The sequence below is a fragment of the Sus scrofa genome, chromosome 15 (assembly GCF_000003025.6).
Source record: "Sus scrofa isolate TJ Tabasco breed Duroc chromosome 15, Sscrofa11.1, whole genome shotgun sequence".
In the NCBI taxonomy this organism is placed as follows: Eukaryota; Metazoa; Chordata; class Mammalia; order Artiodactyla; family Suidae; genus Sus; species Sus scrofa.
In genome coordinates, this window is record NC_010457.5 from 132,363,953 (window position 1) to 132,507,554 (window position 143,602).

Here is a 143,602-nt window from a genome sequence, read left to right on the forward strand (position 1 = left end):
GTCCGGGGGATTGGGGGGGCACCGCTTCTTCACCAAGTTTTTCTACACATGGTATTCTGTCCATTTCATTAATTTGTTCATTCACCCATCCGCCCACCTTTTTACCAAATGCCCTCTCTGTGCCAGGCACTGTTCTTGGCTCCAGAAAAAAGGAAAGAGCAGGAGAGACACAGCGGGACACCTCCTGGTGGTGGGATGTCATTCCAGACCTTGTCTCCCACACACTGTGATTTCTGCCAGGCGCCCAGGCCCTGGGAAGGCCTTGCCCTTCTCAGGGGGTTGGAGCCTGTGGAGGAAGCAGTGTGGAGGCCCCAGGCTGCTCATCTATCTCCCCTGGAGCTGTCCCCAGACTGCTGGGTCAATGTCAGATCAAGGCTTTGGTAGGAGGGCCGCTCTGACCCTGTGTGCCCATCCCACATGCCTGCCAGGCTCGGCTGCAGGACTCTGGAGGCAAGACTGGCCAGCCTCTCTGTCCTGCTGCCCAGGGCAGCTTGTCCTGAGGTTGTTCCCAAGGCCCAGAGCCTGGGGGTGGGGGTGGGGGGCCCCTGAGGCAGGGGAAGGAGTTGAGGAAGACCTCATAGCAGGCGACATAAGGCGCTGGGATCAGGTCTCACCCAGCTTGGAGCCAGAACCCCCCCAAGCCCCTAGAAAGGAGGACAGAAGCTTCTTAACTCTGTCCAGACACAGGCGTACAGCCCTGTTAGTAGGAGGCAAGTAACTGAACCTTGCTGGGCCTCAACCTCGTCCCCTGCGTGAAGGGAGCAATAGAATGAAGCCCGTGCCAGGCGCAGAGCTGCCTTTCTTAGGGTGGCACCGTGGGGCCAAACTTGCTGCATCCCCTTGCTGCCAGCACCCCTCCCAATGTTTCATCTGAAACAGCCCTGGCTGCCTTCAGCTGAGCCCACGTTTCTCCGTCCTGAGCTTAGTACAATTTATCACTGCCTGGGACGTGTCCCCAGGGTCCAGGGTCACCTTGCTCCTACTCCCAAAGTCCCCTCCAAGGGCAAGAGCAGGGCGCCCCAGGAGCCCAAGTTGGAAGCTACGTGGGGAACGGGCGCCCTCTGGTGGACATGGAGGAACTGCACGGGGCTCCCGTGCGTGCTGCTCAGTCCAGGAAAGGGCTCTTCAGGGGGCCCTGGACCTAGCAGGGAACACAGCCTCAGCAACCCTCAACAGCAAGGTCCTCCCCCCTTTCTGTTGAGGGAACCTTAGTCAGACCTGAGAGTCAGTGATCTCAGCCTTCCCTCTGGGCAGCTGATGGCCCATTTCAGAGATCTGGTCCTTCTTTTCCTGGAGGGGAGACCCCAGGCCTTCCCAGAGCCAGAGCTGAGGCCAGGGTCAGCTCCTCTGGAATCATGGGCCTTCCCTGGGCTCTGGACCCCTGGGATCCGTCTTGTTTAGTTCTGCTCAAATGCTTGGTGTAGGAGTTCCCTGGTGGCTCAGTAGGTTAAGGACCTGACATCACTGCTGTGGCTTCTGTGGCTTGGGCCACTTCCATGTGCCATGGGTGCCTCCCAAAAAAAAAAAAAGAAAAACAAAAAAAAACTTGGAGTTCCTGTCGTGGCGCAGCAGAAATGAATCTGACTAGGAAACATGAGGTTGCAGGTTCAATCCCTGGCCTCGCTCAGTGGGTTAAGGATCCAGCGTTGCAGTGAGCTGTGGCATAGGTCACAGACATGGCTCGGATCTGGTGTAGGTCAGCAGCTGTAGCTCTGATTAGACTCCCAGCCTGGGAACCTCCATATGCCACAAGTGCAGCCCTAAAAAGCTAAAAAAACAAAACAAAACAAAAAATGGTTTAGTGTGTACAGCAGGCCCAGCTCTTGGCCATTTTGGGTCCCTCACAGCAGCCACTGCCCTGGCCTTCAGCGGCTTGGCACGGGGTGGGGGGGGTGTTCCCAGCTGCCCTCTGGGACCCTCCAGGCTACCGCAGGCCTGAGTGCCAGGATCTGATGCTGCTGCTCCACAGCTCCACTGCAGGCCCAGGGGTCCAAAGGCCTCCTAGATTCCAGTCCTTCCAGTGCCCTGAGGTGGTCCTGCCTGCCAGCTTCAGGCCCCTGACCACTCCGTGGTCCCCTCCTGGTAGAAGCCACTTCATGAGAATGAAAACACTGCAACAACTTTACAGGGGTAATCTAATTTTACAGTGTGGCTGCTCCTCCCTCCCAACCTGAAGCCTTTGAAGGCAAGGGTGGGGCTGTCTCCAGAGACCTCAGCCTATGCCCACAGGCTCTGGTCTGAGCTCTGAGAGGTGGGAAAAACTCAGGTTAGAACACACAGCTGAAACAATCTAAGGCCTCCGGACATGAACCTTATATCCTGGGTGAAAATTATATGTGCATTATTTATGGAGAAGGCCTAGTAGCCAGGGGCTGGTGTGGATTCCTTGAAGTCATGGGTGGATTCCTTGAAGTCCTGGGCCTAGCCAAAAATCAGCTGGGAAGGTGTCTGCCCTCGTGAGCTCTCCATCAAGCCTGCTCCCATAGCAACAGGAAGTGCCAGGTGGTCACTTGAGACACCCTCATTTTACATGCACTCATGCTGGGGTCCAGCTGCGAGGTTCTTGGCAGGGAGCAGATCCCTTGCAAGAAGGAGCTGCTGGTGAGGATTCCAGAAGGTACTAGGGACATCTGTTGTTTTTGCCACCAGCAGCCATCCCTTCACTCTTCTCTTGGTAATAACTTCTTGAAACTGTCATTTGCCTCCTGGAGTATTTCCTTTTTTTTTTTTTGCCACACCCAGGGCATGTGGAAGTTTCCAGGCCAGAGATCAAACCCATGCCACAGCAGTGACAATGCCAGATCCTTAACCTCTTGGGCCACCAGGAAACTCCCTCTTCCCCACTCTTAATCAAGCCCCATGGCCATTCAGTGCTTGGAGGCCCCCCCCGGCCACACTCATTGGCTCAGGGCTGGCACATGACCCAAGTTGATCCAATCAGAGTGAGCCTTGGGACACTTTTTTTTTTTTTTTTTTTTTTTTTTTTTGTCTTTTTGCTATTTCTTTGGGCCGCTCCCGCGGCATATAGAGATTACCAGGCTAGGGGTCTAATCAGAGCTGTAGCCGCCGGCCTACGCCAGAGCCACAGCAACGCAGGATCTGAGCCGCATCTGCGACCTATACCCCAGCTCACGGCAACGTCGGATCATTAACCCACTGAGCAAGGGCAGGGACCGAACCCGCAACCTCATGGTTCCTAGTCGGATTCGTTAACCACTGCACCACGCCGGGAACTCCAGCCCTGGGACTTTTGATTGCATTACTGGGAAGGTAGCAAATTTGGGCCTTGAACTTAGGCAGCTGAGTGAGAAGCTGAGGCTGCAGCCCAGACAGACAGGAGCAGAGCTGAGCCAAGAGGCAGAGGCGCCCTAAGTTCTGATGACATTGCTTGAGCCCCTGGGTCCAGCAGTGCCTGAAGCTAGAACAATCTCTGGACTGTTTAATTATACGAGTCAGTAAACTTCTTCCTAGCTTAGGCTGGTTTGGGTTGGGTTTTTGTGGTCTCTGAGTCATGCTAGTAAACAGGAGAATACAGGGCTCCAGGCTCCAATCTCCAAGGCCAACCAGGCCTCCATGAACAAAGACAGCTTGAGGAGGGAGGAGCTCAGAGATGGGGGGCTCCTCTGGTGTGGTTTCCAGGTTGAGAGGGAACAGAGGCAAGTGCATCAGCCTCAGATGCTCATGGTCCATCTTTCAATAGGACCGCAGAGTGCTGCTCATTTCCTGTCTGGGGAAGGGATGGCCCAGGGTCATCGGAGCTGCCCCTCCTTTTTTATTGTTTGGATCCATCCTCCTGAATCACCTGCCTGGAGCCTCCTTTTCCCTCATCTCCTCTGACCTTCCAGGGACTCGCTGAACTTCCAGTGTTCCCACTCGTGCCTCACAGCCAAACCACCCCACTGAACTACCTCCATTGCTCTTGAGGCTCCTAGATAAGAGGTGAGACCCCCTCATCTTTATGTGGCTGGTGCCTCCCAACTGTCTCTCTCTCCAAGCTGGACTGGAGAGGTGAGAGTCATCCTGTTGGGAGAAGTGTTGGGTTAGACAATTTTTTTTTCTTTTTAAGTCGGCACCTGCAGCATAAGGAGGTTCCCAGGCTAGGGGTGGAACCAGAGCTGTAGCTGCCGGCCTTTGCCACAGCCACCAGCAATGCCAGATCTGAGCTGCATCTGCAACCTACACCACAGCTCCTGGCAACGCTGGATCCTTAACCCACTGAACAAGGCCAGGGATCAAACCCACATCCTTGTGGACACTACGGTGGGTCCTTAACTCACTGAGCCACGATGGGAACTCCTGGGCTGGACAATGTTTTTTTTTTGTCTTTTTTGTTGTTGTTGTTGCTATTTCTTGGGCCGCTCCCGCGGCATATGGAGGTTCCCAGGCTGGGGGTTGAATCGGAGCTGTAGCCACCGGCCTACGCCAGAGCCACAGCAACTCGGGATCCGAGCCGAGTCTGCAACCTACACCACAGCTCACGGCAACGCCGGATCGTTAACCCACTGAGCAAGGGCAGGGACCGAACCCGCAACCTCATGGTTCCTAGTTGGATTCGTTAACCACTGCGCCACGACGGGAACTCCCTGGACAATGTTAATAGCGTTTTCTTTGCACAGAACTCACCAGGTCTTTAATATACCAAGGAGCCTCTAAGAATAAGGTTTAACATGCAGCTCAGCCCAAATTTATTTGACCAGGATTTTTTTCACAGAAAGCCCAATAACATGGTGAAGGACATTTGGGTCCAGAAAAAGCTGATCTTGCACAAGGACCATCATTAGGGCTCAGGGAATAGTTGCTGAACTAAGCAGATGAGAGGAAATGATTCCTTTGGGAACTGGTTCCACGGTCTGGCTCTTATAGCCCTGCACGGGCCTCCTGCAAGCTCCCTCGGCTCCAGGTGGTCTGGGGCCCTCTGCTCACAGCAGTGCCCCTTGTCAATGCAGCCCAGGAGGGAACTGGTATCAGTAGGGTTGAGGGGCAGCAAAGGATGGAAAGTGGTACCAACCTTTCTAGAAAGCATCGGACCCTGTATATCAAGATTCAGTGAGTACAGATTTTTTTGACATAGGAATTCACCTGCAATGCCATTCTGTATCCTAGGAAAACTTTTACCCCTTCTCACATAGTTGATCTCTCAGTCCCCACGGTGTCCCAAGTCTGACTCCTGTGGTGTCCACTGGAGGCCAGGGCTGTGGCCTGCTGGACAGTCACCCAGTCTTGAAGGGGCTGAGGGAGGGAGGGATCCAATCGCCTGGGGAAGTACACTGGAATCTACAATCCTGACCCTTGGTCAGCTTGCCCTGGGAGCTGCTCTCCTAGTCAACCTGCAGTCAGCAGCTCTCCCCAGAAGCTCATGCATTTCCTTAGAGACAATGTGATCTGAATGCATTTAAAGAAAAAACATTTACTGACCTGGGCAATAAATGGGTCCCAAATAGGTGGGCAGTCTTTACTTTCTTGCTCTGCCCCAAATCACAAACCGTGGAGTTCCTGTCGTGGCACAGTGGTTAACGAATCCGACTAGGAAGCATGAGCTTGTGGCTTAGGTCCCTGCCCTTGCTCAGTGGGTTAACGATCCGGCGTTGCCGTGAGCTGTGGTGTAGGTCGCAGACGCGGCTCGGAAGCCACATTGCTGTGGCTCTGGGCATAGGCTGGCAGCTACAGCTCTGATTAGACCCCTAGCCTGGGAACCTCCATATGCCTCAGGAGTGGCCCAAGAAATGGCAAAAAGACAAAAAGACAAAAAAAAAAAATCACAAACCGTGACATACATACATACATGCATTTATTTATATATGCATGCCGAGGCACGCAGAAGTTCCCGGGCCAGGGATTGAACCCATACCACAGCAGCCACCAGGGCTGCAGCAATGGCAATACTGGATCCTTAACCCACTAGACCATCAAGGAACTCCTGCGACTTTTATTTTATTTTATTTAGTCTTTTTAGGGCCACAGTCTGGCATGTGGAGGTTCCCATGCTAAGGGTCGAATGAGAGCTGTAGCTGCCAGCCTACACCACAGCCACAGCAATGCCAGATCCAAGCCGCATCTATGATCTACACCACAGCTCACAGCAACGTCAGATCCTTAACCCACTGAGTGGGGCCAGGAACTGAACCTACATCCTCATGGATGCTAGTCAGATTCCTTTCTGATGAGTCACAATGGAACTCCTGTAACTTGACTTTTAAATGGAATTCCCTTGTGGTGCAGCAGGTTAAGAATCTGGTATTGTCACTGCTGCAGCTCTAACTGCTATTGAGGCACAGGTTCAATCCCTGGCCCAGGAAATTTTGCATGCCATGAGCATGGCCAAAAAAAAAAAAAAAAAAAATCGTAGTCTGTCGTTACACAATGACATTTTTCAGATGGGCACTCTCAGTGGCTACTTGCCACCCTGGGGAGGCCAAGGAGGTGGCTGTGGCAGAGGCAAGGTTTTCCGCTGCAAATGATTGCACACCTCCTCCACGATGCCGCCAAATCCACAACTGAGCTCTCAGACTTCTGAGCCATAATAATGTCATTTGAGCCCGGAAACACTTGAGGATCACTGCGGGGACAGAACCATTTCAATAGCATAAATATCTACTTTTTTTTTTTTTTTTAATGGCTCCATCCGTAGCATATGGAAGTTCCCGGGGCAAGGAATGAATCCAAGCTACAGCTGTGGCAACACCAGATCCTTAACCCACCGTGACACAGCAGGAACTCCTAAATGTCTTTTTTTTTTTTTTTTTTTTTTTTTTTGTCTTTTTAGGGCTGCACCTGTGGCATATGGAGTTTCCCAGGCTAGGGGTTGAATCTGAGCCGCTGGCCTACACCACAGCCACAGCAATACTAGATCCGAGCTGCGTCTTCGACCTACACTACAGCTCACAGCAATGCCGGCTTCTTAACCCACGGAGGGAGGCCAGGGATTGAACCCGAGTCCTCATGGATACTAGTCAGGTTTGTTACTGCTGAGCAATGACGGGAACTCCCTAAATGTCTTTTTCTTTTTTTTTTTTTTCAGGGCTGCGTGTGAGGCATATGGAAGTTCCCAGGGTAGGGGTCAAATTGGAGCTTCGACTGGAGCCTACGCTACAGCCATAGCCACACCAGATCTGAGCTGCATTTGCAACCTACACCGGAGCTTGCAGCAACACTGGATCCTTAACCCACGGAGTGAAGCCAGGGATCAAACCCAAATGCTCAGGGACACTATGTTGGGCCCTTAACCTGCTGAGCCACAACAGGAACACCATCAAATGTCAATTTTTAAGTAAATGTAAACCCTCCAAGAAAACCTTTAGCCTAATTGTACCAAATGCATTGTAGATTGCTGCTCAACTCAAGCCAATTAAAAGAGAGTGACAGCAGACAATCTGCCAGAAGAGTTGATGTGAATTCCAGTTCTGACTGAGGGTTGGGTTCCAAGGCACCAGTATGCAGGACCAACAATGACCCATGGAAGAAAAGAAACGACCATTAGCAACTTCTGCAACAACACAAAAAGGTGAAATGAAGTTCCAGTTCTGTAAATAGGTCGAGCAATCACGTACTGCTCCATTACAGAGTCCTGAGCACCATTCAGATAACATAGTGTATAGCTCAAAACACACTGTAGCCAAACATGAAAGTAAGAATTATAGGAGTTCCCGTCGTGGTTCAGCGGTTAACAAATCCGACTAGGAAACATGTGGTTTCGGGTTTGATCCCTGGCCTTGCTCAGTGGGTCAAGGATCCGGCATTGCTGTGAGCTGTGGTGTAGGTTGCAGATGCAGCTCGGATCCTGTGTGGCTGTGGCTGTGGCGTAGGCCGGCAGCCGTAGCTCCGATTAGACCCCTGGCCTGGGAACCTCCACGTGCTGCAGGTGTGGCTCTAAAAAGCAAAAAAAAAAAAAAAAAAAAAGAAGAAGCCCTTCTAAGAAATTTGAGTCAATGCCTTATCTTACTGTGAATACATTTCCTTCAGTAAGTACGAGAGTTTAAAAGCGTTCCATGGAAACAAGAGCCAGGAGTTCAGAGCTGGGTGGTCAATACCATTTGTTGCTACCGCTGCCAGTGACAGTGAGGTGTGTGTGGATTTCTAACCCTCTGAAAGGCATTTTAAAACTAAGGGCTTTACCAGAAGTCCCCAAACTCTCACTGTTCACTATGTGTCTCAGTAATTTTTTTCACGGTGCATCTAGACCAAAATATATAATAGTCTCTTTATTAAGAAATTAGGTCCAAACATCGTAAATTAGGTCTTAACTTAGTAGCTGTTGTATTATTTCAGAAAAAGAAAAGCCATATAAATTGAGAAAAACTATTTTTATTTCATTGACAATCACAATATCATACTAACAGGGTGTGTATGTCTGTTGGGCATAGCTTCTCAACCTCGGAATCAGATTGGACATCACACCCACCGCCTGTTCACACAGATTTTTTTTTTTTGGCTGTGCCCACAGCATGCAGAAATTTCAGGGCCAGGGATCGAACCTGCACCACAGCAGTGACAACACTGGGTCCTTAACCCACTGTGCCCTTAACCCACTGCGCCACCAACGAGCTCCCTGTTCACACTGACTTTGAATAGTGTAGAGCAGATGCCCCATATCACTGCATTTCCTTGAACAACTCAAAGATCCTATGGCACTCCTGTGGATTTGTTGTAGTGCCCTGGGGTGCCCCTGGGGTGCCTGTTCCCATACAGTTTGGGAACCAAATGAATTTACCAGATTTCTGCTTCTCGCTCCACTCCATTGCATCCCTCAGTTTATTTAGAGTTACAGTCAAGGAGTTCCTGTCGTGGCTCAGCAGTTAACGAACCCGACTAGCATCCACGAGGATGCAGGTTCCATCCCTGGCCTTGCTCAGTGCGTTAAGGATCCGGCATTGCCGTGAGCTGTGTTGTACGTCACAGATGAGGCTTGGATCTGGTGTTGCTGTGGCTGTGGTGTAGGCTGGCAGCTGTAGCTCTGATTCGACCCCTAGCCTGGGAACCGCCATATGTTGCAGGTGCGGCCCTAAAAAAGACAAAAAGACAAAAACAAAAACAAAAAAACCCAAAAGAGTTACAGTCAAATTTACTCAGTTTCAGACCAAATAAAAGCACCAAAAAGAACTGCTAAGCCATTTTATGTTTTCACTTTGAGAACCCATTTTAACAGTGCATTTTGAACACTGCACAACAATGTCCTGGTCACTAGCAAGAAGTTCTAAAAATAAACCAGGCAATACACAGGGATTGGTGATCAGATGCATATCCTGGGACCCTCTCTGGGTTGTGATGTGAAGGATAAATCAGAAAGGGAGGCCACGGAGCTCCCGTCGTGGCTCAACGGTGAACAAACCTGACTAGGATCCATGAGGATGCGAGTTCGATCCCTGGCCTTGCTCCGTGAGTTAAGGATTTGGCACTGCTGTGAGCTGTGGGGTAGGTCACAGACACAGCTCAGATCTGGTGTTGCTGTGGCTGTGGTGTAGGCCAGCAGCTATAGCTCCAATTGGACCCCTAGCTTGGGAACCACCATACACTGCAGGTGCAGCCCTAAAAAGCACAAAAAAAAAAGAAGGGAGGCCATGCTTTTGGCTGCTCTACTAGAGACAAAGCTCAGGAAAGGCAGGCTTGTGCCTCCTATGACTTCTCACTGATACACGCAGCAGGCCTGTACGTGTAGCCTGCATGTGGTAGATGGAGCTTCCTCCCCAGCTCAGGCCCAAAGAAGCCAGACAAAGTACTTCGCCGTGTGCATTGCAGAGGTCACGCAACACACTGGCCAGTGACACAGATGGGAAGACGGACCCGAGGACACTTTAGCCAAAACTCTCTAAATAGGAATCTGTCTGAAAAAAGCCTCAAGTTCTCCCACGCCTCTCTCAAAGGCCGTGCTGCCTGGGACTCCCCTGTCCTCTCCTCTCAATGTCCTCTTGAGCACAAGCTCCATCTACCAAGGGGATCTAGCCATGTGCAGGCTACACGTACAGGCCTGCTGCGTGTATCAGTGAGAAGTCATGGGAGGCACAGGCCTGCCTTTCCTGAGCTTTGTCTCTAGTAGAGCAACCAACAGCAAGGCCTCCCTTTTTTTTTCTTTTTTTTTGTTTTTTTTGTCTTGCCATTTCTTGGGCTGCTCCTGCAGCCTATGGAGGTTCCCAGGCTTGGGGTTGAATTGGAGCTGTAGCCACTGGCCTACGCCAGAGCCACAGCAACTCGGGATCCGAGCCGTGTCTGTGACCTACACCACAGTTCACGGCAATGCCGGATCCTTAACCCACTGAGCAAGGCCAGGGATCGAACCTGCAACCTCATGGTTCCTAGTCAGATTTGCTAACCACTGAGCCACGACGGGAACTCTGCTCCCTTTCTTTTTTTTTTTTTTTGGTTCTGTGCACTGAACGCTTCCCCTCACCTGCACAGGTCAGAACTGGGACCGCCCTCTGTACCTTAAGCGCGCTGCTCGGAGACCTCAGGTTATCTACAGCCACCGGTGTACATATGCGTGTCTCTAATGTTCACTAAGTGCCTCTACCAGCATTTCAAAGTATGGTCCACAGACCACCTATGGCAGAATCACTCAGGATGCTTTCAGAGGCAGATTTCTGGGCCCCACACCTACTGGATCAGCATCTCTGGGGGTGGGCAGGTACCCGTGCACGATTGAGAACCAGTGTCTGTACACTGTGCCAGGCCTGGTCTGCATGCTTCTCCTTCCAGTAACATTGTGTGCCCTTTAATGTATTCACAACCCCTCCAGATTTCCAGGCATTTGGAACTGCACCCACCCTCCAAGGCCTGACCTTCACCTACCAAGGGTCTCGGTCCCTGCAGCTCCTGAGTCCTGTGCCCCGGCCTGTGCCCCCTCCCTTCTCCTCCCATCACGGCACTCAGCCATCCTCCCAGTCAGCTCAGATCCCACCTGGGCTCGCAATTCCTTGATCAGTGTTGTTCCCGAAGTGCACACACTTTTTTTTTTGCCTTGCTTGTTTCATGACAGAATGATCAAAAGCGTCTCAGAGTGACTGGGCTACGAATTTTTTTGTTGGTTTTTTAGAGCAGTGAGCAAAGAAGTGTGTTCCTGACAGTGCTGGCTGGGGAGTGAGTGGAGATGGGCAGTGAAGCAGGTCTCAGCAGGTGGAGGAGCCTCTTCTCCACCGGAGGAGTCCAGGCCTGAGAAAGCCCCCCCGACAGGATTCTGGGGAGCAGATCTAGTTCAGCAAGAGGAAAGGAGACAAGTTCACTCTGAGAAAAGACATGGCATTTCTGGAAAGCAGAAGAAAGCACTTTTACTTTTTTTTTTTTAAATCCAACCTTTGGCATTTAAAAATTAGCTTCTGAAGATAATAGATCTAATGTGAAGAATGATGGTGAAGGTTTACCGAAAATGCACTGCTTTTCCTCCCCACCCACACATGTGAACAGGCCCTGGGCGGTAACAGATGGAAGGAGCAGGAATCTGGGAGCAGGGGTGACACCAAAGAGGGCTTATTTCTTGGTGTATTTTTCCCTCCTCTGATCTCAGATCTTAGGACTTTAGGATCCTGAAAACTCTTTTTTTTTTTTTTTTTTGCTTTGTAGGGTTGCACCCATTGCATGTGGAAGTTCCCAGGCTAGAGTTTGAATAGGAACTACAGCTGCCGGCCTACGCCACAGCCACAGCAATGCGGGATCCGAGCCGTGTCTGCGACCTACACCACGGCTCAGAGCAACAGTGGATCCTTAACCCACTGAGCGAGGCCAGGGATCAAACCCGCAACCTCATGGCTCCTCGCTGGATTCATTTCCGCTGAGCCATGATGCGAACTCCTGTGACTTCTATCCTTTCACTTAAAAATATGAGAGGCCCTCTTCCACCAACTTAGAACATCTAGCCTTTCTGGAAACCTCTCGAATAAAAACACATTATAAAAGAAAAAGTTAAAAACAATAACAACAAACAAACAGGGTGCACGTAGGCTGTGGGAGAGAACCACTAAGCAGCCCGTATGAAAGACCAATGTTAAGGTCCCGGGTCTTGCTCGCATACATGGTACGTTCCTGGAAAGCAGTGGCTGAAGCACTTGGGCACCGCAAGATCTATCCGCTCACCTCGGGAGTAAGTACAGGAAATGTGATCCTACAGTCTGTTAAGTGTCTTTCTTCCCATCACGGAGCCAGGTTCATATTCCGAAAAAAAGGAGAGATGAAAGCAAGGCCATGCTAAAGACGTAGGAATATTTTAATTCATATGTTTTAATTCATTACGTAATAATAATATCACAGTCTATTTTACAAGTTAAATGAATGAGAATGTATGAAATAGAAATGGTAGGAAAATACTAAACGTGGGTCAGGAACATGAATTTTTCCAAAACCAGGGGCCAAAGGAAGATGTGTTGCCTGCAGGGCCCGAGGAAGAGGCAGGGAGGGTGACGGGCACGGCTCTTGGTGTGTTTGTCCCCGTGTCTACTCCAGGAAGGAGTCCAGACTCCCCCTCTGCCCTGGTCTGGGGTTGGGAGTTTAGTCTGGTCAGTGGAAGGTGGTGGCTTGAGAGAAAAAAGGCTTCTGGTTACCTACACAGAGCTGGTCCCCTGGTGGCTGCAGGTGGGTTTTGCCGTAGAGGGAATTAGGGGTGGAAGTGTCAAAAATCGAATGTATGGAGGAAAAAAGTAAACAGTTTTCTCCTTCCCCCTAAAAAAACATATTCTTGAAATGCACACACATTCTTCTCTCAAACGTAGAAAAGTCTCACTCTGGATGTGCTTACAAGAAGATCGTCGTCAAAAAACTTTGTCTCTATGATAACATTCCCGCTATAAGTAAGAAGAGAGGGCGAAAGAGTGAGTGTGTTAGGCAACAGATTTCGTTTCCACTAAGTGGTTTCAACCTGGGTCTGCTGGTGCTGGGCCTGTGGACACGCCCTCACCTATAACCTCGACTGAGGGATGTTAAAATCAGTGTCCACATGGGGTTAGACATCTAACAGGACACTTAACTTATGTGACTAGGTTTGTCTTCTCGAGGGTCAGAAATCGAAAGAGAGAGCATGTCTTAAACCACTGTATACTGAAGGCCCTTAGCAGAGTGCTCTAAGACACTGACTTTCTTTTTTTTTTTAGGACTGTACGGAAGTTCCCAGGCTAGGGGTCCAATGGGAGCTGTAGCTGCCGGCCTACACCACAGCCACAGCAACACCAGAGCCAAGCTGGGTCTGTGACCTACACCACAGCTCACGGCAATGCCTGATCCTTAACCCACTGATTGAGGCCAGGGATCGAACCCGCAACCTCATGGTTCCTAGTCGGATTGGTTTCTGCTGCGCCAGGACAGGAACTCCAAGAGACTGACTTTCTGACCACACGGAAACCTGCAGGCCCCAGGAGTGGGGCCCTTCCCTCTACAACTGACTCTAGTGGACAGCTGTGGGCTGGCTGGCCTGCATCTCCTCTGCTCACTTTGCGTAATGGCGCTGTGCTCTTCTACTGGGGACACCCCATCTCCAGTTCCTGGGGCAGTCGAAGGCTCCCTCCCTCACCTGGCAAAGGGGTGGGCACAGGATGTACTCTGGGCCAGTCAGACTCCCTCCCTGGGGCAGGATCCTTCCGATGGCTGCTTCAGGACGAAACCATCCACAATTTTCGCTACCTGCATCTTTCGAGATGCTCAGGTCTCAGCCCTACTCTTTCAACTGTCATGCAGGCCAGAGTCAGTTTCTATGGCCTACAGCTCAGGAACCCCAAAGGATACATCTGTATTGTACGGAGGGCAATTTCGTTTTTCTTGATGAGTATCTCAGTGCTTCCAAATCAAACTATTCTTGAACTGAGTTAAGGGTAACAGGAGCACTATGTTGGGTTCTAAAAAGTAAGGCATGACTTAAATAAACTAAATATGTTATCACAGACCTACTGATGTTAGTACCTGAAAGAAATCAGGCCTGGTCAAGAAGAAGTCATACAAGGGCCAATAAAATCTAAGCATATGACACGACATATGACACTATACTTTTCCAGGGTAATTAACAGCCAGCGGATATATTTTTGCTGGTAGTTAATTATAAAACAGGCAAATAAGGAACTCGAGCTCAGACTGGCCAACAAAATATAAAAAAACCCACTATACGATGATGGGTATTAAAAATACGATTAAAAATCGATTCGAGATTTACGAGGTAAATAACCTCTATTTACAGATTCAGTGTAGCAGTCATAAAGGACCTGCTTAAAGAGATGAACCAATAGTACACAGTTACTTGTGTGAATAGTTTGTTACTAGGCAATATTACTAAAACTTTTTTTTTTTTTTTTTCTGGCCACACCTGTGCCACATGGAAATTCCTGAGCCAGGGTTTGAACCCATGCAAAAGCAGTGACCCAAGCCACAGCTGGGACAATGCTGGGTCCTTAGCCCACTGCACCGCAAGCAAACTCCCTAAAGCTTTTGAAAGACTAATATCTTTTCCCAAGAGAAAACAGTAGGTGGGCAGTTAGTGACATTTTTGGGGGGAACAAAGGATGAATAATTATTCTTTGAGCAGGAAGCACAGCTATTAAAACGGTAAGCGAACCTCTGAAAAACTATAACCAAACATTAGCCTCTAAAGCAGAATCAGGACTTTGTCCGGTTTTGTTGAAAGCCCTTCAAAGGAAGTACAGAGTACCAGAAGTTAGGCAGTCAGGAAAGGGAGCAAATTAGCACAGATTTTATATACATTAGGTGCCAGTTTCCTTCCATACCATCTCATTTTATCCTCCGTACACCTCTGTGCGGGAGAATTATTAATTCTGCATTTACAGAGGAGGAGAATAAGACCAAAAAGGCCCAGAGAGGTAAAGTACAGGGTCCAAGGTTACAGAGCCAGTCAGAGTTAATCAGGAATTAAGTCCAAGGTCTAATCCGAGGTGGTTAATTCTTCCCATTCTATCCCACTGGCTTTTTCACATGACGAAAGTCAGGGAGCTGTAAACTCCAGACCCCGATACTCTTTCACCCTTTTTCTCAACCTTGGCCGCCTGCCTGCCTGCCTGCCTGCCGACCGGGACGCAAGTCCCACCAGTCTGGGATTCCTGCTTCGAGACACGGCCCACAGTTCCTGCGGCCCGCTCACTCACGTTAGCACGCTGGCTGGCATCATCTGGGACTCGGGCGCTGCCTCTATCAGGGACTGCCAGGTGTTTGTGGAGTTAGGGATCACAAAGCCAAACTCGAAGAACCACTCTGAGGGAAGAAGGAAAAGCGGGTGAGCTGGCGCCCTGCGCAGACTCTCAGGCTCCTTGTCCCCTCCGTTAGAGCAAGCCTCTTCCTACCCGAGGACCTCGGAGGAAGCCATCACAAACTCCCCGGGCCAGAGGCACAAGGAAAGACACAGAAGCCCTCTTCGGGCTGTCGGAGGCCTGCGCCCTAGGCGCTGGGGTCTAAAGGACTAGGACCAGCAACACCTTCTTGGAAGTGGGCTGGGTGTGGATTATAAACAAAAGTACAGAGTGGCCTTTTCACTTGCAATTTCAGCTCGAAGACACACACGTGCACTCTTCCACTTCACGGTGAAGTGAATGCAGAGTGGCCTTGCCAGGCGAGTCTGTACGAGACTGTATGGAGAGCACTGTACCAGGCCCTAAACAGCAGCTTCCTCGTGACCGGGTTACAGTACGCGTCAGTGACAAGGCAGCCCACCAGGCTCAGAAACCCTTTTGTTGGCTCAGAGCCCCCGTGGAGTTGCTAGCTTTGTTTTTGCTTCTTTTCGCTGGGGCTCCCCAGTCTGCCAGCCTGTAGGAACTCTATCACAAACTGAGATGCAAAATAAATGTTATCAAAGCAGTGCTCTAGTTCGCTGAGCCTTGACTTTTGTCCCTGTCACCCTAAGCCCGGATTTCAGGCATGGAGGCAGCAGAATACCTTCTAGGCATTGCCCTTTGAAGTAAACTTTTTGTTCCAGGCGAAATTTTTCCATTTGCTCTGCTGAAGAGAAGTTCAATTCTCGAGACACTGCCTTGCATTTGAGGATTTTCTTGGGAACACGGGCTGGTAAAGAAAAAGAAATATTGAAACCATTTCTGAGAGCTTCTTAGAGCTGATTTAGAGAACATGTTATCTATGTTAAATTTCAGAGAATGCCTTGGTAATAGAATTACACTTCTTAAAAGCAGAGGTCCCAAACTGGTCCAGTGCATTTGATGGAAAGATCTTCCAGGAACAACCGATTGAGGGCATCTAAAGGCCTTACCCAGCTCCTCTTATCAGGAAGGGGATGCATGGGAACCTTCTCTCTATTCTGTTCTGCTAGTTTTGTTTTATTCTATTTTATTTTATTTTAATTTTATTTTATTGTCTTTTCTAGGGCTGCTCCCACGGCACATGGAGATTCTCAGGCTAGGGGTCTAATCGAAGCTATAGCTGACGGCCTACGCCAGAGCCACAGTAATGCAGGATCTAAGCCGCGTTTGCAACCTACACCACAGCTCACGGCAACGCCGGATCCTTCACCCACTGAGCAAGGCCAGGGATCGAACCCGAAACCTCATGGTTCCTAGTCGGATTCGTTAACCATTGAATCACAACGGGAACTCCTCTGTTCCACTAGTTTTAACTCCTTGGTTTTTCTTCTACTTCAGGGAGATACAAATGCAAATTTTCTTTTGGAAAAAGGTCGAGATCTTAGTTTTTAACTTTGAGTAGGCTAATGTAGCTAATGTTAAAGTTTCAGCACAAAGTGGGTTTTGGGGAGTGGGGGAAATATGAGATAGACACTAGAAATCTCAGCACCACGTGGACTGGCGGGCTGGGCCTGTAGAGGCTGGTTCCCTGGTGGGTCTGCATTAACCTAGCTCTCCGCTGTCCATGCTCCTGAGTCATCAGCCCTGTGCAGACAAAGCGTGGAAAGTACCTTCGTGCTCCACTCCAGGGACGGACAGGTCTTCTGTTCCTTGCCAGAGTATCTTCCCTGTCTCAGCATCCCGAAGGTTCATCCAATTTCTGATCAAACATATTAAGGAAGAATAAGGCATCGGAGGGACGGACTCCTGCTTTGTACTCTAGGCATCTCAGGTTTGCTTTTATCAACTCTTATTTGTTTTTTAGCAAGTTGCCCTAAGTGTTAAGGACCATGAAAGCAAATAAGAACGTACAGGAGAGTGCAAAAGACACCTAAAGGAAGCAGCAGAGACTTGGGGAGATCTTTTTATCGACATCGTGAGAACTTTAAGACTGTACACATCTAGAAATGGCAAGAAAGAGGTAGAAAATGAACAGTGCAAAATCTAAAATTTTCCAACAGAATCTGACCAGCCAAGATAAAAACCTAAAGAAACAGATATGAGAGAAATCCCAGGAAATGACTCAGGCAGATTGCCCTCCAGCGAAGAGCACAATCCATACGCTTTACTCACAAGTCCAGACTTCTCAAGCAGCTTTTTAGTGGCCTGCTTTTGTTTTATTATTCTTATTTTTTTATTTTTTTTTTTTGTCTTTAGGACCACACCCATGGCATATGGAAGTTCCCAGGCTAGGGATCCAATCGGAGCTGTAGCCGACGGCCTATGCCACAGCCACAGCCACAGCAATTCGGGATCCGAGCCACCCCTGTGACCTACACCACGGCTCATGGCAACGCCAGATCCTTAACTCACTGAGCGAGGCCAGGGATCGAACCAGCATCCTCACGGATACTAGTGGGGTTTGCGACCCACTGAGCCATGACGGGAACTCCTTAGTGGCCTGCTTTTAAGTATGAGAAGACAGCCGAGGATCACCAGAAACTCAAGAAAGTATTTACTATGAAAGGCAGACAAAACATGGAGAAAAAGGTAACTTAGAGGAAAAAAGAGTCTACAGAGGAAGATAAAAACTTTTTAAAAGCATTAAAAACACACACACAAATGACCGTCCACAACATAATCCTTACAAATACTAAAAGTTATATACAACTGAATTCTGCATATTTTAGGTGATTTTGAGACCGATCAACTAAAAATCCCTTTCAGTCAGAAAATGCCTTCTCACTTATGTTTTTATATTTTCTCATTTCTATATTGCTCATCACACAATAAATGAATCAATAATAACAATTAAAAAAAAGGAATGTTCCAGAGTTCTCATTGTGGATCATCCGGTTACAGATCTGCTGCTGTCTCTGTGAGGACGTGGGTTCGATCCCTGGCCTTGCTCAGTGGGTTAAGGATCCAGCATTGCTGCAAGCTGTGGCATAGGCCATAGATGAGGCCCTGATCCAGTATTGCTGTGGCTGTGTGCAGGCCTCAGCTACAGCTCTGATTTGAACCCTGGCCCGGGAACTTCCACATGCCACAGGTATGGCCATTAAAAAAAAAAAAAAAAAAAAAAGAATGTTCAGAGGACAAAAAGAACTCTAGGAAAATACACATTTTGACAGGAGCATCAAACAATTCAATACAAGGGTTGGAAGACGAAGAGATTCTTTCAGAAAGAAAAGGAAAACAATTATAAGGATAGAAGATAGGAGTAAAGATACAAAAACTGGACATCAGTATAAGAGGCCCCACTTTTAACTAAGAGGAGATCAAGAAAGACAGAACAGAAGAAACCAAGGAGAAGAAATCAAGAAGACGAATTCAAAGCCCTGTCCTAGATTAAAGGGTTTAGCAAGGGCCCAAGTCACATCACTGTAAACTTGGAGAACATCAAGTTAAAGGGAAGCTTCCAGAGGGAAAGGAGTTGTTTAAAAAAGGGTCAAAGAATTCCCGTCGTGGCGCAGTGGTTAACGAATCCGACTAGGAGCCATGAGGTTGCGGGTTCGGTCCCTGGCCTTGCTCAGTGGGTTAACGATCCAGCATTGCCGTGAGCTGTGGTGTAGGTTGCAGACGCGGCTCGGATCCCGCGTTGCTGTGGCTCTGGCGTAGGCCGGTGGCTACAGCTCTGATTCGACCCCTAGCCTGGGAAACTCCATATGCCACGGGAGCGGCCCAAAGAAATAGCAAAAAGACAAAAAAAAAAAAAAAAAAAAAAGGGTCAAAATCAGAATGAATGAGACTTTTCAACGGGGACTCTGGAGGATGGAAAAAAATGGAGCAGCGCCTTTAAAATTCTCAAGGAAGTGATTCCTAAAACTAAAAACCCCTTACTTTCTCACAAAACGAATGGTCTCTTCAAGATGACAGGGAAGAGCAAAGAGGATGACACTGAACCCATGAAGCAAGGGCCTAAAACGAGAGGCAGGAGAGGGATCCTCAGGGGGACGGTGAAGGAGACCCCAAGACAAAAGCTCCTTCGCTGGCCCAGAGCAGGGGGTCCAGGGGCCAGACGGGAGCAAGTCAGAACATTCAGGGCGAGGCTTTCTTCTAAGAAGATGAAATTAAAAAAGAAAAAGAAAGAGGAGTTCCCGTCATGGCGCAGTGGTTAACGAATCCAACTAGGAACCATGAGGCCAACTAGGAACCATGAGGTTGCGGGTTCGATCCCTGGCCTTGCTCAGTGGGTTGGAGATCCGGCATTGCCGTGAGCTGTGGTGTAGTTTGTAGACGCGGCTCGGATCTCGCGTTGCTGTGGCTCTGGTGTAGGCCGGTGGCTACAACTCTGATTGAACCCCTAGCCTGGGAACTCCATATGCCGCCAGAGCGGTCCAATAAATGGCAAAAAAGACAACAAATAAAAAGAAAATGATTTTAAAAAAAAAAAAAAAAAAAGAAAAAGAGAGAAATTCATAGACTAGCTGGTGTGTTTATGTGGAAAGAGGATTTATTCAATCAGGGAAGATTTGGCGGTCAAACTAGTGAGACGTATAGACAATTTAAGCAACTGAACAAAAAAAGAGATAATTGTTAGCATGAGGGAAAAGTCAAAGGTGGTGCTGGGAGAAAGGAGGGGTCGCGATATACGATATACGCCGAGGCTTATATCGTATATAAGCAGACCACGCACGGACCCACTACAGTCACCTTGGGAGGCTGCGGGAAGGAGAGAGTGTGCGTGTGATCAAGTGTCAAGCGGTGAGAAAGAACAAAACTCATTTCCTAAGACAGGAGACAGACAGAGAGACAATGCCTAGAGCAGAAACATTCAGACACAACCACAGCGTGCTGTTTAGAAGTCTCAAGGAAAAGAAATCGTCCAGGGAAAAAATTCTTTTCTCTGGGGAGTAGAACATAGGAGTGGGAGCACACGGAATGTGCTCTTCCTCATTAGGAAAACGGGTGGAGTTAAGGCTCTAAACGCTGTACACATACAGCTCTGATAACAATAAAGACTCAATTTAAAAGGAGAGACCCAAGTTTTTTGTTTCTAAAAACCAGGGACAAATCACTAGAGGAAAAGGAAATGAATATCCCCTGTGCCTGCAGGCTGAGCCTGCGAAAGACGGTCAGTATTTGTAGAGACGAATCTTCATAGAAATAGTTAATACAGTTTACATGCCTTTTTTTTTCTTTTTCTTTTTTGCTGTCTAGCAACCAAACGCTCTTTTCAAGCAGCTCCCTGCAGCCTCCCTTCCCCCATGGGAGGCAGTGACTGCTCTGCACTACAGCGACTAGAAGATCTAGATCCTTCTCTCTGGGTCATGGTGCAGCTGGGGGGAAGCACATGACCTAGGCTTGGACCCCTGAGCCCTGAAGCTGTAGTCACACAAGGATTTAAGGAAGAGTTAGCAGTTCTTCAGGGTGGGGCAGCAGGCTGTGCCAACCTGACCCTTCCTGCAGTGTGGCCGGCTGCTCTAGGCCCCGTCCCTCCAACTGCCAGTCAATTCTGAAAGCACCAGAGCCTTCCAGAGCCTCTCCCATGGTCTGGGTAGCTTGCAGTGAAGAACCCTAACAACAGGTTGATGAGCATCGTCACGTATGTGATGGTGTGACATTTCACCCTCTGGAGAGATACTTTCTAAGTTTTGCTGCTTTATAGGAAAAGTCATGGGAGTTCCCGCTGTGGCGCTGGGGAAAAGAATCTGACCAGCATCCATGAGGATGCAGGTTTGATTCCTGGCCTCCATCAGTGGGTTGGGGATCCAGCACTGCCATGAGCTGTGGTGTAGGTGGCAGCCACGGCTCGGATCCTGAGTTGCTGTGGCTGTGGTCTAGGCCAGCAGCTGCAGCTCTGATTTGACCCCTAGCCTGAAAATTTCCATATGCTGTGGGTGCAGCTCTAAAAAGAAAAAAAAGAAAAGCCACAAAAGATAACCAAGGGCTATTCAGCAGTGTGCCTTGAATGTGATGGGTACCAAAGCCTCCTGTGCCTTCAACCTGCTTGCGCACTGCCACCTGAACCCACCATTGCTTTGAGGTTGTGTTGGCTGTGCCATTCTCCTCTCAGTGTGTAATCCTGAACAAACTCTCTTTGTCTGCTCATTATATTGCTGGATATTGCTGCTCTGTGTCACCTCTGTGGTTTTCTCTCCTCTGTTTCATATTTCCATGCTCCACTTTTTTGGGGCATCCATGGTACGTGGAAATTCCTGGGCTAGGGATTGAACCTGAGCCAGAGCAGAAACCAGAGCTGTAGCAGTGAAAATGCCAGATCCTAACCCGCTGAGCCACCAGGGAACTCCCTTTGCTTTTTTATTCTTGGCTGCATCTGTGGCATATGGAAGTTCCTGGGCCAGAGAATGAATCCAGGGCCATAGTGCAACATACTCCACAGCTGCAGCAATGCCAGATTTTTAACCTGCTGTACCACAGTGGGAACTCCCTACTTTTTTCTTTTTCTTTTCTTTTCTTTTTTTTTTTTTTGTCTTTTTGCCTTTTCTAGGGCCGCTCCTGCAGCATATGGAGTTCCCAGGCTAGGGGTTTAAAGGAGCTGTAGCCACTGGCCTACACCAGAGCCATAGCAATGTGGGATCTGAGCCACTTCTGCGACCTACACCACAGCCCACGGCAACGCCAGATCCTTAACCCACTGAGCAAGGCCAGGGATGGAACCCGAAACCTCATGGCTCCCAGTCGGATTCGTTAACCACTGTGCCACGACGGGAACTCCCCTATTCTTTAACAACTAAATTCAACAGCAAAAGTATACATACTTGCCATGTCTTATAATTCTAACACATATTCTTACCCATTCTAGAGTCTTCATATATTAAGAGAAAGCTTCCTGAACTGGAGAGATAAAACAATCTATAATATGGCTCTAGCAAGTCCACTCTGAGCTTAGATCTAAACAGAACCGCCTTAGAAATTTAAGCCCAAGGTTTTCAGAAGACACAGTACTCACTGAACCTGCTCTGTACATGGTTTTTTGTTCTTTTTCTACAGTCTCTCTCCCTCTCTTTCTTTGGCCATGCCCGAGGCATGTGGAAGTTCTGGGGCCAGGGACTGAACCCGAGCCACATCAGTGACAACACCAGGTCTTGTCAACTCACTGAGCCACCAGGGAACTGTCTTCTTCTACATAGTCTTTTATGTACCGATACAGCCATACCACCAGACTTTCTTAAATTAAACAACAAAACTAAAATTACTCTTAATGTTCTAGGCTCACATGCAAGTAGGACATTCTAACAGAAGTACTGCCAGAAAAGCCTCAGGGAAGGGGCTCTCCTCACAAAGCAACAGATGGATAAGACTCAGCAGCTTCCAGAAAAAGCATTACTGCCCCTGGCCCAGGTCAGCAAAGAAAAGCCTTGGGCCAGGACTCACTCTTCAATCTACTAGGGGATAAAAAGAAGAAAGGCTTAAATTAGAGTGTCTCTCTGAAAGTTAGTGGATAGTGAATTTAAGTTTCCTCCATTTTGTAGCAAAGGAGAGAGGCTGCGAAAAATATATGGTTTATCTCCCTAATAGAAGCATCTCTTCTCTGATAAACTATCAGATTAAGGACTTAATTATCTTTTGGGAAAATGCATTTTTTAAAAAATATATTTGGCTAGTTCAACAATTAGGCATTTCCTGTATACACCCTAATCTGGAAAACTATCTATTAGTGTCTATATCATGCACTTCATTTCATAATCCTAAAAAAAAGCCTGTGAGATTTTAGCTGTAATAAATAACACAAAATGAGAGAAATACAAACAGAGCTCCATCCAATGATGCTGGGATGGAGGCTACTTAGTTCAGGTTCTACAATTTTAGGGGTGAAAAGGAAGGCTCTTAGATCAGTGATGCGGTCATTTGCAAACGGCTTTCTAAATCATAAAAATACAAATTCACGATAGCCTATCAGCAAAAAATAAATAAAAATGATTGAGGTAGGTGTCTTAAAATGATAACAATGAGAAATGCTGGTCTGCAAAAGAGGAAGCATATTTGGCTAAAAATGTTGGAAATGAAAGGCAAACTCTGATGGCTGATCATCATCTGGCTGAAAATATTTTTAACAGTTTTTTGCCAACTAGAAAGAACGTTGAGTTTTAAGACTCAAAGGTCAAGTCACTTCCAATCTTGAGAGAGGAGAGGATTAGGTAGACAAGCTTTAAGGAGGGGGTGCTGGAGGACTATTTATAAATACCACCTTCTGGGTCAGCCAGGTCTTTTCTCATTTAAAAGCTCCCTGGTGATTTATGCGCAGGTTGGAGGACACAAAGGAGTGCTCATTTACTGAGGGCCTTTGCTGGGAAGAGAGCTGGCCCTTGGTAGCCCCTTATTTGGAACCCAGGCAGACAAAAGTAAGAGTTCTTAAAAATAAGCTTCAGACCAAAAAGCAATCGTTTGTAAGGTGCCATGCCTTAGGAAGGAAATAAACTAAGACAAACCTTACGGACGAATGAGAGACACTTGGCTCCACGTGGAAGGTGGCATAAGTCCTTTCATGTTTTAAAGACCAGCCGTGGTCTGGAGTGATTTAGGTGCAGCCCAGCACAGGAGCTGGGGATAGACCTGAGGTAGAGAAGGCAGTTAGGGAGGTGGGGGTGGACAGGGAAGCGAAGGTGTAGGGATTGGAAGAAACCAGTTAGAAGAGTGGGATATGAGGTAAATTTCCTCATACCTTAAAAAAAGCACCTTCGGGAGTTCCCGTCGTGGCGCAGTGGTTAACGAATCCGACTAGGAACCATGAGGTTGCAGGTTTGATCCCTGGCCTTGCTCTGTGGGTTAGGGATCCGGCGTTGCTGTGAGCTGTGGTGTAGATCACAGACACGGCTCGGATCCCGCGTTGCTGTGGCTCCGGCGTAGGCTGGTGGCTACAGCTCTGACTCGACCCCTAGCCTGGGAACCTCCATATGCTGCGGGAGTGGCCCAAGAAATGGCAAAAAAACCCCCCCAAAAACCGCCTTAAAATACATTGTCACAATCATCTATAGAAGCATTTTTCTTTTTTTTGTCTTTTTAGGGCTGCACCCTCAGCATATGGAGGTTCCCAGGCTAGGGGTCTAACCGGAGCTACAGCTCCCAGCCTACACCAGAGCCACAGCAACGCCAGATCTGAGCCGTGTCTACGACCTACATCACACCTCATGGCAATGCCGGATCCTTAACTCACTGATTTGATCCCTAGCCCGGAAACTTCCTATGCTACAGGTGTGGCCCTAAAAGAAAATAAAAGTGACAGGTGAAGGGGGATAATATTTCTAAATTCACATATTATTTTATTAAAATTATGATCCTAAATATGTATGTAAAAACATACATTTGCCTAATCCATCCACAGCTCTTTCTAAATATACTTTTTCATTGGAAAGATAAGAGACTGCCTTATATTCAGGGCCCCTTAAGTTTGGGCATTATTCTGATAATTATGTGGGTTTTCTCTACTTAAAATCAAAGCACTCCTTGAAAAAGACACATGCACCTGTATGTTCACTGCAGCACTATTCACATTAGCCAAGACATGGAAACAACCTAAACGTCCATTGACAGATGAATAGATTAAGAAGATGTGGTGTATATACACAATGGAATACTACTCAGCCATAAAAAAGAACAAAATGCCATTTGCAGCAACATGGATGGGCCTAGAGACTCTCATACTAAGTGAAGTCAGAAAGAGAAAGACAAATACCATATAATATCACTTATATCTGGAATCTAATATACAGCATAAATGAACCTTTCCACAGAAAAGAAAATCATGGACTTTGAGAATAGACTTGTGGTTGCCAAGGGGAGGGGGAGGGAGTGGCATGGACTGGGAATTTGGGATTAATGGATGCAAACTATTGCCTTTGGAATGGATAAGCAATGAGAGCCTGCTGTATAGCACTGTGAACTATATGTAGTCACTTACGATGGAGCATAATAATGTGAGAAAAAGAATGTATACATGTATGTGTGACTGGGTCACCTTGCTGTACAGAAGAAAACCGACAGAACACTGTAAATCAGCTACAATGGAAAAAATAAAAATCATTAAAAAAGAAAATCAAAGAACTTATTTACTCATTTCCTTCGAAACAATTCATACTCGGAGTTCCCACTGTGGCTCAGAAGAAACAAACCAGACTAGTATCCATGAGGATTTGGGTTTGATCCCTAGCCCCACTCACTGGGTTAAGGATCAGGTATTGCCGCGAGCTGTGGGTTTAAGTCCCAGACACGGCTCAAATCTGGGGTTGCTGTGGTTGTGGTGCAGGCTGGCAGCTGCAGCTCCCTTTCTACCCTTAGCCTGGTAACTTCCATATGCCACACCTGTGAACCTAAAAGATTCATATTCAAGCTGGATAATTTGCAGGGCTACTGAGATAATTCTCCAATGATATAAACTCTAATTCTCCAATAATATCAATCTAAGGATGAAAGATATATAACATTGCAATTCACCAAGAAGGGAATTGGTTTATCAGGTGTTATTCTATTCTAATCTTTTATTTTTTAATTTTTTAGGGCTGCAACCCTGGCATATGGAAGTTCCCAAGCTAGGAGTTGAATTGGATCTATGGCTGCAGGCCTACACCATGGCCACAGCAATGCTTTATCCAAGCTGTGTCTGTGAACTACAGTGAAGCTCAAGGAAATGCTGGATCCTTAAACCACTAAGTGAGGCCAGAGATCAAACCCACTAGTATCCTCATGGATACTAGTCGGGTTCTTAACCTTCTTAACCCGAGCCACAATGCGAACTCCATAAACTTTTAATTTTAGAAGCGTTTCAGATTTATAGAAAGGTTGTAAAATAGTAACCAGTTTCCCTTATCATAAACATCTTACATTTGTCACAACTAATGAATCAACAGTGAGATATAGTTATTATTATATTTTTTAAGGGCTGCATCTCCCATTCCTGGCCCTGAAAGCCCAGGTTCTGTGTTTTTTTTTTTTTAGGGCCATACACACAGCATAGGGAAGTTCCTAGGCCAAAGGTTGAATTGGAGTTGTGGCTGCCGGCCTACACCACAGCCACAGCAATGCCAGATCCGAGTGGCACCTGCAACCTACACCACAGCTCACGCCAGATCCCTAAACTACTGAGCGAGGCCAGGGATCAAACCCGAGTCTTCATGGATACTAATGGGGTTCGTTACCATTGAACCACAATGGGAACACCAATATATTATTATTAATTAAAGTCTACAGTTTGTTTAGATTTCCTTAGGGTTTTTCTTTTTTTTTTAGGATCACACCTGTGGCATATAGAAGTTCCCACGCTAGGGGTCGAATTGCAGCTGCAGCTGCTGGCCTATGCCATAGCAACACCAGATCCGAGCAGCATCTGCAGCCTACAAATGCAGCTTGTGGCAATGCTGGATCCTTAACCCACTGAGCAAGGCCAGGGATCAAACTCTCATCCTCATGGATATTAGTCAGGTTCTTAATCTGTTGAGCCACAATGGAAACTCCTCAGATTCTCTTAGTTTTAATCCTTAGTCTTTTTCTGTCCCAGGATCTCATCCAGGATCCCAGATTACATTTAGTGGTCAAGTCTCCTGATACCCTTCTGTGAGAATTTCTGAGACTTTCCTTGATTTTCAAAAATTTTATTTATTCATTTATATGGCCATACCTGCAGCACAAGGAAGTTCTGGGGCAAGGAGCTGAACCAGAGCTGCAGCTGCCAGCCTACACCACAGCCACAGCAATGCTGGATCCGAGCGAGCCGCATCTGTGACCTACGCCGAAGCTGGTGGCAATGCCGGATCTTTAACGCACTGGATGAGGCCAGGGACTGAACCCGCCTCCTCACAGAGACAACATAGGGTCCTTAACCCACTGAGCCACAATGGGAGCTCCAGCTTTCCTTGTTTGGGATGACCTTGACAGTGTTGAGGAACGCTGGTCAGTCCTTCCTGGGCGTCCATCAATTGGCGTTTGTCTGATTTTTCTCCTGATGAGACTGGAGTTGTGGGTTTGCGGGAGGAGGAACATTGAGGGAAAGTGCCATTTCCATCATATCCAGAAAAGGGAACCTACTACCAACATGACTTATCACGGCTAATGTTGGCTTTGACCACCTGGCTGAGGTGGTGCTTGCCAGGTTTCTCCACTGTAGGTCTTTTCCTCTTGTTCCCACCGTGCATTCTTTAAAGGAAGTCACTGCCTAAATTAAGGGGTGGGGGAGTTACACGCCACCTCCCTAAGGGAAGAATAACTGTGTGAATATTTGTAATTATGCAGTGGAAACTTATCCCTTGTCCCATTTGTTTTTAAATCCAATTATTTATATCAGTCCAGATGGTTCTATTATCAAGTGGCTGTGCTCCCTACATTTTTTTTCTCCAGCAAAAAAATATTTCAACACTAAGCAATCTGTTTAAAAATATTTATTTAAAACATTCACCTATTGGAGCTCCCATTGTGGCCCACTGGAAATGAATCTCACCAGCATCCATGAGGATGTGGGCTCACTCCCTGGCCTCTCACTCAGTGGGTCGGGGATCCGGCATTGCCGTGGGCTATGGGGTAGGTTGCAGACTGGGCTCAGAGCCCACATTGCTGGGGTTGTGGCTGGCGGCTGCAGCTCTGATTTGACTCCTAGCCTGGGAACTTCTATATGCTGCAGGGGTGGACCTGAAAAGCAAAAAAACCCCCAAAAAACAAACAAACAAAAAAACATTTTTCTATAAGTCTCAGGAATCCATTTGGATTGTGGAGGGAAGATAGTGACCAGAGGGCATATTAGTATGTAGTCACAAGGAAAAACTGAGAGAGAGGAAAACAAAATTGGTTTGGAGGAGAACACCTGGATTAGCGTCCAATTTCTACCACTGAATAGCTGTGTGATCTTAGGTAAGTCATTTATCCTGCCTGAGTTTTAGTCTGAGTTTTAGGCTGATAATACCAAAGCCTTAAGGTTATTGCAGGATTATGCAGAATGCCTGCAAAAGTACATTATAAATTGTAAACCATGATAAAAATGTAGGGTATTATTATGTCATAATTATTCCGGACTGGAAAAAGCAAACAAAAGGGAAGTAACTTCTCATAAGCTATTTCAAGTTCCCTAATAAAAGCACATATTACCTTTTTGTGTGTGTGCTTTTTAGGGCTGAACCTGTGGCCTATGGAGGTTCCCAGGCTAAGAGTTGAATTGGAGTTGTAGTCACTGGCCTACACCACCACCATAGCCACGCCAGATCTGAGCTCTGTCTGCAACCTACACCACAGCTTGAGGCAACACTGGATCCTTAACCCACTGAGTAAGGGCAGGGATCAAACCTGCATCCTCGTGGATGCTAGTCAGATTTATTTCCACTGAGCCATGATGGGAACTCCAAGGCATGTATTATCTAAATGCTCCATACTTGTCAACAAAGGAAAAGTCATGAAAAACATGGTTGTATTAATGTTTGACTTTGGTTTTAGTCACTCAAAACCTTATAATTCCATTAGAAAATATGCTGCAGTCCTTTGTGCTGCTCACACATTAATCAACATTTCTTTTCCCATCTTCATTTTTTTTCTTTTCTTTTTAAAACATCTTACCTGTTTAAGAGTATAGGTAAGACCTAACTCTACTTTTATACTTGTAAATACATATATACTAAATATTAGATACATAGAGAGCAGAAATTGTATTCAGGAGTTGGAGTAGCTTAACATGAAAACAAATTAAAGGCAGATATAGCTCCTTTAGTTTTACATTTCAAATAAAACCTAACTTTAATTCCTTTTGGTTTTCTACTTTGCTCATATCTTAGGACACAGAACTCAGGACTGATATGTATTAACTAAAATTAAGAGGTAGATTTTTTTTTTTTGAGAAAAATCATGAGAAAATGATTTTTTTCTTCCGGCATTTGTTGTTAAGCTAATTCTCTTAAGGTATTTTTTCTCCTGTTATATGTTTGATACAAGAGCCTCCCAACTTCTCTCCTTCAATCTGTAGTCCATTGTTTCTCAAAGTGTGGCTGTGAGGGACTAATTTCTTAATCAGTATTTCATTTCTATCTCTTCAAGTGAGGCCTGGGGATGTTCATTTTAAACAGTAATTCCTATGTGCAGTAAAGTTGAAGTCCCACTTGTCTGGGCTTTACAGTCTAATACGCTGTGACTAGAGTTACTTTCCTAAAACACAAGCTGGATCATATTGGTACTTCTTTAAAAAAAAAACCTTCAAAAGATTTTCACTGATTTGATCAGATCAATCTTTGTAGCTGCTTCTGCCATGTCAATCACTGGTTTCACTTCCCTAAAGGCCAGTGTGTGGCTTCTTTAAAGAGAGGGGTGGAATTACCAGGCTCTGTACCAGGTTTGCACTTCCTGGCTAAAACACACTATAAACTGACATCTCTGAATGAATCAAGACTTAAAAATGAGCTTCTGCTTGCCAGGGGTCCCTCCTTGACGACTATCTGATTTTCTAGTGCTTGCTCCTCATTCTACTTCCCTCTATTCTCAACTCTCACAGGCTTTGAGAGGTGTTTTGTGTACTCGCCTAACTCGACTATGGGCTTCTCGAGGGCAGAGGTGTTTTCTCTCATTGAGTTGATAGCAAAAACAGGGACATCTTCTGGCCGTGAGTTCCTGGCTTTGGTCATGTCGATCAGTAACATTCCAGGGTGTCAAAAGCAATCGGCAAAAATTTTACTTTTCTTTCGGGTAATAGGGCTAAGAAGGATGAACAATGAAGAAACTGCTCTCAAATTACTAGGTCTGGGGTATTCTATAAAAGGATAGTCAATATTAGTTTGCTTTTTTTTTTTCTTTTGGTCTATTTTTTAGGGCTGCAGCAACGGCATATGGAGGTTCCCAGGTTAGGGGTTGAATCAGAGTTGTAGCTGCTGGCCCACGCCACAGCCACAACCACAGCAACGCCAGATCTGAGACACGTCTGTGACCTACACCACAGCTCAGGGCAATGCCAGATCAATAACCCACTGAGCAAGGCCAGGGATCAAACCCGTGTCCTCATGGATATTAGTAGGGTTCATTAACCACTGAGCCACGATGGGAACTCCAATATTAGTTTTTTATAGGGTACATTTTCTTAGGAAGGATTTTAATTTTAGGATTATGTTTGAATTAAGGTGAAAGAGGGACAAATTTCTTAATCAGTATTTCATTTTTATTTTACTTTGTAAAGAAAAATTTATCTCTTTTTCATGGCACCTGTTAATAAACAGGTATCTTTAGCATTATTGTATAATTTTTATTTACCTAGGACTTGGTTCTTGTTTTCAGTCTACCTGAAAATTAATCAAATTCTGGAAATAATCCTTTCCTGCCATTTTAATAACAGTTTAGAATTACAAATTTTGGAAAATGGAATCTCTCAAGATGCCAACAAAATCAAAACAGGGGCACATTCCTAAACTAAGCCAGAGAAAGAAAGATCTCTAGCCTGAAATTTGACCAAGAATGAAGGAATCACTTTAATTTTAAAAATTATTTAATTATTTTTTCTTTTTATAGCCGCACCTGTGGCATATGGAAGTTCCCAGGCTAAGGGTCAAATCAGAGCTGCAGCTGAGGCCTACGCCACAGCCACTGCAACATCAGATCCTTAACCCACTGAACGAGGCCAGGGACTGAAACTGCATCCCCACAGCTTAATCCGCTGAGCCACAATGTGGGGACTCTAGAAATTATTTTTATTTTATTTTTTTGTCTTTTTAGGGCTGCACCGGCAGCATATGGAGGTTCCCAGGCTAGGGGTCAAATTGGAGCTGTAGCCGCTGGCCTACGCCACAGCCACAGCCACAGCCACACCAGATCCCAGCTGTGTCAGCGACCTACACTGCAGCTCACGGCAATGCTGGATCCTTAACCCACTGAGTGGGGCCAGGGATCGAATCTATGTCCTCATGGAGGCTAGTCAGATTAGTTTCTGCTGAGCTATGATCGGAACTCCAGGAATTATTTTTATATGGGCTATTATTATAAATAACTAGCAGAGTATCCTTTATATTTTCATACTATTTTTAGAGATTTGCTGGTTTGTAAAAATAACATCTGCTTTCTGGTCATCTGAATGTACACATTTAACTAGAAAAAGACACCACATCTAAGATTGTATGAGATGTCTTAATCTAACAGGGGAGAGAGAGAAAGAAGAGAGAGAGGGAGAGAAAGGGAGGAGAGGGAGAGGAGGAGAGAGGGGGAGAGAGAGTAAACTTTCTGTAATATTTAAAGTCCTCATTTGAAAGTTGTAAGTGAATTTTTGTTTACTGTGATTCTTCAGGCAGGGTACATCCGAGATAAGTCTTCATTGTGATAGGAAAGAATGCCAGTCACATTAGATAACAACGTCTCAAGATCATACCCACTTAGCTATAATCTTATTTCAGAACTGAACCCTCTAAAAAACCAGAACTTAATTTCACACCACTGCAATAATCTTTCCATATCACACAAAACCTCTCTTTAAAAAAAATAATCCTTTGATGTCTTCATAAATTTACATTTTTTTTTCCTTTTTTTGAGCCAAAGAACCTGAGGCGCATCCCTGCCACATCAATGGCACCTTATAATAATCATAGACCGTCAATAGCCTCAAGCAAGCAAGGGTCGAGTCCAAATTACCTATGTGGAGAACAACGTCCAAGGCAGCACTAACTTTATCTGACCAGGAGGACCTTAAATTCTGTGCTACGGCCGCATTTGCCGGCTCAGGCGGCTGCTGTCCATGTGCTCTCACATATTATCCTTTGTTTCCCGCAGAAGCCATAGGGGAGGGCTACAGGGTTTGCTTTTGACTTGTAACAACAGCAGAGGTTATGGATTCCCTCCCTGGCCTAACCTGACTCCTGGCTCCTCCCCTGGAAACAGGGTAAAACTGGAGACAGAGCATGCCAGACAGGACAAGTAATCTCTTCCACGAAACTTTTAGTTGGCTACTTGGTGAACACGGAAATGTCTGTCAGAGGAAGGGGAAAAAAAAGGAAATTCTGCAGCGCTGACTTGACAAGGTCTATTAGTTTCCTTGTTACTCTGTTTCTTTGCTCAACTTCTCACTTCTTTTCTACACACTGCTGAGTCTGACTGTACATTAGATAGTTGACTGCTTTACTGCTCTTCACCAAATGGACTCTAGGGTAACCCTAGAACATATGTTATCCAGAGAAAACTGTAGTTAATGGTACTGTACCCATGTCCATTTCCGGGTTCTGATAATACCCTGTGGCTGTTTAAGGTGTTATCAGTGATGGACACTGGATGAAGGGGACAGGGAAACTCACTGTTCTATTTTTGCAGCTGCTTGTGCTAAAAAAATAAGCTAAAATTACTCCAAAATGAAATTTAAAAATAAAAAAAAATAGACAAAGACACCCATATGCACATCCACATTACGAGCTTTACGATAACATTCAAGACTCTAAGGCGGTGCTTTTCTTAAGGCCGTCAAAATTCCATTGCTGCTTTACTTTACTTATGTTTACACCTTATTGAGTTGGTTTTTTTCCTTAATAATGATGGTCAGTATTAAAACAAAAACTTCAATAGGGAAATAAGGCAAAAAAAGGACTTATTTCCAAGTGAAGGTAAAGAGAAACTGTGGGAAGGGACAGGAGGAGGCGGTTTCTTGTCCTCCTTTGACTGTGGGTTTCTCTCTCGTGCTGAGAATTACAGGTCTGGGGTGGGGAGAGAGCTGCTGAGTTATAAACAGCTGGTAGTGGTTCTGAACCCAGGTAACTAGAAAAATAATGGTCCTTCATAAAAAATTTAAGAATGAAAAAGAATTTTATTTTAGAAAGGAGGGGAAAAGAGTTGGTAACAGTGTGGTGAAGGAGGATGCAACACACAGGCCCTTTGAAAACCTCAAGGATGAAAAACCATATAAAACACGGAGGTGGCAGTGATGGGAGGTACTAACGTGTACTCAAGCTACAGTGATTAGCAGGGGACTAGCACAGAGGCAGGCAGACTGTACTAGAAAACCTAGCCGTGACCTCAGCATATATCAAGACTTCTTGGAGTTCCCGTTGTGGCTCAGCAGTTAACCAACCCGACTAGCATCCATGAGGACTCGGTTCGGTCCCGGGCCTCGCTCAGTGGGTTAACAATCCAGTGTTGCCATGAGCTGTGGTGTATGTTGCAGACATGACTGGGATCCCGAGTTGCTGTGGCTGTGTCGCTACAGCTCTGATTCGACCCCTAGTCTGGGAACCTCCATATGCCTCTGGTGTGGCCCTAAAAAGCACACATACACAAAAAGACTTCTATACTATATGCTAAATTCTAAACCACTGAAGAAAAATGGTTAATTATGTTTTATTACTATAATATACCATAGTTGGCCTCAAGAATTAGATAAAAAGAAAATATAGGTGAATATGTGACCTAAGGATGAGGAGGGCTAAACAGAAATGCAAAAGCAAAGATCATAAAGAATACAGTGCACATAATTCCATAAAAATAATTTAGGAGCTGAGTGGTTTCAGAAGGAAGGGGAGAGTACGAGGCTTGGGGGCAGAGATCAAAACAGACTAGCTTAATTTTTTGTCTTTTTAGGGCCACACCCATGGCATATGGAGGTTCCCAGGCTAGGGGGCAAATTGGAGCTGTAGCCACCGGCCTACACCAGAGCCACAGCAACGCGGGATCCAAGCCATGTCTGCAACCTACACCACAGCTCACAGCAATGCCGGATCCTTAACCCACTGAGCAAAGCCAGGGATGGAACCTGCAACCTCATGGTTCCTAGTCAGATTTGTTAACCACTGAGCCACGACGGGAACGCCTATATGTGTATTACTTGAGTTACCTTAATTTTAAAAGTATTGCAGAAAGTAAAACCATAGAACACCTCCTATTTCAAACTCATTATAAAGTCAGATGAGAAACTAGAAAAATAAGACAAGCAAATGGATAGTTATTATTATATAAGGAGAACTTCTATAAGAAAAAGATAAAATGGCTCAATAGAACACTGGGCAAAACATGGGGGAAATACAGGTTTTCACCTGTTAAACTGGCATTGCCAGTTAAGATCTGGCATTGCTGTGAGCTGTGGTGTAGGCTGCAACTCGGATCCTGTGTTGCTGTGGCTGTGGCATAAGTCATTAACCGCAGCTCCGATTCTACCCCTAGCCTGGGAAAGTCCATATGCTGTGGGTGTGCCCCTCCCCCAAACAACCCCAAACCAAAAACTGGCCCCTGAGCCTGGACCCCAGGAAGGTGGGGGAGAAAGTGCTGTCTCCCCAGGGTTCCCAGGGAGGCGCCTCCTTTGGGGAGGGTCAGGTTTCAGAGAGGCAGGCAGCTGGGAGGGAGGAGACTGTTGAGAATGGAGAAGGTTGCGGAGAACTGGGTGGAGTAAAGGCTGTGGGAAGAGACCACAGAAAGGACTGAGGCCCAAACGAGCCTGCATCTGGGAGGCTACGGGAAGTCTCCAGAGTCATGGAGTCATTTATAGCCTCCTCTCAAGGTTTCCAACTCTGATCCAATTATTTTGGTGCCAAAATTGCCCGAGAGCTTTGTTTCTTTGGGCACTGACCTTCCTTTCCAGTCAGTCAGCAAGTCCTGCTATTTTCTTCCATTAAAATGCATTTTCAGGATTTTCTCCCATCCAATCTGCACACTACTGCCAGGCTATTGTTTGTAAAATATCACTTGGATCGTGTCTTCGCCCTGCTCAAAAACCTTTCAGGGCCTTTTCCTGTCATCGGGTCAAGTGTAGACGACACCACGTGACTCTAGTTCACTTTATAAAACATCTGCCTCAGTGAAAGTGGTCCAGTCACGGACCTGTCCCTGTGTGGGACACCATCCCTGAAACCTTTTTTATGCTTTTCCTAAGCCCCATTTCGCACGTGAAATACCCTTTCCTTCTTACTTCTCCATATTCTAGGCTTCTTTCACATTCAGCTTCATTCCCTCTTCTTCTATCTGCTGGGTCACAATGGGAAGTGCCCCAAAATTCTTAAAATATATGAGTAATTCTTCGTGCCTTTGAGCTAGTTAAAGCCTTCCTAGCTATGACAGACAAGAAAAACACATGTGGGAGTTCCTGTTGTGGCACAGCAGAAATGAATCCTACTAGAATCCGTGAGGACATGGGTTCCATCCCTGGCCTTGCTCTGTGGGTCAGGGATCTGGCATTGCCGTGAGCTGTGGTGTAGGTCACAGATGTGGCTCAGACCTGTCGTTGCTATGGCTGTGGCTGTGGCTGGCAGCTGTAGCTCCAATTGGATCCCTAGTTGGGGAACTTCCATATGCTGTGGGTGGGGCCCTAAAAAGCAAAAGAAAAAATAAGTTGGATTTCATCAAAGTTTAAAACTCTTGTGCTTCAAAGGACACCTTTAAGAAAGTGGAAAAGCAAGGAGTTCCCACTGTAGCACAGTGGGTTAAGGATCCAGTATTGTCTCTGCAACGGCACAGATTCGATCCCTGGCCTGGTGTAGTGGATTAAGGATCTGGCATTGCTGCAGCTGTGGTATGGGTCACAGCTGCCACTTGGATTTGATTCCTGGCTGGGAACTTGCATATGACACAGATGCGGCCCCCCAAAAAAAAGAAAAGAAAAAAAAGTGGAAGAACAGTCTGCAGGATGGGAAAAAATATTTGCAAATCGCCGATCGGATAAGGGAATTGTATCTAAAGAACTCTTGCGACTCAGTAATAAGACAAATAACCCAATTAAAAAATGGCAAGAATCTGAACAAACGTTTCTCTACAGAAGATATACAAATGGCCAAAAGCTCATGAAAAGATGTTCAACATCATTAGTCATCAGGGAAACTCAGATTAAAGCCACAGTGAGATACTACTTTGCACCCTCTTAACGAGCATTACCAGGAAGACTTAAGTGTTGACGACGATTTAGAGAAAGGGAAACCCTCATACCCTGCTGGTGGAAATGCAAAATGGTACAGCCTCTTTGGAAGAGTATGGCAGTTCCTCAGAAGGTTAAACAGACTTACCACACGTCTCAGCTATTCCACCCCTAGGTATACGCCCAAGAGAGATGAAAACACACGTTCACACAAAAACCTGTACATGAATGTTCATAGCAGCCTTATGCACAAGAGCCAAAAAAAGTGAGGACAATGTCCATCAACCGGTAACTGGATCAATAAGATGTGGCACAGCCACACAATGGACTACTGTTTGGAATTCAAATGGAATTAGGCATAATGTACGGGCTACAACATGGGTGAACCTTGAAAACGTTACCTTAAGTGAAAGAAACCAGTCACGAAAGTCCACAGAGACAGAAGGTAGATCAGTGGTTTCCCAGAGCCGGGGTGGGAGGGTGGAGGAAATGGGGAATGACTGCTAAGGGCTGCTCGGAACTCCCGTCAGGGTGGTGGAATGTTCCAAAAGTGATTGTGCTGATGGCTACACAACATTGTGAACACACTAAACACCACGGGATTGCACATATCAAATGGGTGAAGTGCATGGGATGGTGAATTGTATACAAGCTGTTAGATATGTATTTTAAAAAGAATTATAGAGATATCAAAAAAAAAAAAAAAAAAGGCTTCAAAAGTAATGAAAGGGTCATGAAATGTTTTGAAAGCAAAAACCCAGAAAAGAATCAGAGAAACACTTGGTAAGTGTGTGAAAAAAGGAATCTGTAGGAAGAGAAAGGATCTAGCACAAAGTTAAAATATTCTTGGTCTGGATCTATTTTGAAAAACAAATTATAAAACATGTGGTAGGGAGGGATAAAGAGGGAGTTTGGGACTAACATACATACACTACTATATATAAAATAGATACACAAGGACCTACGGTATAGTACAAGGAACTATATTCAATATTTTATAATAACATATAAAAGAAAAAATCTGAGAAAAAATGCATAATTGAATCACTTTGCTGTATACTTAAAACTAACACAACTTTGTAAATCGACTATACTTCAATAAAAAAGCCTGCATATATTATGTCAATTCTATCTCAATAAAACTAGAAAAAATTAAGAAAATGAGTCTAACACAATCTAGTCCACTTTTTCTGCAGTTTTATTTTATAAATGACAAAAAAAGGTCTAGTCTGCATATGGACTCTTTAGATACGGGAACAGCTTAATAGCAGTTATTTCTCATGCCAAATACACCTTCCCTCCTATTGTTTTCTAAACCATTGCCTTTTATTTTTTAGTCTTTTTAGGGCTGCACTCTCAGCATATGGAAGTTCCCGGGCTAGGGGTCCAATCAGAGCTGCAGCTGCCGGCCTATGCCACAGCCACAGCAACGCCAGATCTGAGCTGTGTCTGCGACCTACACCACAGCTCACGGCAACACCAGATTGTTAACCCACTGATTGAGGCCAAGGATGGAACTCGCATCCTTATGGATACTAGTCGAGTTTGTTACCACTGAGCCACAGCAAGAACTCCCCATTACTTTAATAATAATAAAAAGATACAGAATTACAAATCTACTAAGGCCATCAATGAAATCGGTAATTCATTTGCATAGTACCTTCAAATTTATAAATCACTTTTACATATATTATCTCAGCTGACCCTCTTGAAGCAGATTATCACCCCCATTTTATTTTACTATTATTATTAATTTTTTTTGTATTTTTAGGGCTGCACCTGCAGCATATGGAGGTTCCCAGGCTGGGGGATGAATCAGAGCTATAGCTGCCGGCCTACACCACAGCCACAGCAACGCCAGATCTGAGCCACGTCTGCGACCTACACCACAGCTCATGGCAATGCCGGATTCTTGACCTGCTAGCGAGGCCAGGGATCGGACCTGCAACCTCATGGTTCTTAGTTGGATTCATTTCTGCTGCACCACTATGGGAACGCCATCACCCCCATTTTAAAGATGAAGAAACAGCCCCAGAGACATTAACAGATTTATTTAAAGCCTCACAGCTAGTGAGAGGTATAGACAGATTAGAACTAGGTCCCGCTCTACTAAGCTACATTCTAAGTTTATTAGAAAACATTGCTCTTTTGTACAGAATATTCCTTTAGTAAACAATTTTTTCTTGACTTTTCTCTTACATATAGCATTAGGAACTAATTTTAAATAAATAGTAATTTGGTAATATTGGAACACAGCTTAATATACCGTATAACATCTATTCTACACTAATCTCAAAGATATATTTCAATTTTTAAAAAATCAAAAAACTACGCAGGATGAACAAATTCCATGTTGACTGGCTAATGGCTAAGAAGTCAAAATAATGCTTTTGGGCAACTTCGTAAGGCATCCAAAAACCAAATATGAGTTTTATTCATTTAATTTACCTAATATGCTAACATCAGTGGTCAGGATAAATTCTTTCCTTACTTTGTGTTTTTGTATCTTATTTAAGAGTTAAGGCATTATAATGATAGATAGCATAGCGTATGCACACATACAAAATACAATACCATTCTGAACATAGATAAATGTGATCTAGCTGCAGGGTAGGTCACAGATGCAGCTCGGATCTGGTGTTGCTGTGGCTGTGGTGTAGGGTGGCAGCTGCAGCTCCAATTCAACCCCTAGCCTGGGAACTTCCATATGCCATGGCTGTGGCCCTAAAAAGATAAATAGATAAATAAATAGAAATAGGAGTTCCCGTCGTGGCGCAGTGGTTAACGAATCCGACTAGGAACCATGAGGTTACCGGTTCGGTCCCTGCCCTTGCTCAGTGGGTTAACGATCCGGCGTTGCCTGAGCCGTGGTGTAGGTTGCAGACGCGGCTCGGATCCCGCACTGCTGTGGCTCTGGCGTAGGCCGGTGGCTACAGCTCCAATTAGACCCCTAGCCTGGGAACCTCCATATGCCGAGGGAGCAGCCCAAGAAATGACAAAAAGACAAAAAGACAAAAAAAAAAAAAAAAAAAGATAAATAAATACAAATAAAGGATAATAAATGTGGTCTAAAAACCTAATTTTCAAATTTTGATGTAATTTTAGATACAAAGTTTCTTAATTATTTCCCCTTAATTTTCCTTCCAGAATGTCTAGAATTCCAAATAGTCATCTATTATGCAGCCGTTAAAATATTTACTTATGTATGGAGTTCCTCTTGTGGCTCAGTGGAAATGAATCTGACTAGTAACCATGAGAACACAGGTTCCATCCCTGGCCTCGCTCAGCGGGTTAAGGATCCCGCATTGGTGTGAGATGTGATGTAGGTCGCAGACACGGCTGGGATCTGGCATTGCTGTGGCTGTTGCGAAGGCCAGCGGCTACAGGTCTGATTGGATCCCTAGCCTGGGAACTTCCGTAAGCTGTGGGTACGGCCCTAAAAAGACAAAACAAAACAAAACAAAAAACATTTATTGATACGAAGTAATGATCAAATTATCATTGGTAAAAAAAAGAGGAAAAAAATCAAATTAATCCATATTTGAATATGACCGAAAGGTTTTGGATTATAACATGGCTGAACTGGACATTTAATTTGTTTAACATTTACTGAACATCTATGAGTGTTAGGCTCAGGGCTAGGATGTACTATGATTAATAAGACATGAGCCCATACATGTTCTCTAGAGTTCTCATCCAGGTAGGGAAAACCACCAGGTAAAAAAATAATTACAATGCAACGTGAGAAGGACTATCTACACTGGAGGCTTGTACAAAGCACCATCTTTGGCTTGCCTGTGATCAGGTCTTATGAGATAAGACAAGTATCAGTGTCTAAAACATGCCTTCAAAGCTGAATATTCACTCACGAAACTGTATCAACTTTCAATACTGCGCCATACCCAGGTGTCTCCTCCCTTCCTGATTTGCATACCCCAATAAGATAGCCAAGGTTGATAGCACCACTGTCTCAGGTTAAGGCACAAACTCAGATCAAACACCACTCAAAGGAACACATATCCCCTCATGACTTCAGTCCGTAGGTATAGCTCCCTAAGTCTCTAGGCTGTGGAGTATTATGGAATCTTTCTCTTCAGAAGAAACGCTAAGTTTAAAAGCTCTGTTAGAACTACAACTTTGCAAATAAAACATTAAGCTTGAAATTAAAAACTCCACATTTCTGAACCTTTTAGATACAGCTTCTGGTAGAGAAAAGCTTAAATGAAGTAAAAAGATGACAAGCAGAACTTTTCTCCTGCAGAGTCAGCTAGTGGACATCTTTTAAAAGGTTCCCCAACTGCAGACTATATCTCCTTTCTTCTGAGTAAAAAAGGACCATTATCAAAATTATTCCTTTCCCATACAATGCAGCTGGATTGGGACAAAAATAGAACAGTCAAGAAGAATAGGCTGAAGTATTTATTCCCAAGTTCGGGGAAAAGGAGGTACTGGACTTTCTTTAATTATAACATAGGCTGGCCACTATACTCCATGGACATGTTCAAGATGCTGCCCTAAGGATTTTCCAGCTTTCCATATCATAATGTACATATTAATGCAGAGGAAACTCAAATTGTAAGGGATATTAGTTGTCTTGAAGCACAATTTCAGCTAAGCCAAAAAGATCTGAAGAGGAAGTTTAGAAATATAATTCCTGGAGGTCCTGTTGTGGCTCAGTGGTAACGAGAACCTGACTAGTAACCATGAGGAGGTGGGTTCAATCTGTGCCTTGGCTCAGTGTGTTAAGGATCTGGTGTTGCCATGAGCTGTGGTGTAGGGCGCAGATGAGGCTCTGATCTGGAGTTGCTGTGGCTGTGGTGTAGGCCAGTAGCTGCAACTCCAATTGGACCCCCTAGCCTGGGAACTTCCATATGCTGCACATGTGGCAAAAAAAAAAAAAAAAAAAAAAGGAAAAAAAGGAAAGAAAGAAAGAAAAAAAAAAGCAAAAAAAGAAATATTAACTCCCTCCAACAGGAACCATAATGTTGCAACCTAAACATCACTAAGGGTTTCCTGGGGTGCAGAATCTTCTGGGATGGTAAAGTCAAGTTCATGTTTTAGGTTTAAGAGCTCAAAAAAATGCTCGTACTCAGCTGACAACAGTTACAAAAGCCTCTGGGAAGGTCTGATCTGACCTCACTGCAATTTTGACATCTCCATTTAAAAATCTTCCCTTCTGTAGACAAGGAAAGTTTCCCAAGAGTTAGTCTCTCAAAGAGTCTAATTAGTACACAAATGTACTTTTTACAGCAAAAGTCCAGTCATCTTGGATTAAGAGTCACTTTAAACAATATAAAAGCCCATGTAAATGATATTTAATGGTATGAGAAAATATTTGTAATGTATTTATATGTGAAAAGGATAAAATTTTTAAAAATTAAGCCATTTACAAAATACACGTGATCACATTTATTAAAAAGTATACATACACACATGAGGATTTTTTAACCTAAAGAACTCATGGCTACTATAGGAAGTTTGGAAAAGAGGGGATGAAAAACAACAGCTGTATAGTGGGCTAAGGCCCTGGCACTGCCACAAACTGCGGCGTAGGTTGCAGATGTGGCTAGGATCCTGTGTTGCTGTGGCTGTGGTACAGACCTCAGCTATAGCTCCAGTTAAACCCCTAGCGTAGGAACTTCCATATGCCACAGGTATGGCCCTAAAAAAAAGAAAGACAAAAAAACCCCCCAATAGACAAGCTATTACCTATAGACCAGAGATTACCATTTAATATTTTAGTGTCTATATTTCTAATTATATACATAAATAATATATATACAAATAAGATATATTATATACACATATATATATACCTTTCCAAAAAAGTAATCGTACAAAACATTGGCTTTTGTTAAGTTCTTAGTCTTGCATTGATTTATATATAATGATATTTTAAGAAACTGAGGCAAATTATAAGATTTATGCACAAGAGTGGTCCTCAACCTTGGCTGCATATTGGAATTGCCTGGGGAATATTTAAAATCTCCAATGCTTGGACCACCTCTCAGACCAATGAAAATCAGAGATGTAAGCTGGGCATCAGTATTTCAAAGTTCCCCCGGTGACTCCACTGAACAGCCAGGGTTGACAACCACTACTTGACTGCTTTTCCCCCTTTGAGCAAAATGTGATTTACGGCAGTGCTTTCTTAAACTTTCACGTGCATACAAATCATGTGAGGATCTTTAGAAATATAGATTCTGGCTCAGTAGCCCTGGGATAGGACCATACTCTGAGTAGCTGCAAGGCTCAGGGAAAGAGAACTCTATTTTAAAGAAGAGAAGGAAAAAATCATAGCCACTGAAGCCCATATACTACGCCATCAGACAGGGAAGGGTGGTCTATACCAGATGAACAAAGAATTGATATGGGAGTTAAAAGACGTTTCTAGGAAATAAGATTTTAAGGAACTGAAAAAAAGTTTGGAATAACTACATTTTTTCAGGGGAAAATAGCCATTGGAGCTTATACAGTTTGTGTGCAAGAAGGAAAACAAGCAAGCATGGAAGAGAGAGAAAAAAAAATCAAATGTCTGAAAAATTGTTATGGACGGGGAGTTCCGGGTATGGCTCAGTGGAAATGAACTTGACTAGTACCCAAGAAGATGCGGGTTTGATCCCTGGCCTCCCTCAGTGGGTTAAGGATCCTGCGTTGCCTTAAGCTGTGGTGAAGGTCTCAGACGAAGATCCTGTGTTGCTGTGGCCGTGACGGGAGGCCGGCAGGTGCAGCTCCCATTTGATTCCTAGACTGGGAAGTTCCAGATACTGCAGGGGTGGTCCTATAAATAAATAATAATAATAAATGTTGTTATGGACAAAATAAAAATCTGCTGCTGCAGTGCTGTAAATAGATAGAGAAACACTATAAGGGGACATGCATAATATTTCACTGATAAAAACATGTTTGGGAAGCAGCACAGCTAATAAACTGAAGTTGATGCAGATTAATAACCAGCCTCCATTAACTCCCTCCTGGGACATCAGAGACCCCAGGAGTATAAGTCTCCCCTGGCAGTGCTTTAGGAACCAACAACAAACAGTGGACTATTTACCCAAAGGCTTCTCTCTGAGTGCAGAAAGAATATCAAGAAGCTCAAACATGGGGTGTCTTTGCAGCTTCTTGGCAATACTCTTCTTCCACTAGACATAGAGAGGGGAATTTTTTTTTTTTTTTTTTGCCCCTGAGGGCTTCCCTATGGAAATTAGAAATGCTTAGCATAACTTTTAGAATGACAGTATTTAATATAGAAATATTCCTAAGTCACCATCAGACGGTTATTCCTGAAAAATAATTTCTAAAAAACAATAAAATAGGAAAACTTTCATATAAAGTTATCTGGAGCATTATATGAACCAGCTGGTACACTTTATCAGACATTCCTTATTAAATGGGCCATCCGAGTAAATTTCTGTTTAAATGGACAGAAGAAACGAAAAGGGAAGTCGTTACCAAGAAATGGAAAGAATTCTGATGTCAGATGATGCATGACATACATCTCTTGGGTGTAAGAATCTTTGACAGAATCATACACAATCATAATAGTCCCACTGATTTTTTGGTTTGTTTGTTTTTTCTAGGGTCGCACCCAAAGCATATGGAGGTTCCCAGGCTAGGGGTCTAATCGGAGCTGTAGCTGCCGGCCTACACCACAGCCACAGCCACACCGGATCCTTAACCCACTGAGCGAGGCCAGGGACTGAACCCGAAACCTCATAGTTCTTAGTTGGATTCGTTAACCACTGAGCCATGACGGGAACTCCCAGATCCCGCTGATCTTTATATTCAGTACTTATTTACTGAATAATGGTGATGGCTAACATGTGTTGAGTGCCAGATATTAGCTAAGTGCTTCATTCACATCTAAATTAATCCTTACAACCCTATGTAATAGGCATTATTATTATAGTCCTTGTATGGATGAGGAATCTGTAGTTTCGAGATGGCAGGTACCATGCTCAAAGGTTGCAAAGCCAATAAGTTAAAGAGTGGTTTTTTGGGAGGTTTTTTTTTGTTTTTGTTTTTGTTTTTTTTTTTTTTTTGGCTGCGTCCTCGGCATACAGAAATTCCCGGGGCCAAGGACTGAACCTATGCCGAAGTTACCACAATGCCAGATCCTTACCCTGCTGTACCACAGGGGACCTTCCTAAAGTTGGTTTTTGAGTGCCTGGTTTCAACATCCATTCTCCTAGCTTTGTATGTCATAAACAGCCCTCCTGCGTGCCCCGTATGCAACAGGGAGAAACTATACTCAAGACTAGGGGACAGAAAGCCCAGAATTAAACCCACGCACCTACAGCCAACTAATCTATGACAAAGGAGGCAAGACTGTACAATGGAGAAAAGACAGTCCCTTCAATAAGTGGTGTTGGGAAAACTGGACAGCTATATGTAAGAGAATGCAATTAGAACACTTCCTAACACCATACACAAAAATAAACTCAAAATGGATTAAAGACCTAAACATAAGGCCAGATACTATATTTCTTAGAGGAAAACATAGGCCAAACACTTTCTGACATAAACCACAGCAATATCTTCTCAGATCCATCTCCTAGAGTAATGACAATAAAAACAAAAATAAACAAACGGGACCGAATTAAACTGAAAAGTTTTTGCATAGCAAAGGAAACCCTAAACAAAATGAAAAGACAACTCACAGAATGGGAGAAAATACTTGCAAATGATGTGACCAACAAGGGATTAATCGTCAAAATTTATAAATACCTCCTGTAGCTCAATACCAAAAACAACAAACAGCCCCATCAAAAAACGGGCAGAAGATCTAATTCTCCGAAGAGGACATACAGATGGCCAAAAAACACATGAAAAGATGTTCAACATCACTAATTATTAGAGAAATGCAAATCAAAACCACTATGAGGTACCACCTTACACCAGCCAGAATGGCCATCATCAAAAAGTCTACAAACAATAAATGCTGGAGAGGGTGTGGAGAAAAGGGAACCCTCTTACACTGTTGGTGGGAATGTAAATTGGTACAACCACTGTGGAAAACAGTATGGAGATTCCTCAAAAAACTAAAAATAGAATTACCATTTGATCCAGCAACGCCACTCCTGGGCATCTATCCAGAGAAAACCATGACTCGAAAAGATACACATACTCCAATGTTCACTGCAGCACTATTTGCAATAGCCAAGACATGGAAACAACCTAAATGTCCATCGACAGAGGAGTGGATGAAGAAGATGTTGAAATTACTCAGCCATTCAAAGGAAAGGAATAATGGCATTAGCAGCAACATGGATGGGCCTAGAAATTATCATGCTAAGTGAAGTTGGTCAGACAGTGAGACACCAATGTCATATGCTTATCACTTACATGTGGAATCTAGGAAAAGGCTACAATGAACTTCTCTGCAGAACAGATACCAACTCATAGACTTTGAAAAACTTATGGTTTCCAAAGGATACAGGCGGGGGGGGGTAGGCTGGGGGTTTGGGATGGAAATGCTATAAAACTGGGTTGTGATGATCGTTGTACAACTATAAATGTCATAAAATTTGTTGAGTTTAAAAAAATAAAATAAAGACATCACAATAAAAAAACAAAAAGAAAGAAAAAAGACTAGGGGACAGAAGATGAGTAAGTCATGATCCCGAAGCCTGCAGTACAGGACAAGCAGTTCTTTCAGGGCATGAGGCCAGAGAAGCACTTCAAACACTGCAGAATACAGGATGGCTTCCGGTGCTGTGGAATGCCGGCTCAGATCATGCAGCTGGTGTAATCCACAGGTCAGAACGAATTTACTTTTGGAGACCCTGATTCTTAACCTTCCTTGGTGGGTAGAAGACATATTTACAAAAAGGACACACTACGTGACTAGACACATTTTTTTTTTTTACCTCAGGCAAGTGTTCTAGAATCACTCTAACTATCTAAAATCAATAAAGCCACAACAACGTCCAGGTAACAGATCTAGTTGTAGTTGAGAGGTTGGTCTCTTCCCCATTCAAATGTTAAGGGGTGTTGCTGGACAATCCAGTTTAGTCAGGACTGGTGGATAGAATCAGTCTCAGGTTGAGGTTACTGTCTCTTCCGAGTTTCTATAAAATCTCCAATGGCTAAGGGAAACTCCACTGATTGCATTAGCCTAGCAATGGCTATAAAGGTCAATAATTCTTAATCTATGATTCATTACCAACGCAGACAGATAAATAAAGTCCTACCCTTCAGCATTTCTCAGCATTCGCTTCCTAGCAGGCTAGTTCAACTTGATAACTGCAGACATTTAAGGCCAGGGAAAAGGTGAACAGTATTTCCAGCCTTATCTGGCATCTGGCTCCATTAATCACTTGAAGCTGGTCTTCAAAGAAAGAGGAGGCAGGGTAAAGGAACTAATAGCTCAGTACCTACATTCAACACACATGCGAAGTGCTGTCCAAAGGGCTCCTCTCTTTTCTGTTTTTCAATCTTATCTCCTTTAATAATGATACTCACATGAAACAGTACTGCTCTCAGAAGTTAAAATACCTTTCCCAGGAACTCACAGCTAGTCAACATAGCGAGCATTCAAGCAGCGGCCTGTCCACACTACATACTCTTGGGAAGAAAGTGGCTTCAGCCAGCTGCAAAAATCCTGGTTATCTTTGTGAGGACAGGCCCCCACTGCTAGAAGAGCTAAGGAAACCGGTGAGAGGGTGAGAAAGGCACGACAGACCCCCAAATATACCAGAGAAGTGGTCCTTTTGCCCCTCCTAACAGTGTTCTTTTGGGATATGGTTAGTAGAGAATAAGAACTATGTATTGAGCTATTGATGCTGTTCAGTCTTCCGTCAGTATTTGTGGGGGGATTGGTTCCAGGACCCTCCATCAAAACATAATTTGTGGATGCTCAAGTCCCTTATTTATAAGATGGCATAGTACTTGCTTATGATCTACACACATCCTCCCGTACACTTGAAATCATCTACAGAAATTTATAATACTGAACACAATGTAAATGCTATGTAAACAGTTGCTGGTGTGGAATTTTCTGGAATTTTTTGGAATTTTCTGGAATTTTTTTTCCTGAATAGTTTTGATTTGCAGTTGCACTCCCTGGATGTGGAACCCATGGGTATGGAGGGCTGACTGATCCACAATGGAAACAAAATTCTATTTATGAAAATAAAACTTCCCTTATAAGTTGCATTCAATTAATTACTTCAAATTAATGATCTCCTTGAAATGTAGCTATGTGTTCGAACACTAAAACGTACACCTCACGCTTTTCTATCTCCTGAATGAAGCCGTAATTCCTTATTTGAAAGATACTCAAGACTTTATAATTTGCTTTTAAGAACTAAAAATTTGCCATGTTATAGGCAATCTGAAATTAACTGACATAGAAAGTTTATTACATAGTTTTTGATATAAAGACTACTTATCCTATACAGTTAATCTTCTAAGAAGATGCAAAAAGAAATAAGAAAAACCTCAGGCAAGGAAAGCATTTGGCAGTGTGATCCATATTACAACATGAAGAACTTCTTTGGTTTAAAGGGTAGGAGTTAGTATTTGAAGTCAATCTTGCCAACTGTAGATTTGCTCATAAGAGCTTGTTCAGATAGTCAGGTTAACATTTTTCTGCACACAGTAAGAAAAAGTTTTATATATTTGGCAAGATCAAAACTACTATTTCTCAGAAATTCACATAGGTGATTTACTAGTATTATATTTGCCTCACTAAAGAGCCCAAGGAACAATGGTCAGAGAGTGATAACAAAAAATTTATTTTACTTGAAGGCTAATATTACCATAGCACTCTTTGCTTTCTCACTAAATCCTTTCCCCTCAACTCTCCAAAGAGAGCTGCTACTGTCATTTTCCCTTCCTGCTACTAGAATTCATGCTCACCACTTCATTCACATATTTATTCCCCAAACACGCACTGAAGTTCTACTGTGTATCGGGCACAAGTTGTGTGGGGGATTCTACACCTGTGTTACTCAAAACGTGGTCCCAGACTGGTGCTGGTTTGTGAATGTGCTGGGTACCACCTGCGACGAGTGTTTAAAAAATTTGATAGCAATTTAGCAGAGTAATTTGAATGTTGATTCTAATAATAACATTTTTGAATTATATTTTGTATGTCACTTTTCTAATAATTTTTATAAAAATATCAGTCTGTAAAGGATTAGAAGTAAAAACCTGGTTTGTTACCAGTAATAGTTTTAGAAGCACTGTTCCAGAGGATAGAAAGGCAAGACCTCTGCTCTTGCATGGGCTTGGCTAATCTTCAGTGAGTGTCTAAAAAAAAGTCCTTCCATTCTCAGACATACACATTTCTTTTTTTCTTTAAATATTTTAGCATATTTTTGTATGTAATTTATATATGGTTGGATCATATGACTAAACACATTTATTTATTGTTACTGTAAACACATATGTAAGTGTAAATAAATGTTAATTTACAGCTTAGGGGTGAACTGCCTCAGTCAGCAACCTATGCTTGAGAAAGGGACAGGGTCAGTTATCAAACATTGATATCCAAATCTAAACCAGAGGGATTGTTAAATTAGCACAAGAAACATAGGGAAAATTATTTCATTGATGAAATGGGCCATGTTCAAAATATGTGGTAGGCAGAGTTCCCTCATGGCTCAGCAGGGTAAGGATCTAGCATTGTCACTGCACTGCTAGGGCTCTGGCTACAGCTGTCCAGACACATACACTTCTGAGGAACATATAAAGTTCAGGCCTGTAAACAGGTTTGGGGAATATTAATTTTTTTAAAAAAGGTTGTAAGGTAAGGAGTTCCCCTCTGTGGCTCAGTGGTTATTGAATCTGACTAGGAACCACGAGGTTGTGGGTTCAATCCCTGGCCTCGCTCAGTGGGTTAAGGATCCGGCATTGCCATGAGCTGTGGTGTAGGTCGCAGACTCAGCTCAGATCCTGCGTTGCTGTGGCTCTGGTGTAGTCGGCGGCTACAGCTCCAATTAGACCCCTAGCCTGGAAACCTCCATATGCCTCGGGTGTGGCCTTAAGAAAGACCAAAAAAAAAAAAAAAAAAAGGTTGTAAGGTATCAATAGGTTAACAGAAGAATGGAGAAGGGTGAGATAAGAAGGAAGGTCAAGAAGAAAAGGCTTATTTAATAAAGAACAGGCAATTACCATGCAACCAGGAGGGCAGCAGGTATAATGAACTGCTATAAGTCGTGGAGTGAGGTCAAAGCTTACTGGAGGGAGGAAGACATTGAATCTAGCCTCTGCCAACCTTTCCATTCTCTAGTCACCCCTGCACAGCCTGTCCTCCAGCCATCCCTCCTTGCTGTACTTCCCAAAGACAATATCTTCTTTTGCTTGAGTGTTTAGCAGACCTACAACATCCCACCCTTCAGTACTCTCCTTAAGGACCCGACGCTATTGTCAACCTCTCTGATTACGGTCCCTGATACACCCCAAGACAAGGCTTTGATTCCTCATCAGTGCACCTGTACACTTGTTTATACCTGCATCACAGCACTCATGAGCATGTATTGTTATGTGTGTAAGTTTGCAAGTCAAATTCCCCTGGCACTATATTATTTATCCTTTTCTTCTCAGTGCTCAGCACATAACTGGCTCTCAAATATGTGTTGAACCCCACTGAGCATCAGAGAACTGACAAGTCAGAGGGGTTGATTAGAATTCTTGTTCAGGCTGAACAACCAGAAAGCAAGGCTCACTGAAGAGTGTCTCGAAGCCAAACAAGGAGGGCTGCTCATTCAGGGTTCAGCAGGCTGTGGAAAGGGCGGCTTAGAGCTGGAGCTCAGCAAAAAACAAACAGCGACAAACAAACCAAAAACCCCATTCTACTTAAGGAGAACAGTTAAGTCAGTCACCCAAATTGCAGGTAAAAACATATTAGGATTTAAAAGCCCATTCTGTACTAAGTTGAATTCCTGACTTGGCAGAGCACCTGTAAATTATACGTGGGCATGCGGCTCATTACCTGCAGTCTGAGGAATTTCAAGGTAAGGAGAATTTTCAGGCAAAATGGCTGACTAAGCACAGATGGCGTATGCTAATGCCTACTGGGCAGACCCGAGCAATAGGAGGCAAAGCGTCTATACCAAAGTCACAGGCACGAAGAAACACCTCCCCCTTCTCATTCCTCTGGGGTGGAAGCAGCTGCAAAGACCAGCAGGAAACAAAGGGAGTTTCTATTTAGTGGTATCCTGAGCATTTTCATCATAGAAATGCCTTTCTTTGCTCTGTTTTCCTAGTTCTTGGTTCAGTGGCTTTTTCTTCTCGTTCTCGGTCCTTTAACTCTGCCTTTACGAGCTCTCCCCTCTCAAACCCTCTCCTCCGTGTTGACTTTCCGAACTCATTTCCTTCTCTTACTCCCACTTTCAGCAATTCTTAAACATCAAAGCCCTCCTAGGCTCCTTTTGCACCAGCATTGGTTATACAGAGCATCCTATTTTTTAGGGCATTTTAAGAACAAATTCTAATTGATGGACATTTAAACATCTTTCTCCTCCCAATAATTTCCCAGGGATTTTCCCTGTGGTATTTTTCCTCCTTATGGGGCAAGGTGAGAAGACATAAATGGATCCCTGAGAAACCTGGTTTCAGTATCCTTGAAACAGAATATGGGGCAGCGTAATCAGTGGTGATATCCCAGTGAAACAATACTCTGGCCCCAGGTAGAGGTACCAGGCTTGGAAAGCACACAATCAAAATTCAGACTGGCCCTGGGAAACAGGGGATGCAAGTAATTTAGTATTGAGAAAAAGATCACTACTTGAAACATAACACAGTCTTCTCACTAGCAAAGTCAAACAATGAAACAAACCTTTCTTTTTCTAGTAGGTCTATTATTCTACTGATGTATGTGCAGTTATGAGCCTGAAACTGCTCAGAAACAAGCTAGAATAGACATAACCAAAGAGATTCATAGACACTCCCTTTGCATTTTTATTTGCTTCCCAGAACCTCCTGACTGAAGAGATAGCACAGGGCACTTCCCCAAAGGTGCAGGCCCCAAAGGAGTAACAACTATTTCTTATACGCTAATTAGAGGAATAGGAATATTCCCTTAAATCCTATCAAAATCCACATTCAGAAATCCCTGAATTTTACCTAGCTTTAAAAATGCTACAGTATTGGAGTTCCCATTGTGGCACAGTGGTTAATGAATCTGACTAGGGACCATGAGGTTTTGGGTTCCATCCCTGGCCTTGCTCAGTGGGTTGGGGATTCGGCGTTGCCATGAGCTGTGGTGTAGGTTGCAGACGCGGCTCGGATCCAGCGTTGCTGTGGCTCTGGCGTAGGCTGGTGGCTACAGCTCCGATTTGACCCCTAGCCTGGGAACCTCCATATGCTGCAGGAAGCGGCCCTAGAAAAAGGCAGAAAAAGACAAAAAAAAAAAAAAACAACCCAAAAAACAAAAAACTAACGTATTGAGAAATAAACATTCAAATTATAGCCCTTTTTTAAAAAAAGCAAAGCCAAAGACGATTTTGGCTTTCAAATGGCACATATGTGCCAGGTAGGGGGCTTGCCTCACTATCACTCCAACAGTGATAATTCCCAGAATTGGGAAAAAGGCTTCAGATGTCTAACCTGCAGTTAAAAAAAAAAAAAGGAAAGAAAAAAAAAAAAAAAAGGCACTCAGACTCTGGCTTTATCGACACCCTGAAACATGAAACCTACAAATTTCCAAAACAGAAAGCACCTCTGAACTTTAAAGCAAAGATAAATAATTTTAACAATGTAATAGTAAGCCTAATGCATTTATAGAGCTATAGTTTTTAGAGCGACTTGCCATACATTATTCCACTTAAATTTCATAACACTGCTGTAAGGCAGATGGAGCAAGAGTGATCCTTGTTTTATAGATTCCGAGGAACTTGCACAAAGTTAGATAAGTTTAAATAAGTGACTTTTATTCTTTAATAAAATCTACCTACTCAAGCTACTCCTCTGATCTCTGCTTTCTCAAGTCACCAGATTTCTTGAAAGAGTAATTTATTCTTACTGAATTTATTTTCTCATCTATTATTCATTTTTTTTAATCTTGGCAGATGATTGATTGTTAATTTGATTCCCCCCAAAACTACTATTCTCAAAATCTGCTTTTCTCAGAAAGACCACCAGTGGCCTACAAGGTGTCACGAGACTCTCAATGAGTGAATGCAATTTCCATCAACTTCAAGGACTTGTTTTTGATCCTCATTCTTGACACCAGCTCCCCTCTGAAACCCTCTCTTCCCTCATTTTTCCATCACTTTCCTTCCTCTGTTACTCCCCAGTATCTTTAAAATTAAACTGCTCAACGCCTACTCATCATCCACGATCCTATTCAAATGACAATTCTTGTCTTCCAGAACACCTCCAGCAGGAGTCATTCTTTCTCTGGGGTTGCCACAAGACTTTATACGACTAGGCATGAATTACATTGTGTTCCGATTGTTCTCATCTTCTCCTCTGTCTCTGTCTCTCCCTCCATCCCTCATAAAACTTCTTTGGATATGGAAACTGGCCTATCATTTTCTATCTCTTGGGTTTAGCAAACTGGCCCTTACAGACCCTACTAACAAATGCCTGAATGAACCACTAGTAAGTGGCAGCACTAAGGCCAGAGCTCTTTGCTTTTATCCTTTCTACAGAAGATGGCTCAAAAGCAAAGGCTTTTCAGTCTTTCACTTCTCATTCCACGAAAGTGATCAGGCTAGAGCCTCAGATTTAGTCTCTTAAATATTTTTGGCAGTGACCTGTCTATGAACCAGGTAGTGGTGCCACTACCTGGTATAGTTACACCCCTCCTACAATTTGCCCATCCACTCTCTCTCCACCATGAGAGGAGGACACAGGGAGAAGGTGGCCACCTGTAAGCCAGGAACAGAGTCCTGCCCAGGAACCAAACCAGTCAGGACCTTGACCTTAGACTTCCCAGCCTTCAGAACTGTTGAGAAATAAATGCCTGTTGTCTCAGCTACCCAGTCTATGGTATTTTGTTGTGGCAGCCATAGTAGACTAAGACATGCTACTTAAATACTTTCTGGAAAATTTTTTTTTCAGCTAACTCTAATTGTTAAAAAATTCTTCCTTATTCCAAGCTAAATCCTTTATCTGAGAGCTGAGGAAAAATGAATATAGGGGATATGCTCACAATGGAAGAGAATAACTTTCGAGTGAAAAATAAATCTGTAACAAACACCGAGGAAAAATTTTAAACCCAAAATTGATAATACGGCAACAAAAAGAAAATTTCCAGAAAGGCATTATGGTATACTATTAAAAATAGTAGTATGGGAGTTACCGTCAGGGCTCAGTGGAAGCAAATCTGGCTAGTAACCATGAGGACGCAGGTTTGATCCCTGGCCTCGCTCAGTGGGTTAAGGATCTGGTGTTGCCATGAGCTGTGGTGTAGGTCGCAGATGTGGCTCGGATCTGGTGTGGCTGTGGCTGTGGGGGAGACTGGCAGCTGCAGCTCTGATTCAACTCCTAGCTTGGGAACCTCTGCATACTGCAGGTGCGGCCCTGAAAAGACAAAAGACAAAAAAAAAAAAAAAAAAAAAAGTAGTATGTAGAAAAACAAACTAAGGTTTAACTTAAGGTTCTACCTTTATCTGACTGACAACCTCGTCAGTCCTCATTTCCTCCATCTATAAGGATAAATAATAACATACAGAGTTGTGATAATGTAATAATGTAGCAAATGTTTTGAAAAACTGAAAAAGACTAAGAACTTCAGATATTATTAGGATATCTCCTTTCTTCTTGTGGCTATGTTTACAGCGTTATTTATTTAGAGCTATTTTTGTTTAGTTCTCTAGACTTTATCTAAATTCAGAGGCAAAAATTGCTCTCCATAACTTTTAAATCAGTGGATCCACAACACACTAAACAAAATACATCATCATTACTGAGGATCTAAGAAAAGAGTTGTCAGAAAACAAAAAGGAAAGATATCATGCTTTGATCGCATCAAATCACAAAAAAATGTTTTGTCTATTTTAGGTGTAGGACACATCTCAGTAGAAATACTTGCTGAAAAAGCGTCCTTGTTAACTAAGAAAGGCTGCCACCAAATCAATGAACTGCAGTGTTGGACGGATTTGAGTTCCTTTGGAAATCACCTAACACCTGATCTGATGGGAACGCCATTTCCTTCGGCAATACTCTTGACAGACAGGATCCATCTGCTGCTTAAAACAGTTTCTGGAAAAATTATACTTCTTCAGGTTAACTCTGTTTATTAAACTGCGCTAAGCTCTGTCCCCTGTTAACTTCTAACCCTGTGTCCTCTAAAAGCCACACAGAACACATTTAATTTTTTCTCTTTAAAAAAGCCTTTTTTAGGAATTCCCCTTGTGGCTCAATGGATTAAGAACCTGACTGGTATCCCTGCGGATGCAGGTTCAATCCTTAGCCTCACTCAGTGGGTTTAGGATCCGGTGTTGCCCTGAGCTGTGGTGTAGGTTGCAGACGTGGCTCAGATCTAGCGTGGCTGTGGCTGTGGCTCGCAGCTACAGCTTGGATTTGAACCCTAGCCTGGGAACTTCCAATATCTGCAAGTATGGTTGTAAAATGGAAAAAAAAAAAAAAAAAAAAGAACAGTTTTTTTAAACTTTAAAAGAGAACACTCAAGTCCTTTGTCCAACTCATCTCCAAGTTAATCCTCCTCGGTTCTCCAATTACCGTACTGACATGTTTCAAGTGCCTCTCCTCTGAACCAGCTCCACTTTGCTGTGTGCCCCCCACCCCTCACCACCGTAGACTAAGCAAATGCCTCCATAAACAGTATGCTGCTTTAGCCTAATCCATTGAGCTCTTTATGGATATTGGACTCCAAGAAAAATATATTTGTTTTTCTTGTCAGCTTCAAAATTATCGGCAGGTCAAAAGGAAAAGAAGAATATTGCTCCTAAAATCTTGCTAATTTGAGTTTTAAGCATTCAAACAATGGTTGGAACAGTCAGATTACCAGACAAGATGGCCTTGCCTTTGCAGTATCTTCCTATGACACTAAAGCTCAGGAATAGGGACTGGTCCATATGTTTAGAAGTCAAGTCCTGTCCTAACATGGGGATTTGTGGACACAGAGTGCTAACAAGTGAAGCCTGTGCGGCAAAGCCTGATGAGAACCTAGATCTGGCAAGCCTCAGTATCTCTACTAGTCCCTTATCAAAGACACTGATGATACAACTGAGATTTTCCATGAGAGTCTAACCATATTCTGTTCCATTTTTCCAGAAGTTAATATTTCACTATAAACACAATTCTGGAAAGAAATTCAGAAAGTCTGAAGACTACAAGGATCTAATTACGCTGCAAATTTCTCCCCCAAATGCAAAAGCAGTAATTCCTGTTTAAAAATCCCAAATAACACAGTCAGTAGGACATTATAGTCATTTCATCCATTCAGGATAACAACAACTTCTCAGAGCCCATGTACAAGGATCTTTGAGAACAAACTACCAATCACTATCCATGTGAAGTCAGTAACTAGACAATCTGTGATCAACAGTGCTTTTTGACTGTATGGGTGGTACATTCTGGTTACCTTCCCAAAATCTGAATTGGTAAGACAAACACTATGTTCAGGAATTATAAACCCCAGACTCATTTTTAACATTTGGCCAAAGCATCTCTTAGGCAATACAGACATTCAAGAGAACTTCAACAGTCTGCTATTATTTTTATTTTTATGGCTACACCCACAGCATGCGGAATTTCCTGGGCCAGGGATTGAATCTGGCCTTGCCGTGAGCTGTGTAGGTCACTTTGACCTATGCTGGATTGAACCCGTGCCTCCAGAGCAACCAAAGCTGCTGCAGTCAGATTCTTAATCCACTGTGCCATGGTGGGAACTCCAACAGTCTACTATTCTTTTTTATTTATTTTTTTTAATTAGGGCCACACCTGCGCCATATGGAAGTTCCCAGGCTAGGGACTGAATCAGCGCTATAGCCGCTGGCCTACACCACAGCCACAGCCACTCCAGATCTGAGGTGTGTCTGTGACCTACACCACAGCTCACTGCAACGCTGGATCCTTAACCCACTGAGGGAGGCCAGGGATCGAACCTGTGTCCTCATGGTTACTAGTCAGATTTGTTTCTGCTGCACCACGGCAGGAACTCCAACAGTCTGCTATTCTTTTTTTTTTTTTTTTTTTTTTTTGTCTTTTTGCCTTTTCGAGAGTCGCATCTGCAGCATATGGAGGTTCCCAGGCTAGGGGGTGATACGGAACTGCACCTGCCAGCCTACACCACAGCCACAGCAACGCAGGATCTGAGCCGCATCTGCGACCTATACCCCAGCTCATGGCAAGGCCAGATCCTTCACCCACTGAGCAAGGCCAGGGATCGAACCTGCAACCTCATGGTTTCTAGTCGGATTTGTTAACCACTGCACCACGACAGGAACTCCAGTCTACTATTCTTAATATGGAAATCTAAGTGCATATAAGACATGAAGCTAAATTTTTTTTTTTTTTTTTTTGTCTTTTGTCTTTTTTGTTGTTGTTGTTGTTGCTATTTCTTGGGCCGCTCCCGCGGCATATGGAGGTTCCCAGGCTAGGGGTTGAATCGGAGCTGTAGCCACCGGCCTACGCCAGAGCCACAGCAACGCGGGATCCAGCCGCGTCTGCAACCTACACCACAGCTCACGGCAACGCCGGATCGTTAACCCACTGAGCAAGGGCAGGGATCGAACCCGCAACCTCATGGTTCTTAGTCGGATTCGTTAACCACTGCGCCACGACGGGAACTCCCTGAAGCTAAATATTTTTGACTGAAGTAACGTCAAAGTTCTAGTGCTATGAGAAAGAGAATGTGGGGGATTTAGAAGCAAACTGTGGAGAGGAAATGCAAGAACACAAATGAAAGGTGCTTGTAGAAACTTTCTGAGTCAAACTAGTTCTTTTTTTGCTCACCTCCCACAAATTGGAATGTGATTGCTTCCTAGAAAACAAGATAAACACGTATATATCAATGCTTATTAACTGAATTGTTTCTTCAAAGGGGCAGAACAGAGATATTACACTTGCTCAGTTAGAGAATAATAGGAGTTCCCGTCGTGGCTCAGTGGTTAACGAAACGGACTAGGAACCATGAGGTTGCGGGTTCAATCCGTGGCCTTGCTCAGTGGGTTAAGGATCCGGCATTGCCCTGAGCTGTGGTGTAGACTGCAGACACGGCTTGGATCCCGAGTTGCTGTGGCTCTGGCGTAGGCCAGTGGCTACAGCTCCGATTCGACCCCTAGCCTGGGAACCTCCATATGCTGTGGGAAGCGGCCCTAGAAAAGACAAAAAAAAGAAAGAGAATGATAGCACTGACATCACTGGTTATACCTCAGAAAAATAAGTGGCTTTACAGTAACATTAACACTATCCCTATTGTCAATAAGAAGTATTAATGAAACAATGCAGTAGTTAACATTTATTACTTGCTATGTGCCAGGCACCATGCTAAGCATTTTATATGCACTCTCATTTAATCCTCATAACAACCATCTACGGAAATGAAACAGATACTGAAGTTCAGAGTGTGAATGCTCTGCCTAGCATCACAGCAGTGGAGGCAATGTCCCAACCTAGAGGCCACGCTCTGATGACTGCCCTGTGCTTTACTGCAGGTACATGCAAACTTTTGATAGATAGCAGTTACTGTCCATAAAGGACACACACACACACACACACACACACATACACAGAGCAAATGAAGCATCCCTTTTCCCCAGTGGTTGCTAACACTGAATATCACCACTCTTTCAAAAGTTTTGTCAATTAACTGGGAAAAAAGGGATCGTTTGCTTTTTTTGCCTGTGCCTGTGGCATGCAGAAGTTCTAGGGCCAGGGATCAAACCTGAGCCACAGCTGCAGTCCAATCTACAGCAGTGACGATGGTAGATCCTTAACTGCTGAGCCACATGGGAACTCTTCCTTTGCCTATTTTGAGTCAGATATTTATATTCTGGAAATTATATTAATATCTAAAGTATAAAGAAAGAAAGAAATGGAGACAATTAGCTAATCTTTAAAAAAGTTAAATTACTGCTTCATACCTTATACCAAAGTAAATTCAAATGGATTAAAACTAATGAAATAATAAAAGCATAATCCTTTCTTATAGCAGTGTCCATTTCTTGATATTAATTTAATAAAGTTATAGATTTATGTTGAGGAAAAAGTAATTTGAATAGGCAGAAGAGTGCATTATAGCCTACACTAGAAAACTAGTATAAGAGGATTTTGACAAACCTTTATCACTGAAAGTAATGAAAATTATACACATGGCACATTAAGTGAAAAAAGTTTCAAAATAATACTTATGATTCCATTTTAATAGAAGGAAATACATTAAAATTAGCTATATTAAAAGGCAATATTAAAATATTAACAAAGGTCATCACTAGACTGCTGGAGTTTATTAAGGAAAATTAAATACCATTTAAAATGCATCACTTTTGAAAATACGCCTTCTAAACAGATATAAAGGTGGTTAGACTTCTGAGAAGAAGGGTCTACAACTCACTCATTTTTATGTCCTTTAAGTGCACAGTGCCCTGTTCAGAGGTCTCCCAACAGACCTTAGTTGAATGAATGAAATGCGGAATGTAGGATTCACAAACAAAATCTCCATATCAGCTACTTAAAATACTCAAATTCGAAAACTTGCAGGAGGATCGCATTTGTGTCCCAGGTAATACTTCATCCACAACTTTAGTTTATAATTAGGAAATGTTATACTTTTAACAAACAAGAAAGAAATGCAAGACACAATGTGTAGGAGCTGAAAGGGGGTGAGGTGGAGGTGATGTGAAAAAGAAATCTTAAATTTTTTTTTCTTTTTTGGCCACCCTGTGGCACACGGAACTCCCTGGCCAAGGATCAGATCTGAGCTGTACTCGTGACATAAGCTGCAGCTGTGGCAACACAGGATCCTTAACCCACTGTTCAGGGGTAGTGATAAAACCTGCATCCCAGCTCCTAACATGCTGCGAACCCTTTGCGCCACTGTGGGAACTCCCAACATTTTATTTTTGAAAAACCTTATGGCAAATACAAAAGTTTATATTGAATTCTCTCAGACACATAAGTCAGACTAGCTCTGACTTACGAAGTATGTTATTCATACTTATTGAGTATCTATTATGGGCCTATGAGCAAGGTTCTATTTGCATAAAGGGGACATGAATATTTATAAGGAACTTACAATATGACTTCAAACTCATAACTCTGTTCATGATAAATCAATCCTATTGTAAACTATACTACATCATACTATAAAACTATAATAATAAAACCAATGTGTTCAGGAAAGTAATGGGAAGAGATAAATGGATCAATGAAACAGAAATATTACAAAAATAAACCCATGTGTTATGGTGACCTAGTATATGGCAAAGACGGCACTTCAAAACAGTGGGGAAAGGACTACTAAGTAAGGAATTCTGGGGCAACCAGCTATCCAAACAGCAAAGGAAGTTAGATTTCTACTACACATCATACGTGTCAATATATTCCAAGTGGGTTAAAGAGCTAAACATGAAGAAAAGAAAAAAACGTAGGATATTTACTTAACCTCAAGATAAGGTATTGTGTCTTCTTAAACAAAACACAAATGCAGGCCACATGAAAAATATCAATAAATTTGAAGTGCTAATTTCAACAAAAAAAACAGACAAGTGTTCAAGAAAAAACAGGCAAGCAATACGTTGAGAGAAAATATTTGCAATATACAATACAGGCAAAGGATAGGTATTATAATAAAGGACACCTACAAAACAGTAAGAAAAATAAACAACTCAATAGTAAAATGGGCAAAAACAAAATCAACCAGCAATTCACAGAAGAAAAAGAAATGGCCAAAGAGAAGATTTTGCGACTTCTTTAATAACAACAGCAATGGCAGACAATACATAATGCTCACTAGGTATCAGGTGCTTTGCTAAATACTTTAGACACCAACTTATTTAATCCTCACAACAACCCTAGGAGATAAGGTACTATTTTAATCCCTTTTTACAGATGAGGAAATTATGGCAACATAAGGGATACACACCAAGTGTGCAGGGCTGGAATTCAATTCAGACAGAATAGCTCTATAGACCAGTACAGCCCTTAATCACTAGCCTATATTACCTCTTGAGGGATCTAGGTATCAGGGAAATACAAATTAAAACAAGCTATCATCTATTGATCAAATCAGTAAAAATAAAAAAGAACAACATAGTCAATGTGGAAAACAAGCACTGTCAACATTGTTGGTAGAAGAATATAATGGAGATTTGGAGATTTTTTATAGTAAAAACTCTTCCTACAGAAAAAAAGATACTTTGAAAGAAAGTTCAGAAAGACAATTTATCCAAGAAAAGATGGACAACAGTCAGGTAGTTTCCTACTAAAACACTAATTTTATTTTTTCCTGAAGGTAGTAACAAATTCTAGAACTCCTTTCCATTTCACTCTTAATTCAGATACCAGTGAAGGCAAAGGGAGGATGAGCATCCATTGCTCCCATGCTAACATTTTTCATTGGCTGCTTCCCTTGCGATTTAATCAGCCCATGTCAAAAAATTTCCCAGAAAACACTGAAGTCATTACTTAATTGGTTAATTCATCTTCCTTTCTAGCGGATGATACAGGTTCTGCTTTCTATGTTTTTCCATATTTGTCCCTTAGCCCTTTTCTTTTCTTATATTTTCTTTTCTTTCTTCCTTCCTTTATCTTTCTTTCTCTCTCTCTCTCTCTGCCCAAGCCCATGGCCTGTGGAAGTTCCAGGGCCAGTGATCAAACCCGCACCAAGTTCTGACCTGAACCACAGCAGTGAAAATAACAGATCCTTAACCTGCTAGGCCACCAGAGAACTCCTCTCTTAGCCTCTTTCTTTCTGAACAAGGTTTCGGAGCAAAGACTGAAAGTGAGAAGCTCAAACTTTCTCTTTTGCTTTGCTTTGTTCAAAAGCCATTAAAAAGACTCTTTTTTACTTTGAGTAAAATGTTAACTCCAATCAGACAAAAATATTGCTTCTGAAATCTCTCAATTCTCCATAGTCTCTAGTTTACTGTCTATAGCATAAATGTTACATAACAAAATACATTACTTAAGGGAAAAATAAAGTCCATGTCATAGCTTTTCTAACACTTCAGCCACCCCTATCTACTTATAGGCGCTACTGTGAAGAGGAACACGGAAAGGTATATGGACCTATAAGAGGCTGTTACTAAACTTCACTGTATAAAACTGCTGGAAGTTTATCATGAACGGCAGTATGCAAAGGTGATAACGCCTATGGCAAATCAGCTTCTATTTGAAAAATTTCATTTATACATCCGAAACTTCCTGTAACTTTTTTGCTGTTGTGTTTTAAAATTTATACTTGGTTTCTGATTATGACAAAGCAATTAAAACTTGCAGGGGTGACATGGGCATTGTGAAAACACAGAGTCAGCTCAGAGAACAGGGATTGACTAAACCTCCAGGGGAGGTGCCCTAAATGGTAACTACATCTTCACTGAGAGAAGAATTTAAGCATGTTCCATATGGTAGGTATAGGAAGAGATTAAGGTCAGTAGGAAAATGTAAAATTGGAATGGACAAGATTGCATTTTTTTTTCATCTGCATCATATGGTCACAGATTAACACTCCATTAAAACACCAAGCCTCACGACAGTGAGAAGGTTGCACCCGCTGCACCGTAACAGGCCTGAGGCAATGATTTCTATATCCTACTAAATCCTACGGTGTCCCCAACGTAATCAAATAATTGCTGGACAGCTCCACCAGCTCTACGCGTTAACCACACAAACTGGACGGAGCAGAAGCCTTTGCCAGGAGTCCCAGTGCAAAACCACAATACCTCGAGGCATCGCACCGCATCTCACACACACAAATTTAGGGCCCTTATTTCGCTGGAAAATAAAACTGAGGAGCTAAGGGAGAAGCAGCGACCGCCCAATGCCTCCAAGGGCCGAGACAGAGTTAAGATGAGGTCCATCTCAGACTTCTCCCGCCGCACCTGCCTCTCCAGCCCTGGAAGGAGCCACAAGTGAGGAAGAGAAGTTGTGGAAACAAGCCGCGGGGGGTGGGGTGGGGTGGGATGGGATGGGAGAACCCGAGACAGTTCGATACCCGCTTCTGCATTTGTCCCACACAAGGTCACTCGCTCCAAGTCACTTTTCCCTGCTGCCCGGGTGGGCTTCCCGCCAAAGAGGCAGCTGGGCTTCGAGGCCAGCCCACCGCGCCCCCTCGGCCCTTGCCTGCGGGCCGCAGCTCCTTCCCGGCCTCTCTTCTCGGACCCAAGCGCGCCTTCCCGACACCCGTTTCCGACGCCCTGCGCCTCTCTAAGCTCAATTCCGGGGCTCCTCGCCTCTAACCCCGGGGCTCCCGTCAACGTCCCCTCCCTCCCTCCCTCCGGACGTCCCTCTCCGCGCCTTCTGCGCCCCGTCCCGCCGGGGACCCGGGACGCCTTTCCTTCCCTCCCTTCCCACCGCCCCCTCCCGGGTGCCCACCTGGTGCGGCCCCCGCCCCCGGCCGGTCTCCTCAGCGAGCGGCCGCCTCCCAAGTCCTCCCGGCCCCGCCCCGCTCCCGGGTGGATACAGTTTGAAGCCCCTCAGGATCTCCTTGGCCCGCTCGTCCTTGGCTGACATGATGCGGCGGCCGCCGCCTGCGGCTCTCCCTCGCTGGCCCGGCGGAGCCTCGCAGATGGTGCCCAGGAGCCGAGGACCGAGCCGGCCTGGACACCTCGGGCGAGCAGCGGCTGCGACCAGACCCGGACCCGCCTCTCCCTCCCCTCAGCTCCCACTCCTGATCCCTTCTCCTTCCCCCTGGCCGCGGAGCGCCCGCCCGGAAGCCAATGGAAAGCCCGTCTTGGCGATTGGCATCTTGATCAACCAATAGAAACACTCAGCGGCTTCGCAGGGGGACGAAGAGCGTCAATGGGAAGGGCCCATCCCGGGAAGTCCCGTAGGACAGATTTTTTCATTCGGTGTGGTTGCCTAGAGTTTGCCTCAGAGGAGGGTTGGCTTCAGATCGGCAGAGGCTCCAGGGGCTTGCTCCTGCGGCTGGGGACAGTAGGGCTCTGAGATGACGGCAGGCTGCCCTGTGCGATGTGGCGGAGACTACACTTCCCAGCATTCTAGGGGGTTGTCCGAGGGACCACATATCCCAGCACGCAACAAAAAGCCCAGGGACTGCAAATCCCAGCATTCCCTGCACCCTAGTCCTCTGTAACTTAGATTCCAGTGTGCCGCGCAGTGTGCGCAAATTCATACATCTGCCTGTAGGCTTGGTGGTTTCTGAATCCCGAGACTTGAAACTCTTTGGGAAGATCCTCTTCAACCTCAAAAGAAGATGACAGCCCACAGAGAGACAACTTGTATTTACATGGAACTCAGAAATCTCCTGCAAATCATGGTAAGCCTGAAACAACAAACCCCAAAACACTGATTAAACCATGAAAGCTAATATAACAAAATGACTCGTTGAAATCAGGCTTGCTCGTTGGCCTGGGGCGCCTTTTACGTGTTTTGTAGAGGTCTCTGCTGTGCTCCTGCGTTGGACTGGAAGAGATATGGATTGTGAACTCAGAATATCAATACAGTTAGGCTTAGGAGAATTTGCTAATCCAGCCCCTGTTTTACATATGAAGAAACCGAGGCCCAAAGAGGCAAAAAGATTGTTCACAGGTTACAGCAAGTTGGGGCAGAGTTAGGATTGGGCTCTTAAGTCTACTGTAGTCTGGGCTCTTTGCTCTACACTAGGGTGGTGATATTTTTAGCAGCATGGCTATGCTATCTTAATATTCTCCTTGGTGAAGTTTTCCCACTCAGGTTGAAACACCCAGAGGTTAGTGGGAATAAAAAATGTTGCCTGCCATTTCAGTAAACAATGAATGTTACCCACTATCAAGCCACTGGCCACTGAAGCCACCCCGGAAGATGGGCTCAGAGGTGAATTCAGGATACATGGAGGAAAACAGGATACTTGCCCTACATAGTTAAGATGCATATCTAAGGAATAATTTCAATGAGCCCAGACTCTTGCTTCTTCCCATTCATAGAAAAGCATTAATCATTAATCCGAGATGTCTAGTTTTTGTGATTGGCAGTGCTCTTTTGTGTTCGACTAAATGTTCATTTTTTTTTCGGGAAAAAACTGTGTATCCTGGCTCCTCCCATATCTCTTTGGAGCAGTTCCTCAAAGCTATCTGAGGGGCTGTCTCCCAGGCTATAGTCCTCAATAAGTCCCCCCACCCCATCGCACCCCTGCCGGAAATAAAACATAACTCACAACTTTTAGGTTGTGTGTTTTTCTTCACTCGACCTTAGGTAAGCATTTATTTGGTGGATTTCCTACAAGTGAAGGAGGATAACGTTTGTTTATCCCCAGTCCAGATAAGACCTGGTGTTTTATTTATTCTTTGTTATTCAAGGTGACATTTAATGTGATTTCAGAAACTAGGCAAAATTGTAGTGTAAGCTAAGGTTTCCTTGGAGATCTGCTGTCTCTTTTCCTAGGCCTACGTCCCTCCTCCTGTCTCCCTTTTACCCACCTGGGAACTCATCCAATTTTTCCTTCCATGTAATTTAACAAACAGCTTTTTCAGTTTTCATTATTGGCCAGGCTCTCTGCTGGTAGAAAGTGAAAGACATGATCACTGCTAGCAGAAGATAACCATCTAGTTAGGGAAATAGGCTCCCCTGAAATTCAAGACGGGCTGTGATAAATGCACAAAAGAAAGGACGGTTAGAATGCTCTAGAGGCCCCAGTGGCAGGGATAGGAATTTTTTCTAGGTTAAATTTTTTTATCTGTACATTTTTTTGTTCATGAGGATAACATATATAGCAAGAAAACAGTTTTTTCCACATGCATATGTATTATCCTCCCCCCAATCAGGGTATAGAATATTTCCAGCATCTCCTGTATTTCCCTTCTCAGTCAATACTGCATCCTCATCTACGTCTTTTCTGACAGATCACTTTTGCCTATTCTCGAATTTCATTTAAATGTAATCATACAGTTTGAGTCTGACTTTTTGCATTCATCGATATTTTTGTGAGATGCATTCATGTTGTATGTAGTCATAGCTTGTTTTTAACAAATTGCTGAATAGTAGTCCATTGTATGTATGCAGCACTATTTATCTACTCTGCTGTTCCTGGGCATTTAGATTTTCAGTTACCAGTTTTCGGCTTTTAGTAACAAAGCTGCAGTGAACGTTCTTGTTTGTTTCTTTTTGTGGACCCCTGCCCTTGTGTCTACAAGAGGGCTTGCGTGGAGGGCGTATGATCAGCAATAGTAGATATTGCCAGTTTTCTAAAGTATTTGTACCAGTTTTCACCTTCACTAGCAACACAAGAGTGTTCTAGTTGATGCTTATCCTTGACAATACAGGGTGGTGTCAATTTAAAAATGTTTAACTATTTTGGCTAAATGTGGTTATCTTATTCTAATTTTTATATGCATTGTCTTTGGTGTCGAGCACTTTTTCATATGTCTTTTGCCCAGTTTTTAAATTGGGCTGATTCTCCTCTTATTAATTTGTAGGGTTTTTTTTTTTTTTTGGTCTTTTTAGGGCCACACCTGAGGCATATGGAGGTTCCCAGGCTAAGGGTTGAATCGGAGCTATAGCCGCTAGCCTACAGCACACCAGATCCGAGCTGCGTCTGCGACCTACACCACAGCTCACAGCAATGCCTGATCCTTAACCCACTGAGTGAGGCCAGGGATCGAACCCGCAGCCTCATGGTTCCTAGTCGGATTCGTTTCTGCTGTGCCACAGCGGGAACTCCCAATTTGTGGCTCTTAATATAGTCTGGATATGGAGTTCTTTGTCTGATACATGCTTTACAAATATCTTTTCCAAGTTTGTGGCTTATCTCTTTAGACTTGTACTGGTGTGTGTGGGTTTTTTTGTTTTTGTTTTTGTCTTTTTGCCATTTCTTGGGCTGCTCCCGCAGCATATGGAGGTTCCCAGGCTAGGGGTCGAATCGGAGCTATAGCCGCTAGCCTACACCACAGCCACAGCCACACCAGATCTGAGCTGCGTCTGCGACATACACCACAGCTCACAGCAATGCCAGATCCTTGACCCACTGAGCAAGGTCAGGGATCGAACCCGCCACCCCATGGTTCCCAGTCGGATTCATTAACCATTGAGCCATGACGGGACCTCCTGTACTGGTGTTTTTTCATAAAGAGAAATTCTTAATTTTAATGTAGTGCCATAGTTCAGTGTTTCCTTTTTATGATTAGTGCTTTTTGCATTGTATAAGAAATCTTTGCCTCTCTGGTTGGTGGATTTTTTTTTCTTTCTTTCTTTGGCCTCGCCTGCAGCATGCAGAAGTTCCTGGCCAGAGATCAAAGCCAAGCTACAGCAGTGACCCAAGCCGCAGCAGTGACAACACTGGATCCTTAACCCGAGGCACCACCACAGAACTTCCTGGTGGGTGGAATTTTCGCAGACAAATATGAGGGAAGAGCATTGCAAAAAAGAGAGCAAGCTTGAGCCTAGGCCCTGGGGTCAGAGAGGGAAGATGTAAGTCCTCTTGGGAGGCGTGGAGTTTGGGCTCTAATTAGGGTAGAGCAAGACAAAGCTGGAAAGGTAGGAAAGAGGCATACTGAGAGGGACTTTAACTGTAGCCTTGGCATCTGGACATGATTGTGGAGGAGGCGGAGGCACAGCTGGAATATTTATAATTAAACAGAACTTAGTTGTCCTCCTACCATCAAATTTGCCCCTTCTCTGCAGCCCTGTTCACCTAACACCTCCTCCAGACAGCTCTGGCCTCCCCAGCCAGAATCCAGGGCAATAGCTTCCTTTCCCTGCATTCAGATGGTCGCCAGGTCTGATAGATTCTATGGTCTAAATGTCTCCAACAAGGACCATTCTCTTTGGTCAAGATCTCACAGTCTTTTAACTGGAATTTATCAGTCCCCTCAAGGGTTTCCCATCCTCCAGTTCTCTCCCCATCTAATCCATTCCTATAGCAGCTAGTGTCCAAAATGGCAATTATTCAGACCTCTCCACAGCTTAAACCCCCGAAATGGCTCCCCAGTGTCCTTGAGATAAAATAAAAATTCTTTTACATGGCTTATACTCTTTCTGATGTGCTTATTCATTCTTCCAGGCTCAACGCAAGCCTCATTTCCTCCAAGAGGCTGCCTTAAATAACCTGTCCCCAGGGCAGAGACAGGAGAGCCTTATCTGAACCCCTGGGGTGCCTGTGGCACCACCTGTCATAGCCCTGTCCTTCCCAGGAGCTTCCAGTTCTCCAAGGTAGGAACTTTGCCCCCTTTATTCCTCCTTTTGCCTGTAAGGTGCCAGCTTTCTCTTTACCAACACATTCTCTTCTATGCTTCCAAAGCGTTGTTATTCTCTTTCATAGCACTTAATACAGTGAAGCTTTTTGAGGGCAAGAACTTTGTCTTATCTTCGTATAAACTTCTAGGACATAATATGTACTGAAGAATTTTAAAAAATAAATGAATGAGTTGAAGTTCTCCCTTGTCGCTTCGGGTTAAGGAGCCAGCTTTCTCACTGCAGCAGCTTGGGTCATTGCAGTGGCGCAGGTTCAGTCCCTGCCTAGGATTCCACATGCTGCAGGTGAGGCTGCTAGGGGGTTGGTGCTAGGCTCCTTTGCCTCATCTGATTTCTGCATTCTGAATGCACAAAAGGTAAATAGGGCTCTTTTTCTCATCTTCAAGACCCGAAAATCTTTGGTATATACTTTAAAGGAACCAGCTTAAGCGTTCAGTTATATGACATTCTTAGCCATCTTCCAGGGAAGTTGGTAAGTACCAGATGCAATGCAAGGAATATCATTATGGTCACAGAACCGTTGTTGACTCAACCCATCTTTTGCTTATTTTAAAATATGTCCTGAATAGAAGTGAGGGACATGGTCTTTGGCTTCAGGTAGCCGGAGTTTCAAAGCTGACTTTGGCACTTACTGGCATTTGGATTTTTAGGTTTAGTTATCTCACCCGAAAAATGGGAATAATATTACAGGCCATAGAGTTAAGAGAATTCAGTGAAACAACGAACAGCACTTGGCACATGGAAAAACGCTCAGTAAACGGTGGTTGTTACTAGGCTTAATAATGTTTCTGTACCGCGGCGGTAGCCACAGTCACCATAGGGAGATTGTGAGGGGTAAACTTGGCCAAAGAGATTTATGGCCCAGGAGGGTGATGGTGATGGTTTGGGCTCCATAACTGCCTGGGCTGCATGCCTCTCTCCCCAGGACCCCCACCCTATCCTGGGCTACAGCCCCATTTCCCTGTTCTGGGCCGCCCTGGAGGTCTGAGGCCGCCAACGCGGCAGGGGGAACCTGGTGTGGGCGGAACTCGAGTGCAGCGGCGGGAGGCTTCCGGGGGAGCCGTAAGGGCAACGGGTCGGCGGAGGCAGAAAAGCGTCGGACGCCGGGCCGATCATGGACGCTTGACAACCTGCGGGCAGGCGCCGGGAGGCCACGCCAGCGACCGAGAGGACGGAGAGGCGGCGAGGACAGGTAGGGGCCGGTGAGAGGGCGGGGACCTGCGCTCCAGGCTTGTCTGGGCTGTCAGGCTGAGCGCCAGCCGTGGGCAAAGCCCGCGGCCACGCCGCCCCGCCCCCGCTCCGGGGAGCGCGCCGGGCGGCTCCTCACTCTGCACCCACGGCCCTGCCTGGAACACACCACCCACCCTGAAGCCCACCCCAGGCCGCGACTCTCAGCATCTGCACCGCGGCTGCTCTCGGTTCGTCACCCCCAAAGGCTGCCTCTTTGCCGCTCTGCCGTCCGTCAAAATAGCGCCCCTCACGACGGGAATTCTTCCCCGTGAGTTCCTAGCTCCCTCCTCGGGCCCTCCCACTTTGGAAGAAAGCATTTATCAGCTCCTCCTTACCTCACTCATTGCCCCCACTGGCTTTGCTTCTTAGGCCGAAATTGTTTTGAGGGACAGAAGTTTCTGTCCATTTTTTACCCTTTCTCCATCCCCAGGCCCTATCATTCAATGTCTTCACACGTGTCCGCTTGGAAAGGAGGTTTTTGTTTCTCCTCTCTTAACCATCATCTCTCTCCTACCCTCTTCCTCCAATTTTCCCTGGCCTTAGCAACCTTTATTCTCTTTCGCACTTCATTTTTTTCTGTTTCTGACAAGACCTTCCTAGGTAACCCTGGGTGAAACGGCATACTTGTTTCTGCAATACTGTGAAAGGGCTGCAGCTCTCTGTGCCTGCCTCCGAAGGAAAACTTGGTTTCTCTTGCACCAAACTATCCTTCTTTGATTTATTCTCTTCTTCCCTCAATTATACTTCTTCATTTTGTCACACTGCCCAGTGCATATCATTCTTGGAGGAGTAATCTTAGCTTATGCTGGACTCCTGTAGAGTAGTGTGCAGTGCGTGAGTTCACACACACTCAACTTGTAGTAAGGAGATTATACAATTGAGGGACTTGCCTGTCTTCATGTCTTCAGGATGGCAGTACTACATCTTCATTGTTTTCTCACATGTTTTTGTTGTTTTCTTGAGGTTTCATGCAAATTCTGAAGTTGGGTTGGTGACATGTCACACATCACTAGGAGGCCAAATAAAAGGTTTTTCCTTGTGGACTTACACCGCATGTATGAGTGTACTTCCTTAGTTGGAATATGTTGCTGCTCATCTTTCAAGATGATTTCCCCCTCCCCCCCTTTTGCCACGCTTGAATGACTTTGATTAAATGGGCCATCTTTCTAGACTGCTTTTGGGGTCTTTTCTTATCTGTATCTGGCTGAAGGTGGGATTCTACTGACACACTAGAAGCTGTAACTGATTCCTTTTACTTACATCTGACTGCCTCTGTGTATGGCCAAGATTCTCTGCTTTTTAACTAGAGTCTAACAATGAGGTGGAGGAGTTCCCACTGTGGAGCAGTGGCTTAAGAATCCAGCTGCAGCGGCTTGGGTCACTGTGGGGGTGAGGGTTTGAGGCCCGGTGCAGTGGGTTAAAGGATCTGGCATTACTGCAGCTGTGGTATAGGGTGCAGCTGTGGCTCGGATTCAGTCCCTGACCGGGGAACTTCCATATACACAGCAAGTGGTGAGACTCTGTGTTTGGTCTTGGTTAGGTTTAACGACTTGGAAGGAAGGTACTGCCTTTGGGAAAGTGCAAGTTGGTGATGAAATTACTTTTACTAAATGAGTTTCAAACCTCAGAGTAAGGACAAAATCTCTTTATTATTATTATTATTTGGCCATGCCCATGGCCTGTGGAAGTTCTGGGGCCAGGGATCAGACCCTCGCCACAGCAGCCACTGGAGTCTCAGCAATGACAGTGCTGGATCCTTAACTTACTGAGCCACTATAGGGAGTTCCAGGACAAAAATTTCTTTAACTCCAAGTTGAACAGTACGCATCTCACAAAGTGAGATCTGGATTCAGGAACGTTTTTTGTTTTTTGTTGAAATACTATAAAATTAAAGTATTCTGATCTCTGATCTAGCAATAAACCAGCATACATTTTGCAAAGGAGAAGGAAGAATTACTGAAACACTTTGTTTTTGGACAGATCTCAAGGCCAGAGAATGGCTGGTGAACAGAAACCCTCAAGTAACCTCCTGGAACAGTTTATTTTACTCGCCAAAGGTACCAGTGGCTCAGCCCTCACTGCTCTCATAAGCCAAGTTTTAGAGGCTCCTGGAGTATATGTCTTTGGAGAACTGCTGGAGCTGGCCAATGTGCAGGAGGTAAGAGCAGTTTCCAAAAAAGTTCTCTTTCTTCTTTGTTCTAAACCTTCCTGTGATGTGATTCTCCACGTGTCCAAGGCATTTGAGTGCTGAAGCCTTGTGGACCTGTGAGGTGCCCTGTTGAGGGAGGGATGGGAGTTGATGGGGCAGGAGAAGAGAGTGAGGGTGATGTCCTGGGCTCCTTCAATATTTTCAGTCTGAATTTGGGGTACATTTTTTAGACTGGATTGCTGATAATTTGAAAGATGGGGAAAAGCCAATTGAACTGGATAAATTAGAAGAGTAGAGTATAAGTTAACAACGGTAGTTTCAGTCATTCTTGGGGACAGAAAACCTCCAGTGCAAATACAGACAATGAAGATTGGTTGGGTACATAACATGGCAGAAAATGATTGCTATTGAATAGGAGACGGGCACGAATAAAGGATATATTGTTGTGAAAAGGGCGGTGTTGTGCTAAAGTAAATGTGCAAAAAAGATGTGATATGAAAAGGTGGTAAGTAGTCCTTTTTGCTTTGTTTACTTCTTTGCTTGTTATTAAAACCTTGGGTAGCACTTTTGATTGTCGGGCCTTAAAAATGAGAAGATCTGGTGAAGATTAACCAAGTGGGACAGAGAATGTAAAGCAACCTATACTTTTCAACCTCTGCCTCCCACTTTGGATACTTTTATGTTTACTGATTGATACTTATGTTGATTGAAAAATCCGGCGACATCTTTATTACTTTGGGGTTGTGCTGAGGAGCTCTTGGTGGGGTGGGTTGGTTGGCTTCCTCTCCACTATCACAGCTTATTTCTGGCTGCCCAGGATAGTACCAGCTCTGCCATTAGCCACCACATGCAGATCTGGGCAGTACTTGTTCTTATGGGTCATGTGCACGATGCTGCTGAGGGTCCCCCGGGGCCTTCTCATTGATGGTGGTCCACACATAGGAGGGGGCTGGCTTTTGTTGGCCCGTCTTTGCTTCAGGACTGTTAGGACACTTTCGCCACTGGCTGCCAGCTCCACGCCCACAGCCTTGCCGTGGATCAGCTCGTGGTAGCAGAAGGAGTTGTGGGTCTTCAGGTTACTGGACTTGCTGCTCTTCATTTGCTTATTCCTCTCGATCAGGAAAGTTGAGCAGTTGCCCATGATCATCCATGGCAGATGTGTGGACGTGGCGTTGTTTCCTCTCTGCAGCAGTTGTAAATAAGACCCACTTATTTTTTAATTGTGAATTTTTATTTAATGTTAGGCTGGCTTGCTGGACTGTAAGCTCTGTGGGTCACCCTTTTTTCCCTAGAGTTTATTATGTAGCCCGATGCACAGTAGGCTTTCAGTAAAAATTTAATTTACCAGCGATAGAAAAGGCATCCTGTGAGGAAAATTTAAGAAAGCAGTTCTTTTTCTTGTGTTTTTTTTTTTTTTTTAAGAGATTTTATTTTTTGAGCAGTTTTAGATTGACAGCAAAGTTGAGAGGAGGGTACAGAGAGTTCGCATATACACCCTGCTTTTAAGCATGCATAGCCTGCCCCATTTTCAGTACCCCCCACCAGGGTGGAACTGCGTGGCACGTCATTGTCGCCCAAAGACCATCGTTTACAATAGGGTTCAGGCTTGGTGTTGTACAGTTTCTGGGTTTGGGCACATGGATAATGGCATATATCCACCAGTACAGTATTATACAGTTTTCCACTTCTTTAAAAATCCTCTGTGTTCTACTCATTCATCCTTTGCTCCCCTCTAATCCCTGGCAACCACTGATCTTTTTACTGTCTTAGTAGTTTTGACTTTTCCAGAATGTCATGTAGTTGGAATTATAGATATGTAGCCTTTTCAGATTGGCTTTTTGCACTTGGTAATAGTGCATTTAAATCTCTTCCATGTCTTTCATGGCTTGATAAATCATTTTTCAAAAGAAGAGACGACCTTCAGGTTCAGGAAAAGTCAGAGTGAATATGCCAAATAGTTGTTTTACATGGAAATTTGTGTAAGAGGAGATGGATAAAAATTAAAGCCAGAAAGATCTTTTTGATGTAGACCAGTGGGAGAAACTTTGGAGTGTCTGCTCTAGAGGAAATAGTGTTTTATGGTAGTTTTGTAATCCTCTGTCTGAAAAGTGGGGGCTGGATATATGGTCTCTTCCACTCCTTTTTGTGTGTGTATCTTTTGTCTTTTTAGGGCTGCACCTGCAGCATAGGAGGTTCCCAGGCTAGGGGTCTAATTGGAGCTGTTGCTGCCAGCCTACGCCGCGGCCATAGCAACACGAGATCCGAGCCACGTCTGTGACCTACACCACAGCTCACGGCAACACCAGATCCTTAACCCACTGAATGAGGCCAGGGATCAAACCTGCAACCTCATGGTTCCTAGTCAGATTCATTGCCGCTGTGCCACTACGGGAACTCCTCTTCTACTCCTTTTTTTGGCTGCGCCTTTGACATGCAGAAGTTCCCCAGCCAGGGTTGGAACCTGTGCCACAGGAGTGACCTGAGTGGCTGCAGTGACAACACCAGATCCTTAGCCTACTGTGCCACAAGAGAACTCCGCGTCTCTTCCACTTCTGATTCAGTACCTCAGGAAGTTTTTGGTCATCTGAGAAGGTAGATCTGGGTCTAGGATGCCAGAGTCATCCCTGGAGTGCTTAGCAAATCACCTTCATCTTGCCACAGTTTGTTTTTTCCATATGTGACCTGAAAATAAGCCAGTTGCCTTTCAGTGGTCTGAAATTTCAGATGCAGTTTTGGGAACTTTTAAAAAAGATGATTAAGGGAGTTCCTGTTGTGGCTCAGTGGTTAACGAACCCAACTAGTATCCATGAGGACACAGGTTTGATCCCTGACCTCAATCAGTGGGTTAAGGATCTGGTGTTGCTGGCAGCTGTAGTGTAGGTTGCAGACACAACTTGGATTCCACGTTGCTGTGGCTGTGGTGTAGGCCGGCAGCTACAGCTCCAATTTGACCCCTAGCCTGGGAACCTCCATTTGCTGCAGGCGCAGCCCTAAAAAGACAAAAGACAAAGTTAAATAAAAAAATTTTTTTTAAATGGCTAAGGAGTTCTCTTGTGGCACGGTAGGTTAAGGATCTAGTATTGTCACTGCTGTGGCTCGGGTTCCATCTCTGGCCCGAGAACTTTCACATGCCACAAGTGGGGCCAAAAAAAAAGTTGTTTTTTTTTTTAAAAAAGATGGTTAAAATTGAGTAGTAAGATTATTGATGTGCACAGCGCACCGCTTGGGTTTCCTGATTCGGCTTCACTGAGTGCGGTGAATAGAAGATAATGGGTACATGTTTGTAAGGGAAACGCCCAGCTGCAGTAACTGGTTGCAGAGCAGAGCAGTTCCTGGCAGAACAGTATCTCTTTCATTTTCCTTCTGTGAATGGCTCTTCCCTGCTAGCATTAGTGAGGAATAAGTCATGTTAATGAAAATTTGTCCTTGGGGCTGACTGATGCTGGTGTTCTGTCCTGCCCCGGGTCCTCTTTCACACCTTATGCTGATCGTCTCCAGCATTCACAGTCTACATGCAGTCCTGAAATGTGGAGCCGGCCTTAACTTTGTACAGCAGTACAGACTGTGGCCCGTGATCATCTGCCCTCTGCTTGAACGCAGCTGCAGTGATTGGTAGACAGTAAGGTCTGTGAACTGTTTTTTTTTTTTTTTTTTTCCCTCCCCAGCTTGCAGAAGGAGCTAATGCTGCTTATTTGCAGTTGCTGAATCTGTTTGCCTATGGAACATACCCAGATTACATAGGTGAGTTGGTTAAGATCCTCCAAAGACTTTCTATGTTGCTCTGTTTGGATGTGTTGCCTTCACAAGGATCGCCGAGGTCTGGGATACCAAACAGGGCGTGGGAGCTTTACCCGAACCCATTTTACTGTGCTCTGTAGGTGATCTCACGTGGGGACTTTCCCGTCCCACCTTTTATTTCCCAGTGGTAAAGTGGGGCTATGGGTATGCTCCTCCATAAATATACCCCTTGTTTATTTTCCAGAGGAGATTCTTGGGGACTAGTGTTTGTAGAACACTAGGAGGGTCGTGAAACGTCAGAATACTCACTCGTAAAGTAGTTAAGCATTTAAAATGTTATGTAAATACCATCACCATATTAAAGAAAGTTTTTTTTTGTTTTTTTTTTTTGTCTTTTTTTGCCATTTCTTGGGCCGTTCCTGCGGCATATGGAGGTTCCCAGGCTAGGGGTGTAATCGGAACTGTAGCTGCCAGCCTATGCCAGAGCCACAGCAACGCAGGATCTGAGCCACGTCTGCGACCCACACCACAGCTCACGGCAATGCCGAATCGTTAACCCGCTGAGCAAGGGCAGGGACCGAACCCACAACCTCATGGTTCCTAGTCGGATTCGTTAACCACTGCGCCACTCCCTAAAGAAAGTTTTAAAATAGGGGACAAAAGTCACTCATGGTCGTACCACCATCAAACTACTGTTAGCGTTATGGTGCTGGACTTCTCCTCTTCGTGCTTGTGATTTCTGATACGTAGGTGTGATGAGACTGTGTACAGTTTTATATCTTGCTTTTTTCACTTACGTCATAGGCATTTATCTGTGTTTGAAGTCTTCACAGTCATTTTTGATGTTCTTTCGTCTAATATTCCATCATGTACTTCACCCCTTCTCTTTTGTAGATCATTTGAGCCATTGTAAATTAGAGTCTTAAATATCAGAAATGAGGTGCATACATGTCCAAACACTAACTTACCTTCCACTCAGGGCATTTGTGTCTGGCTTCCCTAGTTTATTTTAGTGGTGTGACATGGGCCTGGCAGTTTACTTTGTGGTGTGACTCAGGGTCTTCCCCGCTGTATCCCTGACTTCCCCCTCTTCCTCACTTTCCTTCTCTTGGTCACTTCTCCTTACTCTGTGCTATGTCAGACTGGACAGTTTGCCACCTGCCAGCTTTTTCTGACCTTTGCTTTATTTTTATTTTTATTTTTATTTTTTTTGTCTTTTTAGGGCTGCACCTGCAGCATATGGAAATTCCCAGGCTAGGGGTCAAATCCAACCTGTAGCCACCGGCCTACGCCACAGCCACAGCAACACAGGATCTGAGCCATGTCTTGCAATCTACACCACAGCTCACGGCAACGCCGGCTTCTTTAACCCACTGAGCAAGGCCAGGGATGGAACCTGCATCCTCATGGATGCTAGTCAGATTTGTTAACTGCTGAGCCACAGCAGGAATTCCACTGCATCTACTTTTTTATGTAACACCCTTGAGAGATACCACTGGTAGCTAAACACAGTCATAGTTTTACAGCAAAACAAATGACTTTTCACAACAAGTGGGATAAAAAGGTATTCCATGACATTCCTCAACTCAATTTAGGTCAGGAAATGCCTCCAGTTGAGTTCAGCACCCTGCTCTAGAAAGAAAAATCAGTTTGGATTCATCGTTTTGGAATCCAGGATTATGAATAAGGAATTGAAGACATCTGGACTCTGTCTTGTGGGGCTGTTTTGAGGACAGACTGGATGTGTGTGTGTACGTGTGGATCTGTGTGTGCACTTACACTGAGTAAGCCTTGCTGTGCCTTACCTGCAGCTGCTGCCATTTCTGTCATCATTACTGTTACTGCTCATGGTGCCCGTCCTTCAAGGATCACCTCACACCCCCCTTTCTTTCTTTTCCTCTCCGGTACCTCGCAGGTGTGATTAGGCTCACTTGCACACTCTCTCTTTCTCTCCCGCTCTCTCTTTCTCCCTTTCTGCCTCTCCCTCTCCCCCTCTTGCTGTCTTCTGGTAGTTGGTACCTTTCTTCTGGTGGTTCTGTCTTGCATTTGTAGCTGTTGAAACATCTGATGGTAAGACTGAGGACAAGCCCAGGGCCATTGAGTTGCACAACTCTGGGTGGTAGTTGCTGCTCCTGGAGTTGTGCAGTGCAGCAGCCCTGACAGGCCCATTTTCTTTACCTTGATTCCCCTGGAGTCATTTAAGACAGTGCGTTGCTCATAACAGATGCTCAGTGAAGACATGCTGAACTTGACTGAATGTCACAGAGGGCACAGATAGTATTCCGTTAGGATAATTGTCATATCATTTTGTGCATTCGTGCCTGGTTTCTCAGGAAACTAAGCTTCTGGTGTGTAGAGATTCAGTTTTTCTTTTTTGGAAGCATGTGGTCTTTCAGAGAAGACAGGGAAACTGGAACATGGAATATTTACCTAACGCATGAATGCAGTCCTGCAGTGATGCAGTAGTCGGTTTGATGTGGGAAGTTGGTACACTTATTCCATAAAGAAATCCTAATTTTATGTTGTGTCTTGATTTTTTGGTGGGTGGGACTGAGCAGCCAACAAGGAGAGCCTGCCAGAACTGAGCACAGCTCAGCAGAACAAGCTGAAACACCTTACCATCGTGAGCTTGGCATCGAGGATGAAGGTACGGCCTGAACTCTTTCCTGTCTCCCTCCTCACCTCGAGGCAGGTGTCTCGTTGGCATCCGTGTGGGAACTCCCGGCTACACACAGTAGAGTTGCATCATGAATGTGTAAAGTTTGCCTGGCAGAGGACAAACGAGACAGAGATAACAGTTAAAAGAGTGTAGACAGTTAGTCACCATGCCATTTAGGAGAAGCATGCCCAGGAGGGGCTGTGAATCAGCAGGTCTTTGTGGTGGCATGCCATGGCACCCGACGTGGTGTGAGCCTTTTGCCATGCTTCAAGGAGGTTGCTGTTTCAAGATACAGATTTTTCAAACAGCACAGCATCTCAAGGCAAGTGAACCACTTCAGCAGTTGCTCAGTGCATAGTGAACTGTGCCAGCGTTGGAGGAAGAACCTGCTGTGTTACACCCACTGAGAGGTAGTTTTTTTTTTTTTGTTTTTTTTTTTTTTTTTGCTTTTTACAGCTGTATCTGTGGCGTATGGAAGTTCCCGGGCCAGGGGTAGAATCAGAGCTGTAGCTGCTGACCTACACCACAGCCACAGCCATGTGGGATCCAACCCGAGTCTGACCTGCACCACAGCTCACAGCAACGCTGGCTCCTTAACCCACTGAGTGAGGCCAGGGATCGAACCCTCATGGATCCTAGTCAGGTTCGTTAACTGCTGAGCCACGAAGGGGGCTCTGAGGTAGATTTTTAATATGCTTCCTACATCTAGGGATTTTTAAGGTTAATTATACTAATTGAAAATTTTGTCTTATATGCTAATTCTGACCCTAACCTTCTGTAAGATACCACTCCACCGTGTCTCTGAGTTCTTTGCCCCACTCGATTTAGAAGACATACAGCCAGCTGCTCATAGCCGTTAACAAAGAAGATCCGGGTTTGATTAATTTCTAGTTGATTTTGGCATTCTGCCCCATCCCAGCCTAAATGTCTAAGTTTTTGTGGGGCTGTGCCTTGAAAAAGTTTGCTTTTTGCATCTCTGCTCTGTGATTGAGCCTGCGAGATGTGTGTTGGTTTTTGGATTGCTGTTTCACTTGCTGAAATTGTTTTACCTGCTCTAATCACAAATTTCTGATTCTTATTAGCATTTCGGGGGGAGGCCTGTTTTGTTAGGAAGTGAGGACCTGAACTTTTTTTGGTCCTGATCGTGGATTTCTCAAGTGTAGCAAAGAGCAGGAGAGACTTTCCCCCTCCTTTCTGCAGCCTGTCATTGTAGGTCCATGTGCTACCACAGGGTTCCAGACCTTTAGTCGTAGAAAATCCCTCTAGGTATGTTTGCTTTCTTCTCTGCATACATCTTCCTCTTCTCTATTCCTGCAGACTTGATTGCTGGGTTACTTTTCAAACTAATAATGATAGGTCAGAGGATTTGCAGAAAAACTGGATATTTGGATATCCAGTTGTCTTGGAGTCATGCAGAATGTTGCTGCAGCCCGGTATAGGCTGCTGTTAGGGAATTGACATTGGTTGTAGGAGACAGAGAAAACAAATGTCAATTTCAGGGTGACCTCTGAGCGGGCAGTACCCACCGGCCACCTGTAGGTGGATGTGTTAGCCTCTAAGTTTTTTATTTTTATTTATTTATTTAGGGCCGCCCCCATGGCATACGGAAGTTCCCAGGCTAGGGGTCGAATCAGAGCTGAACCCGTTGGCCTATACCACAGCCACAGCAACACAGGATCCAAGCCGTGTCTGCAACCTACACCACAGCTCACCGCAACACTGGATCCTTAACCCACTGAGCAAGGCCAGGGATCGAACCCGTGTCCTCATGAATACTAGTCAGGTTTGTTAACTGCTGAGCCATGATGGGAACTCCTGCCTCTAAGTTTTTTAAATTGTGCTCTGCTGGGCAAGCAGCCAGTGTCTCTGGTGTCTGAAATTGTTTGCAGTTTATGATGATTTGGCATTTTATGCAAATTCTGCAATCTTCCAGAAGGCAGCAGAGTGCCATATACTGATTATTTCCCTTTCTCCTCGGGAAGAGTCCTTAAGATCTCTGAGGATGCTTCAGAGCACGCGAGCTGGGAGCTGGGCCCAGTCCAGGAGGCTGGGGCTGGAGGAGAGCGAATTCCTAGTTGCTGCGGGTCTCTGCTCATTTATCCGTCCCTTGTGGCCGTAGATGTTAATAGCTACCACTAGACTGCGTTTCCCTGAGCTCCGAGGCAGCTGTTGGCTATCTGGGTAATACTTGCATTTTCTTTATGTTTGCCACTGGCTTTTGTAAGTGTCACATGGCCTTATCTGCAGTGTATCCCCTACTCCGTGCTGCTGAGGGACCTGGAGATGCGGAACCTCCGGGAACTGGAAGACCTCATCATCGAGGCTGTCTACACGGATATCATCCAGGGCAAGCTGGACCAGCGAAACCAGCTGCTGGAAGTGGATTTCTGCATTGGCCGTGACATCCGAAAGAAAGATATTAATAATATTGTCAAGACCTTGCATGAATGGTGAGGCTCAGAGAGGAAGTGCCCCCTTCTTTAGGAAGGGGGTATCTGGCCTGCCCTTTGTGCCTTTGTTTGGGGAGATGCGGTCCTCAGTTACCACCTGCAGCTATGTAAGGGCCTTGGGACAGTAAGCTAGAGAGCTGGGCTACCTTTGTGACTACAGCTGTGTGACAGCAGGAATCATTTCCGGCTTCCTAGTGTCTTGGTTGTAAAATAGTCCTTGTCCTTTGCAGTTGGGGGGCTCTTTAGCAGGCCATAAAATGCCTAGGGTTGGCAGGTGGAGTCTCTGAAGCCTCACCATGTGACAATGAGCCTGTGCTTTGCAAACTTACCCTCAGAGCTTAAGCTCAGGAAGTTTATGTTGGTCAGATTCTTGGGAAAAGAGAACCCGTGTTCAGCATTAGTAACATTGCTTAGTGTTTGTAAAACAATGTGAAGGGTATTTACACAGACACACACACAGAATATTTGATAACTGTATTCTAAAACGAATAAAAAGAAGTGGGACATTTGTATGTACTCTTTTATTTTATTTTTTGCTTTTTAGGGCTGCACCCACAGCATGTGGAAGTTCCCAGGCTAGCGGTCAACTTGGAGTTGTAGCTGCCGGCCTACGCCACAGCTGCACACAGCACCTCAGGATCCGAGCTGCGTCTGTGACCTACACCGCAGCTCACGGCAATGCCAGATCCCCCACCCACTGAGTGAGGCCAGGGATTGAACCCGCATCCTCATGGATACTGGTCGGATTCATTTCCAGTGCATCACAGCGGGAAGTCCTGTATGTACTCTATTTCAGTGGAATTTGCAATCGCTGCAGCACATGCTACAAGGATTTTTTTGGAGTTACTCAAATGATTTGGGGCTTAGAAAGCCAGATGGGCTTAGTCGGGGAAGGGCTTTTCGCGGAGTGGTGCAGGAGGGCCAGGGTTAGAGTCTACTAGGAGATGAGGAGAGTGGGTTCCCAGGCGGATACGTGGCCTTTGGAAGTCATGAAACAGGGCAGGCAGACCTTGTGCAGAGGGGCAGGGAAATGGTTTGCTTTAAAACAGGCTGACTCTAGCTTAGCCTCAAGAACATGTATCCCAGGGTGTACGGCCCAGCTTAGACCCTCCAGGCGTCCAAAGACCCCCGAGGTCCCCTCACTCCAGCTACTCTTGGACCCCAGGGCGTGTGCTCCCCACACTTTACCCCCAGTTCTGTCCCAAGTATGACTCCGGACGCCACCCTTTTACAGCATCCGACACAAGCAGGAGCTTTTGAAATATTGTCAAGCTGATACGTCGGAATCATGGGAAATAAACTTAGAAAATACCCTGAACATGAAAACAGTCTGTTGTATATAATCTAGGCTTCCAGTCTTACTAATGTTGCCCGTCTCATTCCGTCTCTGAGACGACTGACACAGTTCTCACCCCCACCTCTAGCTTCCATCCTGACCCCTGCCCTGCATGTGTACTAGCACACATTTTCACTACTTGTCTTTAGGCATTGGAGTTAGATTTGAAACAAAGTTGGCCTGTGGAATGGTACCAGAAATACAGCAAAATGTTCATAACCATTGATTCTAAAGTGGAGGTTATGTGGGTATTTATTGTACTATTCTTTCACCTTTTTTTTTTTAGGTTTTTACAATTTTCAAAATAAAAGGTGGGGAAAATGACACGAGGGGAATGGCAGTCAGGAAGTAACACACTTCTGAGAAGAAGGGCAATCTCCAAAATAGGATGTTGGAAAATAATGTTTTCTGTTGAGAGAGCTAACTAATCAGTGCACCTGTGAGTCTCTCCTAGTTGTTTACACGCGCATCCTGTCCAGCCTCCCCAGGGGATGCAGAGGCTGGCAGTGAGAGCTGTGTTCTAAGAAACCACTCCGCATGCCCCGTGTGTGTTTCCACAGGCCCTGTGGCATGCATTCAGAAACGCCCGTCTTTCCGAAGGCTTGAGGGAGCAAGAGCCCTGGCAGACGGAGTGTCACAGGAAGTCTCTGAGGAGTCGGGAGGGAGATTGGGGAGGCCAGAGGAGAGCCCCCAGGCCTTTCTGCGGCTCAGGGCTGGTTACCTCCTTTATAGGTGTGATGGCTGTGAAGCGGTCCTGCTGGGCATCGAGCAGCAAGTTCTGAGAGCCAACCAGTACAAGGAGAACCACAGCCGGACTCAGCAGCAGGTAGAGGCAGAGGTAAGGAAGGGGGCGTCCGGCCCTGCTCGAGGGTATCCCCACCTGTTCCTCTGCCTTGTGAACCGTGGTGTCGACGCAGCAGTCCACACACAGGCACTGGGTGACACGCGGGGTAGCGGCAGTAGCTCCCCCAGCCCTTTGTCTCTCTCCTGATCCCTGGTCACCGGCTTGGAAGGCAGAGAATGTTGTAATTCCTCAGTAGTCATGGACAGTGCAGCTGCAGAGCAGAAGAAATGAGTTTGGGGATGAGTCTTAGAGATGATGGCGGGTTGGTGGTTTCCCGGGCGGGGCAGAGGGAGGGGTGCACTTGGGCAGGGGCACGTGGGGCTCAGGGCCCGGGCCCTGCTCTGCTTCAGCTGCGTGGTGCGTGCCCACGTTCATTTTCTCCTCTGCACGTGTGTGTTGTCACCTTTTACAATGCATGTGTCTCATGCTAAAAAAAGGGAGAAAGAGACGGAATTCGATGGATGAAATGCAAGAGAAGATGAAGGTGTGTGATTGTGGTGGTAGACGCCTGGCTGTTCAGGACACTTTTAGCCTCCGGGAGAGACGCAGGCACCAGGCTTTGAGTGAGTGGGCATTTGTGGTCCTGTAGCCTGGACACCTGTGAAGCCATTTCCTAATTTGTTTGGAGCCCTTAAGTTCAGAATTTTATTTTAATTTTATTTATTTATTTATTTTATGATTTTCCTTTTCCCGTTATAGTTGACTTACTGTGTTCTGTCAATTTCTGCTGTACAGCAAAGTGACGCAGTCATACATAGATACACATTCTTTTTCTCACATTATCCTCCATCATGTTCCATCCCAAGTGACTAGATACAGTTCCCTGTGCTATACGGCAGGATCTCACTGCTTGTCCACTCCAAATTCAGTAGTTTGCATCCGTTAACCCCAGACACCCAGTCCATCCCACTTCCTCTCCCTCCCTCTTGGTAACCACAAGTCAAGATCAGAATTTTAGCATTGAAGAGTTCCCGTTGTGGCTCAGTGGTTAATGAATCCGACTAGGAACCATGAGGTTGTGGGTTCAATCCCTGGCCTTGCTCAGTGGGTTAAGGATCCAGTGTTGCCGTGAGCTATGGTGTAGGTCACAGACATGGCTCGGATCCTGAGTTGCTCTGGCTCTGGCGTAGGCCAGCGGCTACAGCTCTGATTTGACTCCTAGGAACCCCCATGTGCCACAGAAGCGGCTGTAGAAAAGGCAAAAAGACCAAAAAAAAAAAAAAAAAAAAAAAAAATCTTAATTTTAGCATTGAAAATCCTTTTCTAGCATGAAGGAGCTTGAAGCGTTAATGGTACTTAATGAATTTTATAAGTTAGGTGTCCAAAAGTGTGGCAGAAGGGGACCCAGAGTTGCAGCTGAGGAACAGCCTTTCCAAAGGGGAATTGGTGAAATTTGGAGATTTCCCCTCCTCTGTGACGTGTACTCCTTGAAAATAACCTGTGTCTTACTGAAAATAAAGCCTAGTCTTTGGGGGACCAATTCATTGTCCCATGCCTAACACATAATAAGTGCTCAAATGATTGTTATATGTTTCACCCTGTAAGAGTCAGTGGACTGCTGAGCTCTGCTTTTCATGAACTAGAGTAAATTTATTTCAGATACACACACATTCTTATATACATACACATACTTAACTCCGTGAATGTTCCATGTACTGTTAATTTTAACCCTACTTCTAGCTAAAGATGTGTGAACTGTATTTAATTAGCATTAGCTAAGGACAGATAAAATTAGGAAAGTAAGCCCGCTGCTTCTCTAGTAAGCTGTGTAATCCCCCCTTGAATATTATGGTCTCTCCTCTGAGCTGGGATTGATGTCTGAGCAAAGTAGGAAGGGCTGACCTCGCTCTTCGCTTCACTGACTCTTCCCTGTAAATCTAACCCTGGAAGCAAATGAGGCTTGGAGGCAAAACACACCCACCTGACCTGGGATAGCCTGTGTGAGAAGCAGACTGTCTTTAACCTGGCGGGTAGCCCGGAGCAGCCTGATCACCACTGGCTGCCACATTGCCTGGACTGGCTAATCGGGTGGTAGGTGGTGGGCTTGGATTATGATTGTTTGCAAAAATGAATGCTGTTAGTTCCAGAATTTTGTTTGGGTGAAGTTTCTTTCCATGATAAATGGCATCTGATGAAAGAAGGCACTGGCTAATGTTGAGGCCCAGCTGGGCTTCTCAAATTGTGGTTATTAAACAAGAGAGAGTCCCTGGATTTGCTCTCAGGGGCCCACTCTTGAAAACACAGTTATGGCTGCCCTGGATGCTGCCACCAGGTGGCAGTAAAGATTTGATCAAGTTTGACAGAAGGAAATTGGAGGAAACCACCAGTTACTACTAACTTAATAAGCTTGTAGGAAATCTGGAGGAGACAAGTATGAGAAGAGCGGCAGCATGGTCGAAGCCCCGAGCCTCATCAGACCTTCTGTTCAGAGGCGTGATCTGGGCCACCATGTGTACGATGCTGATGGTCCCCCAGCTGAGGCACGTAGAAGGCACTCACTAAATATTTGTGGACCTTAAAAACTAATCTACCGGAGTTCCCGTCGTGGCGCAGTGGTTAACGAATCCGACTAGGAACCATGAGGTTGCGGGTTCGGTCCCTGCCCTTGCTCAGTGGGTTAACGATCCGGCGTTGCCGTGAGCTGTGGTATAGACTGTAGATGTGGCTCGGATCCTACATTGCTATGGCTCTGACGTAGGCTGGCAGCTACAGCTCCGATTGGACCCCTAGCCTGGGAACTTCCGTATGCCGCGGGAGCGGCCAAGAAATAACAACAACAACAACAACAAAAAAAAAAACAAACAAAAAAAAACTAATCTACCATGAACAAAGCTATAATTCTGTCCTTTTTTCCCTCTTTTTCTTCTTTTTACAGCCACACCTGCCTGTGGCATAGGGAAGTTCCTGGGCCAGGGTTGAATCAGAGCTGCAGCTGGGGTCTACGCCACAGCCGCAGCAACACTGGATCAGAGCTGCATCCACGACCTATGCCATAGCTTACCTCAGTGCTGGATTCTTAGCCCACTGAGCAAGGCCAGGGATCGAACCTGTATCCTCATGGAGACTGTGTCAGGTCCATAACTTGCTCAGACCCAGTGGGAACTCCTGTACTAACTTTTTTAGTCATTTTCTCAGCTGAGTTGATTTTTTTTTTTTTTGGATTTTTGGCTTTTTGGCTTTTAGGCTTTTAGGGCCACACCCACTACACATGGAGGTTCCCAGGCTAGAGGTCTAGTCGGAGCTGCAGCTGCCGGCCTACACCACAGCCACAGCAATGCAGGATCTGAGCCGCATCTGCAACCCACACCACAGCTCACGGCAACACCAGATCCTTAACCCACTGAGTGAGGCCAGGATCAAACCTGCTGAACCACGACGGGAACTTGGATTTTTTTCTTTATTTGTCCTTAAACAAGATTGCTTGTTCGCAGAGGGGAGAACTGGATGTTTTCCCCCCAGAATCTTATAAGAGCAGCTATCTTCTGGTGAGTATTAGCTGTAAGAGCCTTCCCTCTCAATGAAATAAGCCCTATCGCAAACCTGCCGAAGAATCTTCTCTCCTTTTAGCCTTTCACAGAAATAACAAAACCAAATAACAAAACTGAACAGTTACCATTCTAGCAGACCTGGAAGAGGTATGTAACCATGACCCCTTGGCTTATTCCTAGTTTTCAACCAAGAAAGCAATAATTCCCCTTTTTTTGCTCAACCCATTTCCATGTGTCTTCCATGAGGCGCCCCTGCTTGTTTCTCCTCATCTAGGTTTCTGAAGATAATCTCAGATTTCTTTCAGAGGAGTCTGGCTTCTTCCCCGAGTGGCCCCTGTTACATCGAGAACGAGTTACGGCGGGTTTCTGGCGCTTAGCAAGCTGAGCACACTGATCTGTGTCTCGCTGCAGGTTACCAACATCAAGAAGACACTCAAAGCCACGGCGTCCTCTTCCGCGCAGGAGATGGAGCAGCAGCTGGCTGAACGAGAGTGTCCCCCGCACGCCGAGCAGAGGCAGCCCACTAAGAAGATGTCCAAAGTGAAAGGTCTGGTCTCCAGCCGCCACTAGGGCCGGCGGGGGCAGCTGGCACTCACCAGGCCTGGGTCAGGTGGCAGGGGGACGCCGAGGGCCTGTTTCCTCCCCTCTCTACCTTCCGTGAGTTCCAGACCTGCCTGTCCCCTCACCAGCGCCTCCCCCACATTGGTACTGTTCCAGAAGAACCGTTAACTCCCTCCCCTCACCCACTCCTCCTTCCCCAGTTGCTCCCTTCAGACTCAGGGGCTCCACGGATGCCACCCCAACAGGGCCAGACACTGCCCAGCTCCCCTCCAGGAGGTTCTTGTCTCTGTCTAAGGGCTTGTCTCCCTCCCAGTTTTTCTTTGGCTTCATGTCGTTTTGTCAGGCTGCTCATAAGCCGAAGCAGCTTTGCTGGCCCACGGGGATGACCGCGAAGGAGGCCCCTCTGTGCGTGAGGGGCGTGCCTTCTCCAGCCCCGTGCCCCGCAGTTCCCACCCAGGTGCAGGTGCGCTCTAGCCGGGTATCAGAATGCTTTGTTTTCCCTCTCCTGCCTTATCCTTTGCTGGCAGCTCCGATCAGGCCATGGAGGGATGTGATGCTGGGCTGTGTTTACTAAACCTGCGGGTTTTCAGCCTCTTAAGCCCAGCTCCAGTCTCTCACTAGTTGGGAGCCCCGGGCTGACTAACCTCTGGTATCTGAGCACCGGTGGAGGGTGTTGTGGGTGTGCCGGGAGGCAGAAGCTTCTTCCGGCTCGGTGTTCTCTCCTGGCCGCTCCTCCTGCTGCCTCTGACTCCTCAGACGGGTCTTGGGGTCTTGGTGTGAAGGCCCCGGCTGCCCCCCGGACCTGTCTGCCCGCACTTGCTCTCCCGGGATCGTCCATCCCTCCCGGCTGCATCTGCGGTGGGGATGGCGGCGTCCAGGCCCCTCTCTGGTGAAGGATCTGTTGCTGCTTCTGTTTCTGGCTTCCCTTCCTCCCCGGCTGGTGACCCAGAGCCCTCTGATGATGGCGATCTCCTGGCAAGAGAAAAGGACTTGACTGGCCTTTCTGAACTTGAACGGTTTCAGGTTATATTTTAATTTTTTTTTTTTTTTTTTGTACAGGTTCTGATTCTAATACATTTCAACTTGCTTTTTTCCCCCCTTGTGTCAATATTTGTTATAGACGAATCGCCGGGGATTTTCACCTTGTTGGAGGGTGGTGTGTGTGTATGTGTGCGTGTGGTGGTGTTTTGTTGGGGTTTGTTTGTTTTAAAGAAAAGGCGGAGGTCCTGGACTGAGAGAAAAGCACATTTTAGAACAAAAAATAAAAATAGGTTTAATGTATGTGATGATGGGATTGCATAGCTGGTGGATCTGGAGAGGCTGGCACGAGGGTGGTTCAGAGAAAATGTGATATACTGTTTCAGAACCATGGTTAAAAAAATGGATTCTCCTTTTTCCAAAATGTCCAGCAGCTGCCTGCCGTTGCTTGAATGTTCACAAAGTACTCTCGTTTCCGTTTTCATGGTCCGTGTGCCCATATACCATTATACCCAACTGGAGGGTTTAATTCCCAAAGTATGTTTCATGAAACCCTTTGCTAGATGCTCTGTGGAAAAGGGGTTCTGTTGTGAAATAAATCTGGCACATCTTGCACCCCCGTATCCTCACTGGAAATTCATTGTTAAGGTCTCAGAGAAGGCTTGGGGGAGGAAGCCTGTTCCCACACTGACTTCACCACCAAATCCTTTTTGGTGATAGCTTAGTGGAGCGCATTTTGGGGAAATTTTTGGAAACACTTTTCTCAAAAACACCTCCCTGCCTGATGGGTTTTTCCAACTATTCTTTCTAGACCCAGAACAGTCCCTCTCGCTCTCAGCTAGTGGTTCCCCCATCCTTCTGTTTCCCACTGCAGGAAATGCGACCACTTGTTCGACTGCCCAGACCCTCAGGAGCCGTAGGTTCTCCTCCCCAGGTCTGCTGTTCCTTAAAAATGGTGATGACGGTGATAGGAACAAGTCCATAAGGTGCTCAGCCGCGTGTCTTCACGCACAGTGGGGCCCCGAGTCTTTGCCACCACACGGCCTCCCGAGGTTGGAAGGGTGAGTGGTGCAGTCGTCCTCACTTTCCACGTGAGAAAATGGAAACGGGGATTCAGGGTCGGGGTGGAATGAAGACTCCTGGACCTCCTGACCTGCCTGCAGTCTGCTCTGTGTCACGTTCTCATTTAGATCAGCTCCCCAGGCTGGCCTTTGGCACCCTCCCACCTGCTCGTTCCTCTGAGGATGCTTCTTGCTCTTCACTCACATCTAACACATCCCGGCCTCTGCTTCTCAAACCCTCCCAACCACTTAGAAGGACACAGAGAGGGTGGGGTGGGGCTCCGGGATCAGCTGGAATGCTCTTTGCTCTGTTGGACCCTGGTAGGAGCCCTGGCCTCCCAGCTCGCCGGTTCCCACCTGGCATGCCCTGACAGCAGGCTGGGGTCTTTTCACATAAAACACTGTTCTCAGAAGAGGGTCCTCTTAGGTGGAACGCCTTAGATGGGGATGAGACCCTGTGGTATGGAACTTGGTCATAGTGGCTCTAGCCGCTTTATTATAATTATTATTCGTTTTTGGCCACACCCGCAACATGTGGAAGTTCCCAGGCCAGGGATGGAATTCGAGCCCTTGACCTATGACAGCTGCAGCAACGTCAGATCCTTAAGCCACTGTGCCACAGCAGGAACTCCCTGCCGCCTTCTTTACCCCTGAGCTGTCTGCTTCCAGGAGTCCTCTCCTGCCTGCTTTACTGTCTGCCCAGATGAGAGGCATTGGGGTCCTTCTGGGGTAGCATTAGGGAGGTGGTCAAACTCCCCCGGCACAGGCTGATGTCAGGTTCCAGATCTGAGGTGACTCCCACGAATCACAGAATCCCCATCTCCAGACTTCAGATTGATAGGAAAAGGTGGTGACCAAAGAAGCTAAGATGATAGAGAGCTTGTGGTATTTTAGATACTTGGCATTTTCTTTATCTCTGACGTGCTAGGTTGCCTGAAGCAAAACTACAAACCAGTTTTTATGCTGAAAGTCACTCTTTTTTTTTTTTTTGAATGAGCAGTTGGTTGATTTTTACTGGATGTGATGGAATGTCACGCTCCTCACGTGTCGTGTCCGAGTTTTGAGTATAGCATACTTTTTTTTTTTTTTGGCCGTGCCCTGGGGAACTCCAGGTACAGCACCCCTTGATGAGTCTCTGACCCTCCGTGTCTTGCTGGGGATCTGTATACAGCCACGAGCGTCTGGCTGCTTCATTAAGTCTTTTCTTACAGTTATGCTCAAGATGTGCAGATTGAAATACATTTAAATTATGCATCATTTTCCATCTCCTTTACATGAACCTGAGGGCATTAAATGGATCTTTTAAATATCTGTCTATCATAGGTAGGTTATTTATAACTTGACCTCAGGACAGTAAAAGCGGGTGTGTGTCCATTTTTAAAAGTGAATGCTGGGGTCTGTTTAGGGATGAGAAATGTTTGTTGTCGTTTGGTTGAGGATGAAATCCACCGTGCAGGGATAGGGGAGCAAAGACGGGAGGCAGCCCACATCTTCTTGAGGTTGTTTATGCCTGTCCTTACATTGCTTTTTCCCAGCAAAGCCCCACTGGGGACTCACCTAGTTCCTTACCTCTCCAGGTTTTGAGCTGTAGGAAATGGAGCGGAGCCAGGGAGGTGGAGAGCGAATGGAAGTAAAAGCAGAAGGTCACAGTGGACCCTAGCAGATCCCTTCGGCTAGATTATAGGAAGAGATGCCTCTGAAGAAGTTTGAGAACAGGCAGAGAAACACAAGGACGATCTAGAGAGACTGGGGCTGATGTAGCACGTCATACAGCCACTCGAGAAGCACAGCTGCAGGGCCGTGCCTTGCACTTGCCTCTGAACTTAACTGGGTCCCCCAGGCTGTTGGGATGAGTCCACTCTCACTCATCCCCTAGAGCTGTTAAGTTTCACCATTCTTGTTATTTGTCTTTTCAGGGCCACACCTGTGGCATGTGGAGGTTCCAGGCTAGGGGTCAAATCAGAGCTGTAGTCGCCAGCCTACACCACAGCCGCTGCAACTCGGGATCGGAGCCACGTCTGGACCTACACCACAGCTCATGGCAATGCTGGATCCTTAACCCACTGAGCGAGGCCAGGGATTGAACCCGTGTCCTTATGGATGCTAGTCAGATTGGTTTCTGCTGAGCTGGGACGGGAGCTCCTCACCATTTTTAAAAAGCCATTTACTCCATCACATCCCTCTCAGCAGATGACTGTGTTTCTAGTTCAGAGAGAAGACACCACCAGGTGGGAAACCCCTCAGGTTTCTTGTCTTCTGCCCACGGAATCATCTGCATCCACCCTTTATACTCTTGCTCTTGTCACAGAGGGAGTGTAAGTCTTCCACCTGAGGGGTCGCATCCCTTTCCCCAAGAGCTTTCGCTCAGGTCCCTGGCCGCCCCGCCTCTGACGGCTGCATGTGGTGAAGAGTTTTACACCTTTGAGACACCCTCCCTACACCTGCTGGCCCCTTCCAGCCGCCACTTTTTTCTTCTTTACCAAGAAAGCTGTCTACCCTTCTGTCCCTCCTCCCCATCCACGGGTCAATCCTTTGCCACGTGGCTCCTGTTGTCAACCATTCACTGACAGTTTTCTTGTCAAGGAGACCAGGCCTCCAACACAGCTCTTTGGCCTTTGTCTGGCTTTCACTTTATGTTAAAGTCGGCACTCTCGAGCCCATTTCCTTAAGTGTTCTCCTAGTTTTCACGGTCTCAGTCTCTCTAGATTTTTCCTTTTGTCTTTTTCTTGGGGTGGGGGGGGGTCTTCTTAGGGCCGTACCCGAGGCATATGGAGCGTCCCAGGCTAGGGGTTGAATCACAGCTGCAGCCGCCAGCCTACACCACAGCCACAGCCACAGCAACTCGGGATCCGAGCTGCCTCTGTGACCTACACCACCGCTCACGGCAACACCGGATCCCCAACTCACTGAGCGAGGCCAGGGATTATGGATACTAGTTGGATTCCTTTCCGCTGTGCCGCAACAGGAACTCCTCGCTGTCTATTCTAAAGTAGTCTTCCTTGAGAGTTCTGTGGCGGTGTTTGCTGGAGTTCTCTTGTGACCTTGTTTTGCTTCTGTGCATTCACCCCGTGGCAGTCCGCTTACATTTATAACACCACATCTCGCTCTGGCTCGCTCTGCCAACGTGCATAGTCAGCAGCCGCCTGGGCATTTCCCCTTGCCATCTCCCAGGTCTGCTCATGCAGTCAGTCAAAAGTGCCCACCATTCACCAACGGTACCATTTTATAGGGCTGCCATTAGCAAAATGCCGCAGACGAGGGGGCTTAAACAACCACTGTGTTCCCTCATACCTCTGGAGGCTGGAAGTCCAAGATCTAGGTGTTGGCAAGGTTGGTGTCTCCCGAGCCCTCTCCTTGGCCTGCAGATGCCACCTTCTCGCTGGGTCCTCACGTGGGCTTTCCTCTGAACAGGCGCCTCCCTGGTGTCTCCTCCTCTCCTTACAAGAACAGCAGTCCCGCTGGATTAGGGCCCCTCCTTTATGACTTCGCCGACCCATCAGTACTTCTTATTTTTCTTTTTTGGCCGTGACATGCAGCAGCTTGTTACGGGATGTCAGTTCCCAGACCGGAGATTGAACCTGGGCTGCAGTGGTGAAAGCGCCACATCCTAACCACTAGACCACTAGGGAACTCCCCTACCCGTAATTATTTCTTTAAAGCCCTGGCCCCCAAAACAGTTACATTGGGATGAGAGCTTCAACATACGAATTTGGGGAGAACATAATTCCGTCTCTATTACCTGAGCCAGAACTTGGGGTTCATCTTTAACTCCTCCTCAGCTCACATCTGATCCACCATATCCTGACTATTCTGTTTTTATCATTTTTTGAACCCAGCGTCTTCCCATTTTTTCTGCCACTTGAAGTCTTTGAAAAGCCATTCACTTAGTACACTTGTTGGATACCCATCAAATGCTAGGAACGCAGCCCAAAAAATGTTAAAAAAGAAAAGATTAAGGACAGTATATGGAAGGAAATGATAAAAATGCAGAAATAAATGACAAAATAAAAATTGCTAGTCTAAGGGTTTTTTAAATAATGGAAGAGATAAGTACCTGGAAAAATCTAATTAATAAAAGACAATAAAGAGAACAGTTAGAATTTAAAAACTGTAAGATATATCTACTATCAATCTATTTGAAAATGATAGAGAATTTTCTGGAAAATTGACCATAATTTACTCAGGTAAAATACTAGAACTGACTAAAAGTCAAGAAATGAAATTTAAAGGCTACCGAAGACATATCTCTAACAAGGCTCTGGGTTCATGTTATTTACTGCGTGAATTCTTGTTATTAAAGGATTCAGTGATTCCTTTCATCATCGTAGGCTGAGCAGATTTCTTGCTGCTTTTTTTTTTTTAAGAATAGAAAACTCAATTAACGTTTTTAGGGAGTTCCTGTCTTGGCTTGGCGGTAACCCAACGAGTATCCGTGTGGATGAAGGTTCAATCCCTGGCCTTGCCCAGTGGGTCAAAGATCTGGCATTGCCATGAGCTGTGGTGTAGGTCGCAGATGTGGCTCGGATCTGGCGTGGCTGTGGCTGTGGTGTAGGCCAGCAGCTACAGCTCCAATTCGACCCCTAGCCTGGGAACTTCCATATGCCGAGGGTGCGGCCCTATAAAGACAAATAAATAAAAGCTTTTCAGTGGTACCCTATTATCAGAATCTAACAAAGTTGGTTTTTTTGTGTGTGTCTTAATCTTGTTTATCAATGCAGATGAAAAGAATTTATAAAATTAGACATACAACCTAATCTTTTAGGGAGCTAAGAAAAGGATGCTTCCTTCACCTGATAAATGCTATATAATTAAATTCCGGTGACTACCTTGTCACTTCAGCAAATACACGGGGGTGTCCCCACTACAGCAGTGGTCTTACCAGGCTGCTGACCATGCAGCTCACGTTGGAAACCTGATGGCGACTGATGGCTCTGGCAGGGAGAGGGCCTTTGGTCGCCTGGCAAGTTCTTGAACACCTGGGGCCTTGGGTGAAGCAGGGCCAGTGAGAGGCAGCGCGGCCCGATGATGAGGGAAGGGGCCTGCCCCCCTGGCCTCTGCCCTCTTCTGGAAAGGGAGCAGAAGAGTGACACCCCTTCCTAGGGGGCTAGGGAGGATTCCAGGAGGCCAGGCAGGCTCGCCCTGAGCAGGACGTCACTGGTCGTGGTTGATGTTTCTGTTTTTGTTGATGTTCGGATTCCACTATTGGTCAGGACCATTGCACGCTCCATTTCAGAACCCTCTGGATCATTTCAGGAGAGAATGGAGACCTCAGCCATACGCATCCCAGGAATTAGGCTGAGAGCTCCGCAAGCCCAAATCTGCCGCATCCCAGTGTCTGGCCCTGTGCTGGCCATTCATCCCTCCTCCCCTCCCCTCCCTTCCCTCTGCCTCGCTCGGCCCCTCCCGCCACCTCCCCCATCATCGTTCAAGTGTTAGATGCAGGCTCTCCAGGGGCCTCCCCTCCACCCAGCCCAAGTCTCTGTCAGAGCTTGAAGACCCCCTCAGGCAGTGCCCTCGTACCCTGTCGCGTGTCCCCCCTGCCCCCATCTCCAGCCTGCCTGGAGGCGCCATGCCCATGGGCACTGCCCTCTGACCCCTTTGCCTTTGTGCTGTCTGCCTGGGTTCCCTTCCTCCCCTCCCCCTTGTCCACTTGGCACACGCTCGTCTATGAAACCCTTTTCTGACTCTTGGAGCTGGGGACACCCTGGCCCTCTGCACCGTCTGGTGTCCCACATCTTTTTCTGTGTCCCTGCCTGTCCCCTCAGCGCAGTCCTCTGTTCATTCACCTGCAAACCCCCCCCACCCCGGACTGAGCTCTTCCTCTGTGTGGGGCTGTGCGCTCCTCCCGTTCGTGGCGCCTGGCATGGTGCTGGGCACCCCCACCCAGGATGCCTACCCTAACCAGCACTGGCCGAGGCCCTGTCTGGGCCGGGTGTGGGTGGAGGGTGGCTCTGGGGGTGGGAGTCACACTCTGCAGTTTGGGGGTTACCCTAGTGGAGCAGCATCCCATCCTCACCAGAAACAGTTGGCTGGGGGGCTGGCTTCAGGTGCGGAGCCTCCATCAGGTGAGGCTTGTCCAGGTGGAGGCAGGGCACTTGGGTGCTTGTTATGTACCAGTTGCTGGCTAAATGCTTCTCGCAGGTAGCTCACTGGCTCCTCACAACAACTCTTGTTACCCCGGCTTCACCACTAAGGAATCAGCTCTGAGTAACGGCGAGGCAGAGCTGGGTGTGCGTCTGGATCTGACTCAGGGACTAACTGAAGCTCAGGCTTGGCTGCACATCCAGGAGGCTGGGAGGCCGGGGGTGGCGGGGTTCAGGTCTGGGAACTAGGTGTGGGTGACAGCAAAGGGGCTGCTAGCCCTGCCAGGCTGTCTATACTGTTCTCTAATTTGCTTTTTTCTCTCTTAGCACATGGTGAACATTTTTCACACTCTGGTGGCTTTTTTTGGGGGGGGGGGATACTCCTTCGGCATACAAAGGTTCCTGGGCCAGGGATCGAACCATGCCACAGCAGCAGCCCAAGCCGCTGCAGTGACAACCCGCGACCCTTAACCCGCCGTACCACGAGAGAACTCCAACATCCTCTGGTGGCTTTACAATATGTCTACAAGTTTTTTGACACGCCGCTCACAAGAGATAGAGCCTGATTCTTCTCCCCTTGAGGGTGGGCCCATCTCAGTGACATACTTCTATTGAGTAGAAGGTGGCAGAAGTGATGCTGGGTGGCATCTGAGGCTGGATGAGAAGGTGGTACAGCTTCTACCAGCTCTGTCTTGGGATGCATGCCTCAGGATCAGGGGCGGGAGCAGGGGAGAAGGGACATAGAGAGATGCCCCAAGGGCCTTCCCAGTACAGGTGCCGCCTGGGAGTGAGCAAGCCTTTAGGTGGTTCCAGCGCCTGGCCTTCAAGGCAGGTGACAAAGGGGGCAGAGGCAGCTCTTCTTGCCCAGCCCGCCCAATGTGCAGAGCAAAATCAATGCTGCTGTCATTGAAGCTGCCAGCTTGGCAGTGGCTTGGTACTCGGCATTGGCTGACTGGCATAAATGTCAGTGAGAGTAATACTCCTCCCTCGTCTTGAATTGCACCATGTGGCTGTACCTGTTTGCCAGGCCATTCTCCTACAGCTTCTATATTCCTACAACAAACCCAAGGCTGTCTCTTATAAATGACCCCATGAAAATAATCCCTACTTACACATACATAGCGCAGATGTCAGCCGCCCGTTTTTGAAGGTTGTCACCTTCCTGTGGCATGTTTGGAAGGGGGACGCACTGTCCCACATCCACCTGGGTCTGTTCTACTGCCGCAGCTCCTCAGCGCTCTTTTGGCTCCTGGGGCTCCAGCTGGCTACCCCGCCGCTGGTCACTCCTTGGAATCCTGGACTGCATCTCTGACTTCATAGAGCTTTTGTTCCAGGCGGGAGTTGGACAATAAAGAATAAAATAGCTAAAACCCAGCCCCGTTACTGTGAGTGTGGAGGGGAGATGGGGTGGGGAGAGTGTTTCAAACAACAGAGGTGGCTTCTTGGAGGGCAGCTCTGAGAGACCACAGGCCTGGTTCTCAATTTTGAAATGGTTTCCTGCTTGGCTTCTGGGAGAAGAATGGGGGCACCTTGCCCAAGAACATGGGGGTATGAAGATCGGCTCTTCTGCTTGTAATTTCTTGATTCAATTGTCTGATAACTTCTTTAGGAAAAATTCCTAGAAGTGGAATGTTTGAGAGCCAGGGTGGTTGGAATTTTTTTTTTTTTTAACCTGTGGCATGTGAATGTTCCCAGGCTAGGGGTCCAATCAGAGCTACAGCTGCACAGCTCACAGCAACGCCAGATCCTTAACCCACTGAGCAAGGCCAGGGATCGAACCCGAATCCTCATGGATTCTTTTTGGGTTCGTTAACCACCCAGCCACGATGGGAACTCCCTAAAGTGGTTGAAAAATTTAAGGCCATTGCTACATGGAACCAAACTACTCCAGAAAGCCTTGCTGACTTAACATTCCCCCCAGCTGTGCAACCCAGAGCTTCCTGACAGGGTGCCCGAGCCCAGGTGGGTTATGGGCATGAGATTAAGAGCCCTTCTCACTCCTAAGACTCACTTGAGCCCAGGGTGCCTTGCTGAGGTGGTCACTTCTGTGTGTGCCTTGTGGCAGTTCATATGTCCCCAGCCCTGGACAGCACTAGCCATTGGCATTGGGGGAATACTATCTCCCTGATGGTGTCATTTACATCCTTTTAATTACCAGTGAGGGTAAGTGTTTCTCTATGCTGATTATCCCATTGCATTTATTCTTTTATGACTTTTTTGTTCTTGTCCCTCACTCATTTCTCCACTGGGGTCCTTTCTTTTTTTTAATACGAATTTCTAAGTACTACCTGGAAACTACCAGCAGAGGGCAGCAGCGCATCAAGGTGCCCAGAAAATGGTGCAGGAACCTGAATCTTAACGTTGACACAGCCTGGGCCCTGGGGCCTGGGTGTCAATGGACTCAGAGGAATTTAGGACAGATAATGCGGTTAATTCCCTCTCTAAACTGAGTAATTTGTCTGAAAGGCTATGGGTGGGCTGGGAACAAGAAGATGACTTTGAAAGGGTAAGGTCCCAGAGTGGGAGACAAGTTCTGTCTGATGGGGGATATGCAAGAGCCCCAGGCAGAGGGCACTTTTTAGGTTGTTGTGGCATCACGTGAGTCCCAGGTTGCTGCCAGAGTATGGGATGGGCGTGTGGACACAAATGCCCACCCCGCCTTCCAGAAAGCTAGCTGAAAAAGCTTTCAGATAAACCAGTCTCTCTCTGAGCTGCCTTGCTTGCTGTCTCGTTGGGAAATTGAAGCAGCTTCCTAGGCAGGGCCTGGGTGGTGATGCTGGAATGTGGGGTTGTGGCGCGGGGAGGGCTGGGAAGGCTGCCCCAGCCTTTCCCTGGAGGAAGTTAGATGAGCGTCAGGGAGATGTGCAGCCCTTGAAATCACATGCAGGATGGTCTATGCACTTACACACCTTATTTTTAAAAAATTTTGGGAGTTCCCGTCGTGGCGCAGTGGTTAACGAATCCGACTAGGAACCATGAGGTTGCGGGTTCGGTCCCTGCCCTTGCTCAGTGGGTTAACGATCCAGCGTTGCTGTGAGCTGTGGTGTAGGTTGCAGACGCGGCTCGGATCCCGCGTTGCTGTGGCTCTGGCGTAGGCCGGTGGCTACAGCTCCGATTCGACCCCTAGCCTGGGAACCTCCATTTGCCGCGGGAGCGGCCCAAGAAATAGCAACAACAACAACAAAAGACAAAAAAAAAAAAAAAAAAAATTTTGATTTTGGAGTTCCTGTCGTGGCTCAGCGGAAATGAATCTGACAAGCATCCATGAGGACACAGGTTCGATCCCTGGCCTCGCTCAGTGGGTTAAGGATCCAGCGTGGCTGTGGCTATGGTGTAGGTCGCAGATGTGGCTTGCATCCTGAGTTGCTCTGGCTGTGGTGTAGGCCAGCAGCTGTAGCTCCGATTCGAGCCCTGGCCTGGGACCTTCCATGTGCCACAAGTATAGACCTAATAAAATAAAAAGATCCCAACAATGGCTGTGGCAATTCCAAACCTTTCATCCTCACCCCACACCACACAGAAGAAGAGAGAGTGAGGGGATCTCATCATTCCCTACAGAAATTGTAAGATTCCGTCTGGTTGGACCAGCCTGGGTCATGTGCCCATCCCTGAACCAGGGAGGCTGGGCCAAGGGAACGAGAGAGGCTGATTGGCTTCTGTCTGGACTCCCAAGCCCTCCACGAGCACCTGATGATAGGGATAATCGCAGACTGGAGGTGGGTTCCTCCCGCCCTCACCAGATGGAACAGGGAATGTGTCTGAAAAGAAATTTGAGGTGATGTGTTTCCAGAGAAATGGAAAACAGATGCCACAGATGTCCACTGTCTTTGGCATGGGGTCTTGTGTCCCTCCCTGGGCCAGCAGCTATGGCCAGGACCGGACCATTAAGTACAGACATGTCTACTGGGATGGGGGTACAGTTGTTGCATAAGGGGGGTGATGGCTAGGCAGCTGCCCCAGAGAGGTCTCTGCCGCAGCGGCAGCTCATGTCTTTAAAACACTAATCTGCTGCAGATTGCCACTTGCCTCAGGATGGTAACCTGGTCACGGCATCTCTAACCACCCCCACCCCGTGGTCTAGGTCTGCAGGGGCCCAGCGGGCGGCAGAGGAGAAGCTGTGGTTGAAGCAGGGTTTTATGACTTGGCTTTTATAGCAGTCACTGCCTCACGTTTCTTTACAGTCCATCCAAGCGTGTATCTCTAGACTATGGTTTAGTCTTGCCTCCTTTAAAAAACACCTCTTTTTTTTTTCTTTTTTTACCTCTTTTAATGAGGCTCTTTCTTCATCCTTTCCATTTTGTTGGTTGAAGAATCCAGGCCATTTGACTGCAGTGTTTCGCACAGTCTGGATTTTGCTCCGCTGCCCTCTGGGTTTGCTGCCCACTGTCAGCTGGATCTAGAGGCTCAACCAGACCCAGCTTCTATCTTTCTGGCAAGACTCTTAATGTGATGTGTTCCTTCATCAGCTGCCTCTCCTTCTGGGTGTGCTCAGCTGTGGATGCTCAGATCCATGACTTCACTGGGGGTCCGGAATGGTGACATACCTTGTTTTCATCGTGCTCTGATTCACATGTTATTGCTTATTCATTTTGCCATTCCACACAATTTATAAGTAAATAGGCTTTGAGAAAATATACTGGGAGTGTTAAACAGATGAGGGCAGCACTGATGAGACTGTTGCAGTGTTTTATATACAGTAATGAAAAGAACCACAGCTGCCACCACTACCGAATGATGATGGTATTCTAATTCCATCATTCCCTTTTCATTTATTTGCTGGAATTCTTTATAAGCAGATGCTTCCTTTCATTCTCATGAGGTTACCCAGTGGTATAGCTCCAATAGGAGAAGCAGGATAAATGCTTCCTTCTTTCCCTATATTTACCAGTTTGCAAAATAATAAACTGGTTCCTTATCCTCTGCAGGAGACCGATTGATTTTTTTAAATTTATTTTTCTTAATTGTTATTTCCCCAATACAATTTTTTCCTACTCTACAGCATGGTGACCCAGTTACACATCCATGTACACATTCTATTTTCTCACATTATCAGGCTCCATCATAAGTGACTAGACATAGTTTCCAGTGCTACACAGCAGGATCGCATTGCTAATTCATTCCAAAGGCAATAGTTTGCATCTATTAACCCCAAGCTCCCCATCCACCCCACTCTCTCCCTCTCCCCACTGGCAACCACAAGTCTATTCTCCAAGTCCATGATTTTCTTTTCTGTGGAAAGGTTCATTTGTGGCATATATTAGATTCCAGATAGCAGTGATCTATGGTATTTGTCTTTCTCTTTCTGACTTACTTTACTCAGGATGAGAGTCTAGTTCCATCCATGTTGCTGCAAATGGCATTATTTCGTTCTTTTTTTTATGAATGAATAGTATTCCATTGGGTATATATACCACATCTTCCTAGTCCAATCATCTGTCGGTGGACGCTTGGGTTGTTTCCTTGTCTTGGCTATTGTGAATAGTGCTGCAGTGAACATGCGGGCGCATGTCTTTTTTAAGGAGAGTTTTTTGTCCAGATATTTGCCCAGTGATGAACTTTTTCAGTATCATTAAGAGCACATGGATTTAAATCCATTTGGTGAGGTTTACTTCGTTGCAATTATTGCTCTGGTCACAGCTCAGACTGTCCTGTCTTTGGCCAGGGCTAACATCGGTGGGTGGGCGCCTGTGCTCCTTTGGCACCGCCCTCGTCTGTGCCCAGCCGAGCCGTGATGGCTCGTGTGCAGTCGTCAGGGTCAAGATGTCCCAGTCTCCCTTTGCACGTTTTCTCCTCAGACCTGCAGTCAGTCTCCTCTCCATTCAGCCCTGACTTTTAGCGGGAAGCGGCACTTCCTGACCACAGTGTGGACTCAGGAGGTGCCCACTGCTACCGGGTCAGTTGTTATTTCCAGGTCTTTGCAGTGGCCAGAACGAACAGATAGGAAGAGTACAATGGATAACATACCTCATACGTTTATACTGTTATTGCCAATTGAATTTCATGACTACAGATGTTTTAGTTCCTCTTTAAAAAATTATTGCTGTATCTCCTTTCTTCCATGCTGAGAATCCTGATTTTTAGGACACATGGGGACAATAGTTAAAATATCCCATAATTACTCATTTATTTCAGCAACATTACACACACAACAGGGAATAATAACACTAATGCTGCTACCACCAGAATGAGAAGTGGGAATAGTTTTAAAGTTCTCACCCCAATTTTTATAGCTATTCTACATCTTCATCGATAGAGCTTGTAGCCTTCACATACCATATTCTCTTCCTTTTATTTATGTTTTTTATCAAAGTATAGATGACATATAACATTACATTAAGGTAGGTGTACTGCGTAAGGATTTGGCACTTGCGTACATTGCAAAGTGATTACCATGGTACGTCCAGTAGCCATCTGTTCTCATAAAGTTATTGCTCTATTACTGACCATATATGCTTATGCGGTACGTCACATCCCTGTACCTTATTTATTGTTAAGTGGAGGTTTGTACCTCTTAGTCTCTATTGTCTATTTCCCCCCTTCCCCCTTCTGGCAACCAACCCTTTGTTTTCTGCGTCCAAGAGTCTATTTTTGCTTCGTTTTTTGTTTTGTTTTTTGGATCCCACATATATATGTTCTCCTCTTTTTAAACCTGATATAGTTTTGGTTTTCCAAGTAACCATGTATTTAACGCTTTCCCCTGGTCCTTATGCTTTCTTTTTCTCTTTCTTTCTTTGAGCCGCACCCACAGCAGATGGACGTTCCCCGGCTAGGGGTTGAATCAGAGCTGTAGCTGCCAGCCTACACCACAGCCACAGCAAAGTAGGATCCAAGCTGTGTTGGCGAACTACACCACAGCTCATGGCAACACTGGGTCCTTAACCCACTGAGCGAGGCCAGGGATCAAACCCGCATCCTTATGGACACCAGTTGGGTTTAGTACCGCTGAGCCACCACAAGAACTCCATTCTTATGCTTTCTTATGCTGATGTGTCTAGGTGTTTTGGCAGTCTGAGGTTTGTTTTCTAGCAAATTCTTCAGGAAGTGTTCATAGGAGCAGTATTCCCTGAGTTCGTATAACAGCTTGTTCTTGCTGTACTTGATAGTTTTCTTGGATATAAAGTCAGTTTTCCTTGGCTCACGCTTTTGCCCCCTTAGATAGGTTACTCCATTTTATTCTGGCACCGAGCAGTGTTGTTGAAAAGTCTGATGATAATCTGATCTTTGTTCCCTAAGTCACTTGTTCCGTTCCCCCTTGATGTTTAACAGCGTTTTCCCTATAATATCCAGTAAATTTACTAAAATATGTCTTGGTATTGCTCATTCAGAGTCAGTTTCCTCTCGTATATTGTGTACTTTTAAATTTTTGTATTATTTAATTTATTTTGATTTTGATTTTTAAGGCCACACCTGCGGCACATGGAAGTTCCCAGGCTAGGGGTCAAATTGGAGCTGTAGCCAACACCAGATCCAAGCAGCGTCTGCGACCTCCATGGCAGCTTGCTGCAATGCTGGATCCTTGACCCACTGAGTGAGGCCAGGAATTGAACCTGAGTCCTCGTGGATACTAGTCAGGTTCTTAACCCGCTGAGCCTCAATGGGGACTCCTCATGTACTTTTTTTTTTTTTTTTTTTTTTTTTTTGTCTTTTTGCCTTTACTTGGGCCACTCCCGTGGCATATGGAGGTTCCCAGGCTAGGGGTCCAATCGGAGCTGTAGCCACCAGCCTACTCCAGAGCCACAGCAACGCTAAATCCGAGCCGCATCTTTGACCTACACCACAGCTCACGGCAACGCCGAATCCTTAACTCACTGAGCAAGGCCAGGGATCGAACCCACAACCTCATGTTTCCTAGTCAGATTCATTAACCACTGTACCATGACGGGAACTCCTCTCATGTACTCTTTTAATCTGTTGTGTCTCAGTTCCCAAAGGCATCCTTTAGTCTCTGCTCTGCAGTCATGGAGGCAGACCCTGAAACTAATTTTCCTTTGAGAGCTGGAGCATTGCTTTGGGGGCAATGGAGGAGGAAGGGGTTTCCCTTCTTGATTCTACTGCGCCTCCTGCAGCAGCTTCACGCAGCACACACAGTGTGTGCAGCTTGGCTCCAGCTGCACCTGGAGATCAGCAGCACAGGGCACCTCCCCGTGGGGAGCTCCCTTTGGCCTTCCTTTGGGTGGCTTCACAGCCTTGACAAACGTTACCCTCCAGTGAGTCACAGCTGTGTCCTCTCCCAAGTCTTGGTCTCTATCCTGGGATGGGGGACCTGTTCTTGGCTCCTGTGTCTGGGCCCTATTTGTAGAGGCTTCTCCTTTTATCTGCTACTTCTTTTTTCTTTATAGAGTTCCTTTTCCTCCTTACTAGCCATTCCGCTATCACTCCAGTCTGCTGTTCGGGTTAGTAATTCTCCATGTTTCAAATCAGCTTTCCCTGTTCAAATGACTTTGTGGCTACTCTCTCCTAAATGGATCCTGACTGATGCAATGTAGTATCAGATGTTTTTTGTTTTTCCTTTTTGTTTAGGTTTTCTTGAATTTTAGTTTTTAGTACGTGTTGTGTTCCCTGGCTCTGAATTTCATTTTCAGAAATCCTTTGCCTATTTCCAATATTTATCATTTTCTCTCGAATCCCTTTATATGTTCTTTGCTTTCTGACTTTAAAAATTTGCTTCTTTTCACTTAAAATTTCTTTCTTTTCCTTCAAATTTCATTCTGTTTCTCGTGAGGCATGGTTTGATTCACTCTTGTATTTCTTCTGATTTGGTCTTCATATCTGAGTTTATTTTTCTTTTATGTCTAAAGTTGTCCTAAGTGGTATAAAAAGTTAGAGTTTTTCTAATTCCAAATGTTATAACTTTTTTCTTCATTTGGAACAATTGGTATGGTTTCACTCGTTGTCTGTATGGTTGATTGTGGGAAAACATCTTCCCTCAATTCTGAAGTGACTGCAGAACGGCACGTGGCGGGTATATGGTTACTATGGGAACTGGGCTGAAAGGGACTGGTAAGAAGGATGTGCCTGAACTAAGCACAGGGCGTCCACTCTGGATCGCAGAGTCAGCGCAAGCAGGACCGCCATCTGTGCAGGCACGTGTGTTTCTCAAGGCGTTCTGCAGTGATAGCTGTGCCAGTTTCCCTCGTGCCCTATAGATAAGAAACATCTGCCTAAAGGCCATAGTTAAAGAATAGCTTGCCACCTGACTGCGAGCAGTCACGCCCTAAGCCTCCCCCCCCCCCACCCCCTCACATTTCGAATGAGCGCAATAAAAGCAGTGAGGCACCTGCAATCTGGGCTCTTGATCTATGAGGTCTTGAGCGCCTGCCCCCACCCCGGTCCCATCTTTAAACTTTACTCTGTCTGTGTATCTTTCTTCATTGCCGTTTAACTTTTCTCAAGCTTTGCAGTGCCCGTCCTTCACCCCCCACTGGCTGAGCTGGTCTCGGCAGGTGAAATTCTTCTCCTTATTCTCTTTTTTTTTTTTTTCCCTTACAAACACTTCAGATGATATTTGACATTGATACGTTGTGTTTTTCTTTTTTATATGGAATTGGTTCTCTGGACCTTTTGGAATGAGGTCAGTTGAGAAAGCTTTCCTAACTTCTCCTGTTTTTGTCCTATAGTGTTTAAAAATGTATAACAGACTATTTGAACTAAGAAATGCATTCAGCATGTTGCAGGGTACAAGATCAATACACAAAAATCAATTGTATGTCTATACACTTGCAATGAACAATATGAAAATGAAATTAAGAAAACAATGTCATGGAGTTCCTTGATGGCTCAGCAGGTTAAGGATATGGTATTGTCACTGCTGTGGTTCAGGTCAGTCCTGTGGTGCGGGTTCAATCCCTGGCCTGGGAACTTCCACATGCTGTGGGTGCGGCAAAAAAAAAAAAAAAAAAAAAAAAAGGAAAGAAAAGAAAAGAAAAGAATTTCATTTACAGTAACACCAAAAAGAACAAAACGCTTTTGAATAACTTGACAATAGAAGTGTCAAATTTATACTCTTAACTGTTGTTGAAAGAAATTCAAAGATTCCAAATAAATGGAAAGACATTCTATGTTCATGGATCCAAAGATTTGATCTCTTTTTTCTTTTTGGGCCGCCCCATGTCATATGGCATTCCATGGCCAGGGATCAGATCTGAGCCGCTGTTGCGACCTATTTGCACTGCTGCAGTGCTGGATCCTTAACCTACTGTGCTGGGCTGGGGATTGAACCTGCATCCAAGTGCTGCGCAGATGCCGCCGATCCCATTGTGCCGTAGCAGGAACTCCAGATTCAATATTTTTAAAATGCCAATTCTCTGAAACTGATCTGCAGAATCAATGCAGTCCCTGTCAGAATGCCAGCTGGCTTCTTTGCAGGCATTGATGAACTGATCTTAAAATTAATATGAAAATTCAAGAACATCAAAAAAATCTTGAAAAAGAAGAAAGTCGGAGGACTATCTGATTTCAAAATTTACTAAAATGAACAATGATTAAGACCATGTGGTAGTGATATAAGGATAGACATGTAGAAAAATGGAATAGAATTCAGAGTCCATACTGAAGCCTCGCACTTGAAGTTGATTGATTTTTTTACAAAGATGCTGAGACAATCAATGGAGGAAACGATAGTGTCTTTTTAACAAATGGCGCTGGGACAACTGGAAATTCACATGCAAAAAAAAAAAATTAAAGTTGTATACCCACATCACACCATAGACAAAATTAGCCCCAAATGCATCATGGACCTAACTACAAGAGCTAAAACTATACAATTCTTAGGAAAAAAAATAAATTTTTGTCATTTTTGATTTGGTAATAGCTTCAAAACCATGAGAAACCAAGAAAAAATAGGTAAATTGGACTTCATCATAATTAAAATCTTTCGTGCTTCAAAAGACACCCACATTAAAGTTAAAAGACAACCTACTGTATAGGAGGAAAGATTTATAAGTTATATATCTGATAAGGGACTATATATGGAAATGTCGTAACTCAATAATAAAAAGACAAATAATCCTGTTGTGATCTAGTCAGAAAGATGCTTGGTCCTTGTTTCTGGTTCCTGGCACAGAGCTACTAAACCCCTTGAAATCTCCTGTGTGATAAGGGTAATAGGAGCATCTCTTGTTGCTAATGAGGGGACTTTTGGTTCACTCTTAGGTAGCTCAGGACGGGAGCTGGTTCTCAGAGAGAGCAACCTTGATTAGAAGCTTGGAACTGGGCTGCAGGTTGGGTTCATCCCTGGTGGCACAGTTGGGCTTCCACAGCGGAACCTCCATAGGAGAGCTGCTGAGTAGGTGAACCCCTCGCCATGCCAGGAGGGTGGCACACCCCAACTCCACAGGGATAGAGGCCTCTGTGCTCAGTATTCTTTTTTTTTTTTTTTTTTTTTGTCTTTTGTCTTTTTTTTTTTTGTCTTTTTGTTGTTGTTGTTGTTGTTGCTATTTCTTGGGCCGCTCCCGCGGCATATGGAGGTTCCCAGGCTAGGGGTTGAATCGGAGCTGTAGCCACCGGCCTACGCCAGAGCCACAACAACTTGGGATCCGAGCCTCATCTGCAACCTACACCACAGCTCACGGCAACGCCGGATCGTTAACCCACTGAGCAAGGGCAGGGACTGAACCCGCAACCTCATGGTTCCTAGTCGGATTCGTTAACCACTGCGCCACGACGGGAACTCCTGTGCTCAGTATTCTTGAGTTCTATGAGTCATTCTAGCAAACTGTTGGACCTGGGGCAGGTGGGACCCTCTGACTTTATAGCCACGTTGGACAGAATTATAGGTTTTCTGGGGACTTGATACTTGTGGCTGGTGTCTGAAGTGGGTGAATCTTATAGGACTGAACTCTTAAACCTGTGGAGTCTGATGCTGACTCCAGGTAGTTAGTGTTAGCAGAGGCCTGCACTGTAGGACACACAGTCAGGGCTGGAAAGTTGGAAAAGTGAGGTTGGAAAAGAAGCCACATGCTTTGTGTCACCTCTTACCAATTAAAAAAATTGGCCATGGATCTGAAGAAGCATTTCTTCAAAGAAGATGCAAATGGCCAATAAGCACACAAAAAAGTGCTCAACATCTCTTATGGGGAAAACGCAGATGAAAACCACCGTGAGACACCACACCCACTAGGATGGCCATCACCGCAAATACAGATAATGACAAGGGTTGATGAGAGTGGAGACACTGAAATGCTCACACACTGCTGGTGGTTATGTACGATGCTGCAGCCATTTCAGAAAAACAATATGGTAAATCCCCAAAGAGTTCAGCATAGAGCGCTCATCTGACCCAGCAATTCCATTCCAACCCTAGGTTTATACCCAAGAAGGTAGAAAACGTGTCCATGCGGAAACCTGTGCACGCATTAGCCATTCTTTCTGTGGGGGATGGCGGTGGTCAGGAATGGATCAGGCAGGGTCCTGATTGGCTATTCTTTCCAGGCTCGCTCTCTCTCTCTCTCTTTTTTGCTGTGCCTGTGGCACACAGAAGTTCCTAGGCCAGGGGTTTGACCTGCACCACAGCTGTGACTCGAGAGACAGCAGTGACAATGCCAGATCCTTAACCCTCTGTGCCGCCAGGGAGCTCCTCCAGGCTCTTTTTGATGCCTCTTGGAGGACACTCTTTTTTTCCCCTGTCTTCCTCCTTAGTGGGGGTTGGGCAAAGCCTCAGTGTAAGCCCCACGGAGTACCAGCAACTAGTCATCTGTAACTCATCTAGCACTCCTGCAGGCCCTCGGGGTCTGGGACCTGAAATTTTATGAAATGTGACTTTAACCCCATGAAGACAGTGTGCTCGCAGACCACTGTTTGCTCAGGGTCCCAAAGGGACAGGACGGTGATTGCAGTCATTTTCTGCCATGAGGCGTGAGTCCACCGGCCTCTACATTGGAAAATAAATTTTTTAGCAGGTGCTCTAACACAAGAATGCCAGACCACGAGCAGCTGTCCCCCGGTTTGGGCTCTCCTCTGAGAGGCATCTGGGAGATTAAATCCCATCCAGGAGGTAGTTCACAGAGACATAAGTCAGCTCTGGCATTCTGTGACCTCGTAAAAATGCTAACACCCTTTTTCTCATCCATGTGTAACTCTGGAAGAAATTTAGCTGGCTTCAGCCGTAATTTATATGGGCATATAATAACCCACTTATACCCTAACGCTGTCATTGAACACCTGCCTTATCTTTGTCACTAAATGGCACACTGAAGCTTTATTGTCTGATAGCGAAGCTTTCTTTTTATGTCTCTTTGATGATGTACGGCCCTCCAATGCAAACAGGAGAGTCTGTGTGGCTACAGAACAAACCAGCCTAGCTTTCACCAAGAATACCCTCCCTTTGTAGCTAAAGTCCTTTATAGATGATATGCTTCCGGAGTTCCCGTCGGGACTCAGTGGAAACGAATCCAGCTAGGAACCATGAGGTTTCGGGTTTGATCCCTGGCCTCGCTCAGTGGGTTAAGGATCCAGTGTTGCCATGAGCTGTGGTGTAGCTTGCAGATATGGCTTGGATCTGGTGTTGCTGTGGCTGTCTGTGGTGTAGGCCAGCTGCTGTAGCTCCGATTGGACGCCTAGCCTGGGAACCTCCACATGGCATGAGTGCGTCCCTAAAAAAAATAAAATTAAATTAAAAAAATAAACAATACACTTCCAAAACAATAATTCTTCTTTCAACTGTCCCCTGAGGCCTGGTGTTCAGGCCCCCAAGTGGAGGCCTAGGTAGGGCGGGACTTGCTTTTGGCCAGCGGGCATGTGGCATGTCTGAGGTCCAGAGGTGCCTTCGCAGGACAGGGCAGGGTTGTTTCTTTGAGAACTGGGACCAGAGTGTGAGCCTGACCCCACTTCGGCTCTGTGCTGCCCCCAGAGTGAATGGCTGCTCTGTGGGGGGGCAGTCCCTCTCTCTCCAGCTTTCTCTCTCTCATAAAGCTGCGGCCCAAGAGAATATTCTGGTCTTGGCTTCTCCCACCTGCTGCTAGTCTTCCCCGTCCAGGAGTCTCCTTCCTTCAAGGTCAAAGCCTCCCCGAAAGCTCCTCCCCAAAGCTTCACGTCCACCCAGCGCGTCTCTCCTGTCCCTTCATCATGGTGCCTCTGTTAAGGCGCTTCCCTAAACTGCTGCACAGCACTGATCTGATCTGATCTGCCTGGGTGACAGACTCCTACAGGCTCGCTGGATCCCGTTCCTCTCTGCATCACCTCTAGCCCTGCCCGCAGCAGGTGGTCTATTTGACAAGGGGTGAGAAGTGGACTCTCATTGCTGGTTTAAGCTGCAGATGTTTCCATTTCTGGGTGGAGTGTATTTCCTATATTGTGTTTTCTCATTTGAGAAGGGTCTCTTTTTACCCCCTGCCCATTTATGCTGAAGGGCTTCGTGTTTTTCATCAACATTTAATTGTGCTGTAGCTATTTTCCGTATTTGGATAAGCCTTATACTTGTGGTAAGGTGGGAGAAAAACCCACCAAGGTGGTACATTTCTATATGATCACATCTGTTCATGTCTTCCTTTGCGTCTTCGTACAGCATCGTCAGAGTTCAAAGTCAGTCCAGTTTTCTTTGGTCTTCTGGTCTTCCTCTACCTGTCTCCCAGGTGACAGTTCCCAGTGCTGATCTGCTAAGAAGCCAGGCGAAGCTCTTGGGGTTAACAGGTCTCCCTGCCCTTCTTCCCCAGGAAAAGGGGCCTGAATGGCCCTGGGAAGAGGGACCCTCCTGCTGTTCCGGGCTGTCCCCCTCCCTAGCTCTGTCTTCACGTCCTCAGGGTTTGAAGATGGTCTGCATCTCGCCTCAAACCCGTAGATTAGAATCTCCTAAAAGCATAGACCATTTTTGCCACATCCACTGCTGCATCATGGTGAATGGTTGGGGAAGTAATTAAAACAAACTCTCCTGCTATGGTCTGAATGTTTGTGTCCCGCCATCAAATTCCCATGCTAAAACTTAACCCCCAAGGTCATGGTTCTAGGACCTGAGGCCTTTGAGAAGGGATTATGTCGGGAAGGCGGAGCCCTCAGGATTGGAATAAGTGCCCTTATGAAAGAGTCCCCTTGGAGTTCCTGTCATGGCTCAGTGGTTAATTCACCCGACTAGGATCCATGAGGATGCAGGTTCGATTCCTGGCCTTGCTCAGTAGGTTAAGGATTTGGCGTTGGGGTGAGCTGTGGTGTAGTTTGCAGACGCAGCTCAGATCCCGCGTTGCTGTGGCTGTGGTATAGGCTGGTGGCTACAGCTCCGATTTGACCCCTACCCTGGGACTACCATATGCAGTAGGTGAGGACCTAAAAAGACAACAACAACAATAAAACTCTCTCAGAGAGAGAGAGAGAGAGAGACCCCAGGAAGCTAGCTCGTCCCTTCCACCGTGGCGTGAGGACACAGTGAGAAGCTGGCAGTCTGCAGCCTGGAAGATGGCTCTCCCTAGAACTTGACCGTGCTGTGTCCTGACCTTGGACTTCCGGCTTCCAGAACTGTGAAGACTAAGTTTGTTATTTTGTTGTAGCAGCCTGCATGGACGCAGATACCTGCCAACCTGGAAAAGCTCTCACAAAGGTAGCAGAGAAAGAAAACAGGTTTCCTGTTGCACAAACATTAAACCAGGCTGCACACACATTACAGGCACTCCCCCAAAGAGATTGCAGGGAAAGAAATCTCACCCTTCCCCGGAGCTGGGCAGCTACGACCCTTACCGGAAGGAAAGGTGGAACAGCTCAGATCTTTTCAGCAAGCAGGAAGTTACATCTGGAGCCAGGCACCTCGGCTAAAACTCCCACAGAGACGGAGAGAAGGGGGCCACCCTTCATGACAGTCACATTTCAGAGATGGCTTCAAGGCCCCCAAGAAAGGCATGCCTGCAAAACTAGTAAGAGGCTCATTTGGCAAGATTTACATACATCTCCGAGCCGGAGAAAGCACTAAAGGGAGTGCTAACGGCACCACGGGAAGTCTAAAATGATTTTAAAAATTAGATTTGCATTCACCCCTACAGAAGCAGCTAGCAGAGGATTGGCAGATAATAGGTGCTCGGCAATTGAGTGTGTGCCTGCTGCGTCCCTTCCTCCTGGAGAGCAAGACTTTCCCTGAGCTGTCAGGTTCGAGGAACAAAGTCCCTGTTCCCAGGCCTGCCCTGCTCTAGGGGACAGTCACCGCCCCCCGATCTGTGCTCTTGCCTCCCTCCCACTGTTCCTGGCTTCTCCTCCAGGCCTCTGTGGTCTCAGAAGGCAGTGAGACCAGGAGTGACAGAACTCCTGGGAGGCGGAATTGCTTGGGTGGACAAAGCTTCTGGGGGTGGGGGGTGGGGGCTGGGGGCCCTGCTGCAAGCTGGAGGCTCAGGTCTGGGCCCAGCAGACAACCTGTTGCCCTTCTTTGAGCATCTCGGCTTCTGAGAGCCCCCCCCCCCATCCTGGTCATACAGTCTTCTGGATGGGTGCCTAGGGCTTTCTAAACAGCTGACTGTCCTTGAGTGGGCAGCCCTGCCAGACCCCAGAACAAAGCCCAGGTCCCCTAACCCGGGGATTCTAACAGGGGCCAGCTTGGAACTGGAGGATACTGGGATCTCCAGCCAGATGCTGACAGTGGTTTCTCACGATGGACCAGCACGAAGTCAAAACTTGTTCGTCGAGCACTTTCTTTCTCCTTCTTCGGAGAGGGGGCAGTGCATGCGAAATCCAGGATTTGGAGGTGGCTGTTCTCCTAGCCACCGTTAAACCTGCAAGTTTAGTGCTTTTCTCAGACAAAAACTATTCTCTGAAAGAATTTGCATCTTCACAGCAGATCACTAAGGGAACGGTATTTCAAAGCAGAAACCAATGTGGATTTTTTAATGGAAATTTAACATGGTTTCTGAGCCGGTCCATTGTTGGCTGAGGACAGTCCCTTGTACGAGGACCTCAGGGTCCACGTGGAGGCCCCTGCCTTGCCCACCCTTTTGCCCCCACTCAGCTATCACCAGCCTCTTTAGCTGCCAAGGAGAGGACGCTGGAATCAGCTGAGGACGGGCGACTTGAGGCTCCCCCATCCCCTCTGTTCCCTTTCAAAATAAACACGCACGAGATGGTGGTGTCATTCCTACCTGGACTTTCACTTTTTTTTTTTTTTTTTTTTTTTGTCTTTTTGTCTTTTTGTTGTTGTTGTTGCTATTTCTTGGGCCGCTCCCGCGGCATATGGAGATTCCCAGGCTAGGGGTTGAATCAGAGCCGTAGCCACTGGCCTACGCCTGAGCCACAGCAACGCGGGATCCGAGCCGCGTCTGCAACCTACACCACAGCTCACGGCAACGCCGGATCGTTAACCCACCGAGCAAGGGCAGGGACCGAACCCGCAACCTCATGGTTCCTAGTCGGATTCGTTAACCACTGCTCCACGACGGGAACTCCTGGACTTTCACTTTTGAGGATACACCTGGGGTTTCTCGCGCCACCTCTTTTCCCTGCACAACAGGACTCCCCCTTCCAGTCCGTCTGCTTCTGGAGAAGATCAACGGCTTGCAGCCCCGCCAGTCACTGCCTTTGCTTTGGGAATGCAGATCTCCAGGTTTAGCGTTTGCAGGTTGGATTTGAAGGAGAGGCGTCTCTAATGCAGGAATGCTGCTGCCAGAAGACACAGCCCCTTCACTCCAGAAGCAGGGCTGCGTGTGACCGGAGGGACTGGGTGGGCAGGAGGGGACTCTGTGCTGGCAGTAGGGCTTATATCTGTTGCAAGAGCAAAATGGAAGCTACACTCCCACGGTTTGCCGCTGGAGCTCCCTAAACTACAGGCTCCTTTAGGGAGCAAATACTTGTGGGCATGGAGGGTCCCAGCTGAGAGGGTCCATCAGACCTTGCTGGTATCAACTGGTAAAAGCCCCGTTGGGGACATCCTCTGGCATGAATGTTGGTATTTCAACTTTCTGACTCGTGGATTTCTCGGCATTCTATCCTAAGAAAAGAATTCTAAACATGATGAAAGCTCCATGCCCAATTATATCTAATACAACATTATTATTGGAGAAAAAAAAGTAGAAACAACCTGTGCGTGAGGTTAGGTAAATATTTCATTTACTTGTGCTGCACTTCGGTTTCTCCAGCTGCAAGGAAGAAAGCCCCACGTGGGGTTTGTTGCAAGACAGCCAGAGCCCGGGACAGGCCTCTCGGGCTTCCTCCGGGCCTTCCTGGAGGCCGCTCTGCTTTCCTGGCGTGTCTGCTGTCACCCCCGCCCGCTCCTGACAGCCTTCTCCCGCACCTCCTCTCCTCCATCCCTCTCTTCCTGCTCACGCTTCTCCTCCTCCTCCCCCCTGTACAGGCGCCTCGGCCTCTTTGTCGCTCTGAGGCAGAGGCCTGCTCTGAACATTCCGTAAAATGCCATCTGAAGACAAAATCAAAACAGCTTTCGAATTCTTTGGAAACCATCCCATGCAATACAGATTGCCTGTCGGCTTTATAAATGGTGAGAAAATGCGTCTGCCACATCCGTACATTTGCTAAATTCATCAAACTGGTCATTTGGAGGAACTGGTAAAAGATTCCTGAGATGCTAAATGTTGGGCAAACAGAAAGACAACTTTTCAAAGAGGTCAAGGAAATCAGTGTAAACTGAAAACTCTTTTTTTTTGTCTTTTTGCCTTTTCTAGGGCCGCTCCCGCAGCATATGGAGGTTCCCAGGCTAGGGTTCGAATCGGAGCTGTAGCCACAGCCTACACCAGAGCCTCAGCAACTCGGGATCCGAGCTGCGTCTGTGACCTACACCACAGCTCATGGCAATACTGGATCCTTAACCCACTGAGCAAGGCCAGGGATCGAACCCGCAACCTCATGGTTCCTAGTCGGATTCGTTAACCACTGAGCCACAATGGGTACTCCTAAACTGAAAATCCTTATAGGAACTGTTGTAAATGTGGAATAGCTTAATATAAAGAGTGGAGTCAAGAAGGCTGAATTGGGAGTTCCCGTTGTGGGTCAGTGAGTTAAGAACCCGACCAGTGTCTGTGAGGATACGGGTTTGATTCCTGGCCTCACTCCATGGGTTAAGGATCGGCATTGCCGTGAGCTGTGGTGTAGGCCTGCGGGTGCTGCTCCGATTCTACCCCTAGCCTGGGAACTTCCATATGCTGCCAGTGCAGCCCTACAAAGACCAAAAAAGGGGGGGGGGTGGTGATCCAGTTCTGGAGATGCCCTCCCCCTGCCCAGTCCCACAGCAACCACCCCATCTCCGTGAGTCCCTCCCCTGCCTATTGGCTCTGGCCAGAAGTCCTCACGGGGAGTTCCCATTGCGGCTCAGCGGTAACAAACCCAACTAGTAACCATGAGGACATGGGTTCGATCCCTGGCCTTGCTCAGTGGATTAAGGGCCCAGCATTGCCAGGAGCTGTGGTGTAGGTCACAGACGTAGCTCAGATCCCACGTTGCTGTGGCTGTGGTGTAGGCTGGCAGCTGTAACTCTGATTCAACCCCTAGCCTGGGAACCTCCATATGCTGTGGATGCAGCCCTAAAAAGATAAAAGATTTAAAAAAAAAAAACTAAAAAAAAAAAAAAATAAATAAATGAAAGTCCTCACAGCATCTTGAAGGGCTAACAGAGTTTTTTGTCTGTTGTCTGTCTCCCCAACCAACATCAGCTCCTCAGAGCCCGGGCTTTGTCTGTTCAGTGCTCCATCCTGGTTCCTATAATTGTGCCTGACGCTCAGTGAGCATTTGTTGAATGACTGAAATAAACTCATGTCCACCTCAGTGGGAGATACCCGAAGTCTCCACGGAGCTTGGAAAGCTTGAGGATGGCAAGGCCCCTGGTGGTGACCCGTCCTCTGTCCCTTTCCATAGCGAAAGGTATGTCTCCTGGTCTCTTTATTTTTCCAGATGAGTTTTGGAAGAATTTGGGCCCAGTTTCCAAAAGCTTCCATTGAGATTTTGATTGATGTCAATTTGAAAAGAAATGACATTTTTACGACCAGACATATCTCTGTTTCTCCTTGTCTTGCCTGGCTCTCCATTTTCGTATAGTTCTTGTGTATTTACTGTTCGACGCATTTTTAGGGCACTTTACTTGCACAGTTGTTCTTGTTGGGGGGGGGTGTCTGGCCCCTGCTCCCTTATTTTCTAATTGTTGCCATGGAGGAAAGGATTTGATTTGTGAATGTTTATTTTGTATCCATTCACTTTAACTAAAGGGTTATCAATTCTAAGAATTTTTAATTTGATTATCTTAGGAATAAAATCACATTATCGACAAATGACACTTTTATCTTCTTCCTTTCCTTCCTCTAGTTGGACCTCTTCTTCAGCTGTTTTTTATTGCATTTGGCAGAGCAGATCCTTTCTTAAATAAACCTTTCGTTAGGGAAGACATTTAGGACTCCACAGAATATTTAAAGAACAAAAGCAGGCAAGTGACATGTCTCGAGTTCTGGGTTGCTGCCAATGCAGTACTTAGAGGAGATTTATTGCTCCCAGTGCTTATATTAGGGAGGCAAAAACAGAGAGAAACCATAAATCAAGTCGATACCTGAGGAACTTTGTTCCCTTTACGTTACAAACCAAGAAAAAGGAGCAAAAGGAAGTAATGAATTTCAGCAAAATGGAGGAGGAGAGAGAATTGATAAGCTTAATCAGAAGCACGTGGGAGGAAATGGCCCTTCTGCCCAGTGCGGCAAAGGGGGACAGGATGGGGCCCGGGTCCCACCAGGCAGCCTGGCTCTTCCTTCTCCTCAGATGTCTGGGGTTGGGTCGTCCTGGGCCAGGGGTTTCTGTGGACCTCGCAGCCCCCCACTGGCCATGGGCGCCTGACTGGAGGTCTTGCCCCAGTCAGTCTCCCGGAACCACTCGGGGTGAGGTTGAGGTGCTCAAGATCGGGAAGGACCCAGCCGAGCCTGCTTCCCGGGAGAGAGGGGGGTGCAGAGTTTGCGGGAGCCGCGAGCGCCCCCTGTCGTGGGGCTCACACCTGCGCTGTGTAAATCCACTCAGTCCTACAGGGCTTATTGGGACCTCCTTTGCTCTGTCTCGCTTGTTCTTCATAACGATGACAAAAATCTCATCCCGATGTAGAAAAGGTTGGCCTGCTCTCAAGCCAGAGCATTTGGGGGTCAGATACCTGGGCGGGGTATAGTGTGGGGGCACAGGTGACCAGTGAGGGCACAGAGAGGGGGACACGGGCTATGCTGGGCTCATGGATTCTTTTGTAGGCTGGTTCTTTAGTGGATTTAACATGATGTTTATTTGAAGGGAAAGTTCCCTCACAGTCAGTCTTAAAAAATTAATAAACCATTCTAAAATTAATAAACCAACTTCTAAAAAGGAGCAAATGCAAATTAATATACTCGGGGAAAAGGAATGAACTAATACGAAACATATTTTACAAGCGAAATGAAAGGATCAGATTCTCAGCAGTCTGCTTGCATGTTTTTATAACAAAATGGAAATTAATATCTTCCCAGGGGCTCATCATCCATTCCCCTTAACTCAATGTAATACGCAGCAATTTTTTTTTTTTTTTTTTAATGGAGGAGAAAAAGCTCTCAGCTGCGTTTTTGAACAAGCCGAGACGGGAGGACATCTTGGACTAGGTCGGGGTCTGTGGAGAGTTCCCTGGTGGCCCCTTTTGCAATGGAAGGAGACTGGGTGCTTGTTTCCCAGGGGGGGGGGTAGGCAAAGAGCAGGCCTTGCAGGTGCTGGCCCCCTTGGTGGGCAGAGTTGTGGCACAAGCAAACCCGGGGCTGCCAGAGACCCCTGCCCTTCTCTCTGCGAGCTGAAGTTAGGAGGCCTGTAGGGTCATCTAGTGGTTTCTGGCCAAGGTTGCCTGGTTGACAGGGCTATCTTCTTCCCGGCACAGTGTGGGCTGAGGCTGGAAGTCCAGCCACCCTGCCGGTGTGGAGGTTTGGGTAGAATCCCAAGCTCGTGAAGATAGCCTAAGGCAACCAAGTCCTTGGAGCCTAAAGGAGGGGTCCCCTTGGGTCAGGACCGACTGGGGCATCATAATAGTGGCCCACAGCATCCTAAACAGCCTTTGGGACCAGTTTTCAGCAGCGACACCGGGTGGCAGCATCAGAGGCAAAGGTGGCAGCTGACTCTCCTGGACTGGGGTGCGGTATGTGTTAGGGAGGCCTCAAGGTGGCAGTACTGAGCTGCCTGCCAATAGAAGCTTGCAGACCTGTGATTAGAAATTCAGAAAGATGTGACCCCTTTTGTATGCTGAGCTGCTGAAGCGAATCACACCGTTCCTTTCCATGCACTTAGCACCAGAGATTAAGTTTCCATATTTCGCATAATCAAATTAGTTTGTACAGCTTTTAGAAAGGAAACAGGTGTTCACCACAAACACATCTAAGTTTCAAAGTTTTAGAACAGAGCGGCATTTTCTCGAATGGTCAAATCTATCTTCCAACTGGCTTTGCTTCAGGTAATGCTACTGGCTGCAGCAGACAAACCCCAAAATACGTAGGGCTCAAACATCATAGAAAAGCCAAAGTAGGTATTGTGCTCTGCAGGCTGGCTCTCAGACCCAGGATTCTGTGGTCTTCAGCATGTCACATCTGGGGACACCATGCTTGTCCCCATCAAGCTGACCCAGGACGAAGAGCATGGGGGCCACACACGGGAGCTTTTCAGGGGCCGGGCCTGGGAGCAGCACCTGCACTTCTGCCCACATCCCACTGACTGGCCATACCTCACTACGAGGGGGCTGGGCTGGGCTGTCCAGCCATGCCTCGGAGGAAGAGAACAGGTCACAATGTGTGTCCCAGACAGAACGCTGGTGATCACAGGAGACCCAGAGCACCCGTCACAAAGTTTGGATTGGCAATGCCAAGTTTAGTGTAAGAATGCCAGCCTCCTTGAAGCATGTGTGTTGGATGAACGAGTGAAGGAGGCGTATGTTCCTTTTGAGGGTGCTTCTTGCCAACTCGCCCGCAGTACGGAAGCTCTGCTCCCACCCTCTGCCCTGACTGCCTTTTCATCTTGGCGGTTCTCACAGTCCAGGTCAAGGAGCATAATGACACGTTCTTTCATGCTCACGTCCAACCCACTGTTTCGGGGATGCCTCATGGCATCATGAGTGTCACCACCCAGGGACGTGCACACTCATGCAGCTCCAGCCCTTCCAGGCGTCGGGGGCACTGAAGGTTGTGCCAAGGGGAGACGCTGGTGCCGGGTCCAGGTAGGGTGGCAGGCTGTCACCCTGCAGAAGCCGCTTGAGATCATGCTGGATTTTGTGTGGGGTAACCTCCAGGGTCTCTGGGAGTGCCTGGAGGGGTCTTTGCCAAGGGCAGAGTCCTTGAGAGTAGATGGGGGTTATTCCCATGGCATACAGGCCACTGCCACCTTGTGCTGAGGGCGGCTGGGACTGCGAAGCGGGCAACGCAAAATCCAGAGCACATTTGTTCTTCAGGAGGCACGTGGTCCCTTTGAAGCATTTGGCACCTGATGAAGATGCTTCAGGGCCATTTAATTTTCTCCTCCGCAGCCCTTGGGTCGACAAGGCCCTCCTTCATCCTGGTAAGAGGCCCTGTCTTTGTTTTTGAGGGGGTTGCAAGTTCCATCCAGTGAATACCCTGGAGCTGGTCCTGGTTAACCTTTGCGTGATGTGTGTGCTGGGCACCTACTCTGAACCAGGTGCCGGGCCAGGCACTCAGTCAACGCTGTTCCCTGGTCCTCACAGCCCACCAGGGCCAGGCTCTGCAGCAGGCTCTTCCAGCTCTGGGAGCCAGAGCCTGGCTCCAGCTGCCTTGGGGGCTCCCTGAGCCATCCAGAAACTCCCAGGTGCTCTGTCTTCTGGGGTATTTTTAAAACAGCTATTTTGTACTATTTTACCAAAAGTGTTGGATGTGAAAGGGGTTTACGTCACAAACTGTTTCACTGTGAATATTTTTATAGTCATAAAAAGCCTTTAGGGAGTTCCCTTGTGGCTCAGCGAGTTAGGGACCCAGTGTTGTCCCTGCTGGGGCTCAGGTTACTGCAGTGGCGCAGGCTCAATCTCTGGCCTGGGGAACTTTTGCACACCACGGTATGGCCAACATTTCTTCTTTAAAAGGCCTCTACATCTCCAGCCCCAGAAATTTCCCCATAGACCTCTCCTGACAGCCTTGCAGCCTCCGGAGCCCCCAAGGAGGTGCCCCTGACATACCCTGACTCCATTTTGGGGGTCCCTGTTACTTCCTGCAAACTCGGCCTCCTCATTATGCGGAACCATTTAACTCTCCCCCACCCTGGATACGGCAAACTCTGAAGAGCTGCCGGAGGCGTCACCCTCCCGCTCTTCCTCCTCCCTCCCCACAAGGGGCTGCCTCCTTCACCCCCGACCCCCCAGGCAAAGGGGCTGCAGTCATCTCTGCTCTTTTCTGGTCTCTTCTCTTCTTTTCTTTTACCATTTTCTTTTCTTTTCTTTCTTTTTTTGGGGGGGGGCTGCATCCAGCCTGATCCAGGGATCAAAGCTGCACCATAGCAGCGGCCCAAGCTGAGCCACCAGGGAGCTCACTTTCTCTCTCTCTTTCTCTCTCTCTTTCTTTCTTTCTTTCTTTCTTTCTTTCTTTCTTTCTTTCTTTCTTTCTTTCTTTCTTTCTTTCTTTCTCTCTCTCTCTCTTTCCTTCCTTCCTTCTTCTCTTTCTTTCTTGCCCATGGCATGTGGAAGTTCCTGGGCCAGGGATTGAACCTGTGCCACAGCAGTGACCTGACCCTCTGTGGTGACAACACCAGATCCTTCGCCTGCTGAACCACAAGAGAACTCCCCCATTTTCTTTTCTCTAACAGGGCAGAGAGCTGTCCCGCAGCAGCACTCCAAGTACAGGGACCCTGGTGTGCCCCCCTTGGAGATAAATTTTGTGGATTTAATGCAGCTCCAGGACCAGCCATTCTGTCATCGATTCAAAAGAGGAGCTGGAGCTTTCTGGCCAGTCTTGCTTGCTGCTCGCAGTGCCTGGCCCCTGGCTCATCGCTCTACCAGCTGCATACTTTGCTCCCTATTTTTCCCAGTTAAGATTTCTGAAAGGAAACCTGATTGGCTGAGTGAATTTCTACTTTCCTTTCATGTCCCCACCCCGGTCAGTCCACTGTGGTCAGGGTGGCAGAGCTCATGGCCACCCGGGACATGCTTCTTACAGAAAGGAACTGGGGAAGTGGGTATTCCTCTTAGAACAGGCTTCCCTGCTGCTCCTGGGGTTGCTGTGTGGTACAGGCCCCTGTTTGGGTCAAAGTCATACAGCTGTTAAATGTCAGAGGCAAGGTGCCAATCCAGACATGCTCATGCCCAAACCACTTAACCATCAGCTCCTTATTCCACGTTGGCCTTTCAGAGATAGTCGTAGGAGATACAGGGGGCTGGAGAGGGGTTCTTTGGCCAAGACTGAAATGTGGCCAGGAAGGGAGAAATCAGAAAGTGCTGTTTTTTGACTCCCTCTTTTATTTTTTTTATTTTTGCCTTTCCTAGGGCCGCTCCGCAGCATGTGGAAGTTCCCAGGCTAGGGTTCGAATCGGAGCTGTAGCCACCGGCCTACACCACAGCCACAGCAATGCAGGATCCGAGCCTCATCTGTGACCTACACCATGGCTCACGGCAATGCCGGATCCTTAACCCACTGAGCAAGGCCAGGGATTGAACCCGCAACCTCATGGGTCCTAGGTGGATTTGTTAAGCACTGAGCCACAACGGGAACTACGATCCCCTCTTTTAGTAAATACATTTACAAACTCCCTATTGAGAACAGCTATCAAGCCCCTAAACAAACCCAAAAACCCTCACACTGCATGATAATGCAAGTAAAAACGCCAATAAATTATGACCGAATTTTGGAAACGTGACATGAATCGCATATTGAAAAGTCAAGGGAATGGGGTGAGGTCATCTTAAAATGGCAGAAAGCCCCCCAAATTAGAGCCAGCTGTGCTCAGGCTGCACACCTGGCTCCACACGGCCAGTCTGCGTGAGAGACGGTCAGGAACAGAACACAAACCATCCCGGGACCCACCGGAAACCAAGTCCCTCGCCAGGTAGGAGCTGAGGTGGGGGTGCAATGATGTCAGCAGCTCTTTCCACTCTCCAGAGTTCAACGCTTCGGAGACGTCCTTGAGGGGTTTTTAAAGCTTTCCACCCTTTTGTTTTATTTTCTGAATTTTAAAACGTGCCTTTTCCCACTCTCTTTCTCCTCCTTCGGCCTCATCATTACTTCCTGTTCAGGCACCTGCAAAATAGTCCCCGTTTCCCTTGATTCAGGCTCCTGAGTATTTGTCCTAATTTCCTAGGACAACCTCTTTGAAGAAGGACGGTTCATGGGAATATTAAATGATTTCAACCAAGACCCTCGGGTTTGAATCCCTGTTCTGATCTCATCAGCCTCCTGAGCTGGGGTCTCTGCCTCGTTTTTCTCATCTGCAAAATGGGGATAAACGTAGTAACCACTTAGTAGGATTGTTGTGAGGCCTGAATGAGATGACTTACATTAATTGGTAGAGTAGTGCCTGGCACATAGTAACTACTTAATAGATATTGGCTATTTTTCATTGTGAAATAGGATATAGGAAAGTCGCATGACATTTTGACCCTAGCCATTTTGGGCATTCCCAAGAAAGGCACAGAAAGGGGGGCCGTGGGGCTGCCTGGTTTGGGGCTTGCATACACCCCTAATTCCATCTCCCTGTGGGTCTTACTTAATTCCCTCCAAACGCTGTGGCTCAGAGTGATTTTATGCACTGTTGTCGTCCGCCCTTGCAATTCCATAGCTTAGTGATCTTTCACCCACTTGTTGTGAGTACTCAGTTTATGGCCATCAGACATCCACTGCCCCTTTTAAACACCCTGTGATCTCTTTGCGGGGATTTGTGCTTATCCCATCGGGTGCAGTCTTTGGGGAGCTGTAGATCGGGAATTTTCTAACCTGACTGCTGAAGAAATCAGAGAGGTCTTTTATTTTTTATTTATTTATTTATTTATCTTTTTTTTTTTTTTTTTTTTTTGCCTTTTCTAGAGCCGCTTCCCGTGGCACATGGAGGTTCCCAGGCTAGGGGTGTCATTGGAGCTGTAGCCACCAACCTATGCCAGAGCCACAGCAACGCAGGATCCGAGCCACCTCTGCGACCTACACCACAGCTCACAGCAACGCCAGATCCTTAACCCACTGAGCAAGGGCAGGGACCGAACCCGCAACCTCATGGTTCCTAGTCGGACTCGTTAACCACTGTGCCATGACGGGAACTCCTCAGAGAGGTCTTTAGAATCCACACAGATCTCAGACTACCCAGGAGTCCTTGGGCACAGGACCTGTGCTCCACTCATCAGGCTGTACTGGGACTCCAAGACACACGGACGAGTAGAGAGACCCAGGACAAAAAAGAAAAGGGTTCCTGTCGGCTCATGGCAGGTGCAGCGCCACCCTAGTCCCTGCTCTGCTCCTGAGCTTGTTTCTTCTGCCTTCCCATGAGCCTTCTGAGTTACCCGTTAGGCTTCCTATATGCTTCTAGCTGGCCAGCGTCACGGACTCTCTAGCTTGCAACCGGAGACCTCTAACTGACACTTGTTGAATTCCATTGAGAGCTGTTCAGTTTCTCATCTCTGACCGGTTAAAGAGTATGAAAAACAAGCCTCTATTGGTTCAAAATAGCTCCATGAATTGGAACCCACATGGAAGTTTGCAGAATAATGAAAAAGTCACAGAACTGGTGGTTCTACTCTGAGTCTCATTTATCTGCTTAGACGCCATCACGCGGGTGATCTAAAAACCTTCTGCACGCCAGATACTCCCTGTAAGTGATAGAGCGCCAGGGAAAGAAAGGCAGTTGACCGGAGCACGGAGCCCTCAAGCAAGATTTATTGAGCAGCAGAGTGGCCGCGAGCCCTGAGCCAGAGGAACTCCAAGCCCCCGGCCCTTGGGAGAGAATCAGGTTTTATAGGCAGGGAGTCATGGGTTGAGTTCTATGGGTCCGGGATGGCGGTTGAGATCATGGCATAAAAATTTAACTTTCTCCTTGGGGCTGTCTTTGTCCTTGGGAAGTCAGCCACACATGGGCTTGGTGCTTCCGCCTGCGGAGGTCCCGATAAAATAGATACTGCAGGTCTGGGGCTGGGGGGGGTCGAGGAGTCAGGCGGACTTATTCTTTCTCAGGCCTCCCTTTTAGTTTTCACCTAAGAGTAAGGAATCACCAGATCTATCAGGCAGAGTGTGGAGAAGTGGTCTGTGGAACAGGAATCAAATATATAATTTTATATATATTTTAAATTTTTTTATTAAAGTAGAGCTGATTTACAATGTTGTACCCACTTCTGCTGTACTGCAAATTGACCCAGTCATATACACACACACACACACACACGTATATATACGTATATATATATATTCACACATTCTTTTTCTCATATTATCTTCAATCACGATCTATCACAAGTGATTGAATAGAGTTCCCTGTGCTGTACAGCAGGGCCTCATTGCTTATCCATTCTCAATGGAATAGTTTGCATCTACTAACCCCAAACTCCCCTGTATCCCACTCCCTCCCCCTCCCCCATGGCAACCACAAGTCTGTTCTCCAGGTCTATGAGTCTGTTTCTGTTCTGCGGATAGGTTCGTTTGTGCCACATTTTAGAAGGAACCAAATGCAGAACCTTTGCTTACCAACACCAGGATCTCCTTCTCACCCTGACACTCTGCAAACTCTTTCCATCCGGGCCTGCTGTCCTGCATGTCCATCCCACGGGTCTCCTGCCTCTGGTCTCTGTCCCTTCAAAGCCATCAGGCTTGTGGCGGTTGGAGCCATCTGAGTGTTAAAGACTCATCATGGCTCGAGGGATATTGGGAAGCAGCCAAAGCAACCATCTTACATGGAGGAGGAGAGAAATGGAAGGTCTTGAAGACGAAATGACTTGCAGAGCTGGAGTTAGAATCCAGGACCCCGGACCTCCCTCTGTGCTCCTTTTATTATACCCTATGGACACTCATGAACCAGGAGCTAAAGTGGTTGGAGAAGGTAGGTTGGCAACGGCAGTAACCAAATCTGTGTTTCCCATCTCTGACTCAGGCCCTTTGCAGGGAGATGCTGAATGGCCTCCCACTAGGGTCAGCAGAGTGTAATTCTCAACCCTGTGGCTGTTGGGTTTGGCCATGTGACTTGCCCTGACCATTGGAATACGGGCAGAAGTCAGCTCCAAAGAGCATCTGTGTTGCCACCCATCCCACTTGCTTTTCTCCTGTTTATTGTGGAAAGAACATACCCCTGGTGGCCACTGGTCTCAGAAGGAGAGACGTGGAAGGGAACGAAATACAACCAAGAGTCTGAAGTAGAGTTGCTGCCAGCAACCTGCAGATCTGTGAATGTAACCTAGATGGTTGCTGCTCTAAGCCCCTGAGATTTCTGAGTGTGTTTGTTACCCAGCATGACTCAGCAGGAACCTGCCTGATACAATGTTCTCAGACTCAAAGGATGAGTGGTGTGCACAGCAGAAGGCATGGCTCCCACAAGCCGCTGCCCAAATTAACTTCTTAAGTCACTCTTGTTCCCAGGGCCTGTGTAATGAAGTCTGCTGTCTTTGGTTTTGGAGTGAAGGCTCTTCTCTCCTGAACTTCAACCAGTTCTTCAACCTCACCTCCTTCTTTTCTCTGCTAACCTTCCATTCCAGCCATACCTAAACCACCTGCACTTGCCCCCATAACCCCTCTGTTCCACCTAATTAAGTCCCGAACCTCATGAAGACGACCAACCTGGTCCCATTCATCCCTCCTGCCTCTCAATACAGGTGGTCCCAGAGAGAAGATTGCTTGGCGCTGCTTCCGCACTCTCGCACCCTCCCCGCCCAGCCCCTCCATCCTTCTGTATTAGAAGTAGTGTCTGGCACAGCCCATGTGCTCCCTACCCAGATTCCCTGGGTAAGTCCTGGCTGTCCTGTGTCACCCCTAATGCCACCTCTGGGCACCTTCCCCAGTCCATCCTTGGGGTAACAGGACCCAGGTGGACTCCTGGTACAGAGGAGAGGCTGTTGGAAGCTGACGGGAAAAACCCTCAAAGGGAAGAGGCCCAGCAGCCTGGGGGCTTTGGCAAGACCCGCCTGGGTGCCAGTCCTGCCCACTGAACCCGAGAGCCTGCTGGAGAAGGCCTGGGAGAGCCCTGACTTGACACCTGGTGGCAGCTTGGAGCTCTTGCAGGCAGGTGGGCATCAAGAAGGGACACATTCAAAGGAGAGAAAGAAAGAGGGCATGCCGGATCACGGCCGAGGAAAGTAGCCCCGTGGTTCACTGAAGAGATTGTGCTGAATACAGTTTTTCCTAAGTGGTGCCCTAGGAGTGGATCGTTCGGATCAGAAAGTCCTCTTGAGGCCAGTGCCGTTCCTGACGCTCTGACTCGGAGCATCAGAACCACCTGGAAAACCTGAGCCCGCAAGACCACAGTCTGCAGTTCAGTTGAGAGAACCTGCAGCCCTCCAGGGCCCAAAGCCAGAGGAGGTGCCGGAGGAGAGTTTTACTGCGGGAACCTAAATTTAACCAGCTGGAGGCCTTTTTAAACAATCATCCTATTGCTATATTTAAAATAAATTATGCGTCTATTAGCAGGCAGTCAGCATTTGGTTATTAGGATGGAAGATGGAACACAGTGTTCTCGGCTGCCGTGGGCCGAGTCCCAGGCGCCTCTGCAGGATCGCTTAGCACGCGGTAAAGACATTTGTTAAAGGGAAGTGTGTCTCAGGCCTGACAGGCTGGAGGCCGGCGAACCCACCAGCGAGCAGCCGCCAGCTGACAGAGTGGCACAAGAGACACCTGTCCGAAACGATGTTATCCCCGCCTAACTTCTACAAGACACCTGGAAGAAGCGGGAGAGGTGGGGAGGAAAAAGGAGCACTCCACGGATGTACCGAAATCTCTTGGTAAGAGATACTAAAATACTTCCTAGAGCTACGACACTCAAAATGGTGTAAAATAGTTAACAAAGGGCCAGTGCCAATAGATGAGGTTTTTCTGAATAAACTTGAGGTTGCCTAGGAGGTCGATATATAATAAAGAGGGGGCCGGAGGCTCATTCCTTGAGAAGATCAACACATGATGAAACCTGCTGGCAGTGTTACAAAGAAAAAGCCCACGTGATTAGGAATGAATATGGAGACATAGCCCCCGAGGCAGCCCTGATACCAAAACCTGACAAAACAAACTCTGTAGGACTGCACCTACCCCACCTGCACCACAGCTCATGGCAACGCCAGATCCTTAACCCACTGAAGGAGGCCAGGGATCGAACCTGCATCCTCATGGATACATGTCAGATTTGTTCCCATTGAGCCTCGGTGGGAACTCCCAGATGGCTTAGTTTTGAGTGTTTCACAAAAGGCTCTTGGGTGTGATCCTACCTGATCTTCCGTCCATGAAGTCGGAGGGGGAAGGGTTAGGCTATTGGTTTGACAAGTAAGAAGCCTTAGGTTCCATGAAGTTCCTTTCCCGGTGTCAAAGAGACAGCAAGTGGTCAAATCAGGGGTGCCTTTGTCGTTTTCTGGGTGTTTATTACATCGTGGCTTTCTCAGAGCCGACCCGGTGAGCTCTTTCTGCAGTGCATTTCCATCAGGTCGTAAGTCTCAGGATTATTAATGCTGGTATGGTATGCTGTCATTTCAGGGGACATAAATTTAATGCCATAGGACTCTGCCATCTCATTTCTTAATAAAACATTAAACTCGTTTACGGTAAGACACCATGGATAGAGTAAACATCTTTAAGAGAATGTAAGAATGATGCCTTATATTGCTTCTTTAGCATGGCAAGGAAGCGGTGAGTTATGGTACCGAGGGTATATTAAATTTGCGAAATTAATTAATTGGTAATCTGCTCCTTCAACAAATATGTACTGAGTACCTGCTATGTGACATGGCACTTTTCTTGACCCGGAGGACTCGGAGATGAGCCAGATAGGCAGCACTCCCTGCCTGCGCGGAGCCGAGGCCCTGCACTGATGGCGGACGTCTGACCAAATGATGTTTGCGCTACTTTAAGTATAAAATACATGTCGACTGCAAAGCTATAAATAATCCAAATAGTATACAATGCAGGTAATTGAATGAAAATGAACTGCGGTTTAAAGTACACAAAGATGTTCCCTCTTTTGGCCTGAAAATTAAACCTAGAATTATAGGAACGTCAGGGTTCCGTGTTAAGAGGGTACCTTTATATTTTGTTCCTTTTTTTTTTTTTTTTCTGCTTTTAGGGCCGTTCCCAAGGCATGTGAAAGTTCCCAGGCTAGGGGTCCAATCGGAGCTGCAGCAGGTGGCCTACGCCACAGCCACGCCACGCTGGATCCTTAACCCACTGAATGAGGCCAGGGATTAAACCTGCATCCTCATGGATTCTAGTCAGGTTCTTAACCCACTGAGCCCCAATGGGAACTCCTCCTGTTCCTCTTCTTAAGAAGGTATCAACTCCTAGCTGGGGAACTTCCATATACCGAAGGCGTGGCCCTAAAAAGACCAAAAAAAAAGAAAAGGGAAGGCATCAGAAAACCTCCTTGGATTCACTGAGGGCAGCCACCACCCCCTTAGGAGAGCAGGAAAGGATGCCTGTGTCCCTTGACTGCATTTGCAGGGGGAGGGGGAGAAGGGAATGTGACAATGGCCTGGGCAAAGCAGAGGTAATGAGACCTGGGGTGTGGTTGTGTACGTGCCCCCAGACCGAGGCCTGGTGGGCTCCTCTGGCTCCAGGAGGCACCGGCTGAAGCTCCAGACCCCGCCCCACCTTCCGTGCCCGGTCCCACCCAGCCCGGACCTGAGTGTCCTTGGCTGTGGCTGTAGGAGCCAGTGCCCTCCAGGCTCGCAGAGCAGAGGTCCGCCCTGGTTACACCCCAGCCCCTGACAGTCTCGGGGAGCACACGGAGGGAAAAATAGATGAGGGTGTGGAGACCCCAACATCAGTTCACAGGATGGGGCCACGGAAGGGAGCTGGGAGGACACTGGTTCCTTGATGATTTAAAAAGTCTTTTTTGACCGGGACACTGTTGGCTCAAGTAAGGCAAACAGCTGTGTGACACCCCTAGAATGTTCTGGACCTTTCCCCACCTGTATACAAACAAGTACCCATGAGCTGGGCGGGTGTGTGTTGGATCACCGTGTCCTTCGCCCCTTGGACTTGATGCAAGCTCCGCCCGGGGCCCATTTCACAGGCTGAGGACGTTCTGAGGGGCCTGCACTAGATCCCTGCAGTGTCCAGTGGGGCCTGCTTTCCCAAGGTCACTGCTGGGTGTGGGCCCTGCTCTGCAAGCTCCCCTCAGACACAGCAGCTCCGCCAGCTCTGTCGCCCGGGTGCCTGTCACCTTCCACGTTCTCAAATCTCACCTTTTTCCCAAAATGTCAAGGTGTTTTTCTCTACAAAGACAAGCGCCTCTCCCAAGGGGGTCTCTGCTGCCAGCTGTTGAGCTGAGAACAAGTTCACCTCCTTTCCTCTGACACTGAACTTCTGAATCAGAAAGCCTGACTGGACAAGGGTGAAGGGTCTGATATCAGCTGTTTATTTAATAGCCACTGGTAAGCTACAAATTTTTTTTTTTTGTCCTTTCCAGGGCTGCACCTGTGGCATATGGAGGTTCCCAGGCTAGGGGTCGAATCAGAGCTGTCGCTACCGGCCTACACCACAGCCACAGCAACGCAGGATCTGAGCCACGTCTGTGACCTACCACCACAGCTCACGGCAACACCAGATCCTTAACCCACCGAGCAAGGCCAGGAATTGAACCTGCAACCTCATGGTTCCTAGTTGGATTGTTAACCACTGAGCCATGACGAGAACTCCTGAAATATTTTCTGTAAGCCTCTAGAGATGTACTTGGAGTTTGTTAATGACACATAGTTCAGAGGTTAAAAGGTGGAGGCCAGGAGCTTCCTGGCAGCTCAGTGGGGTAAGAACCTGGTGTGGTCACTGCTGTGTCTCTGGTTACTGCTGTGGCTCAGGCTCAATCCCTGGTCTGGAAGTGGCCAAAAAAAAAAAAAAAAAAAAAAAAAGCCACGTCCAGAGGTGGTAAAATAACCCCTTACAGTTCTATGGTCAATTGTACACTTTTAATAGCAAACTGTATGATAGCTCAATAAAACTGTTCCAGAAGGTTTTTAATTCCACGGCAGCTCCTGGTGAGGAAGGGGCAGGGCTGGGAGCTGGTTCTGTATTGTGGCCACCTGAGGCCCTCCGAGAACTCTGTCCTCCAGGGGGGATGGTCCCCTCCCTCCAGCCCCTGCAGATGGAGGGGCCACTCTGCTCTGGTTGGGTGGCCGAGAGCGTCTATAGACACTCCCCATTCTTGAGCGCCCCACCTGCTGCGGGACGGGGCAGTGCAGCCATGTGCCCAGCCCATCCGGCCTGTCAGCCACAGCCGGAGGAAGAGCCAGTCAAGGAGGGAGCCTGGGCCTTGGCATGGGGGCTGCTTTGGGACTAGATTCACGCTCCAAAGCCTAGGAGCCAGGGGAATTTGTGCCACTCCCACCACTGCTGCTGGGACGTTCACACAGTCTGCCCCGCCCCCTTTGGGACGGGAATCCTGCCCCAAGCCAAGGGCAAGTGGTTCTCATGGGGGGTGGGCAATCACCAGACCCCTGAACTCTGGCCACAGTCATTAGCCCGAGGTGAGTCTTTGACCCCAGCTGGGCCAAGTGGGGTCCAATCCTGGGAGTTTTCCTTCCAGAGTGTGCCCCCTCCAAGCCCCCAGACCCTCTCTGACTCATGGTCCTAGCAGGTCTGAGAGCACATGGTTGACCCATGAGAGAGCCCGAGGGTTGATGCAGAGAAAGTCCCTGTGGCTGCGGGGATGCCGATTTGAACCCCCTTCCCCACCCTGTCCCCATCCCAGCTCAGCTTCTTCCAGTCCCTGGGGTGCTGGGCGTTCTCCTTCGGCAGAACCAGTGGGAGCTGAGGGTCTCCTCATCTGCAGCCCAAACCTGACCATCAGCAGACAAGCAGGGCGGGGACTGGGCCTGGGTTTCAAGAGCTCCTGAAGGAGCAGCAGGAAGCCTGGAGCAATGGCCAGGGGGCAGCAAGAAGAGAGGAGTCTGGAGTCCCCCAGGCAGCAGGTGAGAGCACCAGCTCAGAGGGAGAGGCGGCTCCTCTGGGAGCCCGACCTGTATTTGTAGAGCCAGCCCCACAGTCCAGGAACAACACTGATCCACCCGGTGGGACCTTTGCAAGAACAGAGCCTTAGACAGAAGCTTCGTACAGTGGTCAAGAAGGGCCAGGCTCTGAAGTGCCCAGTCTATCTTTGCACGAGTGATCTGTGCCTGCCTCTTGGAAAGACACTGTGGTAACAATTCTCCAACAAGAGCCATGTGCTTTGGGTCTTTTTGTTTTGATTAAAAAAAAAATTATGGGAGTTCCCCATGGTGGCTCAGTGGTTAAGAAGTTGACTAGTGTCCGTAAGGATTCGGGTTCAATCCCTGGCCTCACTCAGTGGGTTAAGGATCCAGCATTGCTGCAGCTGCAGCATGGGTCACAGAGGTGGTGGCTTGAATCTGGATTGCTGTGGCTGTGGCATAGGCCAATGGCTGCAGGTCTATCTCCAATTAATTCCATGCCTGGCCTGGGAACTTCCATATGCAGCAGGTGCAGCCCTAAAAGGAAAAAAAAAGTTATGGCCACATTACAAAATTTGGAAGATCAAAAACCAACAAAAAAGTCACCCATAAACTACTGTTGAGATGTTGAAAATGCTGTTTTAATTAATTTCCTGGTGTGTACTCTAGTATTTTAGTGAATAAATCTAAGCCAATGATTCCCAAAGTGTGGCCTCGGGAACAGCAGCAGCAGCGACAATGTCACCTGGGAACTTGTTAGAAATGCTGATTCTCAGGCTCTATTCACCCTTCTAAGTTAGAAACTTGGGGTGAGGCCCAGCTCCCTGTGCTTTAACAGACCTGATGAGCTTCTGTTGGGAAACCATTGGTTTATGCCTTTGTAGTCCCATGCAGTCCTATGGCCTTACCACCAGAGGGCACCAGCAGGCTGTGCTTCTCTCCTACCGTTGCCAGCTTTCGCAAGCACCTGCAACATTGAGGCCTCGCTAGACTTTTTTTCTTTTTCTTTTCTTTTCTTTCTTGTTCTCTTTCCTTCGTTCCTTCCTTCCTTCTTTTGGAATAAAGAATGACTGATGATATGTTGGGAATTATTGGCTTACCTTAACTTCCACCATGTTTGGACCAAATTGTGCTATCGTTTTAGTCTTTGTTTAATTGTGGATCTAATATGTTTTGGGGGTGGTAGAACATATTTGATAGCACTTAATTTTGTTTGAAACAGAAAGAAAAGCAGAAGCACCTGGGTCAGTAACAAAGATTATCTCCTAATGAAAGTTTGCATTCTTTTTTTTTTTGGTCTTTTTTGCTATTTCTTGGGCTGCTCCTGCGGCATATGGAGGTTCCCAGGCTAGGGGTCAAATCGGAGCTGTAGCCACCGGCCTACGCCAGAGCCACAGCAACGCGGGATCCGAGCCGCGTCTGCAACCTACACCACAGCTCACGGCAACATCGGATCGTTAACCCACTGAGCAAGGGCAGGGATCGAACCCACAACCTCATGGTTCCTAGTCGGATTCGTTAACCACTGCGCCACGACGGGAACTCCGAAAGTTTATATTCTATAAAAAGCAGGAGACGGCTCCCCTGTGGCTCCTTCCTCCGTTTTCCTTCTCCTGCAGTCCTGGACTTCTCACCAGCAGGGCCAGGGTCCTCTGGGCTGAGCGCCCGGCTGTCATGGGTCTCTCCTCTCTCCTCTTCCTCTGATTACCTCTTTTTGTTATTTTCCAGCCGAAGGTACCGAGGTATAATTTACATATGATAAGTGTACCCCCTGGAAGTGTTTGATGAGTGAAAATATGTTTTTACTCGCAATAATTGTAGGAAAGGCTCGAGCTTCATACTCACCCCTGTGTTCGGTGCACTGTGCCCCAGAAGCCCATGCATGTTTTATTGTTCTTCTTGCCATTGATTAAGTATCAACCATGCCAACAGCTAAGACATTATTAGGGCAGGCAGTCCTCTTGCAATCCTCTGAATTAGGTATTATCCCCATTTTACAGATTAAGAAAATGCAGCTCAGAGGGGCAAAGATATTTGTTTAACCACACACCTCCCAGGATGCTTGTCATAAGTGCAGAGGGTCCGAGAGACTTTCTCATCACAGGAAAAGGCCACAGAGTGGGAATATTGCCAGAAGGCAGATGGAAGCCGGAGCCAGAGGAAGTGGGCTTCCCAGGGTCATGAAGGAAGTCTTGAACCCTTGATGGCAGCAGATAGAGATGGAGCAGCCATTTCTGCGGCTTTCGAGCAGAGACGCGCAGGGAGCAGGCCCAGCTCTGAGGAGGGGCATTTCCTGGAGGCCTCTCCCCTTCCCTACGTGCCTTGGGTGAGGATGGTCCTGAGCACGCTGTGATTCTAGAACCATCTAAGGGTCAGAAGCCCACACCCCAGGCCAGCCACTTTGGCTTCCTTTACCGATAACAGAACAAGGCCTGCTCACGGCCCCTGGTCCCTTCGGTGTGCGGCCCCCCAAGAGTCACCCTGGGGGTCTCACTCATGAGAGTCGCTCAACTTCCCATCTGTGCAGATCAGCGCTGGAGGCTTCAGCTTGTCCTTTGCTTCCACAAAGTTGAGTGTCTGTGACTTGCCAGTAACGGGGGCCGGATGCTGGGAAGATCAGAACGAGGGAGACCTCAGCCCTGCTCCTGAAGGGTGCACAGCCACTCCGGGGGGCACCTTGGTTCTGCCCAAACAGGATTGCTCTCGTGCACCGGGAGCTGAGGACTTCTCTGGCTGTCTGTTAGTCGTTGCCAATAGGGGCAAAGGCCTTTGCTGCTTGGCTGAAGGAGACAGTTTGGGGGGAGTGGTGGGAGGGGTTGGGTAGGCTTTGAGGACAAAGCAAAGGACAGACAGACGGGGATGAGGAAGGAGGGGACAGCCTGGGGTCACCTGCCACCCTCCTCCCCTGCCCCTCCCTACATGGCTGGGGGCAGCAGCTGAAGGAGCAACTCGCTAAGACCTGGCCCAGCCACACTGCTAGGGACCAGCCCCCACCCCAGCCCCAGACGTGGGCACCCAGAGAGCTTAGGGTGGCTTCAGTGGGGGAGTTTCTGTGCCCAGCAAAGCAGCCTTCCTGGGGGGGCTTTGACAGCAGGCCATGGCTAGTGTCCCCTTTGAGGGCTCGGGAGCCGTCGACTGTCTACCTGAAGGACCCCCTGTGTGCCTCTGGGGTTTCCCTGAAATTAGTGGGGTGACTTTGGGGGGAGCCATGGGCCTTCAGTCTGTGGTAATTCGAGTATCACCGTTCACGGGACAAGGCTTTCGTGTGCAGTTTGGAAACCCCGGGATGCAGGCAGTGGTGGCACGTGCACCTTGTCTCGTAGTAATCGTCGCCGTCGTGCTTCCCTTGCCAGACAAAGAGCAAAGACCCTGGAGACGCCGCTGTGGCACGACAGGATCGGCGGCGCCGCCTCTGCAGTGTCAGGACACAGGTTCAATCCCCGGCCTGACACAGTGGGTTAAAAGATCCAGCATTGCCACGTAGGTTGCAACTGCAGCTTGGATCTGATCCAAGCCTGGGAACACCATATGCTTCAAGGTGGAAAAAATACATAAACAAAAGGACGAAGACCCTGTCCTGTGTCATCTCGTGTCACCCTCACAGCAGCCCCACGAGGTCTGAGTACTATTGCTCCCACTTTACAGAAGAGCATGCTGAGGTTTCACTTGCCCAAGCCTCCCAGCTGGTGGGGAGGATGCCAGGAAAGGGGCCAAGCCAGCCGACGCCTGGTGCTGGTCCACCCCTCAGCCTGCAGCTCAGGAAACGTGCTTCCTGGAAAAGGTCCAGCCAAGCCCAGGGCTGAGCTCTGAGAGCCTGACTTTATTCTAAGAAGCTTCTTTCTTGAAGTTTTTGAAATTCTTCTTCCCTCCCTTCTCTGTCTCTCTGTCTCTCTCTTTTTTTTTGCATGCACCCACGTCATGTGGAAGTTCCTGAGCCAGTTCCGTAGCAGCGACCCCAGCCACTGCAGTGACAACACCAGATTCCCAACCCGCTGTGCGACACGAGAACTCTTGTTTTAAAAAAATTCTTCTCCCTTTTGAAATCACCTTCTTATTTTCTTCAGTTGTATTGAGAGATATAATTCACATACTATACAGTTTACCCATTTAAAATGCACAGTTCAGTGGTTTTCAGTATATTCAGACTGGTGCACCCATCACCACAATCAACTTTACACTGTTTTCCTGACCCGCAAAGAAATTCCAAACCCAGGAGTTCCCATCGTGGCTCAGTGGAAACGAATCTGACTAGTAACCATGAGGACACAGGTTCAATCCCTGGCCTTGCTCCGTGGGTTAAGGATCCAGCATTGCCATGAGCTGTGGTGTAGGTCGCAGATGTGGCTCTGATCCGCTGTGGCTGTGGCTGTGGTGTAGGCTGGTGGCTGCAGTTCTGATTCGACCCCTAGCCTGGGAACCTCCATATGCCACGGGTGCAGCCCTAAAAAGACCAAAAAAAAAAAAAAAGAGAAAGAAAAAGAAAAAGAAATCCCACACTCATTCGCAGTCACTCTGTTTTCCCACACCCTCCCACGCCAGCCCTAGACTACCGCTCAGAAGATACTTCCTGCTTCTGTAGATTGTCTGCTCTGGATCCTTCATGTATGTGGACTCAGACACTATGTGACCTGCTGTCTGGCTTCTCTCCCTCAGCACCACCTTTCTAATGTTCATCTATGCGGCAGCACGTAGTAGGACTTCATTTCTTTCAGGTGCCAAAGAATACTGTGCTGTGTGGATGGACCAGATTTTCTTTATCCTTTCCGCAGAAGATTTGGGTTGTCATCACTTTTTGGTTATTATGAATATTGCTGCTGTGAACATCTGTGTGTTCACACACACACACACATACACACACACACACACCCTCGTCGATGCAAACGAGGCAAGTACAAGAGTACAAAAGGTACATAAATAAAAAGTCGGAGCCAGGAATTCTCATCGTGGCTCAGCGGTAACAAACCCGATTAGTATCCATGAGGACTCGGGTTCGATCCCTAGCCTTGCTTAGTGGGTTAAGGATCCAGCATAGCCGTGAGCTGTGGTGTAGGTCACAGACACGGTTTGGATCCCGCATGGCTGTGGCTGTGGTGTAGGCCTGCGGCTGCAGCTCCAATTCAGCCCCTAGCCTGGGAACCTCCATAGGCCACGGGTTCTGCCCTAAAAAGCAAAAAAAAAAAAAAAAAAAAAAAAAAAGTCAGAGCCACCTGAAATCCCTCACTTAGAGGTAGTAATTCTCACTGTTTGGTAAATACCCTGCCAGATGTCACCCAATTTCTAGCCTCAAAAATGACCTACACCTTCTTTTGGGTTTGGGCCCAGCTTCCTCCATTCTCACCCGTCCAGGATCATGCCGGGGCGGACACCATCCCTGTCACAGACCAACCATGGAAAGATGCTGAGGGCCCTTTGGCCGAGTGCTCTCTGCAAGGGGGTGTGGTGTGTCCCAGGGCCTGGGAAGAAAGTACGTGTGATATGATATTATCATAATTTTATCAACACAGAAGTGCTTGCGTGTAATGTTCAGATAAATAATTATACCCACGTTTTTGCTGATGGGGCGCTTTGGGTCATGACAAGGAGGTAGAGCTGAGCGGAACCGGCAGTCCTTCTGCAAGAGGGGTCTCTGGAGGGGTCTCCGGAGGGGTCTCCAGAGGCTCCCAATTCTGGGCTTGGCCGCCTCGCCTCTCTTTGCTCACACCCAGAATTCACACCAGCCCTGAGCCTTCAGCGGCCGCAGACTTACTGACCCGAGCACTAAGCCAGCAGAGGGAGTCCCACAGCCCTTCCCAGGGCTCAAAGCCCACCCCGGGTCCCCTATCTCAGCCTGCGCACCCAAGCCTGGGGTTCAGCTAGCCCCATGCACCCGTGCTCCACGCGGCACCCTGATGCCCTGCCTTTCTCACCCACACCCTGGGTCAAGGCGGCCTTTGTCCCAGGGGAGCCCTTGATCCTCCCAGAGCTGTTGCGCCCCCTGGTGTCCATCTCATGAAGCGCCGTCTCTGACCCTCTTGGACCGTACAAATGGGACCCCTGCAACTTTGTTTCTGTGCTGTTCAGGCCCCCGCGGATGAGACAAAGGGAGTGAAGACCTCAGAGAGAGGCCTCGGAGAGCCGGCCAGCCCCAGAGATGACAGGTCTGTCTAGTCTCCAGCTCCGGATCTGCGGCTCCTCCCGGGAACGCAGTGCGGGGCCAGTGCCTGTACGGCGGCTGTAAAATGAAAGGGGTGGGAAATTCCGGGGCGGACGTGCACCCGGGGCTGCCCAGTGCAATGCACGGCACCCATGCCGGAGCCACCCACCCACCCACCCACATCCCACGCCCTGGGCTGAAGTTCAAACTCAGACCCGTGGCAGGGGCCCGGGCTGCCATGGAGGACAGGCAGCGGGCACAGAAGTCAGCCCAGATTCAGTCGTGTGCAGAGGGGCCCTGGCTGGCGAAGGGGGGTCGGGTGGAAAGTTAGAATATCTGATGGACACGAGGCAACAAAAAGAAAGCTGAAGGTATTTTGAAGAGAGGATGTTTGGGTAGATGCTCCAGTTAAGAAGCGTGTCCTCAGACTACCTTCAAGGAGACCTAGAAAGAGCAGAAGAGGCAGGGGAAGGAGCAAAAGGGCTAAATTCCTTGTCTCTCTTGTGAAGGAGCCCGAAGTTCTTGCTTGCGATTTTGATTTTGATAATAATATAAATGTGGGTTTAATCATGGTCTTGAAAAACGAAATGGAACCACTAACCGAATTAAAAACAGGATGTCTACTTTCCAAATCATTGCAGATGATAAAAGCCAGCACCATAATCTACAGAAGAAAAAAAATTAAATTAAAAGGAACAAAAAATGGTAAAGAACCTTAAAAACAGAAAGTCAAAATTCCGATGAAGAAGTTGGGCCAAGCCATCAGCAATGAAGACACAGGATGTAAACAATCGACTTTCTTTATTAAAAGGAAGACTGTCTCAAATTATGTATATTTTAATCTAATGCATTATTAAAAAAAACCAGACAGGGAAAGAATCAAACCGTGGACTAAGATATTAAGTACAAATAAAAAATAAAGTAGGCCTGGGAGTTCCTTTGTGGCTTGGCAGGTTAAGAACCCAACTAGGACATGGGTTCGATCCCTCAGCATGCTCAGGGGGTTGAGGAACTGGCATTGCCACAATCTGTGGCATAGGTTGCAGGTACGGCTTGGATCTGGTGTTGCTGTGGCTGTGGTGTAGGCCAGCAGCTGCAGCTCCCATTTGACCCCTAGCCTGGGAACTTCCATATGCCATGAGTGTGGCCCTAAAACACAATACAACAAAATAAATAAGTTAGGACTGCTAAGTTTCACCTCAGACAAAGTAGAATTTTCTAGAAAGTGGATGGCACACAGTGTAGGGACTCTTTAAGTGGTGTCTACACATGGGTGTGGACACTCTGTCCGGCTCCCAGTCAAGTGCAATCTCCTCCATTTCTGGGTACAAGGAACGACTGCACTTGCTCAGCCCCTCAAAGTAAGGCATGGTCATGTGACTTGTTCTGGCCAATTGAATGTGGCCCTAAGTCTCAGGCGTCCTGTCTGAGTAGAAGCCCTTGGTTCCTTGACCTCCCCGTAGGCTCTCTTCCACGTACCATCAATCGAGGAAAAATTCCTTTGTTTGGAGCTGCAACACTGAGCCATTGTATGGTAGAGAGCTGCCCTGGAGGGCTGCCCAGCCCCACAGCAGACTTTGTGCAAGCAGGAAATAAAATTGAAGGCACTGCAATTTGGGGGTTGTTTGTTACCACAGCATAACCTCACATTTCCTGTCTAATACATATGTTCATATTGAACTTTTATGTACTAAACAACACCTGTATAATGAATAAAACATGAGGATAAATACATATGATATGATTTCACTTGTCTGTGGAATCTGAAAAAATAAAGCAAATGAATAAACATATAACAAATCAGAAACAGACTCATAGGTATGGAAAACAGACTAGTGGTTGCCAGAGGGGAGGGGTGTGGGGAGGCGGGAGATAGGAGGGAAGATGAGAGGCATGAACTTCCAGTTACAAACCAAACCCGTCGTGGGGAAGATGTGTCTAGCGTAGGGAATACGGTCAATGATATCGTAATAATTTTGTGTGGTGACAGATGGTAACCAGACTTACCGTGTGGTGATCATTTTGTAACATACAAAAATATTGCATCACTATGTGGTACACCGGAAACTACTATAAGCTTGGAAGTCAAGGATAAAAAAATTAATACGAAATAATAAAGATAAATAGAAAAAGTAAACCACAGTGCATTTTTTTCTAACATCTTTTTATCAGTCTTTTCTTTTTTTCTTTTTAGGACTACACATGCGGCATATGGAAGTTCCCAGGCTAGGGGTCGAATCAGAGCTGCAGCTACTGGCCTACAACCACAGCCACAGCAGTGTGGGATCTGAGCCGCGTCTGCAAGCTTGTGGCAAATGCCAGATCTTTAACCCCCTGAACGAGACCAGGGATTGACCCATCCTCATGGATACTAGTCAGGTTCTTAACCCGCTGAGACACAGTGGGAGCTCCCCATTGTCAGTCTTTACTGAGGCGTGGAGGGAGGGGCAAGGAGGGTGTTGAGGGAGCATCAGTGACCCTCGAGACAGGCTCAGTAAAGATGTGGATGTGGGATCACTCCTAGAACCGGGGCTGCCTGTCACCAGGGGCCCACCCTTTTGACCCGGTCAGTCCTCTGTCTCCGGCCATCAGGACCATCAGCCCCCATGGCTGCACCCATCCCTGCAGGACCCCTGCCTCAAGCCAAGCGCCCCTTGTGCTTTGTGATTCTGTTGGCCTCCAACTCACCTGCTCTAGCAGGTGACTCCTGTAGGCTGTGTCACCTGGACTCCTGCTAGCTGGCTTCTGGCAGGGTCAGCCAACTGGAGGTGCTGGCAAGAGACTGGGGTGGGGAGAGAAGGTGGGGTATTTCTCTCTCATTCCGCCCTGCACCGGTCCTCCCTTCAACCAGAAGAGAGTCTGGCTTCCCACCGGCTCCTCAGTCACAGCAGCCCACACCTCTGTAGATGGTCCCTTCCGTGAACCATCAGAGTCAAATCCCATTCTGATGGGACCCTGGCTTTTGCTCCCTCCCACTTACGTCTTTGACTGGGGGCGGGGCTCCTCAGTCTGCCCCCTGCTGCCCACCTGGGCCCAGAGCTCTTTCTGACTGTGGCTATCACGGCCCCTCTGATCACCCCCGGAGCCCCCCTGCTTGGACCACCCATTTGGCATCGGGGGAGGACCTCCCACGTCTCCTAGACAGTGGGGGGAAGGCAGGCCCCAGAACCTGCCTGGCTGAGGACCCAGAGGCTCTGCCTCCCTAACCCCATCACCTCCGTGGTCAGAGCAGAGTGGTACCGCCCTGGATAATGCCCTGGCGTGGGCTTGGGAAACAGGGGCTCTCCTCCAGGTGCGTTTGGGAGCCCGACATGGGATTCCTGGCCCAGTCCTGCCAAGCTGGTTCATACACATCAACAGCGGCAGCCCCAGGGGGCCTCAGCCAGCCTGGCTCCCTATCCCCAACCCTGACTCCCCAGGAGCCAAGCACTTACCTGAAACTCTTTGCCCAACGCACCTGGTTTTTCACAGCAAACCCTCCTACACTGCAGGGGTACCAGCCCTGTCCCCGGAACTGGTCCTGGCTGCTATAATCACCCAGGCCGGAGAGAAGCTGCAGGTTCTCCAGGCAGCTTTGGAGACGAGATGCTTGTGGGGAGGGAAGAGGCTGACCCAGGCTGGAGAACGGGCAGCCTTGGGCAGTGTCACCCGGCTAGTGTCTGGAGGTTTCCAAACTCGTCCTGGTACTGATGGAATACCTGTCGATCCTTCCTGCCTGGGACAACACATCCCCGTCGCTAACAGGGACCAGTGGGAAGACTTCAGGATGGGATGTCAGAGGAGACTTGCCTTCTGGCAAAATCCTGAATGAACAAATTGAGGGGCTGGCCTCCACCTGCGCGGGGCTGAATTGGCCACAGCGGGTGGTGCGTGGTGTTTGAAGCTAATTCAGGGATGTGAGCTACTTGGGAGAGGAATGTGTGTCACTTGGGTCTGAGGATTCTGGCAGCCCTGTTCTGGCAGCCCTGGATACTGGCCCCAGGGTAAACCTCTAGTTCTGGTGGGAGCTCCCCGAATCCCAGCATTCTCAGGCCCTTGAGTCTCTGGGCTTTGAAGATGCGCCTGCCTCACCCCCAGCAAAGCCCACAGGGTACCCGGCCCCGCCTTCCAGCTTCTCCTGCTTCTGCAGCGCCCCTCAGCCCCCCACCCCCACCCCCCGGGCACCAGGTCTGCAGACAGCCCAGTGAACTGAGACGCTGGCGAAGCCAGGGAGGGGCTGGAACCCCTCCCCCATGGTGACCTGGCCCCCGAATTCTGAGCCACAGAAGCTGGATGAGACCACGGACGACAGCCAGACCCTAGTGAGCTAAGCCCAGAGAAGGGCCCTGGGGGTGGCAGACGCTGAGGGGACAGGACGGGCCCTAGCTTCCCCAAGCTGTTTCATCCTCCGGGAGCGGTCACTGCGTTGGCTGCCCACCCACCGGAGAACCTGCTGCTGCGGGAGGAGAGGTCAGGGGCCTCGGGTGCCAAGGCCCCCTCCCCCACAGAGCCGCTTTTCCTCTGGAACCGTTCAGCCAGGCTGGCTGACCCGTGATCTTAGGGCCGCATTGTCCCCAATCCCCCTGAGCAGGGCGTTCCCACCTGGTGGAACCGGCCCCCAAGGCTTTTATTTTTCTTTTCCTTTTTTATGGCCACATCTGCGTCATATGGAAGTTCTCAGGCTAGGGGTCGAATCGGAGCTGCAGCTAAGGTCTACACCACAGCCACAGCAACACCGGATTGTACCCGCATCCTCGCGGAGATGACATCAGGTTCTTAACCCACTGAGCCACAATGGGAACTCCCCCTCCACCGCCCAGGCTCCTTTTGTCCTTGTCTTCACCAAAAGAGGGGCAGAAGAGATGGGACAGTGTAGCCAGCGAGGGTCATGTGCCAAAGAGGAAGCGAGGTTATCTTGGAATCATTTAAATGTCCTGCTGCTTCCGGGAAAAGAGATTCTAACTCTGCATAATTTCTCTTGCAAGGCTCCGTGGGGCACAGGGAGCAGATGGTTAGCAGCTTCGGGTGAAAAGAAAACCCACAACCTCTGGGAAAGCAGAGCGCACTGTGCAAATAAGAAACCTGACGATGGGTGGCGTGGTCCCTGAGGTCCTGGCCTCAGGCCCCCCGCTGGCCCTGGAAGAAGAGTCACCCACCCCACGCTCCCGCCAGCCAGCTAAGCCTCATAAGCTGACATGACTGATTCTGCAAGATGTATAGAAACCCTCTAAATCTCCCCAAAGCAGAAAGGAAGTTGTCGTTATGTGTTTTCCCTAATAACAGAGAGAAGATGGAGCAGAATTAGAGGCCCTCGGCAGCAACATTTCATTTTAATTTCATTCGCCGTCTGATCTCACAGCTCTTCGCTGCCCTGAGCAGAGCTTCCTGTTCTGGCCGAGCTAGTCAGAGTCACTTGGGACAAAAGCCACCCAGCTGATCCTCTCCTGGGAGACTCGGATTCAGTAGTGGTGGGGGCAGGAACCTGTTTTTTGTGGGTTTTTGGGGGTCTTTTTAGGGCTGCACCCATGGCATATGGGCGTTTCCAGGCTAGGAGTCAAACCGGAGTTACAGCTGCTGGCCTACACTACAGCCACAGCAACGTCAGATCCGAGCTGCATCTGCGACCTACACCACAGCTCACGGCAAAGCCGGATCCTTCACCCACTGAGCGAGGCCAGGGATCGAACCTGAAACCTCATGGCTCCTAGTTGGATTCATGTCTGCTGCGCCCGATGGGAACTCCAGGAATCTGTATTTTTAACAAGATTCCCCGGGTGGGATTCTGATACAAACAAATCCAGAATTAGGAACCCGGCTGCTAGATCTATTTAGAGGCAAAAACCTCATCTCCACATCCTTCTTCCTCCTCAGACTAATTCCTAAAAAATAAATGCAATGAGAAAATAAAGACAGTTTTCAAGATGTTCATGGAATGACTTTTTTTTTTTACATTTTCCAACTAGTTAAGACAAAAACATTACAATGATTGACTTCTTTCATTTAGTTACATAAATAAAATTTTTATAAATATCTCTTTATAAACAATATAAATAGCTTTACAACATAAATACATTTATGCATGACATGAATTTACAAACAGCAATGTTTTACAGCTGGTCTTGTCAGTCTCTTAAAAACTGTCCCTTGTCATCACGTCGTGTAGGTGTGTTTCACGTATATAATATATATATAATATATAACTTTTTATTTTTCATTTTCAAAAAAAAAAACCCCAAACAATAAAGTCATACCCCCCCTAAATAATAATAAAACAGCTGGTGTGTATTCCCAGTACCAAGAAAAAAAAAAAAAGAAAAGAAAAGAAATGTAAAAGCCACATTGCGTTGGAGGTGTTTCCAGATGCTGGGAGGCTGTGACCAAGGATGACCTCAGCGAAACGGAGCAGGTGCCCAATCCTGAAACACAGAGGGGTCACGGGATACTCAGTTCTGGCCCCTTCGCTAAGAAAGCCCAGCCTGCAGGGCAGTTCTAGAAGCTTCCTCCCTTTCCTGTCATAGCATGAGGTGCATCCCCTCCACTTTTGCCCTACAGGCCCCCGAAGAAGGCTTTCCTGGAGAGGAAAAGGGCCTGTCCACGCAGGCCCTCTCCAGGCCCTTGTCCCTCCCCTGCTGTGTCCTTGGCACTTCCTGCCCCAGCGCAGGTGGAACCAGAAAGTCAGCCGGCCCTCCTCCCCCGCAGTCTAAGTACAGGCCCTGCCCTTGGCAGTGAGACGCAGTGAGAGAAAGGGAATGGAAAAATGCCACCCCCTCCATTTTTCGCTACAATACAAACCCTGAGTCAGGTGCTGGGCTCGGCTCTGCGTATCTGGGGGCAGAACAGGGGAAGGGCAACAGAAGCATCTGAAGAGTCAGGAGGTCTGGGCTCCCATTCTGACATTTCCTTCCCGGATGGCCCTGGAGAGCTTTGAGTGTCGCTTTCTCATAAAATGGGATAATAGCCACCTCCCGGGCTGGCTTTAAGATTTAACAGTGGGTCACACTGGGCACGGGCAGAGCGTCTGGGTCACAGCTGCCATTCAGTAAATAGCACCTCCCTCCCCAGCCGGCTTCACCTCAGAGGGTCCCTTTCAGGAGCAGGGGTCTCACAGCAGAGCCTGGAGAAACGAGTGGTCATGCTGGGTTTGCTGGGGCGAGGGTTAGCAGAGCCTTTTTTTCCCTTGCTTTTGAGGGCCACACCTGCGGCATATGGAAGTTCCCAGGCTATAGGGGTGGAATCGGAGCTGCAGCTTCAGGTCTATGCCCCAGCCACAGCAATGCCGGATTGGAGCCGCATCTGTGACCTACACCACAGCTCATGGCAATGTTGGGTCATTTAACCCCCTGAGCAAGGCCAGGGATCCAACCTGCATCCTCCTGGATACTAGCCAGGTTCATAACTTGCTGAGCCACAGCGGGAGCTCCCTAGCAGAGCCTTTGGATGAGGGCTACACCCCGTCTCTACCAATAGGCGTGTGGGTGCCTGGGGGCCAGGGGAAGGCATCCTTCTGGGACAGTGTGATGCCCTCCCAGAGCACAGCACGGGCAGAGGGACGCTGAGCCTCAATGCCTTGAACTCCCTCCCAACCCCCTTCTCTGGCCGTCCCATGTGTTTCAACAGATGACAGATGTCCGTGATGTTCCTGCTCTGCCCCCTCTCCCCCACCCCTGCAAGGTGTTCCTTCAGGCATCAGCCACACCTCATCTCTGTCATTAGCATTTTATAATCAAGGCTATAACCACCGCGACAGTCATTATCAGGGCTGGCTAGAGCCGACGTCAACTCCGGAGTGGAGAAATGGCCACCGCCTCGGAAGAGCTTTCATTAAGGCAAAAACCCTAAGCTGTCTTTCTCTTTTAAGCCCAGACAGGGAGCTACCCTGGGCACCTCCATCAGGAGGTTCCAGGCAACAGGAAGGATGCTCTGCCTTCTCACGGGGGCCGGGAGGGAGGGGTTGAGAAGGATCAGTGTGTTGGAGATGGGTGTTTCGCTAACAGAGAACCTCCAGGGGGTTGACAAACTTCCCGGGTCAAAAGGGTCAAGGAGGAGTCTCAGCAACGTGGATGCCTCCTGCCGGGTACCTCCTGTCACCAACACCTGGTACCCACAGTCAGCCACATCCAAGAAGAGGGAGCCGATGGGGAGGTGCCTGCCGGGCATTGTCAGGGACCTCCTCCGCTCACCTCCTGCTACCTCGGAGGATGCCAAGTGTTTGGGTTCTCAAGTTTGAACTTGGTGCTTAAACCACAAAGTGAAAACTTCAGGCCTGTGGCTCCATCTCTTCATTGTTGAGACAGGAAAGGACAGAACAATCCCATCACAAGGGTGGCTTCAGAAGGCTGAGATGCAAGGGCCAGCGTCACGGCAAGTTTAAGATCTCAGATAAACGAAGCCTCTTGCAGCCTCTGCAGAAATGCGGAGGGGCACCCGGCCTGGTCGAGTCTGGCTACAGAGAGGAAGGGCATCAGCTAAATGCTTAGGAGTGTCCCTAAGCTGGGTGGGCAGGTTTTTCGGGTCATTGACCGACATTTTTAAGAGCCCCTTTGGGCATGCTGCAGGTTCCAGATCATCTTAGGCTAGCATCTGGCCTCTAAGCTGCTCATGAGTTAATGTGGGGAGGTGAATGGGTTCACAAGCAACTAGAGCTCAGGCGAAAAGCTTTTCTGTATAGTAAAAAAAAAAAAAAAAAAGGCTCAGGCAGGGCACTGGGGAGCTTCAAAGAGGGACACTGATAAGGCTTCTGGGGTGAGAGAGCAGCTTGGCCTGGACTGGGACAGAACTAGGCTGTG

The 143,602-nt window shown here is 47.1% G+C and overlaps 2 protein-coding genes, 1 long non-coding RNA gene and 1 pseudogene across 6 annotated transcripts in view; 1 reads left to right on the forward strand and 3 right to left on the reverse strand.

The window, feature by feature from the left end:
- PDE6D (phosphodiesterase 6D) lies at positions 12,165-62,726 on the reverse strand. The gene is made up of 5 exons (XM_003483755.4): positions 62,468-62,726; positions 16,832-16,920; positions 15,844-15,969; positions 15,060-15,165; positions 12,165-12,761 (listed from the first exon to the last, which is right to left on the reverse strand). Exons 1-5 carry the CDS (start codon positions 62,515-62,517, stop codon positions 12,680-12,682), a joined length of 453 nt encoding a protein of 150 aa, XP_003483803.1. The 5' UTR covers positions 62,518-62,726; the 3' UTR covers positions 12,165-12,679.
- On the forward strand, positions 63,071-87,247 carry COPS7B. 4 transcript variants are annotated; one of them, XR_002339487.1, is made up of 11 exons: positions 63,071-63,283; positions 66,207-66,315; positions 67,001-67,149; positions 68,117-68,383; positions 69,385-69,449; positions 70,402-70,579; positions 74,236-74,311; positions 76,867-76,955; positions 79,215-79,417; positions 81,486-81,591; positions 85,497-87,247. It is a non-coding gene; the product is annotated as a COP9 signalosome subunit 7B (long non-coding RNA). The 4 variants fall into 4 exon arrangements; XR_002339489.1 differs by lacking the exon at positions 69,385-69,449 and having other exon boundaries at positions 63,074-63,283; XR_002339488.1 differs by lacking the exons at positions 66,207-66,315; positions 67,001-67,149.
- On the reverse strand, positions 71,266-72,779 carry LOC110257202 (annotated as a pseudogene).
- Positions 140,717-143,602, reverse strand: part of NPPC (natriuretic peptide C) — a 5,020-nt gene continuing 2,134 nt past the window's right edge. Inside the window, exon 3 of the mRNA XM_005672279.2 lies at positions 140,717-141,232. The gene's annotated coding sequence lies outside the window, so the exon portion shown is untranslated. The remainder of the gene's footprint in view (positions 141,233-143,602) is intronic.

Excerpts from the sequence above, each read along its gene's own strand:
- PDE6D (XM_003483755.4), bottom strand. The coding sequence starts at position 62,517 with ATGTCAGCCAAGGACGAGCGGGCCAAGGAGATCCTGAGGGGCTTCAAA. Across the intron at positions 16,921-62,467 it reads ATCCTGAGGGGCTTCAAACT|AAATTGGATGAACCTTCGGG; the intron begins GTATCCACCCGG and ends ATGTTTGATCAG. Across the intron at positions 15,970-16,831 it reads CCCTGGAGTGGAGCACGAAG|CCCGTGTTCCCAAGAAAATC; the intron begins GTACTTTCCACG and ends TTTCTTTACCAG.